Source organism: Calliopsis andreniformis, chromosome 9 (assembly GCF_051401765.1).
Source record: "Calliopsis andreniformis isolate RMS-2024a chromosome 9, iyCalAndr_principal, whole genome shotgun sequence".
Taxonomy (NCBI): domain Eukaryota; kingdom Metazoa; phylum Arthropoda; class Insecta; order Hymenoptera; family Andrenidae; genus Calliopsis; species Calliopsis andreniformis.
The window spans coordinates 17754513-17898691 of record NC_135070.1 but is presented as its reverse complement, the minus strand read 5'-3'; the positions used below and the strand labels follow the sequence as shown (position 1 = coordinate 17898691).

At 46.1% G+C, this 144179-nt stretch overlaps 2 protein-coding genes across 6 annotated transcripts; both read right to left on the bottom strand.

Moving 5' to 3' along the window:
- Nucleotides 1-51850: 51850 nt before the first annotated feature.
- Nucleotides 51851-121308, bottom strand: Dll (homeotic protein distal-less). Of its 5 annotated transcripts, none has more exons than XM_076385210.1 (5): nucleotides 120157-121308; nucleotides 111686-111927; nucleotides 54344-54515; nucleotides 52743-53055; nucleotides 51851-51982 (listed from the first exon to the last, which is right to left on the bottom strand). In XM_076385210.1, exons 1-5 carry the CDS (start codon nucleotides 120653-120655, stop codon nucleotides 51964-51966), a joined length of 1245 nt encoding a protein of 414 aa, XP_076241325.1. In that variant the 5' UTR covers nucleotides 120656-121308; the 3' UTR covers nucleotides 51851-51963. The 5 variants fall into 5 exon arrangements, with proteins under 5 accessions (XP_076241325.1, XP_076241327.1, XP_076241329.1 ...); XM_076385212.1 differs by having other exon boundaries at nucleotides 120172-121308; XM_076385214.1 differs by having other exon boundaries at nucleotides 111686-111909; nucleotides 120172-121306.
- A 20302-nt stretch (nucleotides 121309-141610) lies between these two features.
- Eth (ecdysis triggering hormone) lies at nucleotides 141611-142743 on the bottom strand. Its single transcript, XM_076385382.1, has 5 exons — nucleotides 142666-142743; nucleotides 142186-142370; nucleotides 142029-142110; nucleotides 141861-141954; nucleotides 141611-141680 (listed from the first exon to the last, which is right to left on the bottom strand). The coding sequence occupies exons 1-5, from the start codon at nucleotides 142709-142711 to the stop codon at nucleotides 141611-141613; spliced, it is 477 nt and encodes a 158-aa protein (XP_076241497.1). The 5' UTR covers nucleotides 142712-142743.
- Between the last annotated feature and the right edge of the window lie 1436 nt (nucleotides 142744-144179).

Genomic DNA, 144179 nt, shown 5'->3' with positions numbered 1-144179 from the left:
CTAGGGCGAACTCTGAAGTATTAAAATACTTGAAAGGGACTCCATCACTTCGGAGCAATCATTTTCTAATTCCTTGCTCTAGTTCTTTTCTTCTTCTGTATTGAATTCTACTCGAAAATCCAATCACCCTCGGCAATACCCCTTGCCTCTATCCGTCCGCTCGAGGGGATGCTCCTCCATTGCACGCCCGTTCGAAGATTCGTTCGGCTCGATAAATTAGCGGCAGTCCGTGACGTTGCGTAATAACCATCAGAAATTTGGAAAAAATCCACGGGCTCGGCGCGATTCCGATCGCAGAAAAAGAGGAGGATTTCTGATCGAGCGGGGCGCGCACCACACCCCGGGTTCCTGGTTCCGCGGCGTCGCCACGGGGGTTACAAGCGGGTTCACCAGGAGCGCGCCGGGGTTCCGCCATTGGTCGGGTCGGTTCAGATTCATTAGCACGCGAACAGCGATTGGCCGGCCGCGTGGCTATCGTCTTTTTGCTTTCTGCCCGCGTAATGACGTGCTGCGCGTCTCGGCTTATATGCAACCGAGCGATCGTGCATGGCAGATAGGTTTCGCCGGTCTGTCTGCATGTGCATCGTCCACCACAGTCTCGCGAGCCCCGTGCACGCTCACACGTACAGGAAGCGGCCCGCTGAACCTGGAAGATACACCTCGGGGGCAGCGCTCGTGTGTGAGTGGAGTTACCTGCATCGCAAATGGGTCTCCGCCACGCAGCTCAGCCCCGAGACTCTCGGAAGAATATGTACGCCCTTTCTCTCGCACCCTCGACGAATCGGCGATCGTCGAGGGGAAATCGCCTCATCGAGATCCCCAGATTTCGCGAAAAAATAATTACCGGGCCGAGGATAGGCAGACGGTAGAAATTCGAGCCGCGGGAAGGGGTGGGATGTGCACGCGCGTTCCTCCATTTTGAATTCGTCGAGGGTGTACCTGTCTGAACCGCAACAACAGGACGTTAAGTAGAATCGGTAGATCATTTCGTGCCGTGATACGGATTAAAAGAGACGTATCGATATTTCTTCTGCGTATGAGGTTTTTATTCATACTGACGCCACGATAATTCCTTTTCAGCGATCATAATTGTCTGAAGGAAAACTAGGAAATTTTTCGAAGGCGCCAGTAGACAAGTTGCAAGTATGCTAATCGCTCAATTAGAGGAAATAGGAGACAAGCTGAACACGTATGCAAAGTGTCGATATGTCGATACACGTGCATGATTGAATCGAAACACTGGGACACTCGGATTTCGCGGCATGTTTAGCAGGGCGGCTTGAGTGAGCTCCGTTCATCCCCTTGCTGTTTAATTACCGATCCAGACCACTGTTTCCTCTTAACGTTATAATCGGCTGTAGGGCCCCGTGACTCTTAAATCGGAGCTCGAGGGCCAACGCGCAAGTGTCGCGACAGTACACCCCTATGCATCGTGGAGAGGACGTCGGGTTACGCGTGGGGTGAATTCGAGGGCCCTAGGAATGCCGTCGAAAGCACTTGGCGTAACGTGGAGACCTTGTGACTAATGCCTTGGAAAGGATTGTTTTTTGTTATTAAGCTTGCTTCTTTGCCGTTGCTGCGTCCCATGTATCACAGATGTTGCAGTTCTGTTAAGTAATCCTTGGAATTTTAAAATTACTCTGGAATGCATCATGTAACATTATTTAGTATTCTTGCTTTCATGTTATCTGAGAATTTTTCGTTTAGACTGACGAATGCCATCGTAGAAGCGTGGTTATTTTTAAACAATATCAATTTTAACACCTCCCACGTTATTACCGCGTTAAATAAATACACAAACGGTACAAAGGTTTTGCAGGGTTACGTAAATATAGAAACACGCAACAGAGTTGCATGCAACCTTGTTTTCCGCAGTTGTTTCCACGTTTTTTATTTTGAATTTCATTCTCAAGCGTCCTCGCGCATTATTTTTTGTCTTTCGTAGCGTTCATTATCCGAACGCAAGGCTGCACTTTTTATACACATTGTTGCGCTTCCTTGTCACGATGTTGTTCGACTTCGACAATGAGACTCCCACCGGTTTACTTTTCCTGTAATGAAGAGGCTGAAGACGATGTACAATAGCGCCCTGCTTCCTGTTTGCATTAAAAAAACCTTCTTTAAGTTTAAATGCCAGGGAAATGAAGTTTTAGAAGACACACGCCCACTTCTCAAGTAAAATTCGGGTTATCGTAATCACTTAATATTTACAAATTTTTAAAAAAACTGCTCTATCAATATTTGGCTCACTTGAATTCTACAAATCAGAATAATAAGTATTCCATTTCTTCTGAAAATTCTTGAATAAAAAATAAGTTGAATATGCCACTTCTTACGAAAATGGGAAGAGACATTTTAGCTTTAAAGCTAGGAAACTTTGCACAGCGATGAATTTTACAAGATGTCCGCTTCAAACAGCAATATTTAAGCAGACTATGGCGCATTAGAAAGTCACTCGAAGGATGACGAGGAGGAACATTTCGCAGAAGACCTCTTCTATCGGCTGCCAGCACAAAATGGCCATTGAAACGTGACTTCGCGTTAGCAGATATGGATCGCGCCTTCCCCGGAGGTCGGGGGGATAGCTCTGGCGCACGGGGAAATGGTGAACTGTCGGAGGACGGGGTTGGTGTCGCCATGGCAACAACGATCCCTCAGTAGCCGAGCCCTCCTACACCCTTCATTCAACTCTGCCACCCCTGTAATCCGCTCGAGCTCCAAGACAGCCACTACGCAATTTTCGTGAGAGGATACGCGTTTCAACGGTGTCTTTTAGGAATCCTAGCAAATGGAGAATCCCTCCAAGTGAGAATCGCTCTCATAATCGATCAGCTGCATCAGACCTCACAATACCCACGATTCCACATCCATGAAATATTCACGATTCCACATTTAACCGAGCGTCCCTAATCGTCCGCCATTGCTAGTCAATTTCGTTCAACGTTCCCGCGGATAATTGGTAGAAGGAAGTCGTGCAAAGTGTCTAGGAGGACAAGTAGCCAGGGACGTCTAATTAGCAGAGAAGTTAAAAAGGACAGCCACCGTTCGGGTCCTTTGTCGGGAGTCTAACGAAGCGTCAAACCGTCGCTTTAATCGGCAAGTCGGTCAAGTCTGACCCAGATAAATATTCATGAGCTTTCTCGAGCAGCCAGCGGCTCCTCAGAGTATCATCGAGAGCAACGTCTCGTGCTGCCACTGTTCTAGAACCTCCACCGACATCCACCGTCATCCACCGACGATCCCCTTCCGTTTATTAATTATTTCGGCTTAATTTATGCGTCGCGACGACCGACCGGGCCATACATATATGCATACCCGCGAATCGGAACGTAGGCGAAAAGTCCGGCGCGGGATCAGCCCCCGGGAACATCGTGGCGTTACTATATTGTAATATCGTCGGCTCGATTAACATAATATCTCTGCTCCTTTCGTATTCAAAATGGGCCACCGCCACGGACGGATAATGGTACTCGCCGTCCGTGTTTATACTAATGCTAGGTTCCCTGGGACCAGCTCTAAGATCATAATGAGCCTTCGATCGAATTAGGAAGGCGGGTGACTCTCGACGATCTTCCGTTACACCCTTTCGCCTACCCTGCCCTCTGTCTCGTCCCTTTCGGGGGGATCCGCCGATACGCTTTTTCACGGGGGCCCAACATTATTACTAGGAGACGTTGAATCGTATGGCGAACGCGGTGGACAACCCTCGGAGACCCCTTCCTTCTTCCTGGCCTCTCTCTTGTTCTTCGGCTGATATTAAAAACGGTTCAGAGAAGCGTCCCACCGATATTAGACGAGACATCGTTACGTTCGCATCATTTTCTAATTGGTGAAAAAAGACGGGGTAGAGGGTCGATCGTTCGACGGTCCTCTGCTCTGATTACGCTTTTTTGGGACGTTTAATGGCCGCTGCTGGCGAGACGTGTGTCGTGGAAGCAAGATAAGTCTGGGTAATACGATGTTTTTGGTGAATTATACGTTCTTTGTTGTTTAATAGACACCGTGGTGTGCAAACAGTTCAAATGGACGAAGAAAAATGGAGGAAGTCTATGCAGTAGCCTTCTTTGCTTCGTCTAAAAATCAGATATATTCTATAATATCATATTTTGAAAATATTGAAGCAGATATCTAGAAGTGTATTGTTGCTAAGTAGATCAACGCGCATAAAGTAATCCCAGCGCACTCCTCGATTTAAATATCCTCCCTCATCGCTGTTATCGATTCCCCAGCGACGAGAGCGAAGGAGCCGTGGGGAAGAATGCGCTCGGGGAAAGTAATTTCTCGTTCGTGGAAAATCAACAGTTTTTCCGCGAAACGAGCTTAAAATCTCCCCCTCGTTGGCTGGAGAAGTGCCATTAGCGGCGGCAGCGAGTACTTTAGAAGCTTCCAGCCTCCCCGCCGCAGCATCGCCGAGCTTTCGAGTACAGAAACACGATGTCGTCGTTGTTCTCTTACCATCAGTGACACACACGATATTGCATCCATTCCAACGATCCCACCGAGGGTTACTCGAACAGTCTCTCCTCGATCTATGCTTCCACCCTTCCACAAATCAAAATTTCATTTCCTCTTTTCGCTCGAAAAATGTTCCAATTCGGCTCCATCCACTGCGAAACCGTCGATATTAACTATCCCTCTCTAGCGTGGACGTATCCAGCGGAAAGACGATCCATTCGGTGGAATCGCGGACGCGTCTCGCGAGGGTAAAAACGGTCGGGCGCGGTAATGCGCGTGCAACGCGTGAAATCGCGGTGCCGGGAAACCGAGCGTTTAAATCGCACGCTCGCCCCGTCAACCGACAGGGCCCGATCCAAGGCGAATTCAGGATTAATGCGTTTTTAATAGTGACATAACTGCGCCGCTCGCACGGCTCTTTTCCCCCGGTTTTTACTGCCGCCGCGTCGCCGCGCCGCCGCTCGTCGCCCGATGCACTTCGCGGAAAGCCGAAACGCGCCCGTCGCGCGGTTTTTAATCCTCCGGCCCCGCGGCGAGGAGGAAAAGAAAAGGCAGAAAATCGCGTGAATACATTACGACCGCGCTCCACTTTCTGGCCACCGAGAGCCACGTTTTGCAAGAAAGTCGCCCGTCGACGCCAAGCCCTTCCCACCGTTTCACGCGGAAGTGCTCGGAATCGGTGGATTGCGCGGTCAATTTCGAGCTGGGAGAAAGCACCGCTCGTTCCTCGCCTCTTCCTCGCCTCTTCCTCGCATTTTGCGGATTCTACGCGCGCGAGCAGAGATTCTGGAGAGGAATTTCGAAGTGTACCATCCCGGGGACGGGGAAAATGTATTATGTAGCAGGAGGTTCGGGAAATACTGGCGGATTTCTTAATGGAAAGTTAATATGTTATTATTCACGCATCGGTGACTGTGGAATAGGTTTTTTGTTGATTAGCGCTGCTGTGTTAGTGGGATAATGTTGCTCTGGAAATTAATAAAATTAGAGTTAACTGAGATTACTACTTTGAAAGCGTGACTGCAAGAAGTGTTGATAATAAATGATAGTTATTAGGCTAAGAAAATTTTCTAATTCTGATGGAGTTTATTTATTGATTTCCTAAGTGTTGTTCAAGGTTTTCTGTGACCGTTTTGTATAAATATTCAGTAGCTTATTTGGTTTACTAAAAATTGTATGTTTTACCGACTTAATGTTTTTACTGTATAGATTTCAAGGTAGCTTTAAAACTTAATCTAAGGAATTACGTATTATTAGTGGATTAGACAGAGTAAGGACATTTATATTCCTATGTATATTAGTACAATTAAAGAATTACTACGACATGATTCGTGCATTTTCCTATTTTCATGATATCGCATATGTTATGCGCATAAAAGTCAAGGACCATTGTTGTCTAAAACAGATAACGCTTGTTTGGTTAGCTGTTAACATGTATACAATATCGATGGTAAAGTGCCACACTTACAGATTTTAAATTCAGCATAAGAGTAGCTTGTTTTCGTGTCTTTACAAAAGTACCAATAATTTTAGACATACATTTCCGACTCTCTTCTACTCAATATTATACTTCATGAATACTGTAATATTTATGTGAGAAACTTTCTTCTACCTCCAATAGAGGGGTGAAACTTTCGAGGGTAGTTTCTCTTCTCCAACTCAAGTTGCGGCAGCTAAATAAATAAGCATCCCTTATTACTAACTATTCTCTAAACTTGCGAACTTCCACTTGACAGATTTTTCTTATAAGCAGAAACTATTCCTAGAAACTGAATACTTTTTCAATCCATGGAAGAACCTTTTTTCCCGTAAATCCCTGTAAACATCAGCAACGTGCCACGAAAGAGCCAACACTAAAGTCACATTTGCCAATAATACTAGTCTAGCCCTTAGAGGTTCTCTAGAACCGTTTAATCCCCTCTGCTACCTTTATTGGCCTTCGCCATCGTTCTCCACTCAACATGAATGAAAATTACCGCAGATCGGTACCGATATCTTCCGCGAACGTCGATCAAGCATAATCCTCCGGAAGATTAAAAGTCCCCACTGACCGGGTCACAAGATAATAAGGACCAAATGATTATTAGGATTAAACGTGTCTGTCGCGCCTACGAATTTTTCCTTTTATCCAGGGTGGAAGTTTCTTTTGAGGTAACGCCGCGATACAAGGCAGGTGGAGAACGTCGATACCGATCCGTTTCATAGTTTTATTCCTTCCACGGTCGGGGAAAAAATGTAATTGGCCTGACCGAAATCTATCGTCGGCATGGGGGAAGGGGCAAGCGAACGTGGAGGGATGCAGGGGATGAAACGAAGGAGAAAAAAGCGCGTGTGCGAACGGGCGACCGCTCGTAATAACAATGATTAGGAGGACGAACGGACGATGAAGGAAAAAAAAGGAAGAGAAGCGAGTCTTGGCTCCATCTCAACATGGCGGCTGGGGAATCAGGCTCTGGTCCCACCGATCTCTACCAATTTCTTCGAGAATCACAAAAAAATGGGGAAGAATCAAGGATAATATAGAAGGACAATTCGAGGAACACTTAACGACATCTAGAATACAATGAGTCAAGATTGTGAAGAGGCCCTGGACCTTAGTGTTAAATTAAAGATCATGAATCTAAACCTAAAGGGTACATGTGATTCTGAATGGCTAAAGGCCAAGCAATTTCTCAATGGAAAAGGGATACTGCAAATATCCTCACATTTGGCGATCTGGCGACCACAGTTTAAGCGAAAGAAGTGATTTATGGGAAAGTTCGTCATTTGCGGTTTAATGTCAGGGTGGTCGGAGGTAGCGCCACTATCTAGGTACCAGGCGAACCGCGCGATCCTCTCTTATCTCCGTATCTCCGTGTAGGTTAAATCGAGGGTTAACTCTTCGTCGTCTTCTTCCTCCATGTGCGATGCAGCGGGCCGAGAGAGGAGAGGCGGAGGAGGAAGAGGGTCCAGCATTGTTCGCGGACATTGTAAGTATGTCCGGAACAAAGAGCGGTAATCGACCCGTGTAACATTTATAACGTAATGGGAGGGCCTCACCGGCCCATAATAATATCAATTACGAGGCAAGTGGAGAAAGCGGGAGAGGAAACCGCGGAGGAAGAGAGAAAGAGAAGCGGAGGGTGAGGCCGAGGGCTTAGATCGGGGGGAGCACGTTGGCGACGCGGATTCGCGAATCTGTCGGCCAGAAAATTGACTGAACCCTCTCCAGCCAGCCAGCTGTCTTCGGGATCGGAAGAGGGCGTCGTGACGCTCTCGTTAACTCTCGTAATCAAGCCCGAGGCTAACCAGATTCGCGTCCGAGAGGGATGATTCCTTCAGCCTTTATGGACCTTGAAGAAGAGCCTGTTTGGAGATTGACTCGATTAAGCTTGTGTACAGGGTTTTGTTTTTTGGTTGAGGGTGGAGTCTTCTTTGGGACGGAAGTGCTGAGTTTATTAAGGATAACAGTACTCAGCGTTGTAAGTTAATGAAATGGTATAGATAGTTGGAGGATTGGGCTTCTAAGACTTTTTCTGTATAGAGTTGAATGGATTTGTGATGCTGATGTAGCCTTGCGGTGAGAGTCAAATGAGGTAACTGTATCTAGGTGGTGTCATCTTGGAATAGTTGGAGAAGCAGTTTCCATATCTACTGCGCCTGCCTAAGTGTTGAATGTAGCTCTAAGCTATCATTCAGGATCCACTAATGGAGACCTACTTTCACTCCTGTTAGAGCAACTAGTTTCAAACTTGGCCTGGCGTGAATTCGTCACATGTTGATGTTCACCTTACATCTGAAGCGTCATCTTGAATCCTCTGGAAGACCAATTCTCCTCTTTGATCACTTATCTTCAAGCTCAGGTCTTCGAAGACTTCTTCCCTAGACTAACTGAAAATCCATATATTTTCAAACCAATCTTACTTCGAATCAGAAGTACCAATTCCTGAAAACATCTTCCTAAATCTATAGAAGATTCGACTTATTCTCAGTCAGGAGACTTCTATTCTGACCTACTCCAAATCCATCAACAAGCTACAACAGACCTTCACGAAGCCATTCCAACTACTACTGACTATATCTAGAGGAAAAGAGCATAATTTGAACTCCTATTGATGGGATGCGTGACGTAGGGGATCCACGCGTCGAGGGGCGATCGCAATTGGCACAGAGGTACCGAAACAGTGTCGGGGCAAGGTCGGGAAGGTATCGAGGAGGGCCTGAGACCCTTCGTTTTTTAATATCGCTCTCTTCTGGCAAGGTTTTATTTAATGGCGAAGGCGGTAACCGCGCACAGACCAGTCGACCAATGGGAGGCCGACTGGAAATCATACGCGGGATCTCAGGCCGCACGGCGGCCTCCGAGAGTGGAGGTGAAGTTAGGTTAGGTGAGGTTATGTTCGCTCCCCGCGTCTCCTTAACATTCGACGGGCCTGTCCCGGCACGGCATCGTTCTCGCAAGAGGTGGGGCTCCGTCTCTTCGATCGGCGTTAGGCATTTCTTCTTCTTCTTCTTCTTCTTCTTCTTCTTCCACCTTCTCCTTTTTCCCTGCCTACACTTTTTCTCTGGAGTCCTCCTCCTCTTCTTCTTCTTTCGTCGCTCCGTCATCGCCTCCTTCGCCCTTCCAACGTTCACCAAGAAGGGTACTCCGTTCACTATACTTAGCATTGCCTTCGTTTTAGGACGAGAACCCCACGCGAAACATCGAGATAAGTAAACCGCTATCGCGAATGCAGACGAGAGGCGTTGAGGGTGGCTCAGCTGGCTATCAGAACTTCGTATCTTCAGCCATGAATATATTACTCTGATATTAGGTCTATAAGGAAATTCTTTTATTTCTCTTTCGATACTATTTCACAGACTATGTTGAAGAAGGTGGGGTAACCCTAGTCTTATTGCCCTGATTTGGAGCACAGAGCTGGCTGCAATTTCTTGGTTTTGCGGCAAATGTAACACAGCGTTCTCCAGGAGTTCTAAGAACTACATAAACGAGGGGAAAAAACTTCCGTGACTTTAGAATCTTGAGATATCTCCGTCAAGTATTTCAGAACATATCCTGCGATTACATAGGTATAAATGGAAGTATTACTAACAATGGAAAAAGCAGATAAGGTTTTTAATCTCTAAAAAATATATCAGCCTATCGATCAATTTAGCAGTTATTGTGTACGCGGTTACTCCGTAAGTAGCGTAAGCATGTACCTAGACAGCCGTCGTCTGAAATAGCAGAAATTCTCAATAAATTGGATAATTCGAGCATTTGATTGATTCCCAGCCATATTCGCCAAACAAGGGGAACGTTTCCGACACAAAATGTATCCATCGACATCTAGTTATGGCTGTATTACCGTTGGCCCAAGTTTTCACTTCGCAGCCTCCGCTGCTCCTGTCCTAATAATCGGGTTATCGGGCATCGATACGCCGAGGACTCTAATTACATTCTTCTGTGTTACTGGCCAACCGTGCTGCGCGCAATACCCTTCTCCACTGTCAATACCGAACAAAGCGTTTCGCAATTCCTTTCGAGTAGAGGAAATTATGGGGTACGCTCGAAGACGTGGGAAGTGAAGGAGCTCCTTGAAGTCGAAGAAACTTGTGGGATTGCCAATGCTACGGATATGCCGATCGGAGATAATTAACGATTTTCGACGATTTCAGAGAGAACGTTTATTTCAGAAAGAAAAATACACGAAATTCCCTACTAGCAACTGTAAGGAGGTCTACAACTGTTTTTAAGAGCTAACTTATCTAGTGAGTAAGAAATTAATTTTTTCTAAATAAGGAGAATTATGCTCAATAAAAATACCTAAAAGTACTATTACCTGTACGCTGTCTAAATAGAGATAATTAATAATTATAGAAGTGTTTAAATCCAGTGGAGACCTTCCAGATATATCGCAACAGCAATATAAATTATCTGAAACTGGTGTCCATTGAAAGCAGCACAATAGAACACGAAGGCGATAATCATCTCCAATATCAGACTTACTCAATATTTACTTAACTTGAATCGGGTGAAAGTTGTCGATCTCACAGAGATCTCCGCGAAAATTATCAATACAAGAAAGCTTGTTAAACGCGAGCGACAGATTTCTCCGTGGATCGCGTGATCCTGTCGTTTACTCCGCGGCCAACAATCACGTGACAATGCGTTTCTCGCGTGCCCCATCCCAGGCCCGATTAAACCGCAATCTTTACATGGACGACTGCGCTGATATCGTTAATTATTAATTAGGTACAAGCGCTTCGGCGCGTTAATCAACGTTTTATTAGCGTTACGTTGTATTCGAGGGATAGATTTAACGAGGCGCTAGGCTGTCTGTGAGAAATTCCGCGGGAAGCTTTTGTTTTTCCCTGAAGAGCGTGTCCGCGGTCGGCTAAACGGGGAAACCAGAATATCGTTTCTGCGCGAAACGAGAAGCGCACGGGCGAATGAGGAACGAGAAGATTAGCGGCCATTGATGCAGTCGCGACTTGGTTGATTCTTGCGTGTATTGATCGATGTGACCGTAATTTTCAGATCGCGTGCCTCATCAGCCCGCCACCTTCCTCTCGAATGCAAACCAATGTTATCGGGAGCCAACGTTTTCCCTCGAACTCCCTGCCTTATTTTTCACACGGAGCCATCTAAGCCGCATTTCCCCCCAGCCGCGCTATAAGAAACCGATTAGAGCTTGTTTGTAGCTACGTGTCCAATTAATTTTATTTCTCGCCGAGGCATGCTTAATGAGCCACGGGAAGGATAGAAAGAGAGGAGAGGTGAGCCTTCTTCAGCGAGTATATGGCAACCGAGAACGTGTGCCGTCCTCTGCTGTCGACTGAAGCTAAATTGCTCCCTTCACGTGTCGAATGTTTTTTTTATCTATTTCCTGTCCCTTTTTTCTCCCTCTTCTTTAGTTCGTTCTTCATATTCGTCGTTATTGGAAAAAGCTGCGCAGAACGGCGACACGGCAATCACGTTTCCGTGTTCTTTTCTGTTGCAGGTGCAGCGCCGACAGAGGGACAGGGGAAAAAGGAGAACGAGAACCTTGAACCAATCGTAAATGGCGTGGAGTGAAAGCGGTCGGACTCCGCGGTTTTCCCAGAAGAGCGCGAGCCACGAAATTATCGACCTGTAAATCGGAACGAAGGATCTCGTTTCTTGCCTAGCGAATAAGCTCGCTTGTATGGAAGGTGAAACGACACCTTACTGGAAACGAGATTAAAATCGGGATCGGTACACTTTGGGAAGGATTATTCGAGGCTTTAAACCTTTTTCAGATGTGGAAGTTCGATTTTAATATAATTGTTTAATATTAATTTGAGGCAAAGCATGTGCATTTATTTTCTTCGTTCATTGAATAATTAGTGGGACAGTGAGAATGCTAGTTAACGAGGAATTACCTTAATAACTTAGAGGCTTGCTTCAAGAATACGGACATGCCATTGATTGATGAAAGCTCGCGAATAGCCATTACCCTCTGGCATGGATTTAACAAAGAAATACCATTTATCTCGCAGGGCTACTGATTTCAGGATCACATCACTCTGGATAATTATCTGCGATTGATGCGTGGATTATGGTTTCGTAACTTCGATTGCGAACTTGTGCAGATTAATATAGTCTGACTGTTGATTGTACCAATTAATTACTAAATCATTATTTCAATTGAAGGTGAAGTGTATTTGCATAATGAGGGTACTGTTGAAGCGTGGCAATCTATTCTGATTATGAAAGAAGGGAATCAAAGCAGTTTCAGTGGACTCGAAAGATACTTTAATATAAGTATTTTTATATATATTAAAATTGATATCTTTGTAACATATTTTGACTATAATTAAAATGTAATAAAGGACTGTCTGCCCGTTTCAATTGCAATTGATGCACTTTCTTGCATATTAGAAATTCATCCACCCTGTTCCAATTAAGTTCCTTGACAACTGACCTATTTACCTTATTTTAATTCAGCAATTAAAATTCCTTAACATATTTCAATATCAACAGAATTCTATGCCAACAAGAACCAAGGACTATCAGACAAAACCGAGCGAAAATGTTAATGCTCACGACAAAGTGGTCAAACTAGGGTCACACCCCAAGCATCAAGATGAGATTCAATGGCGACACTCACCTCAACAATACCCGGTGTCTCGATTACCCACAAGTACAGTTAGTCATCCTAATAGCGCGTGCATAATGCCTGATACGATCTTCATGCAGTTAGATTCGTGTCACAGCTCTTCCTTGGCTCTCCTCGGCCCACGTTTGAAACTTGAGTGGCGCAGGATCTACAAAATTATGAAACGATATCAAGCACGAGTAGGAGAAAGACAGTTCTCATAGATCGCGAGTGGATGTAGGAGACAATCGCGAGGCGCTTGAATTCCGATTGGACGTTGCCTTCTAATTGAGTCATCGTGTCATTAGCGGTGTAATAATCGGTCGTCGTAACAAACGATCCTTCTGTCTCTGTCTTTGAGCGGCGGGAAACCACGACGTCGATCCCTCGAAGATCGTACGTAGATCGATGTCCAATTACGCTCAATTACCCACGCGGATAATCGGCCACCGTCGGTGAAAGAATGATTATTCCGCGAATGACCGGTTAGAATATCGACCTTGACTGGTTTTGCAAGATCGATTGTGCCGATAACGCCGCGGAGGGGGCAGAGGAGGGGGATGAAATTATTCCCGATGGAGCGGAAAGCGCGATGAAAAAGGCACGGGGCAGAAGAAAAAACGCCACCGAAGGGGTGAAGTAAATAATTTCCTCGCGCATTAAAGAGGAATCTTATAATGATCGTCGATCGGTCAGAAATAGAATCGTGTGACGTCGCGATGTGCATTCGTCAGGGCCCATTTCGCTGGAATCCCAGCGATGGGGAGCATTTTCGGAGCGAGTTACCGGAACATCGCGTGCTGCCGAAATATCCTGGAAATATGCTAATTACCAGTTAGTCAGTTTCTTGTGGCATTGCGCCCCTTTCTACGATCCCTGCTGCCCCCCGCGAACCTCTGCCTCACGACCCACCCCCTTGTTTCTTCTGTCTGTTTCTTTGTCCTCATTTCCACTGATATTCTTGTCGTTTGGTCGACACGATTGTTTGCTTGTAGGACTTGCAACGCTTTGACGCCATTTGAATCCAACTTTTTTCCTGCGTAATGCTTTTTCTTGGGTTTTTTAGTCGAGGTAGAGTTCTCACTTATACTTCTTTATTCTCCACTGTGAATCAAAGTTGAAACGTGACAGTGAGGCATAAGATAAAACTAAAAAATGTTTCAGTGAAAAGTAGTTCCTTGGTTTCTTATCACACTCCATTTTAATAAAGCTGAATTAGTATTGTGATTTTACACGGATTATAAAGTTAAAGGCTTAGTAGAGGTATAATGTTTTACTTTGAGTGTATTTTTATTCCTCGCTCGCAGCATTTCGTTCAGTAATGAATTCTTACCGCGTCGTCGTTCGGTCTTCGTCTCAGGCCTCATTAGACGTCTTCCGGTTCCGTAGAGGGCCGACATAAGCAGGACAAAACGCCGTAAACCATATTAAGCAGGCCCATAAAATTCTCCCTTATATGCTTGTATACAAGCCGCTTGATTTCAAATCCCAGGAAGGATCGCCGATCAGGTCCTTCCACTTTGATACGGTTCGCGTGTGTCGTATATATTTATTGAGACAATAAACCGCAATTACGGCTATCATATAACCGACTAACTAACCGCCTCATGGCCACGAACCACGATGCTTCTTTTTCTCTCCCCTTTCCTGTCTTGGAGGTGGAACTAGGAGTAAAAGGGTTCTTGGTTGTTCTCATTGGTATCTTAAGTGTAAATTATTCAGAAACGAATAAAATGATTTGTCTCTGTATACTTGCCACTTACCATTGATAACAAAGTTTCACGTAAATATCATTAAAAGTATGTAAGTGCTAGTCATGATCAAAAAGTAGATTAGACCTCTTCTTGTCAGACACTTTACAATCTCTCAAGTAACCATCGTATTTTGTAAAATACAGTACTTCCTCGCTATAAACACCTTATTTTCTCTGCCACTTCCTGAAATCATTTTGAACAAACAAGTTTCCACATTTTCATACAAGTAGCCACCACGCCCCTCCACCTTGTAGTTCATCAGCAACTTAAATCAGCGAACTCACATCGTAAAAAATACTGTATTTTCTTCTTACCTCGTTACTTCAGCTTCCTCCTCCCTTTGGAGATAAGCAACTGTTTTTGTAGGTAAAGTATCAGCGTTCCTCGTTATCGTTTAAAATCAGAACACCAACGAGATCGACGAATCAATCTCGGCTTAACGACGAGCCCACTGGAGTGACCGTGAGCTGCTGAGGCCCACAGCTTCGCCCAACGGATTTAATGATTATTACCGCGCCCCGTGATTGCACCATAAAACAACATATTGCTGTACCTGGAACTCCGTGGCGATGAAACTTCGGCTAGCACAACCTCCTGGGCGATAATAGGCCTGCCCTCGTTTCCTGTTGTTCAGTGTACCACTCGCGAAACGTGAAGGCGGAATCGAGGTGACTCGACGGTAGAAAATGGTCGAAGGTGCGAACGATAAGCTGTGGAAAATAATGGGAAAATTAGAAAAATTGCACTAACTCTGAAGTATCAAAGGTTGGACACATAATACGTTTTAAGGCTTCATCTAGGCTAAAGATTCTTAGACTTCAATCGAAGAATTTTTCCTAGGGGATGCTACAAGTTGCTCAATAAATACATACTGTATTTTCACTAAGCCAGAGTTTTCTTTTCGACTGAATCAATGATGGACTGAGCGCGATGGAGTCACACCGCAGTGGCTTCGCGGGAACTAGGAGGCCGTCCTATGCGCGATTCTAAATGAATTTTTAATTTTTCGCTTGGAGTCTGTCGGTATCGCGTGTAAATGCGAGCCCCGTGTATTCAATTAATTCAGAGCGGATGTTGTAGGCCGGCGATACAGCGCAAGGGTCGTTCCTCGTTCTCGAAACGGGAGAACAACCGTGTACACGATGGAGTTAATTAATGGGAGTAAAGACAAAAGGTATACGGGCTGGTAGTAAAGCGCGACAAAGAAGCAAGGAACGGCATGCTGTGAAAGGCGCTTCTGGAATTACGCGACTGGATTTGAAACATTCGCGAATTGAAGAAATAAGAGTTCCATAGTCAGGGAACTAAAAAAATAAAAAAATATGACTGTATTAAATAAATGGTGACGGGTGGAAATAAGAGCAAGTATTTCTTAATAAAAACTAGAATTATTAGAAGATCGTACTGAATAAAATTGTAATGAAATCAATCGAAATTTGCTAGCAGTTAGCGTTACCGAGAAAAACCTTGGAAAATCTCGCTCGTACCACGAATTTCTAGCCGTACCTCTTTTTACGAGTATTCTGGTAGCAAGATTACAGTTGTCGGTAAAAAAGGGGTGCGAATAAATACTATAACGTTGTTATGATCGATTATAACGTTATTATAATCAGTCGGAGCGTGTACCGATGTCTAATAAACGGCCAGATCGACAGGAAGCATGGGCAATTCGCGACAGGACTCGGCATCCGTTTCGAATTGATCGATGCGCCGGACGATTAATAATATTTACCGATGAGTTTTGCGCTGCGCTGTGGCTATAATAGGCGTGCACTGTCACGGCATGCCCCATAACCGTTTATTATACAACGCGCAATAATTAAGTAAATAAGCGGCGTAAACGTTCTACTTTCCTAATCTCCTGTATAGTCACTTTATCCCTACATTTTGTCGATGGTCGTCAATTAGAAGTTCGTTATTCTTATCTTAATTATAGCAAACGCGGTTCAACATTGTTGTGGACTATCGAGAGCACAGGCGAGGTGGTGTCGTGCCATTTCATTGGCATGATCCGACAGTAATTCGTGGAAAAGTCGCATGTTTGCGACGACGATCGGGATAACGAGAAATTGAAAATACTATGGTTAATAAGTCATGTACGTTTTCGTGACAATTGCGTCTGTGACGTCACGTACCGAACACAATTCCTAATTTCTGTGTTTCACATTATCCTCGCGATGACGATGGGCTTCTTTGCTCTCAATTATTCCCCAGTTGCGACTGCTCGCGATCGACGGACTGCAAAGTTTTATCGTCGAAGCTGTCCGCCGCAATTCATCGCGTTCGAAGCGTCACGAGCACTCGAACCGACTCGCTGATTAGCGTTACGCTTTGTTGTGGATAGCGCAAAAGCATTAGTCTCGCTGCTGGCTAATTCTGGCTGAAATTAGCGGCAAGGACAGGCTAATTGATCTGTGCAATTACGCCCGCTCGTGTAAGTGATAGTAAGTGATTATGGTGGTGTACCTTGAGTTTTGGTGAATTATCGAATAACAGTTTGGAGGCTGAAAAAAGAGGCCTGAGCCAAGTGGCTTCAGAAAAAAATATGGTTTTCTATTTATATTTGGTGTCATAGAACATTTTTTAATTGTACTTTGTATAGTGTTTCTTCGGAGTTTTATTGTTAGTGAGAGTGTTACGGAAGAATTATTTTGAAGTATTTGTCCTTCTCAGAACTACTGTTCCTGCAGCTGCTGAGGCTTTTGAAATAGAACTAGCTCCAAGACCCTAACATTATAGTCAAACTTGTTTTCGGGTAATGACAGTGTGTCGGAAGGTATTCTCAAGGGTTCCTACACCGTGAAGATTAAAAACCGCAGAAATTCTATAACTCACAGATGTGTTGAAATTTTCTACCTTAAATGCGATTCTAAATTGTAACGCTTTATTCACAGTAAGTGTACGAATCGCTAAAAATCAGCGAAACGAACATTAACGCTCACCTTTACCCAGACCGAACCGAAGTCTCTGATTTCACGGCAAAAGCGTCTCAGAATCGAAAGCAGACCCGAACCGAAAGTTGGAGGGAGTGAAAGAATTAATCCTTACTCGCGTTAATTGCATTAACGTTGATCCCCTCGCAAAGCAAGAATTCCGCAAAAAAAAGCGGGTTAACTCGTCGCGAGGAATAATACATTAACCTTCGTCGTTCAGCCACTGCTTGTCTTCATCTCATCGAGCTTTTTCCGGCAAACGTCATGATGGACGCGACGGCAAGAATGCAGTCGATGCGACAAGAAGAAGGCAAGCGCATTCTTCCAACAATCGCGAATTCGGTTGATAAATCATCGCGCGTCCTAGGCCTATCTTCCAGAACCAGTCTCTTGGTACTAGCAGATTTCATTTGATTTCTAATTAAACTGGATCAAAAAGCACTCCATCGTAAGAAGGTAACAGTTTCCTCTCGATATAAGACTGGTGATGCAATTAACATACCTACAGACTATTATATAGGGTACTAAAACAAGGACCTGCGATTTTAGGAGATTAAAGTACTCCTTTTGGTGAGAAATCTAGGTCCCCAAAATATTGAAAGTTGGAAAAGTTTGACTCGACCAGCATCCTTTGCTATACACTCGCCTGCTAATGTCGCGAGCCTCTATCGAAGAAAAGAAACACTATAATCGCTACGATGCACCGTTCTCCAAGAGTGGATCAAAGAAATCGAAAGTGAGAGGGAACTTTCAGAAATCAACTCGCGTCGGCGTAAATCGAGGTTTATCGACGATCCTAAAATTCGCGACGCGATTGCCAGTAAACCGAGCGATAAACATTTTATACCCGCGGCGTGCATTCCGCTCGGCTCCCCAGAAATAAATCCAACTTTCCTCCATGTATTAAGGAGTCGGCCGCACGGAACGGTCTCACGAAGACATTTGCATAGAACGACGCACGAAAGGCGATCACGTCGAAGCGTGTTGCCAGAGAGCCGAACTCCCCGGTGCCTGGAAGCGTACGATATCGCCTCGTATCGTGTAAGTACGAGCGCGTGGACGCGTGGAATCGTGGCTCGCGAGAACTTTCCTTTCCCTCGACGATCTTTTTCGCGAACGGTGAACGGGCACGATCGATGGCGAGCCGAAAAAATGCGGTCGATGCGGCAGGAAGGACGCAAGGTGGACACGGTCGAGAGAGGGTGCAGCAGGGTCGGTGCTTTCCGTGAATGCCAGCGGCTTCGTTTGATGGTTTTTACCGGGAGTCCTGGATACCTCGCGTTCCTATAGCACGATTGGCTCCTTCCACGGGCCCCCGATCGGTCATTGGTCCTTTCCACCAGGATCGCGCTAGGTGCCCGTGGGACGACGGCTTTAAACAGACGTCGTCGCCTCTGCTCTGCCACCGCCAAGAGCTGCAACTCTTTTGCCCCTTTCGACACGTGTGTATGTGCGTAACAAGGAGCGAAGGGAAACGACGGTTGACATTCTTCGGGATACGTACTGCTAACCTTTACGAGGTTCGACTACGGCGAAAATGAAATAGTACGGGTCTCGACTTTTATGGACGACGCCTTTCTCGTCGTGCCGGGAAAAACGAGACTCTCACCCTGAGTCTGATGGAGCTCGCGGGGACTCTGCTGATGGGCTGCTCGCCGAATGTAGAGAGCTTCTTGAAAGTTGATTCTTTGATAATTGTTGCTGGTCTTTGTAGGCTACGAGCTGCTGGAGTTATTTGTCATTTGCTAGGATACGTCTACACCTGAGAATTTCTTAAGGTACTCTCGAGAGTACGTTCAAGTTTTGTTCATTAAACATGAAGGAAATTGTCAAATGGAACACTGAAGTTTTGGTGTGAAACCCATGGAAGAATGTTTGGAGTGATGGTACATCAGCCAGCTAGTAGCACAGATCTACATAGATGACTAATATGGTGTGATCCTATCTTCGAGGATCATTATTCGATCCACTTTCGCAAAACATGACTTACTTAACGCTATTAAAGAGAAGAGTCTATTTAATCCTACAATTACTAATGAGATTCAAAGTCAAGAACACAATCAAGAGAGGTTTACTCATTAGATGCTATCTCAAATGAGTCAAGTCATCACCAAGTCAATCTTTCGAACATAAATAACAACTCTAGTGAATCCTTTAGAAAATTGAGCTATTTTCTAATTAATTTACAATTCATAAGCACCTCTAAATACAATACAATTCCCCTCGAATCCCCAGTGGCCCTCTAATCCACCAAATAGTGGAAGAACTTAATGTTCCGCCGGCACAGACCAAGCCTGGTGCACCGGAGGGTTTGCTTCTCTACTTCCTGAAGAGATGGCGCCACTATAGTGGTCGATACATCTCTCAGGCACTGTGCGAGCCGAAGTGGAAGGACGAGGATTCCTCAGCGGCTGATATCCAACGAAGGGATCCACAAAAAGTCTCATCCCGAAACGATAATCACCTACAGCGATTCTAAACGGTTCCCTATACGAATCCAACTATGTTTCCATGCGTCTGAGCATTTTGAAACAATCTAATCGCAATATGATGCAATTACTAGTACACCAGTGAAGATTGCCGCCAACTAGGAAGACTCTGGGTTCGCGTTCGACGCTCTTGTACGTTTTCGTATTTACTTTCGCGTGTGTTCAGCTAATGGCCAGGTATACGCTTGATAATGCCTTTCTATGAGCCGATAAAGCGAACGTAACATCCAGCAATGAAATCATAATCGCGCTCAATCGCTCGATTGCACGAGGTATTAGCAGCATGCTAGTCCTGTTTGTAGCTACACGTAGACGCATCAGGTTCTATTAATTATGTAGATGATGCTGTTGCCTCATGAGGTTGGAAACGCTCAGGCGATTTCTTGTATCGAGACGAGCGCCACTTAATATACTTTGAAAAGAAATGGCCCGAAGAGGATTGCCGGCTTCTTAATAAATCGTTGTATAACGAAACTTGGAGTCGAACGTGGAAAGCCTATCGTAGGATTCGATGGAGAGAGCTGAACACCTGGAGGAGCTTCTGATACCAGTAAATCTAGGGAAACAGGAGTGCTGGGATTGCTAAACATCAATTAACTTTTAAGTCTTATGATTACAAGATGGGCTGTTGACTATGGTTCACATAAATTCTATTGAACACGCAACAAGATTGTAAATAAGACTGAAAGCAGAGAATCTCTGCGGTACGTTGAATCGTTACAAGGAAAGTACCAAACACGTTGATGAAGTGCTTACAAAACGTTGTCCAGAAGAGAGACAGAATTGGGGAGGGGAGGGAGGAGGACTCCCCTTGCTGTTCCTTCAATTCAATTGAATTCTATTCCAGCGTGCAGTTGATATCATTGAGGTCGCCACTTAAATCCTCATTGTCGTTCGTCGCTTATTGTTTCACCCTTCGTTCGGGTACTGACGAATGTACGTACGTACGTTTCTCTTTCACATCCGTACCCGCACCTCTAACCGACCCAAAGGAGAGCCAGACCCTAGGGTCCAGACTAGACCGCTTAAGAATGAAACTGTCGTTACGGGTCAAAAAGTGCGCGCTATGGATAGAGAGAAGTGGTTCGAGATGGCGATAATAAATTTGGCTCCTTGGTGGACCTTCTGGCTGGGTTATCAGACGACTCTCGAGAGGACACAGTGAAGTCAGTATAATAACATAATAGATCTTTAGTTTTTTAGTAAAGAGCACTTAGATTAGAGCTCAAATCATGATTTAGTAATACAGTTTCAACTAAATGTAAAAAAGGTGGCGGTAACCAAGGTATCTTAACTTTGTGTTTAGTGTCAAAGTTGAAGTTAACTCAAGATCGTAGTCCTACTACACTTACAGTATACTTCAGCTGTAAGTTGTCTATCCTACAGGCTATCGTACCGTAGATAGTCTGAGATTCACCGTTAGCTTAATTCTTCTCGACTCGTGTACCAAGCCGAGTCTTCCAGTCTCTCTGATAGAGTCATCATTCGACCACTTCATCGGCGACACTCAAGCAACGCTCAGTGTGACTTGTAATCTCTCGTAGGAAGGAAGAAATGTACATAAAACGAGAACGACGACGAGAGATGCGAGCGGAGGGACCAAAAATTTGGTCACCCAAACCCCCTGTCCGGCTGAAGGGTTTCCCTCGACTTCATCACCGCTCGAGGACGCAGGTAGCGCCACTGCGACTCGACGCTACTTGCCGCGTAGCGAATTTCGAGGAGTGCACTTCAGGGTCTTTCAACAGTGGCCGGCGCGGTGGAGAACCCTCGGTGGTACCGTGAGGCTTGGTAGTTCTGGTATACGATGTTGTTGGCAACGCTCGCTACGGGGAATACCCCCGGCCACATGGAAACGTGGACGGAATAATGGACGAAGTGAAGTGCGTCGCGGTTGCTCCCGAAGTGGGCATTGTTGGCCCACATGCTCGCTCGAACAAACCAGGTTGATCGACTTGGTAGGAACACATGGGAACGCCGACCGTCCCTCTTCCTCCGTCTCCTTCTTCTCCTTCGTTCTATTTTTCTCACTTCTATCCCATGCACCTTTGTTTCGTCGTACTGTGCGCGTCTAGTCTACCGTTGCAACGCCTGGGACCCCAGCATCGAGTGTCTTCTACTTTAGAATGGCTCCAAAAGACACTTTCGGTAGAAACGTTACCCATGGATTGACCCCTGACACCTCTACGCACCACGTTTCACCCTTCTGGGATCAAGGAGTCCTTGGGGTGGAACCTTTCCTTAACACGATGGCCAAGGGATTCCCTCGGCGATCATATAAGGCGAATTATCCCATCCGATTATATCGCGATTGTCATTAGGCCTCGATCTCTATCGGCTTCTCTCTGTCCCAGCCACCTACGGTGCCCCCGTTAACAATCCCACTTGATTCCGTCATTGGCGACGTTGGAGTTCCTGAATGAGTTCGTAACGAGATGCACAGCCAGAGGGCTGGCCCACGTCGGGGTTGCCAGCACGTGTCCTCAATGGACCAATCAAAGCTCACCCTCTTCTCGTCTAGTCTCTCCGCCGACTCCCCGCGTTTCTGTCTCCCCCGAGTCGAAGCTTACGTACATTAGCCTAATACGATGCGGTCGCGGAGATTTTATGGATCCTGAGGAGGTGCGTCTGGGAAATCTAAATCTCGAACCTTTTCACTTGGAGTTTGTCTCATCTTTCTTGGATTCTGATGAATTTTTCTAGCACAGTAGTGCACAGACTCCTCTAGTTAGCTATAGATATTGAAACTATGCAATTATTGCAAAATAGTATTTCGCAGGTATTGCAAAATGGAGCTCTTATCAGTCAGCAGAAGTACCTATATCAAAATCAAAAAGAAACAAATGAAGAATTTCGTTGACTAATGAGGTGCTTTTTATTCACGCCAGTCAAGCTTACTTCTCAGTTTCTTCATTCGATGAAGAGGATCGTGAGACCTGACGACTAGAGGACATCGACTCTAAGCAATTAATCATCCCAAGTCTCTGACAGTCTCTCGAGCAACTCGATACCGCTAATGATCAGCTTGCAACACGAGTTCTTATAAATATGGTGATTGAATCCGAATCCGAGGCACGAAGAAAGGCTCGAAATGACCAGCGACAGAGAGGGCACCGGGCTGATTCGCACGCACGTGCGATTATGTACACGCGTTCAAGCGGGAAATGCGTGTTCGCATAGTTCTACGAGCTTGAATACGCCTCGAGAGGATTCAGGGCGGACGTATCGAGTCGGATGGTTTAATTGTCGATGGTGAATGGTTACTTTTCAAATACCATGGGGAAAGAACGCAATTCCGAACGAATGAACACCCCGTCGAGTGGACCGTCACGTAAACGCGCTTAATTTGCAATTTGACTTCTATGGGGACGCGTCTCGGACTTGCGGCTACTTTCTGAATCTCTGCGATGATTCATCGAGAAGACGTCGTTAACCAAATATATAGTTAAATCACAATTTGTCTAGAAAATTTATTCCTAACACAAGGAACTCTTCAAGCCCAAGCTTCTACTAGTACTACCCCTTTCCTTGAAATATATTTTATTTATAAGAGGTTTGGCAAAACATTACAGAAACTAAAGTGTAGCTGCAAGGATGAGGAACAACCTGAATCAAGTACTTCGACTCAACCACAAGCATTATCAAGATTGTACCAAAGGTTGTGCTCCAAAAACGGAATTACTTAAGGGATGACCCAACATGTTGCAAAAGGACAGGAACACTTGGAGCTTCAGCGGTTCCAGGAATGAATAATTGAACGCAATTTACCGTTGCCCTGTGAGTACAGTTAAGCACACGGCAGAGTTGGTGAATTCAGCTGAAGGAATCCGCGGCTGAAAAAAGGAATGACGCTGCTACACCTCGACCGCAGTAAACCTCGAAAATTATAATTGCACGAGTAGGCAAGAACGCAATAACGCGTTCGGCCTGTAACCGGTGTGTGGACCTCTGTACGCGCGCGCACAAAGTCTCTGGCCAGTGTGTGGGTACGTAATACGCGTTCGTATGATTCGAGAGATTACAGAGAGACGTCAAGTTGCGCAGTCGGGCTCAGCAGCACGGTGGCTCGCCGACGATTGCGACACTCCTTTTAACAACCACTCTCGACATCCAGGAGAAACTTGTGACATCAAAACTTCGCCCGACTCCGCGATTCGCCAACTCGAGAGAGGCCCTGAATACCCTGATTTCGCTGAGAAATACTGCCACGTTTTGCTTTCATACCTTGGAATTTTTCTTGTCTCTTTCAAGCCTTTTATCCTTATATTCGTTGTGAACTGAAGCGAAATCGGGGTGGTAATTTAGTTGGGTTCGAGGTTTCTTTGGAAATTACGAATGCAATGGTGGGCTCAATAGAAAAATGATGGTGAAAGTTTTGGTACAGTAGGGGGGATGAGGCTGCACTATGTTTGACATATACAAAACCTCTCAACATTAATTTATTTGGAGAGGAGGTATTGTGAACAGTTTTTCACTATGTGAAGTAGCATTGAGTCCTAATTTCTAGGTAGTATGATGCTGGTGCATGATTTTCTACGAAGCAGAAGCAAATTTTCACGGCAACTCACCCCAAAGAACGCAGACCTGTACCTACTATCACCCTCCATAAAATTTCACACCCCAAATCTACCTGAATCCTCCCATCGGTTCTCCCACAATTCCACTGATGACGAAGTAACATCGCGACAGACGTCGCCGAAAAGAACAAAAGCGTTTTCGCGATCGGGTGGGGGTGGGATGCGCTGAGCTAATTGAAAAAATCTCGACGGACGCTCCAGTAACAAAACGTGACTTTCGGCGCGCCGCAGTTCGTGGAACGGGAGCGGATTGGCTCGGGTTTCCACGGCGCGAAATAAAAGCCGCGCGGAGTAGATTCAATCAGGCCACGAGGGGGTTCGACGAGGGGTCCAGGGGGTGAGGGAACACAGGCTCGATGGGGAGAGTGCTGTTGCGAGAGGCAGTCGGTTGAAGTGCAAAAGCGAAGGGCTCCGTAAATGCGTGCGCGAGTTGCACGTCGAGCGTGCGTTAAACGAGGACGAAACGATGCTGCACACAATGCAACGCGGCTCGCGTGTGCGTTCCCTAATATCATAGGGTGCATTACGCGTTAAGTTAAGTTACACTTAAGGATCGTCGTTGAACAGGATTACGTACATACACGTTAATGCACGCGCGCGCAGTCGAGTGCGTATTGTCGCACGGGGACGAGGTTTAAACGAGTTTTGTCATGCGAATAGTAATATCAAATTATTGTGTAATGTTCGTTTAGACAGTGAGTTTCCATGCTGAAGAGAAATTTCGCGTCGCTGCGGGATTACCGAGAGCGAGATTGGTAACGGAATGTATACTTTTAATGAGATTCATCCGATAAGAAGTAAAACTTATGGGATCATTAGAAAGACACGTCTGTGATCTAAATTACATAGAGAAAGGAATAAGAAAATGGAAGGAAAAAACAAAAATAAGCATGCTCTGCAATCTGCAATTAAAATACAATGGAAGTATAGAAGGCTTAAAACAATAAAGAATTAAAGAAAAATATGAAGGATTCCTTTTTCAGTAACGCAAACATCCAGACTTGGTCGAGATGGCATTAGACTGGCCAATTGGTCGCATCTGTTGACTGGTAACCGGGTGACCTCGCCTCTTATCAAATGCGTTGACGCGATAGAAGTCGAGAGGTCCATTTGTTGGGCGTTAACGTTGCATTAAAGGGAACGAGCGTGGGCTCGAGGGGAAACACGGTGCTGATTGCGCGAGACGATTGTCTCTCGGCGAATTCGGCCTCCGGTGGGGCTCCTTTTCTTCCATCGTTCCGAGGCTGCGCGTAAATTAGACGATTATGAGCCGAAGAAAGTCCCTTTTGATCCCCTCGGTCCAGCGGACAAAGCTGCTACGGTGCACGCGGATGTAGGTAGCCGCGAGGTCGAATGAATTAGATTCGTCTTCTCGCGATGACGGATCGGGATGAATAAACGGCTCCGTGGGATTTGTGTGGCGCAGTTCTGCCACGCGCGACACGATGTGCGTAGGAACATGAGGACGACACGAAGTGGCCACGACTTTAACTTGAAATTAGCGCGGTCACTCCTGAGGGGCCATCTTTCGGCAACTCCTTTCCCAGCCTGCAGTAGTCATCGTATCCTCTTCAGTTTGAGAAGATGTCATTACCAGGTACAAAATTGAAGGATGGAGCAGTACCTCAACAATTTTCTACAATGTTATGACTCTCTGCGGGACAATCGCCCGGAGGGATAAAAGATACACGAAATTGCACGCAAGATTAATTGCAGTTGAATCAAGCTTGAGAATACGCGTTCCTGCCTCAGCTCCCCCTCTGTAAGTACAGGTAGACGTCCAGTCGTTTCACGAAATTTAATTTTGGGTTACGCTCGAGGGTAAGCAGCACGATTAATCAGTACCGTTTAAAGGGAGAGAGGGGAGAGGGTTCGTCGTTAAAGCGTCGATGTCCAGGCATCGACGAGGCGATGGAGGAGTTCGTCTGTCCGACGTTAATCGAGGAAATTCGATGAAACCGTAATTAACGGTGCGATCGTCGTTATGGCGGGCACGAAAGTTCGCCGGACCAGCGGCCTAATGAACTCGTTACATATTTACACGTTGTTCGTGCTTGGCGAGCCGGCACGGGCAGCTCAGAAAACCACATCGAATTAAGAGGTCCTTTGGCAAATTGCAGACGGAACACGAGAGAGCGATTTAAGCTTATCGATCCGCCAACGACTTTCTGATCTGTTTAACACCCACGTCCAACCCCGGCAACCTTCTAGTTAATGACGCTGGACACGGTTGTTAACTTGCTAATTTCGAACAATTTATATACACGTTCATATATTTAAATTAACCTAGCCTGTAATTTCCTGCGTTACACATTCGACACTTTCATGCACCTTGCTAACGAAGGAACCTTTTCCTATGTATTTATTGAAATCATCAGATTTTTCTTGAATTATCGATAAAGTACTCTCTTCACTATCTTTCAATTGACAATTCTAATAACTTTGCAGAATCTGACATCTTAAGGCATGATCGAACATGACATACTCCTCTGCCACTCTATGCCACGAATTATCCTCTTTCCAGTTCAGATGAAGCTGTGACACGTGGCCAGTTTTTCACAACAGAAGCACCGATCTAATTGTCGGACCTCGGATTCACTCGATTCCTCCGTTTCTCCTCCTCCCCCCTTTGTCTTCTTCTTTCACGAGGACAATGAGGCCCGCCAATTTGTCGTGGCATCGGTCGTGCCTCGCTTCTCGACCGAGACTTCGACTCTCGACTCAGTCCACACGTGCAAACGCGTCGCGTCTGTGCAGGACGCACGGTGCGTGTGCCCGCGCGAGCGCGTTTGTGTGTCGTGGGGTTAATTGAATCAAGCAGCACGCAACCAGCTCTGTATACACTGCCGGGTCATCCGAGGTCAAATCGGTAATAGGCTGACCCTTAATTCGCCATGTGGCTGACCACTGAACGCCGATACATCGTCGCTTCGTTCCCTGGGACATGCGAGCATCCTAGATTCCCGGTGACCTTGACATCCACCGCTGGACGACAGAGCGGTGGATCCACGCCAACTTTGCTGGCACGAAACTCACCCCTCGGCGCAATCACGCGGCCATTCGATATATAGTCAACTGGGGGAACGATGGAATCTGGATGAGACACTTGCGAGTTCATTTTGTTTTGATCGTGCAGGTGAGTATGCTGATTAATATTTGCTTGGTTTGTTGAAGCGTCAGATCGTTGGTCTGAAGAATTTTCAGGCTTTTTTAAGTATGTGAATTCTTTAAGATGAAAGGAATTTCATCTTTAGCTTGACTCTGTTTTCCAAGTGTGAAATATAATTTTGACTTTCTGAAAAGTTGTCGTAGGTAATAACATACAAGATTCCAGTGCATAAAAAGTGTACCCAAAATCGAAAATTTGAAGAATGTTCCAATTTACAGTATTCGAATATAAACGGCACTTCATCAATCTTCCCTCGCGTTTAAAAAGTAAAAGCAGACAAGTCCTGCGGTTGTCACTCCATTTTCTGGGAATCCTTCGGCGGCTAAAATCACTTACAAGACAATTTCGGAGTTCCATTGGTCCGCGACGGTTCATCGAGGATGCAAGCGTGTAGGAACCCCCCTTCAAGGAAACATGATTGCGTCTGTACGGTACCTTAAACGTTTACAGGAAAGCGAGGAGGTAAGTCTGTCTCAGGGAGTACTGTGATTTCGTGTGGCAATCATCTCTTTTCCAGAGCATTCGATAAAGGGCACGCCGCGATTCCGGGAATTGAATTACCGAGGCGTGGCGCGTAACATGCTTAATATCTTCATGCGGTGAATTCTGAGCGGGGAAAAATGATCGACGTGCGATACATTGTCGGTAGGAAATTACACGTTGCGCTACATTGTATTACATGGTATCGTCCCTTGATTCCTCGAATCTGCATGCGGATCCGGAGCATGGTCTCGCGTGATCCGCGCGCGTTACAGGAGGAAGCTCGCCTTCTGTTCGGTGCCCCAACCAGTCCAGGAGTGTGACCAATAATTCTTGATTAGAAAGCCGGTCGCCTCCATCGGATGCGAAGGCGTACGTGGAGAAGAACGCGAAGCAACAGAAGAAGGGAGGAACGGAACGTTAAGGAAGAGAGCCACGTCTGATTCGCCGGAGACCACTCGGAGAGAGGATCCATCAATCACGAATGTCCCGCACCTCCGAGAGTGCTGCTTCTCGCCGGTAGCAAGAACCTGCAGAACCTCGTACCTCTTACAACGACGTCGCGGTGGAAGTCAGAATCCATCCTTCGACTCGGTCGTTCCAGGGTCGCCGAGCAAAAACCACGTAATAATCTCTGGGCCGTTGTACCGCGAAGAAGACCACGGTATTGCTCTGTTTTCGGGGTACTCCACGAAGAATTGCCTTCGACTGGGTTGTAGTGCTCCTTTTGGGGGGGAGTTGTATTAGGAATTCGGAGGAAATGTTTTCTAGTACATAAAGTAGGTACACTGAAACTAACGAATTTGACTGTTTTCAAACGGTTCAAAGGGAATTGAGAAAAAGAAAAACTCTGGATCTATATCAAGTACATAAATACTACAAGGTTTCTAGGACACTGCTTAACACAAGTGTATTATGAGGAAGCTCTGTATGGGTGCTAGAATTAAAGTATCTCGCATGGAGCTAAATAAAGAGTACCGGAAACTCCAATGACTGAAGAATGCAGTGGGTGGTCAAGCACCACCTAGATCAGTTCCATCTGTGTATGTATGTTATTGAAAACGCTTATTGTCTTAACCCCCAGCTGGCGTAGTCTCAGTATTATAACTGAGCCTGATGAGACTCTAGAATAATTTCTAGTAGCCACCAAAATATAATTTCTCTTAACTGAAGATCCTATCAAGCCCTCTACCTAATTCTACAGCAATAAATACATCTCAACTCGACACTACATCTACTAGAAGTTAATAGATCCTAAAGACCCAATAGAAGGAATCTCGACCTCAGTTCTTACGATCAAAGGGTTCCTAATGCGTTATTCTTCTCAGAATGAATGAGCGTCAAGATTCTAGGCGATAACTAATTTTGATTACACCACGGAGATTACCAGAGGGTCACCAGATTCTAGGAGAACTTTGATCCGTGACGAAAGAGCCGAGGAGGTGGACAGAGAGAGCGGTGGACGCGAAGGGCAGCAGGGGAGCGAGAAGAGGAAAAGAGGAAAGGCTGAGATGGTCCAAGGGATAGGAAAGAAGAGGAGGACGGTGCCGACTATCTCGGAGGCGAGATTGTGTGTTAATGTATGGCTGGCATTCGGACGACAACCGTGACAAATTGCTTTATTAGGTTGGCAGCCCGGGAGCCTTTCCACTCGCGGCTCGCACCTCAGGGCCGCTACTCATCGTGATTGTACGCTCTATTCTCCTCCGCCTCGTGCTTCTTCTTCTCCTTTGCCAGCATCGTCCTCCCTCTCTTTCAACGCGCGGCGGAAGACAACGTAACTCGCGGCTGGATGAATGGATGAACGAGAATGCTCGCCGCGGGAGGTCGATGCTTTTTTGAAATTGAACCGAATCGCCTCGCCTCTTTTCGTGTCGATGCTCCGTGGCTGGGTCTCATCGATTTTGCCTCAGCTTCGGGAAAAGACCCGTGGAGCTATTCTTGAGTACCTGAAACTGGTTCTGCTATTTATTAGCTTTTGTTAATGGGCACTTCGTTAGCTCGCGAGGGCATAGGCCTCTAGCTGAATCTTCCGGGTCTATTAAGAGAGTACTTCCAAGCTATTTCTGTGGCTTGAATTAATATAATATTTGATCTTTGGTAATGCTAGTTACGAGCAAAAAGAATCGAGCCTAACGAACAACACGAGATAAAGCGCATGTTCTTACTGAAGTACCTATCTTACTCGAGTACCTAATACGACTAGTGTCTCCAAACTCCACTGAAGAATATTTCGTCAGTAGCCAACCACCCACTAACCAGACAATATTAACTCAGCCACAGAAGACCAGGACCACTGAATAGCTCACCACAAACGCCCGAAGAGATCCATGAATGAACCTTTACATCATCTCTACCTTAGTTTGCATTCCAAAGATGTCTTCGAACCATTCTCCAAAAATCCAGCGACACTGTTTTGACGAAGGCCCACCGCCGGAGTCCAGGAAGCTGAGAACGAGAGATCGGCCGCTGTTACGTCACCTGGCCAAGGCTGCCACCTTGCAGCGGCTCGCGTCCGCACGGCAATCGAGGCGAAGCTGCGGATTATTAATGTTTGCGTCGGGTCGTTAATGGATCGGGGTCTCCCATTCGAGCGCGGGGAACGTAGAATGCGGGTCCAGCTGTGAACGCGTTATAAGATCCTTTTTTGCGCGGTACAATGTCCTGGCGACTCCCGGATGCGGCATCATTAAGTCACCTCCCTCCTCACCTTCCCGTGTCGCCCTTCTTTCTTCGTCTGTTCCGCCACGGGCGGACTTTTGTCTGAAACATTCCCCCGCAACCATACAGAATCAGCGGGATTCGAATATCGACGCCGTGACCTTCCGTCCCTCTTCCTTTCGCTGGGTTATTAACTCTCGCCGAAGTAATTAGCCACTGTTGCTTAAACCGAGTCAACTGCCTAATGATCCTTCGTCACCTTCGTCTCCACGTCCTTCCTCGTCTTCGTCCGCTATCTTATAGGAGTCTGTCAGCCGACTCTTCGTTACTCGTATTCCACCTGTTAGCCCAGTCGAACCGCTGGGAAATCGACATACGACTTGTTTGAAGATCATTACCAGAAGCACCTTAACTCTGGAATTGAATCGAGGACTCCTTTTGGGTTCGATGGATTGCCAGGCAGTTTTATGTCCGATGGATGTCAGCAGGTTTGACATTTCGGTAGATAGAGGGCTCATCGACGGAGATGTTTACTGTCAAACATTATTCGGACTGATGGAATATATTGGAGTTCGGGGCTTCTAGTGTTTGAGACCTGACAGGAACGTTTGTGTGAGCGATTCGAGATCGGTGTTGATTCCAGGCCTATCAGACATCGTCTAAAGTCAGACGCGTGCGATTGGACCAAATGCTATAAGTGGAACATGGGAACAGTCCGGATTTCTGGTCCACGATCACGTCGCGCGCACGTCGGGCTCGTCAACGAATAGATAACGAAGGAGAATGAGCTAGTTGAGGCGGTTTGATACATCGGCGACATCGCCGCAACATTCATCTGCATAATTCATTCTTATCAGTACGATTCCCTCAAGCAGCGATTCTCAACCAACACCCTCGTCGGAACTATCGACTATCCCTCAACTTATAGTTCTCATCGCTGAAGTTTTTGGGTGAAGAGAGTCATTTGGGAGGAATATCCGAACCTCTGACAATCATTGCAGTTGGCTTCATCAGACGTCGGAAGACTTTTGCCTGCTTTCTAGTGATCATTTTTAAATATGAACCTACTTGAGGCTGTAGATAATTTCCCATCAGTCAGAAGTCTCTTTAATTGATCATCTGAAAAATTACAAGAGTGTTTAACAATCAACAGTGAGTTATTATGAAAAGAGTCATGAAAGCCTCTCTTTCATTACTCCACCTCTGTGTGCCTTAAGACTAGCTGTCGATGAACGACGTGAAGGACGAAATTTCTTTCACCTTGGAGGGCACTAAAAGGGCTCGGAGCCAATATTTGCGAACGTGAAACGCGTGTCGAACGACGAGCCACGATGCCACGTAATCGTTCACCGGAACAAGACGCGAACGTTCCAGTTTAGCCAGCCTCTTTCGGTAAAGTGCCGACATTGTTAACGTCGTTAAACTTCCCCGAGTCTCCATCGAGCGAAGCGACGCCTTTGACGCGATGTCGCGATATTAAGCGTGGTTCACAGGTCGCGGGATTCGCGTTCTCCGCACGTAAGAATAAGACGCCCACCGTATTTACCCGCTCTGAATTCCTGAGCCGCGGTTCGCCCCCTCGCGAATTGTTGCGCAGCGCAAACCCAAACTCTTAACTCTTAAGCTCGCATGACTCGGCTGCCCGCTGATCTATAGGGTGTCCTTTAAGACCATCACACTTCGATTAATCAATTTCCAGCATCTTGCTGTGACGAGTACATAGACTATATTCGATAGAAATGATTTGTCACAATTCAGAATTTTCTGAAGCGAAAGTGGATAGTAAGACACCTCCAATGACTGATTTATTTTCATATATATTCTTTTGAGTATTGAATGTAATTTGATAGAGAGTTCTGTGAGAGAAATTTATTGATTTATTGTTCTGTTCGATTTTATTGGTGTTATGAAGGAGGTAGTGATGCTGGTAGTGGAATTGTGTGGTTTTAAGCGATAAAGAAATTTATGCTCGCACGTTGAGGATATATCGAGATACTTGAAGAACACCCCGTACCTACACAGATGTTTAAGAGCTAAGCAACTACTCAGAGCGAGTGAGTTGATGCGAGCCGCGTATCACGAGAAGGAAGTTCAATTTAACCCAATAAAGGACAATCAGAGGCCGACGGCGAGCAGAGACGAGTACCTACTACTCCTCTGATGGCTAAACGGATCGACCGAGGGAATTCGCCTTCAGGTCTTTTCGGCGAGGAAGATGGGAAATTCGTTCACCAAGTCTGTTCGTCATCCACTTCTACTTCCTTCAGATCAGTGGATGCTACTTGCAGAACTCATCTCTGTGGTGAACAGATGTGATTTTCTACTAGTCCTTGAAATAATTTGGAGGAAGCTTTGAGTCCTCTGTGTGATTATTGTGGAATTAGAAATGAGAAATTACATTTTTTTACCCCAATGGATCATCAATGCATAAATTAGCCTCAGATTATTTTCGACAGTAAAACTTTTACCACTGACGAAAAAATGGAATCACACAGGGGTGAATTTCGCCAAAACGAAGAGAAGGGACGAAATTCTCCTCCATTTGAAGAATCCTCGAGGAAGAGTCTTCCAACCGGTTATCTCTCGGCTGATATTTCACAGAATCTCGAATACATAGACGAGCCAGTGCGAGAGATGCACCGATAATGGAGTGCAGAGCGTGGAAGTATCACCGCGTTCACCAAAGAGGCATCCATAGGGATGCCGAGAAGGCGAGAGAGCACTTTCGAAAATCTCGTGACTCGCCTCTTCCCTGTCACGGGTAATACCTTCTAGGTGAAAAAGAGATGGGAGGAAGGAAAGAGAGAGAGGAGCGGAGTGGCTCGTGAAAGGAAAAGCGGAATCGAGGGTGAGCCAGAGCGTGGCCATTTTGTCTGTTTAGTTCCACACGGAGACACCCGATGTATGGGCTCCGCGGTGCGTATAATCGCTAATGCTCAAACCCCCTTATCCATCCGCGTAGAGGGCTAAAGCTGAACCCCCGCTAATCTCATGGGTGCCTCTCGCTCTTTCCACAACACCGTGAGATTTCGGAGACACCAAGCGTTCCGGTTATCTCTCCTCTATGCTTTTAAGCTCGCGGTAATTAATGCACATCTTCATGTGAACCTTTACCCTCTGAAGGCGAAGGGAGATACCTGTGCAATGCTAATTGACTGGGGGTTGGAATTATTCTTATGTAATTAGGATGATGAAAAGGAGTTAATGGAGCGTGGAATTCGCTGATTGGTCAGGAGTCTGCCAACTATAAAATCTGTATCTGTAAAAAATTGAGTATTAAAGTTCAAGTTAGAAATTCGATTAGAAGAGTCTATTCCTCTGATCCTCCTTAAACAGTTTTGGGATCCTAGACATAGACTTACCAATTATGTGTGACACCTATTTCAAACTCTTAGAAAATAGAATATGCATCATCCACAGCATAAATCGGACTACTAGCTTTTGCATACCATGACAAAATGTGCAAATCTCCGAGCCTCCAAACGGCTAGCTCCACTGTTTACCTCTTTTCCAGTCCGTCAAAAGCGATGTTCCCGATCAGCGGCTTCGAATCAGTCTGTCGGGCCATTTCGCTTCTATCCCCTTTCCCTTCTCAAAGCGGATCGCTGCAGCCTTTTTGCGGTCTTTTTGTGGGCTTTTGTAAGAATCACGCTGGCCGAAAATCCACTTGGTCCATGTCACAGGCTTCACAGTCCATTGGATCGTGAGCTAGATGCTCCTTGTTGTTCTCGCGGGGCAGCGAGCCCGAAGAATGAACGTCGAATTGGCCTTTTCCATTTTCACGTGGACTAGTTGGCCTTTAATACACATTTGCCAATCGAGAGACGATTAGCTAGACAGAGGCCTCATGTAACGTGGATGGCGAGAACAGATGTCTTTCGATGAGCAGGACACTAACTTTGAGGACATCAATTTTTATAATGCTTCTTAATACAGGCTTGACACTTAAATCAGTAGAAAGTCTATGAAATTTATGAAACTTGTCTCCGAGGTCAGACCATGCATTAATAAATTAGATGTGTCTTCTCACAAACTGGGCCCAAGTAAAGTGGAGAAATACTTTAAAAGAAAAGAATGTACTAAGACGAGCCCTTCTCAACTTGAAGACAAAATAATCCAATAGCATCAGATTGTCCCCCCTCCATCCACTTTCTCTTCTCCTAATTGCACTTTTCCCAAAGGTCCCAAGGGTACCAAAACACCGCCATATGTTTCGCTTAGGTCCACAGGAACGCAGGGGAAGTACTGGCTGTCGCGGCGTGTTGCGGTATGCATCGCCAAACGAAAAGTAGCTTACCCGTCGAGGGTAAGATCGGTGTCATCCCCTTAAGTGGGGACAATGGGGCCAAATCCGATTTTCGAAATGATCGCGTTAAACGTGCCCAGGGATTTACCGAGGGCGGATGCCCTTCTCAATAGCCGATGTTTACCGGCTCCCGAATGGAAAGGGATTACCCCGTGCATATCCACTGCACGGGAAAGAGTGTGTTCCGTGGAAACCCCGCGGCGACGGAGAGGGGATGCTCCAAAGTGCGCTCTGCAGGGTGCACGGGGCGTGATCTCCGTGGCGTTCTTACGGTGTCCCGTACACGGGACTGGAACTCCGTCATGCGGAGAAGTGGAGCGCTCTGCAGCTGTCTTTTGTGAACTCTGAGTACAGGAGGTGTCTGTTTAGATGGACATGTGGAGGGACAAGACAATTTATATACGTGATTGGATGGTTTAGATAATGAAGGACTGAGTTTTATGACTTGGAGTTTTCTGGTTTAAGTAGCTGAATTTCACTTCTGGATAACTGGAATTAAACGTATGATCACTTGATTATTTGTACGTGAGGTGTCTTTGTAGATGAGGGTATTATCTACTTACCTAGGTCAAGAAGTAGAATTCTATGGTACTGGATCATTTGTGTAGTCAGCTTTGATTTATTCTAGTGTTGAGATACGTTTCAAAATTGAGAAATTTCTTCTCAGAGTATTTCAGTAGTAAGCTTGTTTGCTTTCTATATTTTTGACAAATATCTACCCTTTCTCTAACGCGCATAAAACACTATTGTCAGTCTTCTATGGGATTCCAGATCAATGCGCATCCTTAGGACTTAAGATGTTTTGAATCTCGTCTTTCTGTATTCTCTTAAATCCTCTGGCACTGAAAGCACGCCAATAAACGTCTACACGAAATTTAAAACAGCCTGAAGATTCCAAAAGCTTCAAAACATTTTTTAAATGTATAAGAGTCATAGTAACTCACTGTCAAATCTATCACTCCTGCAATAAAGATACAAAACTGAACTATCCGCTATGCAAGTACTAACAGACCGAATTCAGCACGTACACGAAAACGCATAACTTTCTCACCACGCTACAACTTGCCCGATTCCTCATTAAGCGATAAAGGGCTTTAAACAATCGCTTCCCTAATTATTTGGAACAGTCACGGTTTACAGGTGATTCCGTGCGGTAGGACGGTTCAGCGTTCGAGTGTATTGATCCACGGGGTGGATGTCAGGAAGTTCATTCAGAAATTAAGACAACCAGCGTTCGGCCTTTGCCGCGACGGCTTTAATTGCGGCTAATTGTTACGAAGGTCGGAAGCGGCCTGTAAAGACGCAAACCCACGCAACTGACGGTCACACCACGCGATAATACTGGGTGATCGAGCAGGAACGAACCAGTGTCTCGTTTCTCGCCGTAACTAAAGACGAACGACGAACGATCGACGGATCCCGACGTTCCTCGAAGGAGATACGACGTTAATTTCTATTCTTGACTATTTTACGAAACGTTGAAACCTGCCGTGGCTGTTCCACAGACAGGTGGGGGTGTATTGCCCGTAAACATGTCGAAAGTATCAATCACGAATAATTTATATCTCCGGGAAGCTCGCGTACTCATTGTAATTACTTCATTAGTCCTGGAATTCTAATCAATCATTGTCAGTCGGTTTGTCCTTTAGTCCCTGCCCGATACAGTAAGGAATCAATTATAATGGTGCCCCACGGGTAATCGCATTAGCACACAAACGCCAGGAGCGCGGTTTCTGAGGGAACAGAGGAAAAACCTTAGATGGTTGCGTAAGAGATGAAATCACGAAGACGGATTTCCCGAGAACGGACGGATTTTTCTCGCGAATCCATCGGCTGGCAAGGACGCCTCGTTACTCAACATCGATCGGTTTACACCAACGTAATTCATTAACATCTGGTCGGATTAAAGGTACAGTGCGTGTAAACGGAGTCAGACACACGTGTCACATTTATAGTGGGAGTGAAAATGACCACTTTAAGACTTCTTTTATGTATTTTTTAGCTTAAGGTGAGAAAGTAGCATAAGTCAATTGCAGCGAAAATGGAGCTTCGATTACGTAAACATTATTCAAGTCGTCTTATGCATATTCGATGTATTTTTCATAGGAATGGGATTGTCAGAAATTTCGTGACTACTTTTCATTTCTCCCGACGTAAAAGGGGTAACGAAAGAGTTTGTGAGGAAAGAATGCAAGGGCAAACATTCTAGCGTGCATTCTCCTGTGTATCCATACCTGCGACTTCTACTGTACTTTCCAATCTCTATCCCACGTTAGCGATGGATCTCGCTGGTCTGTCAAGGTTGTAGCACAGCTTTTCGTGCCAGCCACGCAATTTGCCTTTCGGCCATTGTCATTTCTGCACGATACACGCGGCATCTCGTGCGTGGAGCACCGTGTCTTCTTCGTGTCTTCTGCGAACGTTGCGGATCTTGATTTCTAGGAACACCGCTATCTTTGAAAATCCTTAGAAACGCTATAAAAGTTACCATAATTTCAGATAAATAATCCCTGCCAAAGTAAATAATGAAACGTGGTCAACTCTAATGTGTCTAAATTAAACCCTCCTGTTTAATTATCTCAAAGTGCAGGTTTAACAGACTTCTTAAGGACTTAATTTACCCGACATGTGAGTGAGTCAATTCTAACCCAACATTTACGCAAGGCTATTCACACTTAACTCACATATCAAACCACAAATGTCACTATAATTTCACTCGCTATCCTCCTCCTATAAAAAGGGAATCAAATAAAATTCAGATTCCTCTCAATAAACCGTGCCTTCGAATGCCCCGCGTTCCACGATTGCTCGTGATCGCAGAAAACACTCGTTTCATCTTGCGAAAATGTCGTTCATTACGCGTTTAATAACACCGACTGACGTTCCACTGAATGTTCAGCGTTTAGCCACACGATCTCGAAGGTGACGCCTTGGAATCTCGAAGTAACTGATAACCAGCCCCCACGAGCAAAACGCCTGGCGCACTGTCAATAAGCAAGCAAAAGAGAACAAGATTCATCGTGTTATTAAACTGGTTGGCTGGTTCAATTACGTCGGATGCACGCCGTCCTCGTTAACTTAGAAAGGAAAGGATGGGCAGGCACCCTTTCGCGAACTTGGTCATCCACCTGGCAATAAGGGAATCGAAGGGGCGGTGGGACGGGTGAGTAGACGAAAAAAATAATTGAAGTATTCAGCGACGACTTTCGTTGCTTCGAGTGGACAAGGGAATACGTAATAGCTCCTCGAATTACGAGAAGAGAACGGGAGAGGAGGGTAGATCCTGTGGAGAGGTCGGTGCAGCAGGCGCAACTCCGTTGGCCAGGTATAAGCCGATGGGATTCTGGGATTCATTAGCGTAATTAACGGGCCCTCATTAAGCGTATTATGGAATGAACCGACCGTCCGTTCTTACTAGCGAGCCTTCGCATCGGGTGGCTTTCTGCAAACGGAACCACGCGTCAATTACATTCGAGTCGCGTGCTCCTCCTTGCCTGTGTGCGGCTGCCTTCCTCCACCGTCGTCCAGGACCTGCCTTTCTGGGGGCAGAAAGAACTTCACGCGCTGTTTTGCGGTAATTAACCCTTTAGCGCTGCAAGCCAAATTGAATTCGACAACACATCCTTCATGTAATGAGTTTTTTCTATTTGAGGTGGTAGTGGAGGAATGGTCTGCGAAACTTATCTTGATAATAGTCTGTCATTATCAAGTTTTTGGTGTTGCACATGTTTAATTAATCTCAAGGGGTATTTCCATATCAACTTCTAGGTAAGTAATTATGAAGTCTCTATGGCGAACGTTTACTTCGTCACTTCGCACATTCAGACCATTCTATCCTCGAAACTGAAGTCTATATAATTTACAGTATCATAGAAAAGAAATCTCAAAATTCATATTCGCCTGTATATATACAGATAGTTTCAAAGACTGCTTTCAAATTTCTGTCTTGACCCGAGTTTCTCTTTCGCACGAAATTCATGGAATTACAATTTAATCTAGAATCAGGGGAATCAACCCCCCCAAATAAATCTCCCTCGAAGTGACACGTATCAAATACCTTTGTTATAATTATCTAATGATTCTTAAGTCCCGCTGATCTCCTTGTCCAGCAAATTCGAAAATAACAGCCCAGCGGCTGGTTGTAAAATAAAACTCGCGATGCGTGTGCTGAACAAAGGTTGAAGGGCGTCGCGCGCGAGGGGTTGACGCGTGCCACCCGAACCCTGAAATCGGAGGCGATGATAGGCTGAAACGGTGATCCGCCGCCCTGTACCTCCAAATGTTTCGTTATCGTGGCGGCACGAGGGATCCCCCATTGAACGCCCCTTAATTTTTCATCTTTGCACAGACGTGTTTCTGTTTAAACGTTAAACTCGTTTTCCAGATATCATCTGTGTGCATGGCGACGTCGTTTCGCGTTTATACCTTATCGGACGAACAGGCTTGAACGGGTGCTCGTAAATTTCGTTTTATACGCGTAAGACGCTTGAAACCTGGACGAAAGTACGACGAGATGGGGGTACCTGGAATGCGAGGCTATAAGGATGGAAGGGCGCTTGCGACTTTCCTTCGACGCGTGGTTGCCTGCACGCCTAATATATGCGACTTCGTGGAAAAATCTAAGACACCATATGCTCCTGAAGTGCTGGAAAAAAAAGAGCAGCAGGAAGGTGTACGAGGTTTATAGCGTCTTATATCGGTTGTAAGGGCCACTTGCCTGTTTGGGAGTTATCAAGTCTCGATAACGGAGGTTTATGGCGCCTTGGATAATCAGAAAATGCAAATGTAATGTACAATAAACAGTAAATTATTGAAAAATATGCAGAGAATAGAAGCTAAAGGCAAAAGTTCCTTCGAGAGTGGAGTAGAGGTGAGATGTCGAAATACCCTCGCCTTTGTGGCTTTAACGTCAACATGCATAATGCGAAGTGACAATAATAAACACTTTCACAAGTTTTATGGAAACGAAGTAATAAAATAATAATTTGCATAGAAGCATATTACTTTATCAGTGATTCACTTTTGAGTTATCACAAATTGATATTTTCCCTCTAGTCGTACGGATCTATCAGAAAATCAAAGTCTCGTCAATGCTTTATGCCCATCCAAAGGAGTTCCACGTCATCCTTGGCGTTCTCGAGGGTCGTTGGAGGGGGTGTTGCCAAGAGTATTTTATAAATTAATGTCAATGCGAAGGGTGATATCCGGTTACACCGGAAGCACCCGGTACTGCAACACGGGGCCGACTTGCTGTCGGGGGTAGCGACCAAAAGGAGAGAAAAGACACAGGGAGAGGGAGGAACGTCGAAGCAGGGTGAAAAAAAAACTTAAAGGGGGCGCGTATGAATTCCTCCCACATTGTAAAGTACCCCTGGCCCTAACACCGGTCGGCTTTTTCACCGCGCGCGCGCTCGAGCTTTTTTCTTTTCGCTTTTTTCACCACCCCTCCTTCCCTTTGCTGTCGCGACCCGATCGCGATTGTGTCCGAGACACCGGGGGCGTGAACTCGCCGATGCCGGCACTGGCCTCGAGGCGTTTTTCGCATTTACAAGCCCCGACGAACCGTTGGCACACGGACCAGCTGGCGACGCGCGAAACGCTCAAGGAGATTCGCAACTTTGCTCTTGGGTGGATGGAGGTTTTATTTTATGGTGAGGAAGAAATTTAGTTACGGTGAAAATAATTTGCACGAGGTTTCTAGTGAGTAATTCTTCGCTAGAATTATCTAGTTTTTATATTAGGATTCTGGATACCCTCCTTTTCTTTAGGTTACTTATTTTGTATACCCACTAGATGACATAATTGTGTTTTAGAGAAAAGGGAATGTTTATATTTTTGGTTAGTTAGGTACTTTTTTTTAGCTTAAATATCTCTGTTATTTTACAGAGTGGTCACTTGTGGGTACTTCGATTTGTTTTCTATTTTGCAAGGATCTTTCGAATATCCCCAATTCTTCGTGCCTCCTGAGGAATATCGATCTCAGCGTGCTTTCCTTGAAATATTAATATCTGCCGTTGCCATTTCAATTTCCCGTCTATAATTGCTCGCAAGAAAATTAAAATCAAACATAATTGTCTTCTTCGATTCCTTTTTCTTTGATTTGATGTGCAAAAAAGGAGCGGAGAGAAAGTACGGCGAGTCGCCTAACTTCTCCAATCATTTATTTAACGTATAATCGTGCCTTTCTATTCCCTTTTCTTCGTTTCCATGTACGATTTTCAATCGCCTTCGAAAGGTCTAGCTCGAGTCTCCAAGACGCTTAGGGGGTGCTTCTGCTAGGGAGTATAGAAAGTCGTAGACTGTGCAACCCCTCGATTTTACACGTTGACCTTTCTTCAATTCCGAAAGAAAATTGTAGCGTCGTCTATGAATGCAATAACGTGAGTTTCTATTAATAATACTATGTCGCAAATCCATGTAAATCTCCAGTGATCAGGATTAAAAGTTTCTCCACGATTATGTAAAGTAATTAGGTATGCGTAGCCAATTAATACGAGTGACACACGACTGGTCGGTTTGCTTTCAAGCCTCATATAGACCAGGTGTGGAATACATACGACGTATAAAAATGAGAATTAGCGTCGCGTACTTCCAGCCTTTGACTAGATGAATAAACTCAAAAGAAAAATAAACGAATAAGTGTCGATGGTTTAAAACCCATAAAAGTTGTAAATCATTATCAAACATAAGGAAATATGTATTGAAAGTTAATAGCAGGTATTTACAACGTGATATTAATATATGTAATTCCGTTTTCTAATTATTTTACTTATGTCTACCTGATCTTGAACAGTCAACGATTTACAGCTCAACTCCTTGATTCCTCGACAACTCAGAAATTTCAAGAACACTTTCCGCCGAGCAAACGACCGCGTTCTCCTCAGTCGAATGAATAATACATAGAATGTTGGTCTTTCGCACAACAGTTTCTCGTCGACAAGAAAACCAGCCGACGCTATAGTCCAAGTGTTTGTTTAAGCCCACTGAAACATTCATGAACAAACAGACGCATCCACCCAATCTATCGCGAGCAATCGGCGCGACTATTCGATTAGATCCAATTCGTTCGTTCCCTCGGATAAATTGACCGAGAGTCCTGGGTCATTATTGGGTCCCCGACTCCGTTCTCGTTTTTAGGCAGCACGGCGGCCAGATAAAATCTAAGATTACCGCGGGGGCCCGTTAACGTCAGATTAGTGTCACCAGCCCTTTTCTGAAGTGACCCCACTCCAAAGGGAGAGAGTGGGTCAGAGGGTCGGACGCGCGCCCGCTGTCCAATGGGCTTTAAATTCTCTCGGCTTTACGACTACCGTCCCAGTGGATGGGCCTCCCCGCTAAATCTGTTTATTTTTGCGCGGCTTTCGGTCGACAGGTAGGCCCACGAGGTCCTTTCACAGGGCCACCGTGAACAGAGAGGACTCGTGTCCTCTGTGAGGCCTATGGACCTTCCCTAATCTCCTTAACCCTTCTTAGCGTTCTGAGAATAAAGGAAGACGTCGACAGATCGGTTCGGCCCACTTGACTTTCCCGAATGGAAATCGGTGAACGAGTTTCCGCGTCTCTGATTGGTTCAGGGAAACTAGGGGTTTTAATGGATTTCGTTGATAGTGGAGTAGAGGATTGATTATTCAGAATTTCTATTTATTTAGCGATGTGCTTGAGATAATAAAATTAACTATTGAAAGGGTCTCTTGCTTCCTTCAGGTTTGAACTTTCTGGTGCTTCGAATCGAGGTCCAATTACTGGTTTTCGGGTCGAATGGAGGGAATAAAAAATGGAATGGTACTGCCGGGAGGGTTTGTTTTTGCGGATGGACAGCCGATTTATGAGGATGGAAAAGCGAAAAAATGTCGGGGGGTAGGGGGTACAGGAAATAAGGAGACCGTGGCTTGATACGACGGGATTAGCCCGGGCTCCTTAATGAGCGTTAATGGCACGTGATTTCTTAATCACCTTAACGATCACCATGCGCATAACTCGTCGCCGTGGACATTGGAGAGACCAATAAAAACCAATTTATCCGATATACTCTCCGTGTTATGCCGATTCGTCTGACGTTCCTCCTTTTTTTGCGACGAACCGCGATGATTCTCTCTCATGGATAATCGTTGCGGAATTTTTTTCTGTGATTTTTATGCCTGTTTTCTGATACTCGGAATTACGTCTGAGGAGATACCATAGGAGTGTGTAGCGTTCAAATGGAAAAATATAGAAAATTTTCTTGGTAAGAGCTAAGTCATTGAAATAAATAATATCTGTGTTTGTATAAACTTATGCTTGGTCTTGTAAAAGTATATAATTTTACACAAAATAGTTTGAAAATAGGATTGGAGTAATCTTATCACAGTAGCTTATTTATGTCATATTACTGACACCATATTAATTCCGTAATGAAGATCAAGATTTACAAGATTTTCTGTATTCAGCTAATTGGTGACTGGCCAGAATAATCCTTATTGCAACAAATAATTCCAATTGAAAAAAATGGCGTGCAATTACAGAAATGTTTCGACTTTCAAATTAGTAGATTATCTTGTTTTTATTAATTTTTCTATATAATTTACATGAAATGTTGATGGGTTCATTTATATACTGTTTTGAATATTCTTGTACATAGAGGTATTAGACGATATCAGAAGTCATAAATTTGTAACTAGTAATTAGAGAAAATATGAAACTCACGAAGATAACATTTACATTTATTTTCGATTAAATTTGAATAGTATTGTATACAAACTGTATATTATTATTATGTATAAACTGAAACATTCAGAAAGTTATCTCAACAATTTGCAAAATATTATTCAGAAGATGCACACAAAATATCTTACAGCCAAGTGCATCAACAGTAACAAGATAGTTTTTAGATTCTACATGTTCTTTCCAAGGTAAATGTAAATATTTTTCCATCAACTCACCTACAACTCAAGTCATTAGTAAACCTACTATTGCTACAAAACATCTTATTAATTATTTCTAATTGAGTTGTCCGGGTGGTTTTTACGCAATACTCTTAAAATTCCTATTTCTTGCAACTTATCTGTAGAACGACGAATAATTAGACACTTTGAATTCTAAACTTACAACTTGAACTCGACTGCTATGTAAAACTCAATCATTTTCATGCAATATCACCTGATTATCAGGTATTTCTTTTCCGTGTTACTTCATCTCGGGGAATCACATTACCCTTCTAAACTCGTATTGAATATTTATATCTAGCGCGTTTTACAGACAAGAAGATCAACCGTTTCAATGTAAATTTAAACCGCGTCAACTTAGAAACGAGGGAACGCGAAAGCAAGAGCTAGTCAAACCTGGAACGACTCGCCTCGTGTCTCGTCATTTAATTCACGGGGGCTCTTGTGCGTCTTTCCGCCACGTGGCTTCAACCCTTGTGAGACAAACGATACCCTGGGCGGAGTTCTGCGTTTCGTTTCCTTTCGACCTTTGTACCCCTGTGCCGTGTAAGTTCGCCAGCTGGATGTCCAGAAGGCGTCGCGACAATTCGACATTTAAGCCACTATGCACTAACGGTGCTCGCTTTTTATAGAAGGTTCAACGTCCATATCTTGGTCTTTTAATCGATCTCTATGATATAAATGTCACAAGTATCATAACAAATTAATTCTTATGCACTTAGAACTATAGATTAGTTTAATCATAGATAGAATTTTTTAACTAGAATGCTGTAACTCTTTTATGAGTGGCATGATAACGAATATGTCAAATAATTCTTCGGCGAAATACTCCATCGCTTTTCAGGTCGACCACAAGCGTCGTTTTCTCAGATCGTGTTATCTTCAAGGACAAATTCATTGGTTTCCATCCACGTAAGAGAATGACGGGATTAGCGCGCGAGCGCGAGGGTCGTCAGGAGAAAGATGGCAGGGGCAGACAGAAGGTTAGGGTTGCCCGACAATGTCGCGCAAACGAGCGAGCCACCCCATGCGCGAGACCGCCACGCCCTTCTTGCTGCGTGGAATCGCAAATTGGCACCCCAACCTGACCACCTCTTCCTTCTTCCGCCTAACTTTCCCTCACCCCAATTTTTCCTCCTCTGACCCGAGCTTTCCCCCTTATCTTCCTCCAGCGATTAGGATCATCGAACCTCGAATTGGCAAAAAATATGTAGTATACACAGGGTATTAGAGAAAAGGTTCTGGGTTTTTGTGGTAAATTGTACTCACCGAAATGGAGAGGAAGACACTAGCGAAGGCATAGTCTGTCGAAATTTCTGTTTTTGAGTTACAAGTTGTTTTATACTCATGGAGGCATGGAGGGAACCTTTTCTCAGACACCCTCTGTATAAATTGTGACAGCATTGCCCTTGTGAAATTTCGTCAGGGAGCAAAGATTGAAAGGAAGGACACATTTATCAGCTACTTGTCAGCAGCCGTCACGGAACTACGTTGTCCCGAAGACAATCTAGCGACGCAGGGCCGAAAGAGGTCTAACGATGATCCACGGTAGATAGGAGTCGTCGGTATGACGGTGGAAGGAAGGGACGGAGTAATAGAATTAGTTCGACCAGACGAGGAGGCCTCCTCACTTAGCTCGCTATAATACGAGGCAAGTTCCGTCACGAAGACCTTAATATCCGCCACTTCCTCCGCCTCCCACTCGTTCGTTTGTTTATTCGATATCGTCCGACGTCTTACGAGGCCGAGGCTAGGCTCTTCCTGACCCCTGCACGATACTAATTCCCTTTCCTGCTCGGCTATACGTACGCGCCTATAACTACAGGCTGATCCAGACTTGGCTGGACTAATTTTTCCTGCTTTTACTTTCATCTCATACACTGCAGACTTCAATTTGTGCCTGCAGTAGTTCCTCCTCATCTATTTTGGAGAATTTCTACAAATTAGGACAATAGATATGCAGTATTGCTTTCCAGTTCACTCCAGATATTTCCAAAATACAATAACTGTTTTTATTATGTCTGCATGTATTTTCCTTTTATTATAACTCAAAATTCATTCCATGCCTGAAGAATCCAATACGTGCACGTGCATGTCACGCGAGTGATCGACGTAACATTCTCTGTGAAGCGTTTCACGGACAAATTCGGTTGTTGGCTAACCGAGGCGAAATCCGATGTGGGTTAAATGCTAATTGCTTAAAGTCGAGCAACCCCCTGGTCGTGGGTACGATCAGCAGCCACGATAAAACGCGGAGCAACACGAAGTCCGCGCGTTCTTCTGCTCACCTACATATGGACGGTTTGGCCAGGCTTGGAGATAATCGCGCGCGCGATACTCGACGTTCTCGGGCACTTTAATAGTTTAATTTTCTGCTCGCCTCCTGTTTGTTCTCCGCGCGTAGATTCGGATCTCATCTTCAGCGAACGCAATTAAGAAAAGGGGGGATTGACTAATAGAATAGGGGATGTTGGGAGAAGTTGAATTAAACGAGGCTTTATACGCTGCTTAACAGGATTTGTCTCGAACACGATCTGACACGGACTTGATCGAACGAAAGCGGTCGTTAACCATCGTCGAACAACTCCGGCGTTTTTACTAAATGCAATAAAGTTCGACGCCGGATAAGCAGCTAATTAATCGTGCTTTGCTTGTACTTTAATTCTTAGAAACACCGAGGAAACGCGTGCTTCGTTTTTATCAGTGCAGAGACTCTCGTGGATTCCTGTGCCTTTGACGCGTGTACTGTTATTTGTAGAAAGTAAATCGATCGATGTTTCGATGCGAAGCTATAAACTCGATCTTCTAGGAAGATATAAAACTAGATACAAGGACGGAATCGATAGGCTGTTGAAGTCTTTAACATAATACGATAATGTGTAGCGTACACGACGCTTCAGCAGACTTGTTAGACCTGATCTTACGAGTTTATTGGTATCTACCGTGTGCACCTGGCGAATCGCTTTAAAATTTATATGAAGTTTAGGATTTGTCAATAGAGAGAAGTGGGACGATGATATGAAGAGGTGAAAGGTGGGATCAGACGCAAATATAATTTCCTTTTCTGAAAGGAGCCTTATACCTATCTAAAATAGTTTCTAAATGTGTAACTAACTTCCAAATTCTTACACTTTTAAATATTCAAATATTAAAATATTCAAATATTCAAATATTCAAATTTTCAAATTTTCATATCAGAACATATTCGAATTTAAATATTTTCGCCACTATTTTCTGGTTCTTTGTCTTTGTACTTACAGTTTCCTGATACCAATCAACACCAACTGCAAATTTTCCAATTAAATAGTCTTCAAAAACGGTAATACACACTTATGCACGACGCCCTTGAAAGTAGAAACAAATTATAGATAAGAAAGCTTCCACATATCTGTGCTCATCATTTCTATAACCCACCCCGACAATATCCAACCCCCTTCATTGAAACTACGACTTCCCCCCAACTGAAAGCCACGAAAGATCCACTTCCCCAAACGTCCACGATCACACTAAATCCTGGTCCCCATTTCAGCCACAGATTACCATGAAAAAGAACAATAAATACAATAACATGGAAACAACGTCGACCGAATCACGTGGTATCCTAGAACCAAGGAAAAGAGGCAAACATCCAGTCGACATAATCTTTCCGAAGGTATATACGACGGAATGAATACCGGCGCCTTCCAGCCGAGATCCATCGACCATTGTGTCCATTATAAGTTTTTGTCCCGCTTGCAAGGAGGTTTCCCGTGCGTCTTGTGAGACTTTATGCCGCTGCATTGTCGTGCCACGGCTACCCTCCGTCCCCCCGCGGCTCCCCTGACCATCCCTTTTTTCCCTTTTCACCGAGTATAAGTTTACGTTTGAAAACCGCGGCGAGGCGCGCACACTGCATTCATTGGAACATCGGTACACCTTTTTCTGCCGATGGTCCCGCACGGACGAGCAAGCGTAGTCGCGCGTAGCGAACGACCGAGAGCCTCGCCGAGCATGGCCGCTTTTGTCGGGGAAGAGCCCGGCCTTTGTCTCGCGAAAATCAATATCCAGATAAACGAACGATTTAATCGGCCGATGGATAATCGCCTTATTAGGTTCGCGATTATCGCGTTCGACGAGGCTGCATTATGCTGTTGCATCGATGGGCATCGGCCGATTGATTTTTGATAGAGCCGCAACGGCAGAAGTGGTTCCGCCGATGGCAGACCCTCCTCGAACCAGTCCCCGCGATCGATAGCTCGCATCTCTTGGGCTAAGTTCCCTCGATGGATAGTTTAAGGAGAAACTGCACTCGCGTCCGTCACACAGCGGACATCGATCAGGAACGACGTCATCCTGACGTACGAAACGTCGACGGATCGATGCCTGACGATTTTCGCGAACTTTCCGAGGGTACGACTTTTCCAAGACACCGGGTAGACACCCGACAAGACGTGGGATAGTCGGTGGCTTCGCTTTAAGCAAGATAGGAGTACAGTTATCCATAAAAGTAGAGCATGCGTATGCCGACTCGTAGAGCGGCAGGTGGTGTCCGCTGCGACGCTGAACAAAGAGAAAAGGGGGAAAAAAAGGAACTCGAGTGTACCATCAGGACACCGCGACTGTGCTCGCTAGCTCTTATAGTAAGTGTTCGAGTTGCTCGGGAATGGGCAGATTTGAGGAGGTATTTGATGATATGCAGTTTCTGCCACTTTCGGGGAGATTTGTGGGTTTATTGTATTAGGGGATATTCAGAGGCGGGAATATGAAAAGGAGGAAAGAGGATAAGTATGTAAATTCTATCGCTGTATAATCTAATTCAGTCTTAAGTAGGGAAATAGAAAATAGAAAGAGATAAGATAATGTGAAAAATAACTCACTGACATTTAAATTGAATTAATTAGTTATTATTCATATTTTATACAATAGTAATCATAATTAAGGTATTTTTAGTCCTCGTATGTCTATATTCGTACAAGGGTACTCGATAAAATTGATAAATTGGGGTCTGCCGTGTGTTTTCTCGTTAACCTATATGTATATAGACGATCTTTTCTGGCTTCTTTATCGCGTCTCTTTACACTCTTATCACAATATCGTATTTTACACAGATTCTTTCATTTACGGACTTACACGCTAAAAGGAGGGGAGGGGGTGGCCCCGGTGCAATATTTACACGCGTTCGAGGATCGATCGGTCTGTCCACGGTCCGTTCGGATCGATCCCCGTTGGCTTGCACCAGGACTAGTAACGCTAGTGAATTCTACGGACTCTTTCCAACGATCGTACTCCATTTTCCTCTGCATCGCTGGTCGCTTTTCGCCTCTTCGACCTGTTCCATTATCCCGCGCGAACTCGACGAAAGCGCAATGTCGAACCGCGATATTATAACGAATCGACGCGTGAAACGTTCGATTCCTGGACGAGGGAAAAATGATCTGCTCCTAGCAGTCGTTTCTCTTCCCCACGACAAGGTTCTTCCCGCGAGGCAAGCGCTTCGAGCGAAAAAATCCACGGGATAACGGTCCTCCCGCGTCGAATCGCGACGGAAACACTTTCGTCCAGCCGCGAGTCGTTTTACGCTGTTTTTCTCGCAATTTACTCGCTCTCTTACACGCAATTTAGGAACTGAGGGAGCTTCGTCTTAAATTATACACGCACACGCCTCTCTCTATTGCACCGAATCTAAACGCAACAACCCGTCTCTCTCTCTTTCTTGCTTATTTCACTCTCAGGCCGTTGTTCCGCGGCTCGTAGCTCTGCGGTCGGACCTAACGGCACTTATCAGTATATACGGAGGAATCGTTGTCGCGGCGAAGCGTTCCCCGCGCCTCGATGCACCGAGATGCCGCGTCTCGATTGTCCTCGCAGAATGACGCAGGAACCTCGATCGATGCCCGTGCGAACGACATCGATCCTCGCCGCTGAGAACAGCGCTCCTTCGAGTTTCCTCGCAACTGAGGCTCGAAGTGAGACGCAGACTATGAGAAGTTTGACTTTCGAAGTCGAAGGGGCTTTGTACTGTGGTTTCGGGTTCGAGTTCCACGAATTTAAGGGTTTTCTAGATTTTCGGTCCGTGGAAAGGGGTGGTATCGATTGTGTTGCGCGTGAGGGGGCGGGGAAACGGGAAACTTGATTTGGTTGACACTTTTTTTCATGAGAATAATAGTAATAAAAGAATTCATATGGATATCTAAATCATATCTACCTAAACTTGGAAAGTAGTCATCCACCACTGAATTCACTTTCCTGAAATTTCCATGTCTAAAAGTGTACTAATCATTCCATGATATAATGCAATTTTTCATACCAAAAGTGCCAACAAAACCTTCAATTTTAAAGTATCTAAAATCGAGGTTACTGATCTTAGCAGAAAAGCGAAATTTTGTAAAAATAAAAAAGAAAAATGCTATCTTACGCAGTTTCGTGAATCCCCTTGCGTCGGGCGAAAAAGCAGGCAGGATCAGGAAGTAAAAGGACCGTACGAGACCGCGTTCTCATGAGACGACCATTGTTGCATCGCCACGCTGGAGGATTTGGGTCAGCGGCGGGGCTCGCCGGCCCTCCCAGTTTCCCGTGCTCGCAAAACCGCAACCGTCTTTTCTGCGGTTTCGTGGTGTCTCTTTGAAAGCTGGCTGTTGTTCGCGAGACGCGCAAGATGGCAAAGGTGAGCCACCATGGCCGACGGAAAACGGTAAAAACAGCGTAAAACCCCTCCAGAACCTCTGCGTTACCAGAAGGTTCATCCAGCGGACGGCGAAGGTCATCCAGTATTCTGTAATCCCCACACGACAAGCTTTTAAGCTCCCAAGAATAAGCCTCATTGAAATTTCGCGCCACAACACTTCCTATTAAAAGAAGGGTGACGAAAGTGTTCCCGAAACCCACTTCCAATATCTGAAATCAAAGCTCCCCAGAAGACAGTCCTGACTTCAATGACCACCAGGCATCAGAACTGTCCCAGTGGAGCCAAGGATCCTTTCCACTCGCCCTTCCCCCAGATTCGCGCTCGTACTTGCATTCTCCGCTCCTTTTTGGAGGAGGCCTCGGTTGCTTCATCCGGAAAGGAGGGACCGGTGATTACGCCGCGCCACCGTGATTGCCGAGATCGTTTGACTCACGAAAATGTCATTAGGATTTCATTACTTCCAGCCGCCTCGGGAGAACGACTCGCCGAGTTTGTGCAACGCGTCCCCTCCCCCTGTGCCCCTTCCCCGCCCCTCCCTCTGGCCCCTCGTCGTTAGCCTTTCCGCTCTCCTCCGCCTCTGTTCACGCTGTCGTCGCGCATTCGATCCGCGAGATCCAGCTTCCAGCACGAAGTGGGTCAACGGCTCGGTTGGGCAACTGTCACAAGGGGGATCGACCGATCTAACGTCGATTGACATTTATGCAAGGGATCGTGGCCGGGCCGCAGAGAGGTGGCGAAAAATATCCTTTGTCCGAGCGAGGATAATTGTTCGCCGCCGTTTCGCGGTACCGACCGCTATCTTGACATTTAACGAACCTATGGTGTGTAATCGCTTATGATCATTGAAGCCCTGGCGATAATCGATCGTTGGTAGATTGGTTGATCCTTGGAGTCCGTGTTCCTTGGGTTGGATGGGATGAAGGAGAGGACTCGGAGAGTCCTTTGTTTTTGGTGCGTCGCTGGGTGGCAAGTTGTGAACCTTGACCCTCCTGGGCTTAGGAGCGAGTTCCTCTTAATTTAGGGTAGCTGAGGAGTGTTTGAGAGGTCGAACGAGGCTGCTCGCGATCACTCGATGCACGATCGTTCCTGGGCTGGTAGAGTCACTGAAACTATCGAAAGAGTTGCGAGCCTCCCCTTGGTTCCTGAGGGAGCTCGGGTCTTCGATCGTTTTGGAAGTCTTTGACGGTCCAGGATGCGCTTTCACACGGGCTAAATTACTATTTGTAGCGTTATTACCTTTGCCTAGCGAACATGTATCACGTCGCGATTTATCTTTCACTTCGACGGACGGCCCGCGTTCGGGGTTCGGACCCCGACTCAATTCGCGAGTTTGAAACGAAACAGAGAACAATATTAACATCGAATTCCATCGCGATAGGTGCTACGCGTATTCACACTTTGGGGCAGGGCCGCTGGCACGTCCGCGGTGCTACGAAGAAGCGGTTCCTCCTGAACACTGCTCGAAGGACATCTTCGTTAAACCGCCGGCCACACCCTGAAAAATACCACAAACGAACGAGCTATTAGAACCCAACCCTCCTGTCTGTGATGAGGGTCTTCGGGGGAATCAAAAGGTTGGTTGAAATTCTGTGTATTGATACAGCATAAACGTGGTTTGAAGTTAGTCTTTGGGTTGAAGTATGAGGATCTTGCGTACAGATCAATTTCAGAATAATTTCTTTATTTTCATTTTGGAACATATATTGTTCGTACAAAGTGTCAGAACTAAGGTATCTCTAAAATTTGTACAATTATCGTACGTCTTATAAATCAACCTTTTCACTCTAACAATTTTACAAACTCAATACTCCGCAAATCACACCGTAAAAGCAAACAAATATCTCACAATTAATCACGGATCTTAACATCCTCCACGCAGGACCATTCCTACTCAACTATCTTCTCTTACTATTTGTCTCTATTTCTAGTAACTATCATTAAATAAAAATTGTATACAAAAAGAGAGAGACACGTCTCAAAGTCCTTAAAAACATCCTCCTTCGCGCATTTTCTCCCCGAATTCACTTTTTATGTACTCCTTCAACGACTAACCCTTCAACGACAGTGTATTTTTACAATTGTTGACGGATTTTTGGATCTAATAATAATATAAGAAAAAATGTGATTTCCAAAGATGTACCAAATCCGTCGCTGAGGGGTTAAAAGCAAGACTCTTCACCCTCCCTCCACGTGGTATCGCAGACGACCAGTTGATGACATTTGTCAATCCACCGAGGTCCAGAAGTGGCACTTACGTGAGTAGTCCAGGATTGGGGTCCGCCTGATACCAGGAGTACTGTGGCATGTAGCCCGCGTGGTGCGGGGGTGGTGGTGGCGGGGGTGGATGGTGGCCAGGCGTGTGGGGGTGGTGGTGGGTGTGTGGCGGCGCGTGTGGATGCGGATGGTGCTTCATCTCGCTTGGCCAAGAGGGTGCAGGCGGGCTCTCGTTGTGCTGAGGCGACATCTCGCTTCCGGGGCTCGAACTGCCGGGGGTGTGACCCCCTGCGCCACCCCCCATGCCACCCAGGTAGCCCGTCGTTGGGCTGCCCGACACGGAACTTCCGCCTCCTGAAACGTAACGGAGAAGAGTCGAGATTAGTCCTCGAGATATTGACTTATCTAGGGCCTAAGTTAGGCATTGGGTACCTTTGGTAGCTTCAAAGTTAATCGTTCTTGAATCGGGGTGGTTGAAATAAGGTAGAATAAGAAAAAAAAAATCTTGAAAGAAGAGGTCTTTATCTCGTATTGTGCAATTTTATTTAGTGTCTATATTTTAATTTGCTATTCAGCTACGAGGTAGTGTTGCGGGATACTTGGTTAAGTGGTTTCAAACTCTAAATTCTGACAATCACTATTTTCACCCTTATGTCGCCCTCACTATTCGCTAGACCTCGCTGCATTCCTTCCACCCAGAACATTAAGCATGCACACACTTGTAGTTATTATTCACTCATTCCAACGCACACGTTCCCCAAGTCCTTCTTTCTAGCAGTACCCTGCCCCAAATAACTCTCCCACCCCCCGCCACAGCAAAATAGACCGTAGAGATCCTTAACTCACTACCCATTCTCTTGATTAATAAAGTGGGTCATTACTTAATACAGAGAGTATCAAAATTCATTCGCGCAACATAGAAAGGAACATGCAAATATTAACTACAATTTAGCTGAGCTTCGAGGACGTTTCGAAAAGAGTTGCAGTGACCAGGAAGCGTGAAGGAGTCGCCACGCGTCGATGATTCGTCGCAAACTGCATCGGCGCAACTAGTTGTACTATAAAGTTGATCCTGAGATGTAGATCGGCGAGGTTGTCGAACGGTTCTGTGCCAACGGCGTTACGATTCCATCTCTCTAATTGATTTACATCTTCCGACGGGATTCATGTTTTAAATAACGATTGCGCGACCGTTTTCGTTGCAGCGACACGACATGTGAAATTCTTGTCTCTAATAGATTCTCTCTTATCTACAGAATTTTCTTTTACTTTTCTTTTGATCAAGTAAGTTATTTACAGACTTCTGCTAAGTAATTATTTATAGAAGAAAGGCACTTAGGATCAATTCTAAATGAACACAGTACATACATAGAACCAAACATGCATCTCTCAATTTTTTACTAATATTACCTAAACTATGCAAAGACAACTTAATCCTAAAGTGACAGGCTAGGGTCTTCCATAACTCTAGACAAATTTTCTATCTACATAAATATACAAAAACTGGTTTAGTGAACCATTTACTAGTCTGAAAAAGTAGTATGCCATTCCAGGGCTAGCATCAAGATACTACTTCAGCTTGAAAAGCCGCTAGTTTTCCATTTTCTTAGATGACAGATAGGTTCGATGACAAATAGCTTACCTCCTTGCATAAGACTTCCTGGTTGACCCGGTTGAGGGGATGGTCCTCCGGGCAGAGCGGTTCCACCAGCCAGGAGGCTGCCGTGTTGCCCTCCGCCGCCTCCGCCGCCTTGCTGGGCCGCCTTCATCATCTTCTTGTATTTACTTCTTCTGTTCTGGAACCAGATTTTCACCTGCAACAAAAATCGAAAAGAACGGCTCGGTCAGGTGAAACTCGTTTCGCGGGTTGTCAGTAGCTATTGCTGGCTGGACCAGGGGGGAAGAAGAAGGGGAGTCGGTCGCTCCGGTTGATGTACTATTTAACGTAGTTCCAGAGACGTGGGAAGCCGGTAATTTTCACTGTCTCTGCCGCTGTCCTTCCGTCCGTCAAACATCCGATAATTACAGGCACCGATATATGAGTTTCTGGAAGTACACACGCGCGAGCGTAATGATACACGCTTGTTTCGCCTGGTCGTCGTTGCTAACAGTGTTTCGTTATTGCGGGCCCCAACTTCGGGAATGAAGTCAACAAATGCTACAAAAATTGTCACACGAATGCACGGCCCATTTGAGCGTGTAATTAAGCCGCGTTTCAGTTTCGGGAAAGTACGCTTCCGGCGAACTTGAGTACCAGGCGTTAACTCGTGCCGACTGAGCGTTAAATTATGAGGCTTTGACTAGAGTACTTCTGATACTGGAACCGACGTGTAACCTATTTGTATCGCTTTCATCGATCAAAGTGCTGAGCCTAATTTTTACAAAATATTCCACTCAGATCAGATCTGGCTACTGGGCAGTTCTAATGTTAATAAATGTCACGCACGACGTACAAAGCCTTGATTGCAAATGACTCCGGAGAGCTCATTACGTGAACTGAATTTCCATTAAATTATTATGAAAACGTATCTATGCCCATAAATTATGAATTACGTTTTAAAACGCATTTAGACAGAATACATACATACTAATTATAAAACCCGTAGGTACATGAATTTTCTCCCCAACTATTTAATTCACTTAAAAAGTTCCATTCATTAATAAAGTATCACTCTTTATACATTACTCAGGCTCGGTTGTCCGCTACCAACAAAATCATATTATTGTCGACAAGTAGATCGTGGCGATCGTCGGAGGCACAGAATCCAACGTAATATCGTCGCATCATAGCGCTACCGGGTTTGATGCCGAAGGAAGACGAAGAAAAAGAAGGAACAGCTCGTTTCGTAACTGTCGTTTCTTTTGCCTCCGTCTCTACCTACACGCTGCATAGAACGAGCAGTGCCTGCAGCGGATACTAATGCGCGAGTGCCGCCGTTAGGATTGCACACGCGGTATTTTTTTTGTGTCTTTGCGATCTATGCGTATGCCGCGTGCACGTGACGTGCTGCTCAATCTTACGTAACCTTGCCTCATAGAGGCTGCCAGCAAGTAGAAACGCTGGAAAGGAGCGTTTCTTTTCGTGTTTCGCGCGAACCGTCTAACCCTTCCGCTCTGAGGAATTGTAGGAAACGGAAGGAAAATCGTCTGTTACACTTTTTTAAGAAGAATGTTGTGAAAGTAGTTTTTTGGGTAACTAACTTCAAGGGAAAGTAGAGACTGTTACTCTGAGTGTGTAGATTTTTGCGTTTGGAGAGCTGAGAGAGTAAATTGGTCTTCTGAGAAGTTAAAAGCTGGGGTTGAAAGACTTCTTAAGGAGCACTCTGTCTCTCAAAATGTTGGGAGCTCTGTTTCTTGAGAATTTGAGTAGGTAGCAAAATTAAATAAAATGTGGAATTTTTTGACACTGTCTTTTGGTCAGCCTGGTACCTCCAACCCCCCTCAATGCTTCCCACACCAAAAACCCTCCACCTGAGACATACGCTCAAATCCTCAAAAGTCAATTCACCAACTCCTTATAAAATACCACTTTCATCTCAGAGTCCTCTCAAGACTCGCCTCATCCTCCGCGTATTCGATAAGACTCACGATTGATAGACACCCAGAGGACGCCTGTACCTCGCGTCACCCCCATTTCCGGGGTTGCGTAATCACCGTGGAGCTTCGGGTCTGTAGATTCACGCGTCGACGACTTTTTACGCCAGCGGCGTCAATCAGAAACCGTACGGTTACTTTAATTAACTAAGTCGGGTCTGTGGCTGGAGGCGGAAAGCGACGGGGATCGGGGGTGGGGTGGCTCGCAGCGAGGACCGAGACTGGCCGCGAGAGGAGCGAGGGGGCGCGTGGTCACGTCAAAACGAGTTCATTAAAACCGCAGTGCGGGTTCGTCTAACCTCGAAAGAAACGCACCACTCGCATTGTTTCACGTTCGGGGGGGAGAGACAGGGGCTGCTGTGCACGGAGGCCGCGGAACGCGCGAGCACGAGCAACGTGTGCCGTGGCAAAATGGCTGCCACCGTGCGGTATCGGCCGAAAAATATGTTGCTGCAGCAACGCGGGGCTTCCCTCCTCCATTCTCGTTGGCGAGCGTGCGGCCCGCGTGCCAGCGCAAATAAATCTCTTTCTAATTGCTCGCTGAAAAAGTCAACTGCAGTTGCATCGAGTAGATGGCGCCCGACAAAGGACCCAGCGCTAAAACCTTATCTCGACGTGGTTTATTTCGTTGGTCGGACGGGCCCTGGGCATTCGCCGGTGTCATGGCTTTGTTTATTGATATTTACAGCCAACGTGACACGGGGTACAGCGCGCGGAACGGCTGGAACAGGGATTGCTTTTGTTCGCGAGCTTCACTCGCGAATTACGTCTCCTTTTTTTCGCTGGGACGCTGGTATCTCTTTGTCATAGCACGCAGGTGCAAATTCTTCGGCCGCCGCTGCTTTCTGCAGGGGTTGCGAAATGAAGGGAGTGGAGATTAATTGAATATTTCTTGAGGACTAATGGCGGAGGAGTTGATGTTAGACTAAGATATAGAGGAGGTCACTTTGAGCTTGAAGACTCTCGTGAATCTGTAGATAACACTTTTACAATATACCCTAATCCTTAAGTTGCTGAAGACACTTCATCTACCTTTCACAGTATCACTCAAAACCGTCCTCCAACCTTTGCAACAAACTCTCACGCTCATTTCAACCCAAATTTCCTAGCATCCCAAGTTCAACGTCCACCAACCCCTCCAGGCTCCTCTTCCCAGCAGCGATTACCGCAATCAGTCTAAGAGCAAGGCCGCGAAGGGACAGTGGTTAGACGGCAGTGGGCAAGGAATTCAGGCAAAAAACGCTCGGTCCGCGGTTCGAAATGTATGCAAATGCGCGTGACGAGTCAGCACCGCCTCGCGACGGAATACGTAAGTACACGTCGGGGAGGGTGCACGGGGAGGGAAGGAAGCAGCGAAAGAAGAAGGCGAAGAGGACGTAGAAGAGGCGTCGTGTGCGAAGCAGGCATAACGCCGACGGCCACTGTGAACGGCACGGTGGCAAGCCGCTGTTATCTCTTTCCCTCCAGCGCGAAGGCGCGCGTACGCGGGTCCGAGCGAGAGCAAAAATTGTCTGCCTGCGAGCTGGTGGTCGCGCGAACCTTTTTCGCGGCACCACGGTGAAAAACAAAGAAGGGGAGGACGCCACGTCCCGTTTGTTTCGTTGACGTCGTCGGGGGCCAACGACGGCTTCCGACGTCGCCCACGGCGAGACGGAGAGGCTGGTAACGCAGCCCCCGCTGTCGATAGCGCCGATGCATACTCAATGAGCGACAGATCGTCGCTGCAGGGTGAAGGAGCGTGAGAGGGGCCGAGGTACGGGGTACAGCAGCAGCCGGGACAAGGTTTCAGAGTAAAAAGGTGTACGGGCATCGTTTCGCCTGCGTGAATCCGAGAGCGCGGCCTGTTTAATATTTATGAGAGGCATCTAGGAATAATCTACGTCTAAATGAAAACGATTCGTGGCAACGCGAGCTCAGCTGTCTTGCTAGACTCTCGCGATGGCTGGTTGTGAGAGACTCAGAAATGTGGAGAACTTTTCATGAGAATTATTGTATCAAGAACTTCATTTGTGAGAGTAGACTCAGGAGACTGAAAAAATTCCAGTCGAAAATTAGTTTCGACTTTATTTAGAGACAGAATGCGTGTCTGACCATGACGGTTTTAATCTACTTTATCGCTTGAGATATAAATACTCCACTGTAGAATGAATTCACAGTAATCAATAGATTGAAGATTAATATACTGTGTGTAGGTCATCCCATTTTGAGTAGATGTGTCTGAGCATGCACGGTCCTATCTACTGACACTTTAAGTCTAGTCTTTCGGTTTTTCCAGTAGTGTCTGTGTCTGATCATGAGCTATCCCTATTCACTTTTCAATTAAAATCTAATATCATGTTAAGAACTTACTTTACGAAGTTTCAACTTTTTTCTTCGCCTCAGAATGGTTGACCGATATTCGTCGCGACTTTTATCGAGTGATGTATGTTGGCCGTAGATGCCGTAATTGGTGCTTGCAAAAATGTAGTCCTTGACTTGATAATACCCACCGATAGCAGCACGCCGTTTCAGCGCAGTTCTGTTAACTGTAGTTACAACCTAGTTACACCAGTGCAAGACACGGCCGATAAAACTTTGGGAAGGTTTCGAAAGGTTATGGTAATGAGATCGTAGAAATGGGAGAACTTCCACGTGTTTGACTCACGCGTCTTGGAATTCCTTCAGTCTCATCATAATTGTTAATTCAAAGATGAAAGTCAAACGACAACGAAGAAGTCAACGTTATAAATAAATGAAGAAAAAATACTCATCGAAGATATAATGGTATACGGTTAAAGCAAAAAAAGCTTTACTCCATTTAATTTCACGGAAGCAATGCGAGGAAGCGCCGACCACCCTGGAGAAGAAGCCAATAAAGAATAATATAAAGTGTGTCGAGTAATGGTTTTCGACAGACTGGCCATCGCATGGAAAGTTATCTATTCCATTAAAGGCTATATCATTGTTCGAATAATCGAAACGGGGGCTAGACAATTAAACACAATTACACTAATGGTGACTGGTGCGTGAGCAATAACGCGATATGAAATCAATAGACCGACGGCTGGATGGTTAATAATTTCTCCAGCATTGATAAGCCCGCGGCTGACATTGTTCCACGTTTTTAACACATTCCGTCTGACCACTGGCCGCGATGCTTATCTACATATAATTACTTTGTTTTCGAATGAAGCGCATCGGCAAACCAGTTTACGCGCGGCTCAGCCTACGCTATCGACATTATGGGAACGTTAACCGCGCGGTAACCGTAAAACTGATTGCTAATTGCATTTCGAAAATTTTTTTTCTTGCCTCGGTTATTTTCGACGCAATCACAATGCGAATTTTATTAACATGCGGTCAATTAATGTGGTATCCTTCCTTGATTGGCGGAATGGGGCTGGAACGACAATACTGGCACCGCGAGAGAATGTCTGACCAGCTACGGAACTTGTCTACTAGTAATTGTGTCTGCTTTTTAAACTAAATTGACTGTCGTGGTTTGAATAATGTTCAGGTACTAATCAATCATAAGAAGCAAATAATATAGGGGAATTTTAATATATCCATGAAGTTGATCCTCACCTGTTGTGATGCCAGTAATATCATAAAAATAGTGAGCTCCTGTGATAGCGCTATAATGCTGTATATATATATCAGGTACAAAATATTTTACTTCCCCATCCTCTAAAAGATAGAATTAGCTTTAATACCATTGTTACTTAATACCAACTCAATCGTTTCGTTGCACTTGATTGCATACAAGTGCACACCATTGATAAATTAACCCCTCAAACAGGATAGCGTTATCCAAGCAACTCTGCTCTTCAAACCATTCCTTTCAATATCAAATTCCATTTATTCCTTCAGCCCCGCTTAGCCAATCAGTGAGCAAACATTCCCCCTACCAATCGAAAGTTAAACCGCTGAATCCTCCCCCAGATTGGGCCCACATCAGACACACGAGCCTCGGATCCTCTTCTGCAACTCGCACGTGTTCCCTCTGTTACGCAACGGTGCTCGAGTTACGACAGGGCGCACAGCCGCGAATTATTTCGCCAATCATCACGTTTCGCCCCCTCCATCCCCTGCCGCCCGCTGACGCAAAATTGGAGGTTATATCGCAGTGGCGTATCGCTCGTTGGATCGAGTTATATTCCCGTGGCGGGTCGATTCCCCGGCGCACACAGCCTGGGACCCCCGTCGGCGTGTTCTGAATGATCCAATCTGTCCGCACAATAAATAATCACGCGTATCGGCACGGCCTACCTGCGCCCTCACCGTAAGCCGAAAGCCGTAACAAACTAATCCGTCATCGGTACCGGACGATACGCGCGGCCTGCCCGTACAAATCGCTCAAGGGTTTTTCAACGGCCAGCAATCAGTGTCGGCTGCGCGGGGAATCGACGCCGAGGCGAGAGCAACTCCCACGCGGAACGATCTGAATTCCGAGCGCTAAGGGAACCAAACGAGGGTGTTTAATTGACCTTTGTTATTGATGATCGCCTTGTGGCTTTGAGGAAACGTGGATGATATTCTACGACTGTATGATATTTTGAGGGGATTTTATGAAGTCTGCTCCGTGCCGAGGAGTTGAGTCTCTAGCTGGCAGTAAAATTGGTGTGGTAAGCGATGAAATGGATAGAGGGGTAGTTTTGGAGGAATAGAGGAAGATGAATATATTCTCTTGGATTATCCTCCCGACTCATCAATTGATTAAAATCGTATTTAAAGAAGACTGTCTTGGGAAGAGACAAAAATTGGCGATGGTTCTTGTTACAACCCTTTCAGTTTTTGATAGTACCAAGAGAAAAAATGTATTTCACTTATATCAATTCAACTGCAGCAACATCCACGAGGCATCGTCAAACTAAATAAATTTCTTTCTCCCTAGGCAAGCATTCCGTCCACCAGCTGAGAGACGAAGAAATTATCCCGAGGCTCAAAACTCGATGACATTATGTTGCAACGATAAAAGCTACACGTGAACAGACGACATATGCGGCGTTTTCCGCGCGCAGTCGCCTGGTCGAGCATGTAAGCAGGTATCGTAGATACCTACGTTTCCTACCAGTAGAGGGTGGCGGGGGTGGGGATAATAACAGCCGTGTAAATGCGTCACTAGGGCCCCGTTCGTTCGCATAATGCTATAATGCCTTTTTTTTCATTTCGCTCGCCCGCTCACTCCCACAATGCAACGTCGGCCTCCCCGTCCCTCTCTGCCGCCCCGCACCGGCCCCCTCGCTGCTTCGGCGATTCCCACTTCCTGCCTGGCATCGGTGATGCGCAGTGCCACCTTAACAACAACGAAATTCCCCAGTGGTGCAACGGCCCCCGCGTGTTTCGCTATTCATCGTTGCCTTTCTGCTCCTTTTTCCCTCTTCTATCTACCGAACCTCGAGGGACGCGAAACGTTCGTGAAACTTCAGCAAATCGATATCTCTGTTACGCTGGAGTATCCTAAAACGAATATTCATTCGATGCTTTTGTTCGAAGTAATTCTTCGTTTCCTCAGATTCGCGCCAAGTGTCAGATACAAATGGATGCTCGCGCGATGGGTTATTCTCTATCGTTTTTGCCATTTAAACCGCGATCGCGAGAATTATTTTGTTCCTCCCAGCGATCACAATGGAGCACGTGTCCGCCGTTTGTTTGTCGAACGGTGGAATCTTAATCGGAAGCGCGATTATCGCGAGCGTTGTTACGAAGCCGCCGTGTCCGAGGCCTGGCGGTATCGGGGCCCAGGGAAAAATGGTTGAAATCGAAACGGCGTTTTACAACGCGATCACGTAGCGGCGAGCAACGGTGACGCTGTGACAGGCGGAATACGGGCAAAGCGGCGAAGCGGTGCACGCGCGTACCCTGTCACCGTTCCTTTGTCCCGGGACCATTTGTTATTTTGTACATATTCATAACGCCGTTACATCATCGCCTACCGATGCATTCTCTCCCGTCCTCTTCCTTCTCTCTACTTCCCGTTTCTCTTTCCACCTGCGCGGACACCGCGCTCGCGATGGCCTCTGTACATCGATACCTGTGCTCGACCTGAATTCCCAAACGAGATTTGATAAAAAGGTTTTCAAAGTTCGGGGACAACTGATGACAACAACTCTCGTTGTTGTGGGATCTCTCGCTTTCTGCGAGTGGTTTCCAATGCTGTGAATGGGTAATTGGGAACAAATTTTATGGAGTGTTCTATGAAGACAATGATGCGACATTTGGAGGGTTTTACCCTTTCCTTGTCTGTGGCCTGACTCATACTGTATGCATTGAAAATGATACATAAAGCATCGATAATTTGCTCCAGTATGCGAGGATACGGGAAGCAAATTAAAGCTCAAATGACTTTTTAGATGCGTTCTCCATTTCACATGACATTATCAGTGTCCCAAAATCTACTATCCACATCATCTGCAATACTTCTTACTACACCACTAATTCTAATGCAAGCATATGCTGTAAACTATAATCCTTAATCACGTTGATGTTCGTATCTCCTCATCTACATTTTATCGCACATTATCTGGGTACCAGAGCATCCTCACTCTAACACCTACCTGAATTTCTTACCTCAGAATATCTGTACTGCTGATTTGTATGCATTTTATACGATATTAAAATCGTAATAAGGCGAGAACGTGAATAAAATCGGAAAGAATACAAGGACGATCCCGTTAGCCATTTACGTGGCGTTTATGATAAAATGCAGATGCGTCGGCGCAAACGTTGAACCGAATCTCTCCCGCGGTACAAGCAGATCCTGCATTACGTGAGAAATGTTAGGGAACCGTTATTGTATATCGTACTGGCTGTCGTTCGCAAGACACAAAGGCCCTATTCATCCGCGTGCAATCGCATGCATAGGAACTGATCCTGACTTCCAGCATGCCTCGCATCGCTTCGCGCCATCCTCCACGGCAACGGGTACCTCCTTGCTCGCTCAACCTCGTTAGATCCCGGTAAAAGAATAATATCCGGCCTCAGGGCTGCCGTTTCACTAAACGAGATCCCGATTATACCATGCTTCCGACACTTTCTCCGAAAACTCTCATTCTGCACACCATCGATCAGACGTCTGAGTACGCTTGTCGAGGAAGTTGATAAAACGTTGAGATACTCATCGGCAACTTATCTTGCGTCTTGTTGGTCATTGGCTTCTTGGGAGTAGCACATTTTCAGTCGAACAGATTCTCGTTACGTAGCTATTGTCGGTATGCTTAATTTTTATAGAGATGAAATTATTCGAATTGGGGAAGATTAACTTCAAATTTTTTCAAATTTCAAAGATCGAACCTTCAGAGAACTAACGAAGTAGATTATCCAGTCCTGTGTCAGACAAGGATTCAATGACCCAGCAATCATTGTTCAACGAGCACTAGCCCAATCTTTAAAAATTCATCTCCACAAAGAACAATACTCTCCAAATGTAGCTTCTTTTCTCAACACCAATCAGAGTTCCACACATCACTCGCACTCTCACATCCATGACACACTTCAAATCCATTACGAATCAAGCCAGTTATTACCGCATAAAGAGAACGCAGAGGAATTTCGCCGAGTCCATCTAAGGAGGATTCAAAGCTGAAAGGACATCGGAACAGCGAAGGGGCCAGGGTCCCCATTTCGGGGCGCCTGTCGTTGGCATAATTAACAGTAACGCGGGGAGTCAGTGGGCCCACTGGATTCCCAGGCCCGTATTCGCGAGTTTCCACGAGCAGCTCTCCTGAATAAGTCCTCGTTTGTAGGTGGATACCTTCGTCACGGTGAGCGGTTCGCACCATGGTTTACCGGACAATCGTGGTGGACGCGCTCGAGGACGATGAGCGGAGACAGGCCAGGCGAGAGGGAGTGAGAGAGAGAGAGAGAGAGAGAGACAGAAAGGCAGGTAGAGAAGGAAGGAGAGAAAGGGAGCAAGAGAGGGGGAGAGAGAGAGAGAGAGAGACGGAAAGAGAAGGGACCTTCTTCTTGGTAGCGGCCGCGGAGGAAGAAAACGAGGGACCATCGGGAACAGGGGGGCAAGAGGCAAGGAGAATGTCGTGCTGTGCTCATCGAGGTGTAGATCCTCGTCCCCTGGGTCGTTCCTACGCCGTGGTCAGCGTCCCACTAAGCCACGGTCACGTTTACATTCGCGTCCTGACTACGTTTAAATTGCAGTTGGTACGCTAGAAAAATGAGCCTCCTCCACGCCATCGACTGCGCGTTTTTCTAGGAAAAAAAGAAAAACGGAATATCCTCTTCGAGCAGTTTGTACATACGCATCGTATTTACAAGGAGATCTCTATCGTCGTGCCTAAGAAGCCCTCTGGTACCCTCATCTTCGTCCCCCGATGCTACGGGCGTACCAAGAGCGAAGTGACCAACGCGAGTACTTCGATCTCTCCCGTATCGTCGTGTCTCCCTCGTACCGCTCGACATATCGCCTAAATACGCAGAAATGCGCCGTCCCGATAAGATCGTGACAGCCGTCGAGCGCGGGTTTCGCTTCAGCGATCGTTTCGCGCCTGGAATCGCACCTGGCGGGACGCAGGTTGCCCGACGCGGCGTCTCGGTGCCCCGAGCGATCCCTCTCTCCCCTCCTCGTTCCGCGAGGACGTTGTCTGTGCACCGATTAAGATATAAACGACACGTTGTAACACGATGGCCACGGATAGGTCGACCGGTCCCCGCTCCGCTTAGGCCAGCTTTATTCCACGTTCGTGGAAACAGTAAACGCCATTTCAAGCGCGCTCGGTTCGCGCTCCGATGGGCTGCGAGAGCGTTTCTGGACTTTTACGGAAATCGGGAACCTGGGAGCACCCATGCCGCCATGTACAGAGCTCTGCCTATGGTGGCGAATGGCCTAGCCCGAGCCCATATGCGTACGGGCTGCTCTCGAGCTTTCGAGCTCGAAAAAGGGGGGAAAAGAAAGCAGATTGAGATATCGGGACAGGAGCTGATAAACGAGCCTGTTCGAACTGTTTTCTTTTATCAGGAACACGACGGCTGCGTACCGATCGAGGTGCTGGTTAATGGGGAGCTGGAATGCCGAGGATGCTTTAGTTAGTTTTACGATTGCTGTTTTGCGGTTGGTTATTGATCAGTGACTGAGTTTGTTTTTGAGGAGTGGTGTTGATCTAGTCAAGTCTAATCTAGTTGATCGAGGTGTTTGGAGGGTTCGTGGTTAGGGCGTAGCCTATGGGAGTATCCTGAAGAGTTTTTCCTTTGAACTCAAAGCATTCTAATACCCTCACCTTGAATTAAAAAAGAAATAAAATATCATAAACGTAAAGATTACCATGAAAGTATTTAAAACACTCCATAAGAATTAGATTCCAAAAGTCTGTGTCCTCTGAAGTACCAACCTCAGTCGTATGGATACCGAGCAAAGCATCCCCAAAGTGTCGTAATTTCACAGAATCTGCTTATCTTGTCCTCGCGATCTAGCATAGATTAATCTACAGTCACGATCGACCGGCGATGCAACGGACGTCGGTGCATATGCAAATGCAGCAACAGCAACGTGTCTGCTGGCAAAAACTAGACTTCGTCGGTCGTGTTTACAGTAATAAATTACGAGAAGGCTGACCAGCCAAAGAGTCGCGGAAACGATATACGATGACGGAGTGGTCTCTGCCTTTAATCTGAATTATATGTGTTATATCAGACACGTTTGATCACTACTGCATTATATTCCTTATTATTATTAATGTTCCTATTAATGTCACTCCGAGACATGTACTGTAGCACAATTAGTGACATTATACGAAACAGAGAAGAAAGAGCCAAGACTCGTATGTCTCTGACGTCCTAGATGACACTTATTTTATTCATTTATTGACTTCTGAGTCTCATAAGTACACAAATGCGACGACTACAGTTAAGAAATAAACTCCAGCCCCATAAAATCAGATCCAAACCGTAGACTCTTACTTGCACCAGATAAGATCGATTCAGGAACAGCTCTCAGCTCGACCGAACAATTGCTCCATCCTGGTAGCCGTGTGACGCGTAGCGCAGTAGATAAAGTCTTATCTGCAAGAGCAAGACTCGCGTGTATCCGCGATTTGCCTCGGGAAATCCCCGTTGCGGGGATTACCATACAGAGTCCCCCCATCCGAGGATGAAAATTTCCATCTGATCTGGAGAATCGGGCCGGTACACTAACCCGATTCGCGGGTACGATCGCGAGCGGTCCCCACCCGAGGAACGCTTCGTCGGTGATCTTTGGAGTTGAGCGATAACATCGCGGCGAATTAAATACCGACGTTGAGTTTTATTTAGCCTGGGATTCCTGGCAGAAACGCGACCGAGCGACGCGCCTCGATTCTTATCGTGCTCCGTGATTATCGGCCGCGAGAGCCACAGGCCGGTCGGCTTATGAATTTTGATGATATCTGATCGATGCTCGCCGAGAAAAATCCGGCTCGTTAAACGAAAATTTATAACCGACCTATTCCAGTTTCGTGCCGGGGATTTCTACGGACGGAACGGTAAATTATGCACCGTGCGCCAGGCGCATGCACTTTCCACCGGTCCGCGGCGCGCATCCTGCACAGCTTTCAGCGGTGCCGCTTCTGAACTTTTTACTCGCTGGGGAACCGCTTCGGAAGATGTGTTGCGGTACTATGGAGAACGTCCGACCGACGCGGAAAAAGCCGATGCATCGACGCGGTGCACCGCGTTCGCGTGCACTCGCCTATGAAATTATTTGTAGCTACGCGTTTCTTCCGATCGAATTATACCCCTTCGAGCCTCTCGAGCGGTATATAGAAGAAAGGAGTGCCCTGGCATTTTTTGTCATTTCTGTTCTGAAGATCGACGGAGATATGTGCAGTATTCTTTGTAGTACATTTTTTTTTCAGTGTAGTCTCAGATGCTAGGATATTGAAATTAACTTTATTGATGCCGTGGATTCCTCTGAAAAGGTGTAGGTCAGGAGGCAAATATAAATTGAAGTACTCGACAGTAAGGCATCTATGAAATACGTTGATCAGGTGATGGTATGTAGCCAGAGATTGTGAGAGTCGCGGCGGTGTAATAGTTAAAAAATTTGAATATTTGAAAATTTAAAAATTTGAAAATTTGAATATTTGAATATTTGAAAATTTGAATATTTAAAAATTTGAATATTTGAAAATTTGAATATTTAAAAATCTGTATTTTTGAAAATTTGCAAATGTACAAGCTCTAAGATATAAGAATTCGAAAGTTTGAAAATTATAAATCGCTCACACTGAGGCAACAAAGGAAGAAGGACTTAAGTATGTACGAACTACCTTCGTAGCAAGGAGATATTTTGCATCAAATATTCCCACAAATCATGATGTCAGAGCGGAGTAGTAACGCAGACGCTGAATAAGAAAAATCGACGCGCCTTTTTCCCCGATCCATCGTCGTGAATTGCATCCACACGATCGAGTGGAGGATCCACGAGACTTCGCAGCATTATCCGAAGTACTCTCTTGGGTGTATTGCGGGCACATGCAAATTTTCGAGCGGTTTCCTCGTGTTGGATATTGAAGATGTAGGGACGATGAGTTAGAGGAGGCCGAGGGGAGGAATGGAGGGGGTAATTTTAGCCGGGTTGCCGGTAATTTTACGCTTTTACTCGGGCAGGTTAGCAAGGCGCGGCTCGTTCTCGTGGAAAATGTCGTCCTCCTCGCGACGCTCGCTACTCGCTCTCGCTAGCTCTTGCCTCGCCTTGCCTCTACCTCCTCTCGTCTTTGGTAAAGGCCTTCGAGTGGGTGAGCACACGAAAACCGCGAGACCGTACATCCAGATAGTTACGGGACATGACTTCCTCGCTCGCAGGATTTTATCGCCCCAGAAATCTGCTGCCGTGTGCATGAACACTTATGTGGCCGTGCATGCATGCACGATGTACACCAGCGTACCGTTTCGCGTCCAGAATGCTACACTGCTGCCTAAGATTCGCGACTGTTCACTTGCTCGTGATTTGAAGGGAAACGGGGGACTCCGTGATTACAGTTTCACAGAGGACTGCGAGTGTTAGGGTAATCATTTTCCAGATTTGAAATTCACAGTGAACAAATGAGTTTTCAATATTTATATGAACATGCCTACATATGTGGTGTAGGAAATACACACTTACCCACATGAAACTGCAGTTAACACTATTTTATGCGATAGAAATTAACTCTATTATACTGATATATGTATAGATATTTGAAGAGCGTACAAAGGTTAATTAAAAGTCACAGCTTCATTTTCTCAACTCTTCTACTACCGAGAACATCTTTATACGTAATAAAACTTTTAGACCTTCTGTACCTCCCAGACCTTCTTAACCTTCTAGATATTAAACAGATGATACTCGTCTAACTCACAGTTACTCTACTAGACTGCTTACCTACTTTCACAATTATCGTCAACACGGATCACCATGAACAAGAAACTTCAGTACCTACTTAAGACCCTCGATTGACCCAAGATTGAAGGAAAGATTGGCTACCAGAACATAATACTCTTAAAATTCCACGACTTTCATCAATATGGACTTCCAACTTTTCAGAATTATGAACATCGTTTCAGAAAATCATTTCATCTGACTCCTAACAAGCCCTGGGGGTAGTCATTTTTCACGTCACTCTGCCTCTCCAATTTTGCTCACCTCGCTCGGGTAACGGAGAAATCCACAAGAGCGGCGTGTAACAACAACCGTGCGTTTTACGCACGCACGAGTGCAAGTAAGCACGCGCATCACAAAGCACTCGGGGAGAACTCACGCGAGAGAGGCACGGATAAGTCGTCGGTCGAAGTCAACGTCTCGGCTGTTGGCTCCTCGGAGGCTCGACATGAAGGAGCAATCGTTCGCCAAGGAGCAACGAGCGATCGTTTGATAAGGGTATAGATGCGCCCCGGGTGTAGGCGTAATAAATTGTTTGCTGATTCTATTGAGCCTACACGATGAAAACAATGGGGCAAATGAGAGACGGAGGGAGACTGAGAGTTGCCCAGGAAAATGAAATATTGCCCTGGCTTCGCGGATGTCGCTGGCGAAGCACGACCGATTTCTAATGCGAATTTTTAAAGCGTCTGATGACCTACTGCACAATTATAGAAGGTAAAAGATTCTGATGAGAGTATAGAAAGATTTCAGAAGTTTGCTAGAAGTTTCTTGAGATAAATAGTTCCAGAAATTCTAAATCTGTCAAAAACATTAAAGTGACTCATAAGGGTAAGGGAGCGATACTCCTAGAGGCAGGACCTCTGATAGTGAAGTCTGACTATAGTAGCTTGCAGAGAATTCTGTTTTCCAATTCCTCCTTTAATTTCGCCCCAGCCGAGGGTTAAAAATTCCATTCCAATGGACTTTCGAGATGGAAATACCCCTGTCTCGCAGGGGAGGCCGCGGGGCTACCGTCCCACGCGCGCGAAACAAGGAAAAAGGCTCGAGAAAGGGAAAGGCCTTCTAAACCACCGCGGCAAAGGCGGGTGCGCTGTAAATACACATACACGGCGCATCATAGTTAGCCACGGTGATCGTACGCCGCGATACCATCTTCTGCCTCCTTCCTCTTCTCTTCTTCCTCCTTCCTCCCCCTTCGTCCTCCTACTCCTCCTCCAACCTCCTGTTCTTCTTGCGCCTCCGCGGCAAAAGGGGATTGCATAACCTCACCTTGCCGGTAAAACGTGAAACAATGCTCTCGCGTGAGACAGCGCGAGGTGGCGGAGATACGCGATCTCGCCGCGGTGCCTAACTCCTGAAGCGGACTGCGGACCGTTCTCCCTTTTGACGAGGGACGATAATGATTCACAGCGATTAGAACGCCGATGACGATTCCGCGACTCGCCGTTTCCAGCTAACCGATCCGTGACCAACGACTACTGGTGTCGCGGCTCGTTACCGCTGCGTTTGTTGGTTTCGAAGCCTCCCTGGCATCTGGCTCCTCGATTGGCTCAATTAAGGGCAGATCGAGTAGGTATTCGCTGCGAATCCACGATTCTAAGATTGAATTGATGGCTTTAGAAAGTGGGTTAGTGAGATACTACTTGAAAGGGTTCTTTAAAGTTGAGTTTTAGAGTGGTATGTTTTGGGGTGGGAGTAGGTTTTTGAAGGGTATAGGTAGTATTTCTTGAATAATTAAATATTAAAAACCTGAACACCAACTTCAAGAAATTTCACCACATCATCTCCTCCCTCTTCCGTGCCAGTGAACCTGCATTCAATGAACCATGAAAATCTCATATACGTTTTGTCTCGAGTATGGAAAGCGTGGCGCAAGGTTGAGGTAAGTAGGTCACATTTTTCCTAGCTTCGCCAAGGAGCAATTAATACACTCAGTCTTATCGATCCTTCTGTTCGACCGGGTTAAACAGCCCTGATAATCGCGGGAACATAGATCGGCGAGCTTCTCGAGGAAGAATGGCCAGCTTGAAGATTTTCTTCGCGCGGGAACCTACATGCTTATTAAGCCAGCTGCAAAAGGCACGATTTTCGCGCGAGACAATGCACGACGACCTTAAGAAGCGTCGTTTTCCCGGCGCCTATAAGGCGCACGTTCATTAATCTCGATCGGGTGAGTCACTCACCGTGGAGAACTTTCATCGAGGCGTGGGCCTCCGTTCGTTTAAACCGGAGTTGGGCGGTATTCGAATACATTTCCCTCGAGTTTGCGAATAACGTGGATATTATTCATGAAGAATGTGTTACTTTTTGGTGGTTCACAATCTCGTGGAGAATCTTTGAAGGTACAGAAGAATACTTGAACGAGTGAAATTAAAGTGGGAGGAATGAAAGGTGAGTGTAATTGAAAGTTTAGTGGCTGATACTCTTCTTCTTCTCTGAAAGATTTAGTTTTCGGTTTCATAACTTTTCTGAATCTTATTAATTTTTATCTAAAGTGAAATTAGTCATAGTAACTGTTTCGAAACAATTGACATAGTAATAACGATATAGTAGATGATTCGTATTCAAATGAGCTTTCAATCAAGCAAATCTATATTTGAATAAATGTTCTGTAATTAGAAGAAAGCAAGCATTACTCATGAACAAATAGAGACTTTTTAATTTATGGTAATGGCGAACTAATTTACCACTGACAGTAAAAATAAATATAGATTATTTGTCACCTGCTGGTTATCAACCGTACAATTATAGATGTTTTGACAAAGATTTGTTATTGTCACTTGTTTACACAAAAACATAGTCCATTTTACAATATACCTATTTAATCAACACGAACAATTTCCCGCGACTCGACCAGGAAGCAATTAGATCGACCCCGCGAAATCAGTTGAAGGCATCTGATCCCCTGCGCACCGCGGAGAACCGTTACAAGGTGGTGGCTGAGAAACGATTGTTAATAGGACAAATTACACTAATAAAAGGTAACAACGTCAGCCGTTTTCACGGTAGAATAACAATGGCCGAGTCGCAGGTCCATTTGAATATTTCCCTAATGTCCTGCCGCCGTCGGCAGGCATGCGCGCGCTTTTTCGTACGCATCAATGCCCCGTAGGTCCGCCGTGTTCCGTTCGTCGTCTGTCGTCCGGAAGGGTAAGCCCTGCCTACCTTCGAAAACTGTTCCCCGACTGCCCCTCTCTCACTCTCTGTCTGTCTATCTCCTCTGCCGAGGGGGGAAAGCGGACAGCGTGTCCGACGACGTGGCATTAAATTCGTTCTGCCACCCTGGCCATTCGTCCTGTGCGCCGGGAGCGTGTGAGCGTGCGCGTATCCGTTCTCCGGGTCGCGCACGCTGCCTGCTTAGAGAATTTATTGTCTTTTGTAATTGGATTATCGAGCTGTGACCGGCACTCGCACGTGACGCGTTTGTTTTTCGGCCAATTGCTCTCTCTTGGCTTTCACAGAACTTGTTGTTTTAAGGGGTGTTTTTCTCTTAGATCATGGCAGTAGTAGTTGATCCAAGAGGTGGACTGGAGGTTTGGATGACAGTCGACGTGAGTCATGTTGGGTATTGTGAATAGTAGAGTCCTGGAGGAGTGAAGGAGATTGAGAAGTGTACTTTATAGCAGAGATGGAATAAGTATAGAAGTGTCTCAAGTTACCGAAGAAACAAGTTAGACTCATAGCAATGGTGGACTCAGATGATACGACGCCATACTTCTCCGTCATCGGGAGTCGCTTTGGCTGTCGGTATTGGACGAAGATCGATTACCAGTAGGGCGAGAGCTGGTCGAGGGTGTTCCCCAAATGCGGGGCTGCGTTAAAAGCACGCTTAATTTCACCGTGACACGGAGGTATCGCGTTCCGGCCAATCGGAGCATGGAACGACCACGTTGGAAAAAGGAGAACGCGATGACTGGAGCTGTGCGCTGATCCAAGAGGCATCGATGGGTCGAAACCTTCACGGTTTGGAGCACATGATCGACTCCCTCACAATTATCATGGTTCCCATTCTCCTTTCACAAAATCATTCACCTATCAATATTTCAAACTTCTTAAACTGAATATGTGAACATTTGAAAATTTCAAAATTTGAAAACTTGAAAATTCAAAAATTCGAAAATTCAAAAATTCAAAAATTCGAACATTTGAGAATTTAAAAATTTGAAAATTCGAAAATGCGAAAATTTGAAATCAAACCAAAGCACTTCTCATGACTCACAAACTGAAATTCGCGTACCAGAAAGAGGACAAAGGATTCCACAGCACGGGCCTTCACGTATCCCATTTTCTCCCCCACGTGGCGCGGTGGTTAACCAGCCGGAGGAAAAAACGCACCCCGAAGATATAATTCCTGAGCGTGCAGAGCGACGTCCGTGGTTCGTTAATTCCAGCGTGCGCGGCGGCGGATGCACGAGTCGCTCGTTTCCAGGCCACTTTTCACGAGCTGCGCCCGAGCAGGGCTCTTCTAACGGCGATCAGGTGTCTTCCTCGTCGAACCTTGTACCGTAGCGGGGAAGAGCGAAATGGGCGGTGTCGGGCGTAGAACCGAGCGAGCACAGAGTCTACAGTGGAGAGAAACCATAAAGCTGCCCCCGTAACTTAGCGACCAGCAATGCGAGTAGTAAACGCAACCTGAATTTCCATGCAACCGTTGGAAATGAGCGGACATAACGACGCCAAGGAACGTAAAACAGCGACTTTTCAACCCTTCCCGCGGTTTTTGCCGACTGTAAAATCAGAGTTCATTCTACTGGCCAAAAGAGCAGTTTTCTGCCCCTTTTGCTCGGTTTCACGCTTCTTAAAGGCACAGTGGTACTTATTATAATTTAGCTCAGCGAGTGGTCTGCTTGATGCCAGATTAATTGGAGATAAGATTTTTATGGATCATGAAGATTTCTTGTTTAAATATTATACTGTAGTTTGTTGAAAGACTGGGTGCGCTTGGGAAAGTGCTTCATTATTTTCTTAGTATTGCAATATCCATGTCAACTGCAAATGAAATCGTAAAGGGGCCTACTCGAGCAATAATTTCACAAAATAATGAATGATCCCAATTGGAGCCAATTACAATTCGAGTCGATTAACTTAAACTCGAATTAACCTGGGCCCTCGATATTCAGTCTCGTTTGAAATCAATTAACTCGAGTCCATACAATTATTTCCTCCACATAAACGCGAGCTCATTTCAGGAGTATTAACACTTAATTACCAGCCCCGAGACCGCCTCGTTCACCCTCGATCCGCCATTCTCACAAAATCAACAAGACGTCTGGCTAATTTTCATGAATCAATAATTGGGTCACCCTTTTACGATGCCTTTCCCACAAGCCGCTCGATCGTTGACGACACGTATGAAACCGGTAATGCTGAAGACAGTGCTCGGCGATGGTAGTTCCCTAATAAAATCGAAGCTGGGCTGATTTCACGGTTCATCAGGGGACAACGAACCGCGTCTGCGTCGTTTAAATAACGAATCGATTGCGAAGTCGCAATGAGAACTCGCTGGATGGTGATCGTTCTGAATTCCACGGGGAACGTGGATCGTTTGAATCGTATGGGAGGACGATATCAATGGACGCGAATCGCGCCTCCGTACGCGCGCGAAACGATCGTCGATGGTCGGCACGATTTTAATCGACAGGTCGTAACGAGGCGGCCTCATTAGCTGGCTGCCCCTTACGACTTCGATAATTATCCCCGCGCAACTGCCCGCGGAATATATCTCATCGGATCGGCTGCAGGAAGAGCCGATCTTGAATTGCCCCGACGACTTCGCGGATTTCAGGATCGTCGTGCGAAAACCAGTCGCTTGCTTTTTTATTAGCCAATCTCCGATCCTTGAGTTTGGTTTCAATGTAGCGTGAACAGTCGTTTCGCGCTGAGATACGTACTATATACTACCTAAAGGGGCGTTTGCATGGGGCAATTATTGGTCGACTGAGAAGATGAGACTAAATAGATCGAGCAATGCTCGGGGAATATTTAAGTGATAATTTAATATGTATACACTGACTTACCATGGCTTTTGATTTTTCTAGGCGAGTAATAGAATTTTTGATTCTATGATCGAGTAGAGTAGATGTTAGTCTTCTACTCGCTAAAGATCACCGATCATCGATCGTGAACTTTGCATTTTGTGTCTTTCCACAACGTGATTTGTGTATCCCCTTTCGCGGTAATGTTTAATATTAATGTCGAATAGTTGCGCACGAGGTGAAGAAAAACTGCCAACGTAATCTTTATCATGATATGATTTGTATTCTAATGGAGGCATACTCGTAAGCCAATATTGTTGCTTCATACGCATTGAGAACCAAAATTCTATAGAACCTGAGATAACTTTTAATTTCTCTCTCTCTCCCCATAAATTTCAACGTGCCAAGAATTCCGCACAAGCTTAACCAGCGGTTAGCAACACCCAGTTAACATTCAGTTCCCCTTATCGCTCAGATAAACTATGTCGCCAATTATATCTTAATTGTTTTTTTGCATCGAACCGTTTTCTCCGAATTTCTTCATCTTCCTTTCCCATTTCCCCGGGAATCACGGGCCATAAATCCTCATCACGGACGGATTAAGTTCGAGCCCGTAAAAGGGAATCGTCGGGGGATCCGGTGCCATTCGCGGCGCCCCGAAAACTTTCCTCTTTTTTCGCGACGTCCGAGCGCGAAGTTCGCGCGAAGTCGCTGGAGAACGGGCCGTTGAACGGACTCGGCATGAAAGCGAGATAGCGATCCGACAACTTTAATTAACTTTGACATTGCCGCTGTAATTACGGGCGTCATTACAGCCAGCGGCATTGTAATTGAGTTAAGAAAAGCGATTTGTGCCGCGCGCGAGCAACGGGAAAAGTCCGTCGTCGCGTTCGAGCCCACTGATTCTACTTCTGACTGCTATCTGACTTCGACCGCCTTGGTTGACAATTGTCAAATTGTAATATTCATTCTCAACAAACGTGATTTGTATTTAATATGCTTGAATTTAACTTCATCGTCGTGACGTTATTGACATTTAGTGTAATCTGTATTCTTTGTAAATATATAATGCAGTAGAAGGAAAAATTACAGAAAAATTACGTTTGCCATTTTGGTTAATAATTTGTATCATAAGTGTGACTTCTTATAAGCAGAGGAGTTAATGGAGGATTTCTAACATTGTTGAATTTTGGACACAAGATCAATAGCATTTGACCGCGGTTTTCCCTCCACGATTCCTCTTCGCACGCCGCCAGTTAATCTGCCTGCGATCTCGCGGGGTCAAGAGATTATTTTATGAATATGCATAGGTGTTACTCATACATATACATGCGCGGGTAATTCATAATGGTCCACTCCCCCTCGACGTGCAACGACTCCGCATTAATATCTAGTTTACTCTGGCACATTTCGCGCGGCGTACGTCTTCGGGGCGAGACCGAGGGCAGGAACCGTTTTTAAGTGGCTTGTCGACACTTTGACAGAAACACGGTCGCCATGAAACCGATACAACGCCGTCCGCCGGTAATTTTGCTTATGAATAGTTATCGAGCAAGGCCAGAACGAAGGAAAAGGGGAGAGAAGAAAAAAAGGAGAAGAGAACGAACGAGATTCTGAGGTCGCGATAATAAAACTTGTGCGCAAATAAATCTGTCCTTTAATGATTATAATTTGTGTGCTGCCTACTGGAAAATTTCTCAAAGACTCGGGAAAATGATCGTAGGGCGAGATATTTCACGATGTTGACGGGTGACGTCTTTCTTTGCGACTTCGGTGGATGATTTCGCGTTGTTGCGAGCAAATTAGACGAAGATTGAGTGTGGAGAGGCTAAATACCGAGAGATTAGTAATTATATGCTGGAAGTGTTGACTATATAGCTTCTCCTGATCGATCGATGCGAATTACTCTAATTGAATTCTAATGGCCAGGAGGAGTGAACAGATGCGAGTAGCGCGGTTGTTTTACTAATTATTATTAAGCCAGATTAATGGTGGGACGAGTTAAAGGTATCGTATGGTACGTTTGAAAATGTAAGGGGAGAGGGCTGCAAAGTGCTTCAACTTTTAACAAAACACTATACGTACATTAGTTAAATGTTGGCTATCAACAGAAAGGGTTCACCTGATAATGATCACAGCCGCTGTCTTGATAATCCCAGAACAAAGTAGAAGATCCTACATTCAGAGTACCGAGTATCTAATCCGAGGTCTACTTTCGGAGTAGACTCATCTACCTGACGTTCCCGATCTCCACTTAACATGCCGGACTCCCCTGAGTAGAATTACCATTCTAACAGTTATGAACCCAGACAAACAGTAATCAAACACTAGAAGTCCAGTGCTTGACCTAACAGGAGGACTCCAAGAACCCACCTCTGCCTTACTACAACTAAATCCATAGATAGCCTTACCATACCTCCTCAAATCTCTATCCCTCAACAAGTGACAACCACTCTAAATCACCTACTCTCGATACCCACAGTAATTTCAACGCCAGTAAACATTCACAAGAACGTTCAGTAGTACCCTACATCCACCATCGCGGTAACCCCAAAGAATCTCAACGATTTAAGCAAAATCGACCCGCCATCTATCGATCGCACATCACAAACCGCGTACACCTCCTGAATTATACATGATCCATCGTCCAATCCCTTCCCACCCCCTGCGCGCGCCTCTTTCCCTTAAGCCTTCAGCAGCTGGGGGAAGGTACAGCAAAGGGAAGGAAAGAAAGAGACAGAGGAGGGGCACGGGAGAAGGAGCATGGGCGAGCGCTCCGGTATTGATGCATAAAACGTGCATATTTACGAAGCCTGTTTTCACGGATGTGAACACCCGGTATGCGCCGCTCGAGAGGAAGGCAACCGGGCCTCGGGACTGCATCACGAGCGCGCCATTTATTTATTTTACCCCGGCGGATGGATAAAACTTGTTTACGGTACACGGACAGCCGACTACGCGTGTAGAAAGACGCGGGGCCGCGTGCGCACGGGCAGAAAACGCGCGGATCTGCTCGAAACGAACGTCGACAGCATCCGACACGCGCGAGTGGTGCTCGCTCGTCTTTCGTTTTTCCAGGGGAAAATGAAAGTCTGTGGTCGAACAAGATTCTGGGGATGGCTGTCACTAAGAGTGGAGCAACCCCTTGGCTTTAGATTTTTCTTTTGGATTTGCAAAAATCGAAAAGGAGAAACAATATATACACTACGACTTAGGGTGATTTCTGAAGTTCAATGTTTCAGTAGAATAAAAAAGTGTCTAGTGTCTTCCCACTTTTTCAGTGCAGTCATTTTTCAATTAGATTCAAGTACATTTGGCAAAATCAGTATTCCTTTGTTCTTCGAGGCTGTCAGTAATCCGTCGAGTCCCTCGGGCTATGTGTTCCGCGTAACAACGTTGATAGGGAAACGTTGGCTGCTCGATGATTGATTGTGGTCGCTTCGGTGAGCGCAGAATTATGCACACATGCTACCGTGCCTTCGACTGCAGTCTTATGTTCTGAGTAATGGGATTCAGAGCGTAGTGCTCTTGAGATCGAAGATCTCGAGATATACCTGTCATGCAAACTTTTTAGAATTCTCTTCCGAATTTTCCGTCAAAATTGCATGAATTTATATTCATCCTTTTCTAGAGCAATTTCTATTGTTAGTTGGTATAGAAATTCCTATGTACAACTTTCCATATCTCGCAATTACCGTCGCGAGCACTTAACCGCCTTTCTGGCTCCGTTTATCGGCGACGCGCGTTTCCACTTTTTGCGAGTTATCGCTACCGATGTTAATCGATCTGTCGATAAATAGAGGAAATATGAGGAATAGTGTGTATGGAAGGTACGCGTGATGCAACGATAACACCGTTTTAAAAGCTTCAATTACGCTTGAAAGCCTACCCACATTGTAGCTAGTAGTCAGACACTAGTAAACGAGAATTATATGAGTGTCACTACTTTCGACGATGGGATTAAGGCAGGAACGATTGTTTTGGAAAAAGCGTGACTGCTAGAGCTATCTTCTAGCTTGACAGTCGGCTAACTATGCGACGCTGTAGAGGAGTGTGCGAAATGTGTCGTACGCGCGTGGGTAACACGCACTTCCTACGCGTGTTATGCACAGCTTCCCACGTATCTGGATCGACGTCAGTACGTGTCATAGAGGATAAAATTTTACGTTTAATGTCACGCGTCGCTATATGTGCGATACGCTGTTCCTGTTGCCATAGTGAGATATTTGCATCCCTGGTGAGGCTGGTGATCCGCGAAATCAATTCTGTGGGACTGCTTCAACGTAGTAGTTGTGTCACTTCAATTGTATCTTAATTCCCTTGGAATGGGCGTTCGAATGACAGTCTACTCAGTGGTACTTCTTTCACTTTAACATTTGTATTATACCTCGATTTTAATCTTTTAGTTTTGGAATGCTCCGAAGATTTCAGTTTCACCTCATGGTGGGTGATCCTATTAATGGCACAGTATTTCATACCCATCAATAAACTGTGGATATCTATGCATACATGAGAATTTTAAACCAATTAAAGTACTCGAAAGTGGGAACAAACGCTTTCCATATTTCAAGCATTCTATCGAGTACCCCTCGTGTTTTACCCAAATCTCGAAATTAACCCTCGTTCTACTTGAAGCGTTCAATTACCCCAAATCCAACCACTGTCCCATACAGCAGCCAGCTTTGCGCGTGGCAAAGGTTGCCGAGCACGCAAGCGATACTTGCAGGGCAATTGTAAAGGACGAAAATGTGCGGGCACCAGCCGGTACAGCCGTTCGCCAACTGTTGCCGAATATATTCGTTGCGAGGCTGATCTATTTTTATTACCTGCGAATTACGTTTCACTGGTCCGTGACGACAAATAGCAATCCTCGTTAATTTCGCTGTCCTTCGTTCGACCGTGCTCGTCAAACTTCTCGACAGAAATGAATTTCCACGACGATTATTAACACGTACGCGTGTTGAGTGGGGGCGAACGTTAGCAAGACTGTTACAAATGGTCCGCGTTCGACGCAGAAGCTTCATTGTTGCAGAAGGGAGAGGAAATAATTTTCAACGCGTCCTTGGAGAAGGGGGCATTTGTCCTCCCATCCGCCGACGGGCTCTTAATGGGTTTTTAGCCGGGGTCGTAAAACGCATTAAAACTCGTACCGATGACGAAGGAGGAGGTTCCTTCTTGCCAAAAATCAGGCTGTGCATCAAGGCCCTTGGCCCCCTCCCCTCAAATCCGCGGGACAGTGGTACTTAGCACTCCTCGCTTGCGTTACCCCTAACGATCGCCACTTAACAAATTACTAAATCAATCTGAGCCTCGTTCATGCGTAACTAATGGCAATTATTCATTAAGAAGATACTTATGAAAAGTATTATCTGAAAGAACAAGTGACGGTACGAAAAGTGGATTACCTTGACAAGTTTCTTAAAATGAAGAGCTGAGAATATTAATATTTTCTATTCTTATAAAACTAGTAATCTGAATATTTTCTAGGGATGCATTGAATACATTAGGTTGTGCAAAATATGCTAATGAATTTCAGTCAATCGTTTTTTTAATTAGAAAAAGAATGTGGCTATAAAAAACTGTGGCTGATACATAAGAGGTTCAGAAATAAATTGTTTGTTACGGAAATTGACAAATTATCGTCAGAATTAATTTAGTGCTTTGTAACTTAAATTTTGCCATAGATGGCGACGCTTGTGTGAGTATCCCTGTGTATTGAGAAACACTGGCAGGACCATCGTGGGCGTACCTCAGCACATCCCATATACCTATAGAACGTTATATACTGCTGTTCGCTTTTCGTGTTTAGGCGCAGTCCTGCGGCCTCGCTTCCAAAAACTACCGCGGTAAGACGATACTAATTTTCTATTAGGCCGCAAAATGTGCAAAAACCGCCGTTATTAGGTGACGAAAATCGATTCGGTCCGTGCCCCTTCGCGGAAGAACTCGAAGTTCGTCTTGCACCATAGAAAAAGGAAATACTTCATTTTCAAGCACCTTTCTTCATTCTATATACTAATACTTTCGCATTTTTCTTTGTCTAATCGTTCCATCGTGATGTCTGGAATCTTCCAAATTTAACCCTTCAAAGGTAATATCTGTACACTCTAAGGACTTTCACTTTTTCTCAAAAATAATGCGTTACCTTTATAATTACACGTTCTTATGACTGGAAACAGCACACCTGTCTTCCTCTTATTCTACCCATACGCCAGATCATGCTCGAATGTCCAGAGTGATTTTCGCGTCGCCGCAAGGAAATCCGTCGGCCTATTGAGTCGTTAATCTAAAACTGGGGCTACTTTGCGTTATTGGCAGCGCGTAATTAACCGAGCACCCGTTAACTGCTCGTTAAACTCCTACCCGCGATACGACAGATATCCATAAGACTCAGCTCCGTTACCTTCCTGGCCGTTGTCCCGAAGCACGTTTCACATTCGCACGAAACGAGTCGCCACACGGACAATTTGCACTTTATTTCCTGCTAAATAGCGCCGTTGATCCTGCGCTCCCGTTTTATAACTCTGTCGGATGTGGACCGTTTAGCCAGACTGGATACTGGCCCAATAAGATAGTTTAGTGTCCCTTGCGCCTTTTGCTTTCATAAATTCTGTGGATTATGTTCGATGAAGCTGAAATAATATTAGGCTTCAGCGTGTGGGAATAGAGAGAAATGACCAGGTTATATAGACACAATATTTTGTCCTCTGACAAAAAGCAGTCCTATTAGAGACCATTTAGACTCAGTTTTCATCCTCCACTACGGACTGAGGCTAAAGGTCAGAGGACGGTGACCGATGTGAGAATAATCGTACTGCAATTGCAGCTGTGTACGATACACATGATTATGGGTAGCCTCAAATAGCTATTTCGTTTCGATTGATGACACTTATCTATTCTGAGATATGCCCCGTTTCATGGGACATAGATACTCCATAACTCCTTTCTCTGAAAATATAATATTTTACGTTCCTCTTGCCCACTGTGTATGTGACAGTGCCATATCATATCATCGTCAGAGTAACGTGGAAGCAAAACGTAGCTGGCAATTTAGATGGCAGACCTGATCCTAGATAGCTCCAGTCCACTATCCGTCTCCAATGCTCTCGGTCTTCCTCTAATCCCCTTTCATCTATCTCGAATATTCACCCAATCCTAATACTACAGTAATATTCCACTAAGACTCAACAAATTATTTATCGTGGATGGAAGAAAATTCATGTTTCAAGAACCCTGCTCGAAGACATCCCAGATTCGCGATTAGTCAGTCGTAAAGCAACTGGCCGGAGTACCTTTTACTTTCGTCGCTTATGACCGGTACCAGCATGCCAGTAACGAGAATAAGAGCATCGCGACAAATTATCGACCGACCGTGCCTCTCTCTGACGCAATTATCGTTTCCAACGCCACGTTACTCGCGGAACGCAGCTGGAGCTCGCATTTTCGCCATGGTCCAGGACATGACGAAGCCTCTGCGAGCTACAGAGAAACAGAAGAGGATCTACGAGCTACGTAGGCGCGCCCAAAGACTTCCCAGGGAACGATGGGCTCCGAAGTGGCTTTCACCAACAGAAGAGCATCACAATAGCCGCGAAGCGTTCCCTGCGCAATTTTCTCGGAATACATCGTAAAAATCACCGCTGGAAAATGTTCTACCTGCGATGTTGGCGAGTCTTGATCGTGCGATACGAGCTCTAGGCCCATGACAGGCTCGTTGGGAGTTCCTATTACTTGCCATCGCGTGTGTGGTGCTGAACTGCGCTAAATGGAAGTCTTACTTCACTCGGCGAGCTATTTTTATTATTCCAGCGGGTGTGCTGTATGAAGTACGACTATAGTAGAGAAATGTATCGATTCGGGGAAGAAGTCTCGATGATGTTACACTAAGTGCGAAGTAGCCTCATTGTCTCCCTGATGGAAGTACGTGGATGTATAGTTCAGAGTAACCTGCGAAGAGTGGATGTATTTATACCCTGTCACTCGACTTTCTCTTTGTTTGCGAAGACAACAGCTTTGGATCCTCCTTCACTACCTCTAACACCTTACTCGATACACACTGAGGACATATTTTAATTTCACATGAAACTTCGTTAAATAATTCATGCTAAGTAAACGCTTAAAAAATATGCAGTATGCGAGTACGTAACTCCAAAGCTGTATGTCATTACAGAGGGTTAAAAAAGATTGGTGTCTGTCGGTTACGGGCATACCGGTTGATCAAAGACGCCAGGCAGTGGAGAACCAGCCAGTACAAATTATATAAAAGACAAGAATCGGCTGGGCAAAGGCCAAGCGGAGAGGACGGAAGGAGAAAGAGAATGGCAGCGAGGGAAACGTGTAAATTGCACGGCGTAAGCGCGATACTGATCTAATGTAGTTCTGGATAGCGCTGATTAGAACACGGCTCGAGCCGATTGAGCACCGCCGATCGATCCGATCCGCGGATATAAATCAGAGCGTCGTGCTCGAGTGATCTAGTACGTGGCGGAGCAGCGCGGCGGCTCGTTTCTCGTACATTACATAACGCAGATGCGTCTCGAAAAATTGATGACTTTTCTTCTTCGCTTCCGACGTCAATGCCTATTTTGTCCTAATGACATAACACCCGACATAAATTAGAATAATGTTCTGACACTGTCGTGGGAATTGTTGCTGCTGAGAAAACGGTGGAATGCTTGAGCATGTGTCATTGTTTTGGATAATGGATGTTGGAATGGTAAGTGGGATACTGTGAGGGACAGTTGTAGCTATTTAGGAATGCCTAGAAATATTGGAAGTTTTTTGGTGTTTCTCAAGATTTTTAGGAAACGTTAGAAAATCTTCAGAAATAAAAATACTCTGAATTACATATTGACAAATCCTAAAAAGTCCTTAGAAGCTCTCAGAAGTATTCAGAAATACTGCTCAAATTAAGCAGAATCTAATCTCATAAATTACAGGTCGACTATATCATTTACAAAGTCGACTATATTATCCATCATTCACTCTAAACAGTATAAGTTCATTCAAGGCGCAGTAATGCATACCATTCATAGAAACACTGTCAACAAACAACATCAACAAAAGTGTAAAACCCAAACAAGTCTAAGTAGTACGTAACTCACGAGAAACTTAATTCAGCTTATTGCTCCACTAATCCCGCGCTATAAACAACGTTCCCAAACAATCTCATCAATATTCATAGAACAATCGACACTCCATTCCTCCTCTACATTTTCTCAACCCCAATTTTTTCCCCTGGCTTCAACCCGCTCGATTCGCAACGTACGCAGAGCAATTTGCAGCGGCGTAGGTCGCGTCGGTGACGAAAAAAGCAGGCGCTGCGCGCGTGGTAGGCGAGCAGAGATGAAGAGATAAGGGTGGTCAGGAGGCGAAACGCGTGAATAACGACGCTAAGGCGATATCGATCTTTTTCAATCGGTGGACGAGATTGGCGCGCGTTCGGCTGATTGAGCGGCACTGATCTCCGAGCAATCCGCGCTGGCACGCGTATAAATCAGAACGGCCGCGAATGTCGGTATCTTTTCCAGAATGCAGCGGATTTCTTCGTAGCTGCCGCCGCGATACGCCGCGATGCTCGAGAGGTCGCGCATAAATATTCAGCCTCGACAAGCGCGGTACACATGTACGCGTCTAGAGCGCGGCAACCCGACCAGCAGAGGAATCAAGCCGCTTCTACCTCTTGGCCACTTCTGCGCTTCTATGCGGCTGAGCCACGTGTGCGGATGCACTTGTATGCACCTTGGCTTCCGCTACGGTCGATACTAGCCGTTATGCGCCTCCGACTTCGGCCTTTGAATCTCTTTCGAGCACTGTATTGATCGATTCTTGGATTGGTACTGCGGTGTAATAAGCGAGCTCTAGGTACCAGTTGGGAATAGAGTTTAGGTTTGTTTCTGCTGGTTGGAGACCAGGTGAGAAATAGGAAGATAATAAGTACTGAAAGATCGTGATAATTTTTTAAAAAATAATTACTAAAGATTTACTACGTTAACCGAAGAGTGCATCTTTCGTTTACTACCACTTCAGAGATCAAATTAATCCCACCAATTATAATAGGTTTCAGGTTTATTTCATTCTGTAGAACATAGTTAAGTCAAGGGTCACTGCAATTTTCCTACAAGTTCCCTCTTAGTTCACCCGCACCTATGCAATATCATAGCTTCCTGAATCTTTCTCAAGAGTTATAGAAATTAATATACTTTACTTGAGAATCTCTCACCATTTTCCCTAACATCTACGTACCGATTAAGCGTACCTAAAAGCGTACTCAAAATACTTCACCCTCCACCAATTAACTCACTGTTCCATCGTGCGTATAAGAGCCTTTCTCGGAAATCAAACACGCATTAATCGAAAACCGCTTTCCCATCAAAGATTTGCACAGGAGATCAGACTGCTTGGTATTCCCTATTAGCGGGCGCGTCTTTACGAGCCAACGCGCGATTCTATTACGGTATCGAAAGAGAAAAGAAAGGCTCGCTCTTTCTTCGGCTGCGTACGCCGAGGGTATATTAGGTCGCGTATGCTGGACAAAAAAGGCAGCAGAACTCGACGGTGAAAAAAAAGGGTGATAGGTGTAGGGGAAAGAGCCGGTGCCTCGGCAGCATCCAGGAGGAAATGGCGATCGATTAATCGTCGCGATAGCCAACGGTTTAATTAGCCGGTGAACGCGATTTATGTCGGCCTGCCGCGGCCAGATACGAAATTTCCGTTTTATCCGAGGCGAGCGAGCGACTGGGCAAGTTAGGCGCGGCTAGAAAGGGACTAGGACTGCTTCTTCCACGAAACGATCCAGGAAGAGGATGTAGATCATCCTTCCATTTGCAATATTTTGTTTATTGGATCTGTTGTTGCGGACACGCTCGAGGCTTGCTCAAAGAGAAATCAGTTTAACAGATAAATCAACTTCACAGTCGACTTTCCAGGCAGAAAAACACCGCGACTATCATCTGAATTACCCTCGCCGATGACAATCGTTGATACTGCCTCTATTTAAGCTTCCGTTATTAATTGCCTTAATCAGTGAGTAAAATTAACCTCGTTCTGATTAATGCGCCGGAAGCGGCTACTGTTTGCCGCGCTTTTACCCCCGATAGTTGCATTGAACAACTCAATCAGAGTCACGCATCGTGACGAGGTAGAAAAAACTGTTCACTCGCGCGCGCGCGATATATTTTCCCCTCGCCGAGACTCGTATTTTACGTTCGATCGCCGCTTGTTCGTATCGATACCTACGTTAACGTTTTTACGACGCGATAATTCGTATAATTAATGCTTTGGTTAAAACCTGCGACTGTGTTGCACGTGTCGAGAAAAAGGAAGGACGACCGTGATGGATCGAAAAAAGTCGGAATGCTGCTTACTGATTTACAGTGGCATGATTAATAAGAATTGTTAGGGATTGCGCAGCCCATGTCACGTGTCTTACTTAATGCCAGTAAACACATTTACGCTGGAATCGATCGTGAAAGTTATTCTGAAATATGAAAAATGGTAACGAGTACGCTTGACGACTCATTTCATCTTTATCCACCAGCTAGACGTTCAAACTGATAAATGCCTAATGGAACAGGATCTTCTTCCTCGAGTTTTATGCGCGACAGTAAAAGTTCTAACTATTTACACTTGTCAGGCTGCACTCTATTGCAAATACTCGATGGATCTTACTATGAGTATACCCTTTAGCGACGTACTTTTAGTTTGACGACTGGTATCCTATCTAGAATCATGATGCATGAGAAAATGAGACATCAGTGAAAGCTTTGATGCTGATTCGGTAATATTCATACATACCATGTATCTTATAAATCTATACTTATAGTATCAAGTACATATGTTCAAGAACTACAACATCCTCTACATTTCTACCCTCCACAGCCGTGCCCCGACAGAAGGGAACAACCTACCCCAAACTCCCTAAAACCAACCTAACTCTCTTCTAACTCTCCCCCACAACCTGACAACAGCTACTTCGCGCACCTCCGCAAAGTACCACAGTAGGTGTCCAAGGCTCAGCATTGAGGAAACTCGTGACTCAAATCCCAGCGATTCGAGTTGACCAAGCGACTTGCTTGATCGGCTAGTCAAAGGACATCCGGTACTTCTTGTGTTCCGTCTGAAAGGGCCGGATGCATCGAGGCGCACTTGTCATCCGCGGTATTACGCAACCGCGTAGTAACACGGTGTCAGCGTTTGGCGTCGTCATCAGCGTGTCAACGATGGAAGAACGCGATGGACGGAACGACGAACAACGACGGAGGACAGAAAGATAGACGTCGACATCTCGCTATAAGTGGGGAATCGCTTACGTAATTCCTTCTTCTTGGAGCAACTCGCGTATAACTCGCGCGGAGCCTCTGGTACGAATGCATGCATCGGCGGAGGAGGCCGCGTGACTGTTGCGTATCCATTCGCAGAAATCTGACGAGCCGTCTGACGGTTCGTGACTTTTCGTCCTCTCTTGGCTACTGGGAACCTCTTTGTGTTCTCCAGAGAACCTCGAATCCTTGAGTTACTCGCAGAGGACGAATTCTGATCGAATCACGAAGGAATCGAAGAATCCGCTGACTCATAGAACCTACAGGCTCAGAGACGCGTGTTTGCTTGGATTTCAGAAAATCAAGTCGCCCTCCTACATCGTTTTTTTACGCTGCAACTTCCATCGATGCTGATTGATTAACGTTTCGATCCTGTTGTCAGATACGATCACACTGTTTTTTTCCTAAGTCTATGTCGGCAACATGTTCGCCTTTTTTGCTGGGATTCCTTCGTGCTGGAAAAACACATCTGCGGAAATGAGAATTCAAGACGACGTCCATTAGTCTGGCCGATCGCGACGCGTGGAGCTACGTTTCGTGACAGCGCTATAATAAGTCGTTGCCGCTGAACGTCACGTCAACTGCAGTATGACTGGTGTCGTTTGGATCTTCCCTGGAACAGCCTGTACCCGTTCTTCTAGCTTTCTATCATTCGATGAATTCCCAGCGTTCCTGGATTCCAGCGCTGCCGCGGAATCCATACCGCACACAATGCTGCCGCATTGTTCCACGTACCTCGGTCTCAATTATTCTAAGCTGCGCCGCCAGAAGAAAAACTGGCCGATTTTTCCTGGGGCGGTTTCACTACTCAGCGAAAATTCAAGCGGATGTATTAGACATGGATGTTGGAACCGTTTTGGAGCGTTTAAGAGCTGGGAATTGGATCTTTAAGACCAGCATCTTATAGTGTAGGCAATTTATGAATGCAAAGTGCTACAATTAGGCTTAGTATTGTGTTATACCTTTGATTGATATTGGTGTCTGTAGGGGCATTGGTGATCAATAAACAAAGCACATGAAAAGTACTTCGACTGCAATACTTCAAAGGTTATACCAATCCTTTTAGCTTTCAGAAGGTCTCTGGATCCAAGAACCCCTGCTGTGTAGGTGTAGTTTCTAAGTTGGGAATAGGATAGAAAGACCCGAACTAGCTCCCTTCCTCTTCTTGTCGGAGTTTCTATCTGTCACAGTGCATCTAAATGGTACCGAGTATACAAAGTCTGCACGACGTCCCGCACCTGTTTCAGTTGCACAATCCTCGTGAATGACGCTTTCTGTCTCGCAGAGGGCAGTTGCTTATCGAAATCGATCGTCTTCTACTAGCAATTTATGATGGAAAGCGTGATCGGTAACCCAGCCGTGTAGATAAGAAAAGAAAGTATCTTCAGTGCAGCTTGTAACGATCCAATCGTTATCATTCGGCTAATTTATGGATGTTCAAGGATGTTCGTCGCGGTGAATCGCGCGAAGACCGTGTTCGTTATTAACGACGTCGCGTTTCCTGGGAGAACCGTGAAAGGGCAACGTGTACCAGCCAGCTACAGGTGGTTCCGCGAGAGACCGCTCGCCGTCTCCCTTCTGGTCGACTACCGATCGCTATTACTCGTTTCTCTCCCTTTTGCCTCTTTTCTCCCCTTTTGTCGCGGCCGCGTTTGCACGCCGTGCTCAATACACGCTGGGATCAAATGAAAGCGCCGCGCTGCTGCTTCTCGCGGTATAATTGCTTGGAATTGCACCCAGTGCTACTAGTGATAAAATATTTCGTCTATAGAACGCTTGACCGATGATTTATACAGTAGCCAAAGTGTTGTGGAACATGAGATAATCGAGAAAGTGCAGGGGGATGTTGATGAATTGACTTAACACCAGATGCAAAACTGAAACATCTTGCTAAGCAGCTAATCTTTTTTATTTTCGAGCTTGTGATCGAGGTATAAATTTCACCCAAGGTTCTACGGAATCCAATTTCCCATTGAATTATCCTTTACCAAGGAGAAGACGGTCCATAAATTCTGCTTTCACGAGAATACCCATACTCAAAGAAACAAAGTTGCAACTTAATTCCTCAACTTTGCATCCACCAACTGCTCAAGAAATTCTATTTCCAAAATCGCCAGATATTCCAACTCCTATTTCATCAATTTCCCAATAAGAGTCTCCAAGACCATCAATGTCAGCTCCCGTTCCCCATAGACACAAATATTTACATTTCCCACAGACAGAGCAACGAGCAGCTCCTCGCGTTACGATTTCAGGAACGCGCCAAACGTGGAAACCGTAAGACGATTGTGCATGTGCAGATGCCTGGGCCGATGTACGGTCAGGATCCGTGGATCGAGAGGGCAGGTTTGTATAGGTGAGCGTAGTGATTGCAGCTCGAGCAGGCGGCCAATGGATCGCTCGAATACCATGGTAGCATCGTAAAGCCGCATTTTTCGCGTAACTGGAAAGACTGCGACTGCGGGCGCCCTTTTCTCCAGCAACGGAGGAAGAAGAGGCGGAAAGGAGGACGAAGGACGACGAAGAGCGAGAAGGAGGAGGCGATCGAAGGTCGACGAAGGAAGACAAGCATGACTATCGTGGAGAAGGAGCCAAAAGGAAAATTCTGACACATAGGTGGCATTCTATCGTCGTTAGAAGGAAACCTTCTGTCTCGGTGGCGGCTCGCTATGGCAAGATGGACTGACACGCTCGAGGGAGCCTCTGACGCGTCGCATCCGCACCGACGGAATCTTACATAACCCGCGCCACCTCCCGTTCTCCACGTTTATTGTTGCCTTCGTTTCTGTCGTTTGCTCGAAATGCCGATGTCGTCATCCCGTGGCTGAGGAACGGCCTCGTCGAGGAGAAGGGACGCGAGCAGTTCGAGACTGCACTCGCGGCGCCTTTGAGCCAGCTCTGTCATTGAAAAAAGGTGAACAAGTGGAACTCCAATTCGGGGAAAATCTGGAGTACCGTCAATTGCGTGATGCTGGTTCCTGGGATCGATTTCGGTATATGGGGAAAAAGAGGAATCGGAGTGGAATACCGAACTGGAGATTCTCGTAAAAGGTGATAAGAAGATAAACTTGAAGATCTTAGAAAAATACAGTAATAGATACTCTGGATACTACTTTCCACAAAAATTTGGGGAAGTTAAATTCCCTTAGAATTCTGTAACAAAGTTTCGTATCTGAGCGAAATGCCTAATATCTTCCACGCGAACTTCAATCAGGTCTAAATTCGCGTTTTTCTGGATTCAAGCGACACCTGTGATAAATGAACGCCAGAGGGGGGGTAAAAAGTGGGACGAAAGGAGGCGGCTTCCACGAGGCGCGAATCTCGCGGCATGAAATCGCCGCAACGACGAGAGAAAACCTACGTGGCCTTATAATGGGCCGGGGCTGGCTGAGTTCTCAGGACTTGGCCGTGGAGAAAGAGAGAAAGAGAGAACAGGTGCGTGACGTCAGGTGGGCAGCACCTCAGGGCCGCGCGAATGAGGCCCCTTACTACTTTTCACTGAAACAGATCGCTGGTCAAACGCTGCCGCGCGATTCCACAACCTCAGATCGCGTTCGTTCTCCGTCTACTCTACTAGTACCTCGCGGAGGATTGCTTCTTTTGGCGATAATTTAGCTTATTATCGACATCTTCCGAGTTTTCTGGGAAACGATTTTCACCAGTGGAGCCGTCTACATTCGATGGACCTAAATAGCTGAGAGTGTTAGATAATGAGGTAACAAGGACCACAACTAGAAGACACTACAGTAGCAATAGTATTACTCTACTTAACGTACTAGAGTATGTGTAACTCTAACGAACCTTCAAGTGGCATCTTGGTAGACTTTACACTTTACAGCTAGAGTTATCTGAAGTATTATCTGAGGCTTCTAGGGTGGAATCATGTTTCACCTTTTCAGCAGCATTGCATCTAGCTTCATCAGAGTTCTCAAAGGCACTGATATTATTGTGTTCAGCGGTATCAAAGATTTAAGTAGTCTCTGTCATGGTCACCAATCCTCGAAGATCTTTCTCACAGTTCCGACGGTTTTCGCATTCACTTTTCGCGCCAACGCTCTCCGATCCCCTTCTAATTCTTAATTGTAGCGCAACCATCTCAGAAGTCCACTGGAAAGTCCAAGAGTCATAATGACCAAGTGCAATCGTAGAAAGCATGAAGTCTCCAGCTTTCCCGCGCTCGAAATAGCCGCTGAAAGGCGCGAGAGGTTCCGAGGAGAACGAGGGGCACACGATAGGAAGCAACGGTGGCACCGGAACACTCCAGTGGTGCCATAAACCAGTCCCAAGGGTAAGACAAACGATCCAGTGTCATTGGGCCGTTCCAGGAGACAACGACGCACGCCACATTGTGCTCATCCTCGAAACAGAGAACACGGTGGTACGAGGGGGGCACGAGGGGGGCTCGAGAGGGGCACGAGGGGGGCAGGGAGGGGAGGGGGCGAGGACAGAGAGGCGCGCTTGTAAATTATGTATGAGAGTGTACTCACGAGGGATTACATAATGGCTTGTTTACGGACGCATGTAAACAGCAATCAATGGAGCGGCCACAATCGCTCGCGGTTCGATCAGGATTCGCTCGATTCCAGGAGAATTGCACCTCGTGGACGGCGCGCGACCTTGAATCGACGCGAATCCGAGGCGCGCGTAGGCATCGCTGAAAAGCGTGCACCGTGGAACCTGGACTGATGGGTTTATTAATTATTTATGGGGCAACTGGGAGACACCACCATCGGCGACACGCGATTGATTACTGGTTGATGGTTTTTAAATGCCGTTTCTTTTGGTACGTCCCAACCGAGGAAATTAACGCATCTTTTTGCGTCGTTAATCTCGCGGGGCCTTATTTGGACGACGCAATTGATTTTGACACGCGACAGCAGTCTCCTTGCTGGGTCCCCGCTTGGTCCCGCGGCTAGGCACAGGAAGTCGATGCAATTAATGCGGGATTACGGACGAACGTAATCGTAAACCTTCGACTTTCTGGTTCGGTGACTCGCGATACGGTCGCCGGTAATCGTATTACGGAATTCCACTGTATTCGACAGCAGGAATATCGCTGGGAATATAGAAACGATAAGGTAGCAAACTGACGGGCGCAGCCGACGTAAAAAAGCGAAATCCTTAATGATTATAACTCTTCGTAGGATCGTCGCGGGGAGTTGCGTGCCGGTGGCATACTACGATTGTAAATTACATGAATTAATTCGACGATTTTTTTAAAAACCTCTAGCCAGGCTTAACGAGCGTTTAACACAACGGAGCCCCGTGCGAGCGATTATTAATGGCAGGGAATGCATTAAGTACGGTATGAGTGTCTCGGGAAATCTGTTTGCATCGCGCCGGCTATCTCCTTCCGCGATTAACTTCGTTTCATTCCTTTTTTAAACCCAACGACACCTGTTTCTCAAGATTCATTCAATCCAAGCGCATTAATTTCGAATTTCATTCTGAAGTCACATTTCTCATCTTCATTCACCTTTCAATTCTTCAAATTTCAGCATCACAATGATAGTTGAACCCCAAAACAACTTTCTCCAAGCTCATCGAAAGCCACTCGCTAGATAGCTCAGGAATCTTTGTTCTCTTCTTTGCCCTCGTCAACCCCCTCTCCCTTCCCCTCCACCAGTTGCGTAGCAAAAATGTAATTAAAGGCGTGCGCTCGCGCGCTGCCTCGCACACGTATAATGAAAGTGGATGGCAACCGGCGGCCTGGCCGCACCGCGAGTGAATGACGCCCGAAGGCCACGAAGGTGCCGCAACATGTGTGCAGTCGCGATGGTTATGCACACGCACGCAACACGGGCCCATAACCGCTGGTTAGACGTTCGATTCACGCCACAGACTTTTCTTCCCGCGGAAAAGCCCATGGAGGCCAAGGGAACGGGCTCGGTTTCCTTCCCACTGCGTTTAGGTGACAGAGGGAACGCCTTGGCTACCTGGGACACGGCCAACTTCGCAATGCTTCCTGTTTTCTTGGAAAATTGCGGAGTAAGAGGTACCTTTTATCGTGGAATGAACCTATGTGACGATTAATGATTGAAGAAGTTGAAGGGGGGCTGAGAGGCTCGAAGAATATTGGGTCGCGAGAACGGAGGGGTACATTGGAGTCTGTAGTTCTGAAATAGAAATTTTGTTGAACTACTACTTGTCAAGTCTATGATTCATAGATATTCTCCACTATTCGGGTTACGTTTATGTATCTCCCACACTTTTCATATTTTCTTCTCGCAGTCCATTTCTCCTAATCACATATATTCTGAAACCTTGTTTCTCTAAGTGCCAATAAATACTTTACTCGAAGAATCCCGTAACATCGCACAAATCTTGCTCATATTCCGCCATCAATATCCTCTGCGAAAACAAGAAACCGCAATTGAAGAAGCCAGCTGACAAATAACATACCCATCTATGCGTCAAGTGGATACTTCGCAGGTTCCAATCAAGTATAACAAGCGAGCTCATAAACGCGCTGGAATAAGTCACGAAAAGAGTCCGTACGCTATGACTATGGTAGAAAAAGCTTACAGACGACAAAGGAGCAGGCTGTGAGCGCACATCGAACGGAAGAAACATGCCAGGCCGCGGCCACTTTCCACGTGTAATTGGGTTAGATACCACTCCCACCTTTCCTTTTTCATCCGCGAGATTTCCCATTATTCTTTGGTTGGCCGTCGATCCTCCACTGCTGTGCGATCGATTCCGCCGCGGCGATCCCTCGTTTGTAACCGGAAGACCGGGAAAGGTGCCGGGAGAAAAAAATCCATCTCTTCTTCCATCTCCTTCTTCACAGGTTCTCCAAGCCGTTGACTCCGAGCGCTAATGGGCTATCTCTCTTGCTCCTCGCGTCTCCCTTTTTCTTAATCAGGTAGACGCAACCACGATCTTCGTTTCCTTTCCTCGTGGCCGTGGCCAGGAACAGACTGGTTCGCAACTTCTCTGGAAACTCTTTTTTTACCTCTACCATCCTCGGCGCCCTTTTTCCTCTCGACTCCCTTACCGGGTGGATGCATAAAGGGTAACCTTGGAGGGAAAGTTGAGTCCGTGAATCTAGATGGCCCTCCATGATGGTCGGTCTTGCTACATCTGGAAGGGTGTGTCTTACCAGTTGAACGAGTATTCAAAAAAAGACGCGTGTAAGGCGTGAACGCAATTAACGCGATAGTTCAGCTTTCGATCTGTTTGCTTTGTTTGTTGAGAGAGCCTGTAGAGGAGGGAAATTGGGGCTGCGTACGTGCGCTACGAGTTAAGTTCACTGGGACATCTAGATAGGACTAAGATTTACTGGTACTTGTAACGAGAGCTCTATGCAACAAGTACAGTATCGCTGTGCCTTGCACTTGACAATTCTCAAAGCGCCATATAAGGAAAGTGTAACTGAGCTAAGAAGTTTCTGTGACATCTGGAGCCAATTGTGTGTCATAAATGATTTATATCATCACCCTTTGTTAGCAGAGATTCCCTACATGCGAAGGAACGAAGATCAGGCTCATAATGCATAGAGAATCTTCTACTCCAAATGACCTGGTTTACCAGGTATCTGAGAGGTATTAAAAAATTTAATAGTGATTCACTCTGGAGATTCTTGAGACAATGAAAATCTATTCAAGAAATGTGCAGCAAGATCGACACATTTTTTTAATAAGAGGATGCAACTAAGCGAGCCGCAACTCTGTTGCTTTTGTTTTTGGAGGTCAGAACGAGAGGAGAGTGTTGAACAGCACTAATTGACCTCAGGGGCCCGACTGACCCGGCGTGCGTCCGAGCTGACAGCCCGGACCAGCCGACGATTAAACTTCCCGTTAATATTGCTCGCTCGTTCTCTCTTTTTGTCTCTCATTTCCTCTCTGCCTCTCCCATGCTCTGTCCCTTTCGCTCATTGTTCCCCGGCCCTCTTCGCTCGCCCTTACCCTCGCCGCGTTCCTCCTTATACGCTTATCTTATTCATCCATCCGATTCTCTCTTTTCCTTCCTCGATTTCGTCCCTCCTCGTGGGCTTCTAACCTCACGGGCTCACCTACACCTTGGACCCAGCCACCTATGAATATTTATGCCTCTCGTAATCCAATACCGCGCACTGTAACGTGCACTGCCGAAACTTGGAGCAGAGGTAGGGTTGAACCACCCCCCTTTGTCTGCACTCTCACTCTTTCCTCACGTATTTCGATAAATCACGCGGTTCGAGAACGATGGAGAAACCAGAGAGCTGTGATAGTCTTCAATGTAAAATCACTCAGTCTGTACATCAGAGGTAGCCTTTGCCCGAGTCCCTTCACAACAGAAAGGTGTTCGATTCGCTCGTTTCGCGGAATTGGGAATGCCATCTGAAAAACAGCGTGTCCCTTCCGGTCCCATTAGCCTCGATTACCCAGAAATTCCCCGAGGACTTCACGGTTCGAGAGAGCAGACGATCTCGGAGCCATCCTACGACTGGCCCAACAGGAAGTCGGGCTCAGCCGACGAGCGCGATCGAGCCGGTGAGCAGGGCAAGGGCGAGGTGATTTCGTGATGAAAAATTTTCGTGGCCGCTTCCGGATCGACTCGCCGAGCCTGTCGAGACCAACGAACGAGGCGAATGAGCGAGCACGAACACCGACGCGGGGCCCCTGTCATTATTTCCCACAGCCGCCGTATGTTTCTACGGTTCCGCTAGGCTAATCCCCGGGACTCGAGGAGAGAACGATAGAAAGATAGAACGACAGGGGAACAGGGGAGAGGGAGGACAAGCTGGAGGAAGGGAGGGAGAAGCCACCGAGAGAGGAAGGAAGGATTCCTCGAGGGGCCCCGCGTACAACCTGTCGTGTCCGCCTTGACAAAACAGCGAAATTGCCTTGGGGGATAACGGCGGCGGCAGCCACGCTCAAGAAGAGCAAATTCTTCTTTATCAAACGGCGAAAGAAGCTTGCCGGGGGTTTTGCGCCGATAGCCGTTTCTCACGCGTCAACCTTTGGTCAGGGTTCCGCGGTGGATGTGCAGTTCGATCAGGTGATGAGGTAGGAGTAGTGACAGATGTCAGTGGAGTACAATACTGGCGGAAGATAATTTTGTCACAGGGTAGCATATGCTGTGCAATGTAATTCGACAGTTAGAGAATATGCGAGTACAATTGAATCGCAAGTAGAAGTATGTGATTGTTCACTGGCTAGAGCTATTAACTCCGTTTATATCTTCTTACGGAAATTCATAAGGACTCGACGAGAATTATGCAGGTGGCTAGATATGAAAGCTAGGTCGCTCGGGTTCGTAGGTTCGTGGTCGGCATACCGTGGTGCAGCGGCATCCTGCCTTTGTGAATGTTTTTATGGCTCTCTCTCCTGCCTTATAGCGTCGTGGCTGTTATGCTGAACACTTGCTGTGCCAATGAAACAATCATAACCATAGATACAGTCAAAAAGTTCAAGACTAAGAAACCAGGAAGTTTAGAAGCCTACAGAAATGTTTAGTACCCCCGGAAAATGCTCCTGAAAGTTACAAAAATCCACTTTGGTAAGATTCAGCTTAAAAGGCACCCCAAGAAGGAAAGTTCAATATTCTCTCCAAACTTACACCCTACTAAAAAGGAAACACTCGATAATCCACTTGACTCTATTCACCGTCATAGAGCGAAGCCAAGCTTTGTAGAGGCAAAACCCTTCAGGAATTCCTGGAGAGGGTTCCTGCGATCGGTGTCACTCGCGTGTGAGTTTCCACCGGCAGCAAAAGGTCGGCATTTAATCCTGGAGTGGTATGTGTATCGACCTAGTACGGCATGAGTTAATAATAACGAAGTATCTGGGAGCCCTCGGTTCGCAGTGGTCGCTCACGTAGCCGCAGGAAGGGTTTGTAATGAAAGAAAGTTCTAATCGTCAGCACGGTGAGCGTCTATCGATCCTGTCCGCTGGTCGTGGTAGTGTCAGGAAAAGTTCGCGATTTAAATTGCCGTGGAGTCGCGCGTTGGCGAACTCCTGCTCGTTGGACGCAATCAGAATCGAGCGAGACTAGAGCCGTCGACGTCATCCGTTGACATCGTCGGACATTCCGTGCGTCTGCCTCCCCTCTGTAAAGACACGTACGATGCCCGACGAAACGGTTTTTTCGACGTTTCCCTCGCGTTCGATGAAGTTCAAGTGACGTTGATAACGTCACCATTATCCAACATCAACGGGTCATTTTTGCTTGTCTGCGACGAAGATGGATTCGCGGGCGAGTCTGCCCTAGTTGGAGCTGAGGAACAAGATTCTGATAAGATTATGGGATATGTGAGAGTTCTAACCTGGTATTACAGCAGTAGATTGTGACAAAGTTTGCAAGACTACGAAGCTGAGGAGTTACGTCTGTTCAATTCGCTGGCGCAAATACTTGCGATGTGTGATAGACGTTGCTTTGTACATTTCACCATTAAAAACAGTATTAGCACATACTGTGGCTATAAAATAAAGTTTTTTTTAAATCTCAATCTGGAGCACCACTTGTAGAATACATTTCCTGTTCCTCGCTTTATCGTTGATGTGACAGAAGTCCTGTAACCGTTTTTCCCTTGTCGCAGCCATGAAAGTACGCGTCACCGGAAAATTATTCCAAATTAAACGTTCACGGCGGCCGCGATGTTTTTGCACGCGACCATTACCAGGTTCGTGTCGTAACGATGAAATTAACGATCCGTGAAACCGATGCCGCGATCTCGATGCTCGCCGTAAACGCGGGCATTACGATTTTTGTGTTTCCACCACGACCTGGCTATGGTATCGCCGTTACCTTGCTGTCAACGGCTATTAAACGACCAGCGAACGATTTAGTGACACGGAATAGCACGGCTTCTTAATTGAATTTGCGTGCACGGCGTTATAAGTTCACCAAGGAACACGTTCCATGGTGTACGTTCCGTGGATATGGTGGGCGATGGCTTCATTCGGGGAAGGGAAAACGATCACCCCCTCAGAGAGTAATTTGCAATATTTCGACTACCGGAGTTGAACGCACAAATTAGGGCTACGTGTTCCAGGATCGTGGCCTGGTTGTTCGTACTTCTCCAGAGGTAACACGATAGCACCACCGCTGCCCGATTTACAAAGAGGATCGATCGACAAAGGGCATCTGATAGGCTCCACCGGGATCTCGCATTGAATGGATCACGGCCGGTTCGTGGTGTGGTTTACGCGCACCGAAACGATGGTGGTATGATACCAGGGTGCAAGACTGTGAACCCTTAAGCCTGACTTACACACGACACTTTGCTGCGTTGAAGGTATGTGAACCTCAAATCGTGTTAAAGGACAATTCAGCTTCATCGAGGTTCTTGAAACAAGGCAATGGAGTCTGAGGACATCTAGAATCTAGAAGAATTTCGAATTTAGGGACTGAGTATCTGAAGAAAGGAATATGTTAAGACATCACTAGAATTCTTCTGACCACCAGATTTTAAGATTAATGTTCCTCACCTCACTGCAAGTGTTCATAAGAGAGAATCGTGGATTTCACGAGCTCTGATCAATATTCCAGCACTAGCAAGGAGCTTGACCGTCGTGTGAGGCTGGCTTAAGGCGGCCAGGGCCCCGATCCTACGGTTTTGGAGGAAGAATACAAAACGCAAAGGGCTCGGAGCAAAGACGAGACGGTGGGCGGGGCGCTTCTCGGGCTCCAAGGCGATCCACTCCGACCTCTACCTTCTTACTTAGAGAAGATAGTAGACGCGCATCAACGTTATGCGTTACATCTTTCATGAAACGGCAAATTAGAGTTAGAGATTGCATAAAAACCGCGGTGGCAGGGTGGCGCAGCAGCGAGTGCTCGCGCCCGATCGTCTTTGAAGGACAACGCAATGCACGGCAGCTGCTTGAGATACCATCAGCGTACCGAGACTGCTTGATCTTGACAGCACATTAAAATCACTCTTTTTTCGGGCTTCCAGTTATAATAACCTACGTCCAAAACGAGTATTGCCTTCGAATACCGCAGCAGGTAGACAATAATTATGGGCAAGCGGTTTTTAAGTGACACTCATCGAGTTCAACGTTTCAACGTCTGCTCATCAAGTGTCTTTCGTGAAAATGATCATTATTGATAACTTTAATGAACGCCAGAAGACGGTGGGGGTTTGGTAAGGCTACTTCTAACGATTCAGAGGACCTCGAGATGGAGGGTAATTAATGCTAGCTATCCTTGAGAGATTTTTGCTGGATCCATCGTGTCAAGGTTTACACATCGTGAAAATGATCATGATTGATATCTTTAATGCGGTAAGTGGCTCTATTATTCAAGAACGCTGTTGCGAATGACCTGGGAGACCTGGCAGATAGTGATTAGAGCCAATCATTTTGAGAGAGACATCTTGGGGAGGCAGCACATGTTAAACTTCATATCCCTCATGAAGATGTTCGCTATTAACATTCCTACATTAAAACCACATGAAAGATTCAAGAAAATGAATGAAAATGATGCAGAGGGTCCAACAAATGCATGGCGATTATCCCTAGCAGTTTCTCAGTTGGCTCCGCTCGAGTTCATAGCCTCAGCTTGCTCATCAGCTATTTTTCACACTAATACTACCAACGTGTTTAGCATGGAGACTCTGTATTACAAAAGAATGCTTTCGTAAGTGATCCAGAGGAGTCAGTAGTTATGTAATAAAGAAGACCAATAATTTCTGGGTAACACCTGTCAAGTTCACGGCTCCAGCGGCAGCTCGTCAACTATCGTTAACAAAGATGATCGCTGCCGAGGCCTTCAGCAATGCTGTACTCGCCTCAGGTTCCAAGGCAGCCGCTGCAGAGTATCTCTCGCCCGTTTGGGGCAAGAAGAGGACGTGGTCGATCGAGCGATCGATGCCGATTGAGATGTCCCTCGGGTTGCACCCCAGCCGCTGAACCTTTTTACTCTTCCGCAGCTTTGTGTGCAGAAACGGATTGACGAACGATGTGTCAGCGGTGACAACTGGCGCATGCGCAACCTGAATACGAAATGAAGCGGCCGTTCGATTGTCCGTTCGGCTCCTGTACCGGGCGAACAAGCCCACGTGTCTTTGCCCGGCTGGAGATCTGTGTTCGATTCTTACAATGTAACGAATGAATAATCGATGCCGTGCCGTGGTGACGGTCGAACGCGCTGCTCAATGCATTTGTCATCTTCTTCTGGAGCCTGGCGACACGTTCCCCGAGGCCGACTCCGATTCCTGAATTGTTGAGTAAATTCCTTCGCGATGAAGAAACCGGGAACGTAATCGATTACGCGGGCATCTTGGAGCGCGAGTCACGGCGCGATGTCATTTCAATTGGATGCGCAAGTTTCGAAGTGTTGCATATCCTGTATGTTAGAATTTAGTTTGGGTTGCAAATAACAGTAGGAACTCGAATGGTTGACTTGGAAATAGAATTATTATTGAAATCCCCTTTTGATGACTACTTTTTTAATTGTCTGTAGTTACAGGCGTGATTCTATTGTGACCTTATTCTTAATGCATTTGGACTTCAGAATATTCAGTGAATCTACAGCGGATCGGCACCTTATACTACCCTTGACTCCAAGGATAGCACAAAAACTTTAGAAAGAAGCGAATGAAGACCTTATAGTCTGCCAGCAGACGCGCCATTTCCCCTTTTTTCCTAATGACGTGACGCGTTCATGGATACCGTGTTTTTTCACTCAATTAACGTCATTTAATCCAGAGCAGAGTCAAGGTCGATGTGTCTATCGAAGATCAACAAATACATTACACGAGAACAGAAAAACCTTACGTCAGTCGAACGACAGGGAAGCACCAAACTTCGCCGCATTATTCAACTGAATTTATTTCTTTGCGAGCGGGACGAAAGAAAACTGCAAGTCTGGCCTGATAAATTGAATCGATATACCTTGTCAATCAAGGTCGTGCCTCGCCTCACGGAAATTCTCACAGTGGCAACAAAACGTCACGTAACCTGGATTACATAATAGTACACCTGCTGGCGGACCGATGCGACGAGGCCAGCAGTTGCGTATATATTCGCAAAAAGATACACCCTATTAAGCCGCAATATCTTTATGCCATCGATCGACATCGGGAACGAATAAATCAAATTACTCCATATCCGACACAAAATCATGAAGAAAACGAAGCAAAGTAAGAGTCCGTTGCGCGCATAACGCGAGGTACCTTTATTGTCGTCACAGACTAAGTGAACACCTATGGAGGTCCGCACCTCCCCACGAAGCTCGGACAAGGTTGTAAAACGAGGCCCAGCCCGAAGCAATGCCGCAACTATGCGGTACATAGGGTCCTGAAGCGGCAATAGGAGGGACAAGGAGAGGCCGAGCGGGAAGTAAGGGGCGAATGAAGAAGGACGGTAGACACGAAGGGAGCCGCCATGAAACAAACGAATACCGAAAGGGCTGACCGAGAGACGTGCGCGCGGCTGTCGCGGTGCGCGAGACAGAGAAGGGAAGACGAAGAAGAAGAAGGCGACTCGGTAAGAAACCGAGAAAGCAAAAGCGCGGGGACGGTGCCACTTCAAACGATCCGCGCATACGTCCTCCCTCCACCCATCGCGGTGGTTGCCGCGGGAGTAGAGCAGCTTCTGGCCAAGAGGGAGCGAGACAGTGCAGAGGCAGAAAAGGATAGCGGAGGACGGGAAGGGGCACCCAGAACAACTACTCTGGATTCCTATAATTGTTCATTTTTGCAAATTCCCGGGTTTTTGCCCCCGGGGCCCGTGGGAGTTCGGTAACCCCGGACCCAGTCGGACCCTCTCGTCGCACAGCTCACGCTGTCACTTGCGACTCCTCTGTCGATGTTCTTGCACTGTTTTCTGATGAGCTCAAGCATTGCTGGGTGAGGAGCCCTCTGTGGGTTGATATTTGGGAGAACTCTAGAGTGGAGAAAGTTTGGGAATGCTGGTGTGGATGGGGTTATCTAGGAGTAGTAGGTGGATATATAGAAATTCTGGAAGAATTTAGAATCTATGTTAAGACTCATGAAGACTCATTCTTACAATCTTCGAAGCTATTTCAAATAATCTTTAGCTAAAATTTAGCACACTAACCATTTCCCAAAAATCACCTCAAGTTCCTAAGACAAACCCAGGATCCTGGGTGTTCTTCACATCCCTGGCTCCTCTCCTCGATCGTGCGCGACTGCCGCGAGAGGGTTCGGATTTACCGGCGAAATGTTGGATTTATTAGATCGAGATACGCGTGGGCGTGCCTGGACGTGGCCCCCTGCACCCCTTCGACCTTACCGTTAGCTACGTGCACAGGACTCTGGCGAGGTCTCTCGCGGTGCAGCCTAAACTAACCTAGACGAGAGTGGATCCAAGGAGGCACGCACACGCGTAAGATGAGCCAAGAGCGAAGGAGGACCATCGCAGACGAGGCTTGATGAAACTTCAGCAAAACTCTCCGAGTCCCGAGACGTTGTTGCGCGTCGTTCTAGGAACCGAGGGTATCGTGAATTCGATCGTCGGCGCCGAACGATGATTTATGGGCGAGAAAGAGCGAGGAAGACCGGGGCAGAGTCGAGGGGAAGGAAACGCGGGAAGGAGAAAAAGATCGGCGGCGAAGGGAAAGCGAGATGGGACCGTGGCATAGCGTTGCGCTGTGGAGGTGGGCCCCGCGCTCGTGGGAATCGTGATTCATCCCCGTTTGAACGGAGAAGTTGGGACTCTCGCGACCAGAGTGGGATCCAGCGATAGCCAAGTGTCAGAGGATTGCGTGTGGTTAACGGGCCACCATAAACGCTAACGAGATGCGTAACACGACGACGAGTCGAGCGGAAGTCTCAGGTACTGGCGAGGGAAAGTCCAAAGCGGGGTAGCACGGTAGGAAGAGAAGGTCGGTACCTAACTGCGAGCTATCTAAGAACCGATTCACTAACACCGAGCGTTCGTAGAGGAAGCCTTTCGTTTACCTCCTGGCGGCAAGCAACGCTGCTGCAACTCGCCGGGTTATTTACAGCTTCTTGGCATGGAGGTGAGCTCTCGCGGAGCCCGACCACTGCCAGCAAGAAGGAAGTAAGGATGATTTATATCCGCTGCTACCAGTCCTGCTCCCAACCCGCGATAATACCAATCATTATCATCGCTTAATAACAGGCATTACTGCCAACATTGAAATAATGTGTGTGTACCCCAACCTGGCTCAGCCATGGCTGACCCATTCTTACTATCGCAGAAGGTACACATTCTCTCTCTTTTCCTCTCCCCCCACCCTGCACCAGTGTCCCTCCTTTTTCTTCACGTTCACCTCCGCCTCGAACATCGCCACCTACTCTTCTCGTCTCCTCCTCTATGCCTGTCAGAACTATGGGTCCAACGCCAGGATCATCCTCGATTGCGATGCCTGGCCTCTTACCATAAAGTTGATCAGGTGCAAGCGCGCGCCACAAACGAAACGCATTGCGCCGCCGGTGATCTTCCTGAAAGATCTTCGAAGGAGGCGGGGAACGGGAGGAGGCTTTCGTTCCCTTCACGACCTAGGGATTCCTCGCGCGCGAGGGAGGAAGGAAGAGGGCGCGCTTCTGCCGGTCGAAACCCCTCGAGCCTGTTTTGCGCGAATTCTTCTCGACTCTGCCGTGGTTCTCCACCCAAGGGACCCCGTGTGCCCGCTCTTCGCTGAGGTATTTCTAGTTCCCAGCTCGCGAATCTTTATTCCGAGACTCAGGCGAACTTCGATTTTCTGGGTGTTAGCAGGTTTGAAGTCAGCTATGGAATAAAGTTGGAATTCAAAATCTGAGAAAAGTAAGTGTTGAGGTACTTGCTGATCATCGCCATACTGTCTCAGTAGTAGAATTAGTACTGCCATCGTTTAACTTCAGTACAGTAATTATCATCTGCCTTCGTATCTCCAGTATCTTTGCTATAAAAAAGCACTCCAGCATCCCTTGCTCCCAATCACATTCATTATCCAAGTGTCCAAGCCAAGGGGATCAATTTTCCTCGAATTGAGCGCAATTGAAGCACAATAGCGCCGTCGAAATTATTCCAATTTCAGTGAGACATGTGGCGTGTTTCGAGCTTCGTTATAGCGCGTTTCCGAGAAGCAATCGTCAGGGTTGTTCGACGGCCTGACGAATATCGTGCGGCTGCAGAAAAAGAATCCTCTTCTCGACTTGGAGAAATCGTAGAGTACCACGCCACGCGAGATACAGCGGCAGGAAGAAGGGGGAAAAAAGAAAGGAAAGCTCCAGCGCCCCTTATATTCTCGGGCGCGCGTGGTGGCGGTGTTTTCGCGTCGAGGAATCGCGGCGGACCTCAGCGTTTCTGCAAACATCGAACTCTCGTCTGCCGGTAATTATTGGTATTTGAGGCACTGTGGGAGGTCCCGCGAGGCACGCCAGCTCTTTCGATGCACGTACATGCAGCGCACGCGGCTGCGTGAAAATAATTATCGGCCTCCTCTGCTTCTTCAAGAACCAGCCAGCGCGGAAAGGAGAGAGAGGAAGGGCGGGAGGGAGCACTTAGCCTTTGATAAAGGAAAGACGAGTCGCCGACGTTCTTTTTCGTCCTTTTTCCTTTCTCCTGCTTGGAAAAGTGCTAGGACTCTGCCTATCTAGATTTTGCTCACTCTGAGATTACGGTTCATTGGAACGAGGATTTGATCTACAGCTTGATATTTCTTAATTTCTCTAATATTTCAATTATCAATGGTATGTATAAATTCCACCACTACCATTCAAGTAAGATTTTCTTGTTAATTCTAAATCCCGAGTCTAGGGAAAGTATAGTTAAAACATAGGATTACATAAAAGCGAGTTATATAGCTCGAATTTCCATCGTCACAGTCAAAGTCCTTTCATCACTGGTGCTTCTTATCGCTCAATAAAACTATTACCACCTCGATGCAAAAAATTTTGTTGCGATTAAGAGTTTTGCAGAGGTGCAGTCGAAAGGAAAATGTCAATAAAAATTGTCGGTGAAGGCATGAAAAAAGTAGGCAATTATTTATTCTTCGGCCCATTGAACACTATTAATCGTTTCGGTATTTTTCGTTGCGGAGGAACGTAACTTGCACGCTGCCGCTCGTACACGACATAATTACGCGTAGCGCGTATGACACGCGTGAAATGGCAGGCGAAACAGTGTGTATCGGCTCGAGTTTCATAGCCAGCTGAAAAACTAGTATTACTGGATTCACTTTTTGCAATGGCGAACGACTGAATGCATTTCCGCGAAGCCCGCAAAAAAATTGCCTCGCGATCGGAGCCGTCAAATATTAACGAGCACGTTGAACGAAATCGATCGATAACGCGCGTGAAATTCACAGATCAAAACGAAAGGATACTGCAGACACCTTAATAACGTGATAGTAGGTGCTAACCACTTCAGATAGGATAATAGAAAATAGATTGTAATTACACGTTTCTTGAGAACTCTAGTTACAGCTTTAAAGATTGGTACCACAAAAAAAAGAACGTCTTTAGAAGAGGAAATGCTAGTCACTGCCAAGTATGTCAAGGTTCACGAAAGAGGATCATAATTAAGGGAAAAAAGCTCATGCGACGGAACGATGTTCGTGTCGAACACTGATCAAGCAGGAACGTCAACCTATCTAGGTGAAGGAAAGTACATAGTGAGTCCAGAGACGTATGATTGTAACGACAACGCAAGCTATTAAACAACGGAAACATCAATCCTGTGGCATATTGCATCGTGCGCGACTTTCATCGAATCTGAGGGAAAGTTTTGTTGCGAATAACGTTGTCGTCGAGCATTATACAATATAATTGCGAGAATAAGAGGATTGCATCCCAGGTCATCAGGGTACTCGACTAGCTCAAAGACATCAAGAGGCTAAATTTTAAGTTCAGTGTAACATTCACTTATAATTCCGATCAGAAATTAAGAAATTCATTCCTTCAATCCCAGTTAATAATAAATCTCATCAGAAAGCCCTCAAGGACCTCAAGTCCAAGGAGCATTACTTTACATGCCTCTTCAAGACCATCCACCAGCTTATGTGTGTCGAAAGGTTAACGAGCTCGAGCAGCTCACGCGACTCAGCTCGAATAAAATTGAATTAAATAATGTATCGTGCACGATTTACGTGGATCATGCTGAATGTACGAAAATACACAAGGACGAGCGCGTGGGCGTTCACGAACCGTCGTCCATGGAATAATAAGCCGTGCCATGCGGCGGATCGCGTGCCTCGCCGCGAAACTTTTCCATTTTCTAGTCGGTGGACGTCGGTCGACAGATACCAGCCGATAGTGACTCGAACTTCTATTAGTTTTATTGCACGCGTCAATAGTACTGGGACAACCTGGATGTGTCCATGGACGTAGACAAGACTCTAAGCTACTCGGACACATCCCTATCTTGACACGCACAAACCGGCTGAAGTGTCGATGAGATAATAGCAGGATAAGCAGCTTCGATGCGGGTTAGGCGACTGGGGGAAGGACAAGGAATCGGAGACAGGATTTGGAGAGAGCTGCAGGAAGAGAAGTTGACGGGGAAAAGTGAAAAGCTAAGTGAGTTGGGAAAAAGGAACCGTGTACTAATGTACTACAGTAGACTACTATGTCGAAAATTCTTTGACAGAGTTTTGAGATGGACTTATTGTGAATGAGATATGAAAAATGGTATTAATGATATTGAAAGCTTCCTAGTTCGGACTCCATAATGTCACCCAAGGGGTAAATCGAGAGTCCCTCTATGTATTATTCAAAGATCAGAAGTGAAGCATCTAGGCAGAACCTATTACAGCGATTGCAAAGGAAAAAATCGACCACGAATATTAACGTAACATTTGTACCTGGAACAATGCAATTGACATTCGCGTCGAACTTGGCGTACCCGCTTTCACGCGGCCGTCGCCTAGCCACGAACGAACGGCGTTGGCCTAATGATTCATACAGCAACTCCGTCCACCAGAATCATCAATTATATTCGAGCCATTGTTCCGCGACTGGAGACCGGGCCCATTATCTAATACATCTAACCTACAAAACTAGTACCGACGGCGACGTACCTCGACTACGATACTCCACGTCGAATCCACGTTGAATCTGATAACAGTGGAGGGAGGAAACGTTGGATAATATCTCGAGATCGGATGAAAAATTCATATCCGCGTGAAGTCTGCGATGTCAGCTTCTAAGAACCCATACACGATGCTTGGAACAATATTTCATGTTTAGTGAGGAAGTGGCTTCTATAGCTGGAGTTGGGAAATGGTACTCAAGAGTTCCCAATGAACTGAGTACTCTAGGTTTTCTAGGTATTCTAGGTATAGGTCACTAGGTACTCTATATTATTAAAGGTCTTACTAACCATCATACCTTGACATTCCCCTCCACTCAAAATTAGAGCTCCTCACCCTTTTCTACCTTCACCTAAAACATCACCTGAGGAACCATACGTAGACGAACGCACTGTTATCAGCGCACATCATCTAGGCGCCCTCCCACCTCTATCTTCAAGAACCTAGGGTCCGATCAACACGATACACAGAATCATTAACTATCCAATTCATTGTTGCCGCGGCGAGAGAATAAGTCCATTATCTGGGCAGCATCTAACTCAATATCGGGACGAAAGGCTCGGCGAGGTAACACCAGCGGCATGTGCACGGTGACGCCAGTGATAGGCAGATAAATGGACGCAGATAAATGAGCGGAAAGCGAGGGAAAGGTGGAGATAAGGGGCGGCGGGGGGAGCGTCGCGTGGTTTGTACGCGGATCGACGTCTGCCGCAACAAACGTTTCGCAAGTGATCCAGTGTTACGTAGCCGCTAGCCAGGGAAAAGGGAAAAGGCAGTGGCATTTTTTCGCTCCTGTTTTTGCGTTGTCCAAGTGAAGCAGTAGCGAGGGGATCGGTTCTGCGATCAAGCAATGGACTGATTCTCTTCTTTCTCTATCAGTGGATCAATCCCGAGGATCAGCTCTCTTCAATGCTGCTCGTTAACTTTTCTTCTGGATCCATTCTCTCCTTTTTCACCCTTCGCCACTCGATCCTCCTTCACGCGTGAATATCTCCGCGGGCGATGTACAGACGCGCATGCTCGTTTCTATACGCACTCATGCATGGATAATGGTTATCTACCCGTTAATCTACGCTGTTTTCGATGACGACGCTCGGTTTTTCCGCGGATGTATCGTGTGCTCCGTCAACGGGACCTTGATCGCGATTCTTGCGTGGTAAGAGATACTTATTAGTTGCGAACGAGAGGCTGGGAGATGTTTTGATGAACGCGAACCGTGTCCGCAGTGTGAGATTGTACTTTATGAAACTTCTGGTATCAGGTGGTTCTAAGCTCCGAGACTCGGCGTCAGCGGTTGATAGAGAAAACCTCGAGAGGCTGAATGATTCTTAGTTCTATGCAACTCCTTCGTCATTCAAGTTCCTCGAAGTCTCAGCCATTAACGCGCGGACAAGTGTAGCCCAAGGCGTCACACAGCGATCGATTAACTTCATACACCCCAGTAGTGATAGCATTATCTTACTCCCAGGCATAGGAGTGAATTGATCCATGCAGTAGGGGGTAGTCGCTTCGATCGTTCACAGTAGCCGATACGGGATAGATAACCTTTCCTCTATGTTAATAATGTATCCTTCGTCGACGAAGGAACCCGCTCCCAAGTTTCCCTGTCGCTTCCCGCGAAGATGCCAGAACGGTTCACCCTGTCTGAAGAGGGGGGAAGACTGTCAACGACGGTGGCGTTCCCGGGGCTTCGGATTTCAAATTCACCCAGCGTGCAGCTTCCCTCCTGCGCGACTTTCGAATCTCGTTTCGACGCGTTGGCATTCCCGGGGCCAATGAGGAGAGATCGGCCACGTTGGTCGGCGAGGAAGACGAAGAAAAAGGAACCACCACGCCCAAGGTACGTGGCAGGAACGCAGACGTCCGTGTTGGTACCTATGTAGTTGCCGTCTACGTGTGTGTCTATACCCGTGAACATACACAGGCCGGGTGAGGCAGTGTGTACACTTCGCGTGCACAAGTACGCCCCGTCTTTCTTGCCCCCCTCGCGCTTCCTCCCCGTGGCAGCTCGCGCGCACACCGGCGGCACGAACGCGCGCTACCACGTCCTCAAATTGAAGCCCCGAAGAAAAAGAGATGCGTGGCCTCACTTCTCGTTCCTCTCTCCGGCTCTCACCGCGGCCTCCCGTTCCGTCTTCCCTCGTCTTCGTCGTTTTCCCTGGCGAAGTGGTCGAAAGGGGAGGCGAGGCGGGAGAGAAAGCCGCTGGTGAAGAAGACGGACGCCGCGAGGGACGACGAGAGAGAAGCTGACGCGGTCTCGCGGCGGTCGTGGTGGCGGGGACGAACGGGGCCCAGGGAAGATGGAAGAGTCAAGAAGGCTGTAGGCGCCATGTTGCTGGCGATGACAAGAAACCCGATGCGACGGTAGCTGGGCCAACAGTACAGGCAGAGGCGCTTGCTCGGACGCCTTGATTGGCCGATTACGGATTATGCACGGTGCACCCTGAAGAGCGCCGGCAGCTGGCCGCGACGCCACGGCGAGCTTTTCTGCCTACGCTGGTGCGCGTTGCAGACCTCGGAGATTTAGAAGCTTTCCGAGGTAGTGGAAATCAGTTTGTCGGAAAAAGAGGAAAGAAGTAGTGAAATGATGACACCTACTGATCAACCCCTGGGCGGGCTTTCGGTAGGGTTAACTCCTGAAAATATTCAGGAACCTGAGTTTGGACCCTTTTAGGTTTACTATTTAGAATTTCGCGGTACTCAGAAGTAGCTAGTACAAGTTACACCCCTGGTATCTCTTTCTGCTATTACCCAGAGTCTAAAATTGTAGGACTATTAAATCATAGCAACCCTTCTAACACTGACAATAGCCTCGAACCGTGTCCACGACCATAAAATGGAGAAGCAATTCAGGCAGCCAATGCGTTCCATTGAAAATCAACGATAGAACGTTATTTTGCAAACAACCTGACGCGATTGCTCATCAGCTTGCGTCGCTCGCTCGGTTCCCTCTATAGGGGAGTGAGGGGACCAACTCCCGCGGTGCTCAGACTAATGAAATTATCCGGTCCGGGACCCCCTGCAACGACATCAACAAGCCACGACAGCCAGTTATCCCGTGATTACGCGATACGCAGTTACGTATCACGGCGTGCGTACCTACCAGAAAACCTTTAGCCTTTTGACGTGTTTGGGGTCGAGGTGCCCTCGGCAAGTAAATCAGACGTCCTGAGATGTAGCTACCAATTAGAGTCATTGTTTTTACTTTGTTTGCCTAACTTACTAGTATAAATTAGCAATCCTGGTACGACTTCAACTCCGAAATTATAGGTTGGTAATTTCCTGAGACAGTAAATCATGTTGTATGATGACTGTGAATTAATTAAAGAGAACATAGTTGCACCTACATCAATATCAAGCGGTATATGTAAGAATGTTTCGACAGACCTCTTCTATCCTACAACTTGTTCTATAAACAAGAATCAAGCAGAAAACGTTCCAATATTTCCATAATCATGTCAATCAATATCGTCTGAACACTACATCTCGGCGAACTAGGAAGAATCCAGCATGTAACAGATTTCACGAGCCATCTCAGCATAATTGAATGAGACGCGTGAATGCGTAATTGGCCCCTACGATCGTGATTTCAGGGCTTCCTCGATAAATCGTCAACGCGCGAGGATCCGCGAGGTGGAGGTATCGCTCCAATTAGCCAGAGAGCGCGATTACCGTCTAATAAATCGTTAATTGGAAACCGTGGGACTATCCGTGAGAAATTCATGGGCCCTGGAGAAGACCAGCTCCAATTAGCTTTTGACCACGGTGCCCCCCACCCAAGCCCCTCCTAATAAATCGTTAATTGGAAACCAGGCTGGGATAATTAGCGGAAAGCCCTCCGATGGCGGGCGCGTAACCCGGTGAAAAGGTGAAAAACTCCGCTGGGAATATTTATGACTGGCTCGTTAGTCTTTCCCATCGATTTTATCCCTTGCTTTGCAGCACTGGACACCGCGGCAACCCTATCTCCGATGACCAGGGCGTGGCGGATCGGTGATTTAGTGAAGCCATTTGTGCCGATAATGCTGACAGATGCTGTCCAGCGGGGATCCTGTTACGCTGGACTGTCCTGTGCAACAGGATATCACCGCGAACCTGAGGGGTGGGCGCTGGACACGTGGATGCGCCGCGAAGTGGCTCGCAAATGTCGCGACACTATACGTCGCAAAAGTCGACGTAAGTCAGGTCAATATGAAAGACTTTTAGAAGTCACGAAGAAAGAATAATTGAAATTTATAGGAATTTTCCTCAATTTTGAATATGATTTAATGAGAAAAGGATCCAAAATGAATTCTTTGATTCCAAAGTGTTTGTACAAGATGGTGATTTTTTAAGACTGTTTTGCTAATCTACTTTGGAAACTTTATTAAATAATAGTGAAGACTTCATTAAATATTTAGGCTCAGTGCATGTAGGCACAATATCGCCCCAAATCAAATCAGCAGAATAAAGAATTCAATAGTTGACGTGCTACAGTAAAATTTATCCACTTTGCTCAACACTTCCCACACAATAATAAGTCTCGTTCGCCATCTCGCATAAACAGATCAAAATCGGAGTGGACCTATTTCTCTCCATTACGATCGCGAACACAAATCGCAATAAAATTTTCATCCGAACAAGCCTTAATTGCCCAGATAGGGTTCGAGATGGAGTAAATACCAAGTGGGAAAAAGTCACGGAATGCTCGCGTAGGATTCGCGTGACGAGTGGTAGCGTCCATTCGTCTAGATAGCGCACAGAAATTTCGTTGCGCGTGAGAACACGGTGCAGAGGGGTTGGGCCGCTTCCGTGAGAGAATTGATCATGGAATGAGGATAGAAGCAGAAGAAACTTACCTGCGTTTGCGTCAGTCCGAGGCTCGCCGCTAGCTCCGCTCTCTCCGGTAGCGCGAGGTACTGCGTCCTCTGGAACCGCCTGTTCAGCTGTTGCAACTGCAAGCTGCTGTATATTGTCCGCGGTTTTCTCATCTTCTTGCCCTTGCCATTCCTCAGGGAGCCGCCGCCACCGCCGCCGAGCTCGTCCACCAGGCTGCCACCCTTATCACCCAATGGCGAGAGGTCTGCGAACATGCACCACCCTAACATCAACTTTCAGAGACCTCGTCACCTGTGGCGTACGAACTAAAGAGAAATATGTGAACTGAAACCTGACCACCACTGTTCAATTTAATTTATGTTAACTTAGACTGCACTCGGACACTGTTTTCAGAGTGTTTAGAATTCGAAGCGAATTTTAATGTGTAATGCGCTTTTTGAACAGTCTTCAAATATTCCAATGGTTAGTAAGTTTAATATTCATATGGAAAAGTAGAGGATGAACTGGAGGAACAAAGTAACTTTGAATATTACATCTTCATATTTGCATATGCCTTGATACTTGCATATCAGTTAAAATTTATCTTATTTATTTAAATACTCTCATAAAGGGGATTCTCCAAACTCCAATAAAAGTAAAAAAGGCCTTAAATTGTGAAACGATTACCAGAGTTCAAAATTAGCTCCGAAAGGATTCAAGAGAGCGATAACGCTTCAACCACGGTAAAAATACCGAAATATCGAAATAAATATCGAAGTCTCGAGGTTCATAGCGGAGGCCCGCGGCATTTAAACGGGCCGCGATAAATCACCATTAATCTCGATTAACTCGCCACCGATTGCTATCGCTTGAACAATATCGAAGCGCTAACCGCGGTGTAATTAATTACGGATAAGAAATTGTTATAAATTAATCTGAAAATAATTACGCGCTGACTAAATAAACGCATCGCGTCGGCCACGGGTGAACGCTATCGGCCCGTACGATCGCGCCATTATGTTTATACCCTAATTACAATGTAGCGTAATGCGGCTCGCGGTGCGAATCCTTGAACGTAACACAGACATTTAGAAATCCAAACAGGCCTGCCTTGTCATTTCCCCGGACGTCAGGCCTCCCCCGTTATTATTTTCAAGGAAGCGCGAGAAAATCCTCGGGTGCATCGACAGACAGTAGCAAAGGGAGATTGTCTGACGGCAACAAAGGCAACAGGGACGACGACGAAACTCAGAATTACATATAAGCGACGTAACGTAACGTAACACGGGGACTAACCGCCGCGGAACTTTTCTCTGTGTGATAATAAGCGTGACTATTAATTAAAGTAATTTATGGCGAGCGGACGGACATGCATACGCGCGTACACGGTATATGATTCCCTCGTGATTTATTGCCAGCCGTGTCACCGACACGGGGGCGTGGATGCCTGACCCGGGGATCAACGAGTTTCAAGATCGATCGCGAAACGACACCCAGATTCCGATTTACCGCGGAAATGGTCGGTAGCACTGTGAACGCCTCTTGGAAACACCTGAGGCGTGTCTTGTGCGACACGACGCGAGCATAGAGGGATTCTAGTTAATATAATATATTTAAGGCAGAATGATTTTATAGTTCGTTAGGTGTGTGTGAGAAAATTTGGAACAGGGGTGTAGAGTAATTCCCATTAACTCTTTAATCTTTGGACACATAGCGTTGATTATTTTCAAAAAGTAAGTAATACAATGTTAGATCACTGAAAAAGTTTTATTGAAAATTAAAATTATGCTGGTGTCCGAACATTAATGGGAGTCACTTTAAATCTTTTTGGTTAGGGGTGCGAAGTATTGTGAAAAGGCAAGAAGTTTAAGGAAATCATTAAACTTGACTTGTTTCTAACAAAACTAGTGACAAAAATCTTACCTTAAAAAATTCCCTCATTATAAACACTATAAGTTATATTACACTGATCACAAAATATGTTTTGAACCCTGCGCGAAGCGTCATTTTGCTACTGTGAAGCGTGAAGGGTTAAAGTTTGATCTAGCAGGTAAGGTTAAACCACGTGACGTAGATCACGTGACTTCGTCTTTGCGATTAATCGATTCTATGATGTCACATAGTAGTCGCGGTAACGTGTTTCTTAAAACCGGTGGAATCTCAAACTGTTAATTATTAAATCTTTATAGTGAAAAGTGATCTTATACTTCCTACTTGAAAATATTGTTCTTTTAACTACGTATAGTTATTTATTTTAACCGTAGTAAAATAGTTTCGCACCGTACAGTTATTTAATACTTGTGTTTTGACTGCAAGATGTTTCATAACCTGCAATGGATTGGTCGGCGGTTTCCTGGGACTATTCTACCTGTCAGCTGTATTTCTTTTTTATGTAAGTAATTAGGAATAATTAGTATTTTTCGACAGAAAAAGTAAGGAATATTTCCCGATTGACTTAATTGGATCGAGATGTATGCCTTTTTGCTAAGTTTGTCTGGCGATTTTTTACAATATTCGCGTACTAATTTTTCCTAAAACATTCAAGAGCCGAGTTCTTCAAAGACACTCCGATAAAAACATGCTTCGATCACATTTCTTTCGATCGACCATGAATCCGCTTTTACAATCGTTTTTTCATTTTCACTTGGAATAATTTTCCATGTTTACCCCCTAGTTCCTTGAAATAAATACCGCTGGTTGTAGATCAGTCTTATCTCTTAATACTGTCGATATTGATGTCTAATGATCACATTTCTAGTCAGCCGCGTATCGTTTTTCCTACGCACAGTGATTTTCCTTACTTATCCACCGTCCTCGTATTAATTTAGACGTCATTTTATGGACAGGCAGACAACAAAACTGTCTTACAAACATCTAGTCCTTACTTACAACTGTCAAGCTTCCGTTTCTTCTTATCAACTCTATTAAGCAGTCCAGTTTGTAACTGTGCTTCTAGAACAACTATATCAGTTTCAACTAGACTCTCCTAGACACTTTATCAGGCGGATGTAATATATATTATTCAATACATCGTTGTTCTTTATCGCCCCGTTACAAAACATGGATGTCGCGAAAAGACTGATGAGTGGTTTGCTATCTAAACGCATTTGAATGCCCCTTGGACCAAGGACGAATTGATTATTCGTTATTGGTGCCTTCCCATTGACTATGGATAAGTAATAGCAAATAAGAAATTAAAAATAGCCTTCGCGAAGGGGTCAACGCATGACCTCGTTACCCTAAACTATAATACAATTTTGTTCACAGAAACGTCTACCCTTTATCAAAAATAATAAATATTCAATTTGGCTGCTCTGAATCTAAATTCGATCTTCATCGCGATCGAGCAATCGCCAAGGGACTGAATTAAAAAGAGGGTAGCGTCATCTTATCAGAGTATATTTTAACAATTCTTCCTAAGGCAAATTTTCGTCCAAGCTCACCAACTACTTTCAACAAACACTAAATATTTCGTGTATAGAGAAACTAGTCAATAATTAATTATTTCCAACGACGATTTGCTCAAAAACACACACATCCCCTTTATCGCGAAACTTATGAGCAAGTATACTAATCACGTAATCGAAAAGGGGGCGACGAAGGAACACCACGCGTTGAATCGCCGCTAATTACCCTCTTACCACCGACCACAGTGTGTACAATGAATTCACTGGCACGCTGGCATTGATTGCGAGCGGGCCAGGCCCCTTAGTCACAGCTTGTGATGCAACACCAAACGGCAGAGAAGTTCATAAAGCTCTAGGTCCACAGTGGCGAGCGAAAATCGCCGCGAAGAAGGCGCTGCCGCGTTTTACGATACATTTTTCTTGCCGGCGTTCGCGCTGCGAAAGGTTATAGTCGTTAACGCGACCGCAGTATGCAAAGCAGTCACTGAAAACCGTCTGAAACTACCACTTTGCCGTAATTCACACGGGTCATTTGCGAGCCTCGCTCTGCATTCTCTGCTACTTTCGTTCCGTCGCGGAGCAACACAATCTCAGCGTGCGTCCAGGTTGCCGATTACTGCTGGGGTAGCAATTTATCGACCTACATCCTTGGCCATCGTGAAAGTTGCCAGCCCTGACGATTAATACACGTTCGAGTCCAATCGAACCCCTAACCGAGGAAAACGATTATTCCGTGGATTAAAGACTTTACGCAAACTGAATCCTTATCAAACAACAATAGAGTTTCTAGTCAAATTAGCCCGAACACGACAATGGTTAGAGTCCCTTCCGTTTACCACAGGGTACGACATGGAACATCAAATTTCCACTACCATCGACTAGACCTTCCATCAGTACGTAGTCACGAATTGCTAGTAGGGACCGGAAGTTCCCCGAGCGCGAAGAAAAAACACAAGCTAGGCGAATAGTTTATCGTTGATCGTCGAAGCTGACGGCCGTTGCGCGGCGCACTTTGCGTGACGGCAGTTCGAACCCTACTTTTCTCATTGTCAGCTGGGGGACGAACGAATTCCCAGGATCCGGTTGAGTGGCAGCCCGCGCCGTATCTGCGGATGTATCTATGCTAGAGAAAACACGACTTCCGCGCAAATCCTCGTGCCTGAGTCCTGTCATCGTCGCCACCATCGTTCAGCCGCGCACAGCCTCCCCGTCGAGATCTAGGCGATCCAGGCGTGTTCCAGGTCGCCTCTCCTAATCCTTGTGAAAACAACCGTTTAATACCTAATCCATCACCCTGACCTGGGCCTACCGCATTGTCTTTGAACCGTTCCGGATTAATTTGGCCCGTCGAGCGGCCAGGTCGGTGACTAATGTAGAACTCGGTGAAGGTACAGGGTACCCACGTTAATTGGATTCTGGTTCCCGAGGTTTGCTCCTTGAAACGTCGGGGATGCTTCTTGTCGATGACAAGACAAGAGGGACTGGACGTGGCGACGTTAATGGCCAGTTCATTTGTCGCGATACAGATTGGATGGTAGATTCTTGCTACCACATGAGGGAACCTTCAGCGTTGTTTGGGGTGTTGGTTGGTGAATCTACTACACTGGGAGATCGTGTAAGGAATTTGGTTGAAACATAGATTAGTCTCTTTTGTGTTCGTTTATAAAAGGAAATTTTTTCGAAAGACAAAGTTAGAGAATTTTGTTGGGAAGAGTAATGATGGCGCGAGAGAGTTTGATGCTCGATGAGGATGGATTTCTGGACTAAGTAGACAGCGAAGTTGTTAGTCGTGGAATTTGAGTACATGTGAGCTGTCTATCGAAACTGATTATCATTAGTCACTGATGGTGGTGGCGAGTTATCTTTAGATCCTCGATCAAGCTGCTGTATTAACAGAATGCTTATTAAGGGAGACATACTTAGAAATCTCTTATAATGTGGATTGCAAGAAATGTCAATCAGGGGACGTCTATCAATCTATCAAGGGCTGTCACATTAACAAGTTCATACTAAAAATTTCTGATTCCTTCGTAATCCATCTTGGTAAACTAGAAGTAATTGAGTTTCTTGGCCTGCTTCTGTTAGCTCAATTCTGTTCAAAATTGACAAGCCTTTCTAACATTTTCTTTCAACAACTTTTTTCTAACGAGCAATACTGGATCAAAACATTCTAAAAATTCGCATACCACAAAATCCAATTCAACCACTGAAGTATTAAAAGAATCATGTACACTCGCATCAGCATAGTTTCGTAGAAGTCAAAGAACAGGTGCCGACAGGAAGGATGCACAAACAATAGCGTGCACCTTGGTAATTAGCTCGATCGTGATTCCGAAACGATTTTTATTATTTAATTAATCCAATCGCCTCCATCAACATGTTGCCGGAAAGGCCAATATCGACCACGAACAACTGAAACGATCTTCCGTTTGTCAGATTCTCGCTACCTGTCGCACGCGCGTGCTACCTGCATGTAAGAATTAATTAACAACAGTACTACGATTCGATCTCGATAAATTCCTCCGCCATCAGCTATTTTACGAGTGCTCTGGGAATGCTCATGGACAAATATCACGTGGTAGGACGGAAAATGTCTCACTGTCACACTGTCGCAAAAAACGCTATCGAGTGGAAAGTACAGTGACCGAACGATATAGAAAAATCACAAGCAATCAATAACGACATGGCAGCACGTGGCCAGCCGTCGATGAACGATCGTTCGGTATCGTAAGCACGAAGATCGCAATGCAATCGCCTTACAACACAATATCGAGCATCGCGTTTCTCTTAGACACGCGTAGACTTCTGGGAGCCCTCGAGCGAAAATTTCCACTAATCCAGTTAGTTCTTGCGCGGTGCTCTTACACGGGAACTCGTCACAGCTCGCCTAATGATTTATGAAAACCTAACTGCTCAGAAATTGTTATCCTAACGAGAGAAAATCGTTCGTGATCTCTCCCCATAGACGTCTCCCTGTCGCAAGCGCTTCGGGACACGTATGTGCACCAGGATCGCGACCCTTGGAACACGCAATCAGCCGCATTATATTCTCAATGCTCGCGCATTTGCAACTTTGCGAGCCGAGCAGTCGCTATGGAGGAAGAAAAAATTGCCGAGAGTGCAGGGCAATAGTTAGCAGATTCTTCGAAGGGTGAACGGTGTATATCCGGAGAAAGAACCCTTTCTATTTGAAACTTGTCCTTTTTCCCAGTAATTTCGACAAGTCTACCCGTCCGAGGCAATCTATAAGCGATGTCCCCGTGGTTCGAACTACGCAAGGGATAGTTCCACCCTTTGAGCGCGTGCTTTCATAATGCAAAGCTACACGGTAGATATTCCAGGAACAACGAATGGGTGGGAAGGAAGAGAAACTTCGATCATTATGAATTTAAGGACAAGGGCTCGCGGGAATGATACAGTGTATCGAGTCCTGCTTTTTCCTCTAAATTCCTCCGTAATTAGTTCTGAACGCATTCATTGTCCAGTGTTGTACATAGTCCCTTGCTAAGTGTACTCTATTCATTGATCGAGGCTAACACCTATATCACGAGAGAGATGGAGTCACGGTGTGGAGAGAAATCTCGAATCATTGGTTTTAATAAGAGTAAGGTCCTTTTTCTAACTTGGCACAGCTAAGGTCAACGAATGTAAGACGCTATCGACAGACGGAGCAGTCTGTACCGAGAGATGCTGGGAAATTTAACGCGCATCAAAAGTGTCTGGTAACGAGACACGCAATTAGCTGACTTCGCTATTTCGTCTGCTGAAGAAGACTCGCATTATGTGCTGAAAAGAGGCCAGAAGGCAGAAGAAGAAAAGCCGAACAGTTGCGTATTTTGGCTGGCCGTCTAGGAGCGCCTTCCGAGAGACACAAGAGGCGGCCCGCGACTAGTCCCATTCAGCAGCGCAGGGCTTTTTGTTTCGTTCGTTAGCCGCTTTGCGGGACTTTTTCGGGGTCCCAAGAGGATTCTCTTTCCTAGTCGTATATCTTATTCCGCTTCTCGGCGTTATTGTGCCCGTCCATCGGTAGGCCGTCGACCGACCGCTACCTGCTACTCTAGATTCCCTCTTCCGTTTTCGTTCCTTTTTTCGGGACAGCCGCGTCTGTCGCTCCTTCGGCCCGACACGACGGAATCGGCAGCGAAGAACCTCACGGATTCAACTTGGCGCCTGATCGCCACACACACGCGCGAATAATGAACACTTGATGAATGACTTCGCGAGATGATTCGATTTGAGAAGACTCGAGACTTCATAGGTGACAGATATAGTAGGGGACTGACGGTGAACTGTTTTGGTATATGATAGCCGACGGTGTGGGATGGTATACGAATAGGATGATTCATTGTGGAATATGAGGTTATGAATATGTGAGGGTGGATGGAAACTCAATGATGAATAAAAATATTTGATACTAAGAAGTTGTCTGGGGCACTTTTTTGGTTTATTAAGGTTAGAACTCTATTAATATCTTACTGTATACTTTGGACTATTTTAAGAAGAATCATCGACATAGAGACTGAACTATATGTGTAATCGCTAAAGGGACGATGAACACTCAATGTTCCTTCAGTTCTTATTATTATCCATAATAATAGTACGTATCTATTACCTGTTCGCTACAACAATGACACACTTCAAGTACACAGTGATTATTACACTGAATAGAAATACTATCTCGTTTTTCAATAAATCATGATATTCGAGATACATCACTGTTCCAGCAAATAGGCGATATGTCTTCTGAAGAGTCTACGGTGATTCAAACTTTTACGAAAGAACCAAGGGTAAAAAATCTGACGTCTCAGAGCACATTTGCCAGCCAAACAACACTAAGAAAACATCCCAACCCCAAGCTTCACCGTAAACCCTCCAGCGGTTCCTTGTTCCGTGAAATCACACAACACTGTCTCCACTCACGCGAAAACGTATAACAAGCTCCTGAATTTTTCTCTCCGTCCCATGCAAAACGCTTGACCGTTGAACACCGCGAATCTAGTTCGAACGGAAGCAGTGATCTAGCGATTTCCAGGAACAAGGACGACCAATCTAGGTTAACTATCTCTATTATAAAAGTAGGAATAAAAAAGGCTGCGAATACATACAGTTCGGGTACTCACCGTCCTTGGGCGGCGAGGGGCACTGGGGCGCGTACGATCCCAGGTGATATCCGTAGGCGTTGTGCTGGTGCATGGGCGCGAACGGATATCCGGCTAGCGCGGACCTAGGACTGGGGAAACCTGCATCCGCGTGTTGCTGGTTCCCGCTGCCTGGGCCGCTGGTTTGGTGGCCGAGCGCGCTGACTTGATGCGAGAACTGATGAGCACCAGGCACATTGTGTCCTCCAGGGTAGCCGCCGCGCAAGCTGGCGGAGTTGTACAGATTGTTGTGTTGCAACTCGATGAACGCCGATTTTCCACTTTGCGATACGGGTGTACTAGACGTGGTGCTGTCGCCGCCGTTACCGCCAGGCGGGCCAGGCGTCACCGAGCCGAGACCCGTGTGGTGAAGATGCTGCTCCATGTCGGAACCACCGCCTCCTGCACCTGCACCGCCGCCACCGCCACCACCGCCGCCGCCAGAAGGTCCACCACCTCCGGACATGCTATTCGGGGTCGGGGTACTCGACGGACAGGGGTCGCCCGCCCCGAATGGGCTCCCCAGGTCCGTGAAATTGAGCGTCGTCGTGCTGCCCGGACGCTCCACCTTAGTCGCGACGTCGATGCCGCCGCCACAGCCCACGGTTCTCGCGGACAAACTCGCCGACGACGTCGTCGCCGCCGCCGTCGCGCGAACACCGTACGGGGCCCGAATCTTGGGGCCTCTGGGTCACGTCAGCAGACGCTCAGTTAAGGGGATGGTATTGGATCGGTGGCGAGAAGAGTCGACATTGGTTCTAAGTGATGGCTGGGTAGTTCTTCTTCACTGACACAGATGGTCTTTGAGATGCGAGACGTAATGATGCTTTTGGGGGACTAGCTATGTTTGAACTAGGCTCCACTGTCACTTCGTAGGGAACTAAAGACTTCCTTCATAGGGAAACTCGAAATAGTCACTGATGAAGAGTTAATCGTCCTCACGTTCACGTATTCACTATTCCTGGTTTCAATCCCAAAGTGTTTGCTATTGTCAGATCACTAAGCACTTCACCCACGTAACTGTTGCGACGGAACGCAATCCAGTGGTCGTGTTGCTATTTCCAGGCACAGAGATTTTGCACAAGTACTATCGTACGTCACTGAGCGCCGTACGCGTCGGCTCGTCATCTACTTGGAGCGTAGCGTTGCGCGAGTCGAGGCGAACTGTCCATCGACATACTGGTTCTTTTCACTCCGCGACGAAGCGCGTTGCGCTGGCCTGTCGATCACCGATAGACTCCGGTCACGTCTAGCGCGCGTTAACGACGGATGTGCACTACTGGTCGACGCTGCGACACCAATCGACAATACGCGAACGGAACCAATGGTCGATGGATCCTGGACGAGCAGCCGGTTGGTCCAGTGCCTCCGACGGGAACCGATAATCTGTCGATGCCCAACTGGTCTGTGACAGCACACTCGCGCGAACTGCGTAGCCGTGATTTAATTGTGCACGTCGCTGGGATGATAGACACGCGTGCGCGCGCGCGCACGCTCGCTCAGCAGCCAGCAAGTGCTTTTTCCACGCGCGTCGCGGTGATTATTCGCCGTCGAGCATCTCTCCGTGGTGACCGATCTGGTGTCGTCGGGAACGGTCGCGACGATACGCCGGCCGAGCGTAGGGAGGAAGAAGAAGAAGAAGAAGAAGACGACGACGACGACGAAGAGAGAAAAGAACACACGCGCGCCTGGCCCAGTAACTGCAGTGCACACCGCGCGGCGCGGACCGGTATAATGATACATAATGAAGCCTGAGCCTCTCCCCGGAGCCCGGTGCACGGTTTCCGAAAGTCGCCGCGGTGGCGCCACTCAAGGCAACGCCCACAACAGCCGTTACTGCGCCCGCTCATTGGCGCTGCCAGCCTCGCCCCACTCCTCGCCTGTGACGTCGAGCGAGCTGATTGGCCGCGCGGAGGCCATTATGGTGTCGAAGTGGGCGGGGACCTACCTCGGCCACGTCCACCCTATTCCGACGCCCTCGGGGCACCTTCGTTCGTGGAGGTGTTCTCTCTACCTGTCCGGGGACCCTTTTCGTTCGTCGTGCGCGAACTATGCTGCCACTACTCCCGACAGACTCCGTCGGGGGTATAGCTCCAGAAGAAACTCGGAGATCACGATCGACGAGGGTTACTGGTATGTATGGAGCCCTGAGTTTTGGGGCACACCGAGGCTGCCTGTGCTCTCATCGATGGCAAATTCGATAGGACTTGAGTTGAGGAGAGGTGGACTCGACATCTGGGATGCAAGTGGATTTTGTTGAGAGAAGGATTAGTCATTTCACATGGGCTTTCTTTTATTGATTTCTTCGTAGAATTGGAGCTGCTCCAACTGGTAGGAATTTTCATAGTTGTGATGTTTCTTTTGTGCACTTTGATGCACTTTGGTATTCTTGTAATTTGGCGGTGCTTTGGTGAAATGAACATAGGTACTCTTAACAATTCTGGGTCTTGAGTGTTTTGTATTGTTGGTACAATAAGCTGCGGTTGGAAAGGTGTATAATTTCTTCTATAGAGAGTCGCCTTTTAAATGAGAAATTAAGAATGCACATCGCACAGGGACACAGTAGAACGTCACCGTGACAGTTTGGCAACAGACGACATCTTTGGCCCCGCCCATTAACCCACCGCGAAAGGAGTAAACCGCTGGAGGTGGAGCGGCTCAAATGACACGTTTTTCCGCTCTCACCTACGAGCAACATTGCTACTAATGCTACAGCTTTAGTTCACTGAAAGCTCCTTTTCTACCGAACAGATTCCACATCCACTTTGCTTAAAACTACCCATTTCTCAGAAACCCTTGGCGAATCCTTTCGTGCAAAAACGAAACAATTTCCCTGAGATCTTTTTCACACTACAATATTGACTTCTTCTATTTTTCAATATCTTCGAAGTACGCTGAAAATTACACACCGTGAAGAGACACGGAAGACTGTAGCCATGCAATGACCTAAATTTTCTTCGAAAGATGCTATCTCGCCGGCGGTCGCATTATAGGTAATAGAACTTTTTATCGAAATTGCGGTGGGTATAGAGGCTGCAGGTAGCACGGATGCGGGAAAAAATTTACCCACGGAGTAAATTTCGTAACGCAGTAGTGGCTTTTCGCTGATCGTATCTGCGAATGCAACACGGTAGACAGGTGAAGGATCAGATCCCGTTCGCGGATAATCTAAAGCGTGGTCGCCCGTTGCTCGCCCACGAGCAACCTTTGTCTTCCACTACGATTAATTTAATGTAAATAATTTCGCCTCCGTCGTCTGTAATTTCGATACTCCAACGAATGACTTCTGTATCCACCGTGACTGTAGTCCACATTCTTCATTTGCAGTCGGTAGCACCCTCAGGGGATCAAGTTTCACAACTTCCTTGTGCATTGAGGATTCTATATCTACAACATGTCCCTTAGCATGAGTAGGTATTGCTAAAAGTACCATCAACCGTGTTATATTTCAATATTTAATCAGTTCCATGTTACAACTATCTCTTCAATCCCCTCAGCATGTTATAAACCTCTGCTCACGAGGGTAGATTGAAACAAAATCGCAAGGCGACAGAGACGTCTAATTATGTTGAAAGTCTCGGCACGACTGGGAAACGACACGTCCCTCGCTCGGCAAGCTCTTATCTGATCGCTTCTAATCGTCTTCCCAGAATTAACTTTTCCAGTCCCTCCCCCGAGTAATTTTTTCATAGGCAGTTGCATTGTTTGCGCTGCTTCGATCACAGGGAACGGATGGCTCATAAATGTATCCAAGCTTGTAATCGACAAATGATAATCATTAATTAAGAACGGAACGAACTTTACTACTTGGATCCTAAGGAGAGAAACGGAGAGTGAAACTCGAGATGAAGAATTGGAAGCATGAATTGGCATGATTCTCGACAGTCTCGGTACTCGGGGACGTTTCTTCAGCCGAATGATAATTACGCCTAATCAGTCGCTGGTCACAATTACCAGCTGGACTACAGGTATCGTCCGCAATGATACGAGTTGCCGGTTAATACTCCATTCATTAACATTGCATCACGTCCCGCCAGCGTACACCTACTCGATGCTTCAATTACGCGAATATTTATTCGCTATACACTCAGCCAGGCACGTGAGATTAATTGCGCGGTATTGGACAATGGAAGGCACGGAAAAATCGCTTCCACGGAAACAGTGGCGCTGATAGGCATTCAGGACGCCTGGGGTTCCCTTTCTATTGAGATGCCAAGGACTCCCCGAAAGCTTGGCAACCAGGCGTACCCCGACGAAGGACGCGCGATTTTTATCAGTGGGTCAAAGACTCGAGGACGACCAGTCTTAGCCCGAGAATCCATATAGCGGACGGATAAAACCGGATGCAAAAATAGCCATCGAAGGCGCCGCCGGTGGAGTACTTAAAATCAAATTTTTCTACGTCTTCCGGAGGAGATCACTTCCCTCTTGGTAAATAGGGGGTACCGATGCGCCCTCAGGTACGGCACTAGGCCAAAAGAGCGTGGCACGCTCTTACAGCGCGAAATTACATTGGGGGGCTAATTGCACGGCGGCGGTAGCGCAAACACGTGTCATCAGTTGACCACCACCAACACCGTGCCGCCACCACCACCACCATCGGCATCGGTATGGCCATCGCCATGCAATGCCCATGGTGGGTAGCTGCGCGGTCGGTTGTGTACGGTGAATTACGTAATTGAGGTAAATGGCGGCTATCCAGAGTGCGGGGAACTGTGCTAAATAAAATGCCATTCAATTAGGCGACGAGAGGACCCGCGTCGACGTTCCACTCCCGCTGCCTCTGACGAGCCACCGCAGAACTTTCCTAAAGCCGATAGGTCCTCCTGTACACGCGAAACTTTCTGCTTTAAAAAGATCCATCCCTGCTATAGGGCTCCCTAAGAATCGACGGATAATTGGAGACTCGATCGACGCGATTTTCAACCTGTTTTCGACGCGCTGCGAGAGCGTAGAATCACAGGGAGCTTTCAGGAATTGTTCAATGCAGATAGGATCCTCTGACGAGAATTTAAAAGAGTTTGGATTTAGATGTTGTTTTAGAATTTGGATAGTGCAATTCGCAGACATTGTATTTCCAAGGGCTATTTAATTGTATTTAATTAGAAACTAGAAAAATTATGAATACAATTTCCTTTCTCTTTCCTCTGTCAGATACTTAGTGTTCCATTCTATTATCTAGGTGACAGGCAAGAATTTCACCAGAAAGTATCTAACACTCCTGCCGACAAATGTTCAACTCACCTTGTTTTTTTATAGTTCAATTTTACATTCTCGTCGTTGGGAGGGGAAACGCTGACAGCCGTTCCCCAGGTGGAAAGTAGAATATAAACAGGAGCAGCGCGGAAACTCGCACACAAATTGCCCTCCGAAGCGTCGGTTGCGTTCCTCGGTTCTCGTTTCTCTGCCGACCGAAACCGGCATAAAAATAATTCTAAATTACAGCGCGAAGCAGCACTTTTATCGCTCCGTGTAATTGCGCTCGCATCTCGCGAAGCTGAGGACTTTCTCTTCGCTCTCGCAGTTTCCGTGATCTGCCTGTTCGTCACTCAACCATTTCGATCGGCGAAAACCGAGTCGCCAAAAGACTGGCGAAGTCCCTTCGGCTTGAACTTATCCCTCCAAGTCCTTACGGTTGCCCAGCTCTCCTGTCGCTCGAGACATTTTCGATACGTTTCATTTACATTGGTAATGGCACGTCTTGGAGCGTGCGTGTACAATTGCGAGGAAACGAGGGACTTTAGGGGATAGGCTGGCTGATGGCAGATCTTAGAGAGCTCCTCGACGCCCGGAGCAGTGACAAGCTCCGATCATAATTTTCGTTCTTTACTACCCGGCAGTAAAAGTCGGGGCCAGTATAGGTGGGCGTTGCCCGCAAACATTGTGTTTGACCGTGTTCTGCACACGGCATTACTCCACCGTCCGAAACTGTTTCCTATATTTAGCCTGGGCCACGTCCCACCCTCTGCCTCAAGACTGGAGAAACTCGCTCGGTTTGTAAATCGAATCGATGAATCTATAAGACTTCCTTCAATCACTTTGAATCGCAACACGGGTACAGATATAACGTGTACCTGTTTATGTTCCTCTCATTTTTCTCCCGAACGTTTTTTCCCGCGGAACTACCTGGTGCATGCAGGCATACAGACGTATGCGGGTATGAAATTATAGATCAGGTGCACCAGATCGCAGGAACATCCGGCTCATTAGAATTTCAGTTTCGTTTAATTCAACGGTGTACGCGGCTCTGCAGTGGATCTCGGGGCGAGAAAAACAAAGAAGTTGTTTAGAGGAGCACGCACCGCGCGGGAAGACGGAATACCGTGGCGGTGCCGAAGCTGACGCGCGTTATCGCCTTTGGTATTCAATAAAGGTAAGGCTGTCACGCGAGTAGTGCTGTTGAATTTATTCTACTTTGCCCATAGTCTTGGGGCTGGGCCTATTTAGGATTTTAAGAAAATTGAAATATTTTTAAAGTAGAATAATCCCTCTTAAATATACCTAAGAATTTCCCATGTGAGGTTCAGTGTGAGATCGATCTGGAAAAGTAGCAACATCCGCCGGCACCTGTAACCTCTCATTGAAAGGATAACCCCGGCGGGAGATCGCGCCACACCCTTCGCGGTGTCTTTCACCCCCTCCATTAAGATCGTCACTTCTGACGTTAGCCGATGAAACGCGGCATCCTTTTGTTTCTGGCCGTCCATTCACTGTGCGGACGACCACCTTAAGAGTGACTTTTCCTTCCTTTTCACCACTATTGGAACGAGGAGGAGGGAAACTACAGGAGTAGAGGGGAAGAGGGGAAAGAACGAAAGGTACGGGGATGGAAAGATAGAGGACAGAGTAGAAAACGGCTCTGTATAATTACAGGGGCGATCTTACGGGAGACCTATGGTGGGTGAGTGACAGTGGAGTCCACCTTTCTTAATCTAATAGGTCTTCCGTAGAGGAAGTGGCGATCCGAAATTAGCCTGGAAAAATTGGTTTTCTTTGAACGAGTGTAAACCGTGCGTCCACTGCTGATTGGAACCCAAACCTGACCAATCAGACGCAACACCAACCTAGACATTGACTTTCCTTCCATCCTCGGCGCTAGGGACCTTCGTTACCACTCCAGGCTCTCTGAAATTAAAAAAGACGCGACCAGTCAGACATGGAAGGAATATCATCCGGTTCCCGAACGGTGACTCGGTGAGAAGGGTGGCTTCGTGGCCGCGTACAAAAGCTGGAAGACAATGGGAGGGCGGAAAAGAGCACTCGTGGAGTGGGCAGGGGCGGTCAAGCACGTAGAAGAAGAGAAGAGAACGCGAAAAGGGAGAGTATCGAGAGAGAACGTCAGCTGGCCACGTTCTCGCGTGACGACGCTCCGAACCGTCGGCTCGGCTCCCTACATCGCGAGGAGGGCCCTCCTCGTATCTCTGTCCCTCATTACTATTCTATGTGTCGTAGTAGAGGAGGGTATTCAACGGCGCAACACAACAACAGCAGGAATCGGGTCGTGTGCGTGCCTGAGCTGTGCGTGCACGCGCTCGCGCACGACCGAGCCTCTAGCCGCGTTCCCTTTTCCAGGAGAACACAGCGCGGGGTGCTCGCATGTGCGTGCTGCCGTGGAGCGCGGAGCTCTAGCCACGCTAGCCCGCAGCGCTCGATGTCAACTCGTTGCCATGCATCTGCCTAACCGGCCTTCGGCCGTCACGCCATCGCTGGACTCGAACCACGAGTAATTTCTCGTTCTGATTCTAGATCCTATCGGTATAAGATAGCGAGTCGCGAGAAACGAAGGGAAGAAGGAATAGTAGCATCGTGAAGATGATATTTCTTCATAGGTGGTCTTAGGTGCTTGCCTGGGCGCTGTCGGTTCGTATGTAGAAGTAGCAGGATCGCTGTAAGCGGAAGGATAGGAAGCTCGAGGATTCGTCGCGAGGAATTCGAGGGTAGAAGAATCTGTAGAGGGTTAGTCCAAGACCCTAGCCAGAATCTGCGATGCTTCCCCCTCTGTAACATAATTGGCCCCTGCGCGTTTTAGACTCCTGCCAGAAGGGATTTCTGGAAGTCGATGGGCGAGTCCAATTTCGGCGGCATTTATGCGATGAGCCTGGGGTCGGTGTTTATTGGTGGCCAAATAAAAGTCTCGTTCGATCTCTTCAAGCGTTAGAAATATGACTGTATTTATTGCTTATTGATTTAGAACGTGAGAAGTTGGAAAACTCGTATCAAACGATAGCGTGTAATACAGTCCTCACCAGTGAGCCATACGGGTGTCAGACGAAGCATATAATCCTTGATCGTCGAAGTCTCAAATCTCTGATAGCGTGTAATAATACGAGAACAGTAAAGCGAGAGAGTATTACTACTGTAAACGCTTTATGAGATGATCTGATCTAGTCGATCGGACAATAAACCGCTTAGTGGAGACATAAATCGTGTGGAGTGATAGTCTCTCGCCGAACAAAGGAGAATCAGTTAGAAGGGACAGAGTCGAAGCCGATGAGAGGGTAGCCAAAATAATTAGCGGTAAGCATGAAGAAGGTCGAGCGGAAGGTCGTGGCCAGGAAGCGGCGTGGGGAGTCCTGTGATCTTAGGGAAGTCACGGGTCAGCTATGTGTGCTTTGGCTCGTTTTTGCTGGCGAATATTACCGTGAGCAATTAGCCGAGGCTCATTAGTTACTGTCCAATCAATCAAGACAACGGACGGAAGGAAGAGACTTTCTTGTGAAACTGCTACATGGAAATGGATGCGACAAAGGGAATCGTCATCCTTGTTAGTGGAGGTTACTCTTCCAAGAAATGCCTCCGAAATTTTTATTTATTTCGTACCACAGATCCTTCATCACCGAGTTGAAAAAAGTGCCATTAACCCAGTTCATAAAAAGCCTCTTCATAAAATGCTACAGTGGCTTTTGCCGTGTAATGTTTTTCGTAAAATCGAATTGCAAATGCGTGTTGGAGGTAGATAATATAGCGAAGCGCTCTTCAGCATCCATCTTCGTCACCCTTGGCTGGTTGACCCTTTCCACGAGAGTTTAAACGAAAGCCAGGCAATCTGCTGGGTGCTTGGATCCTGCAGGTTCATTAGTCATAAGACTAAACACTGTTGCCCCGTGCTGCTAAGTAAGCTGTAAGGCCTGAACTATCAGACCCAGCCAAAAGGACAGCGACGTGGAAGTGAACCCGATTGATCGTCGTAGGATGATCGGGCAGAAGTCGTAGTCACGTGGCTGTTAGATTCCTCCCAGCAGGTGGTGGTATCTTAATGGGCCACTTAAAAGTCAATTAATTACACAGAGTAGAGGACAAGGAGGATATCGGCGACTGGCTAGTCCTCGCTGTTGTCTCTTCAGTTGTACAAATCCTCGAGCAAAAAACTACTGAAGCTGGAAACCAGTTCTTGTACTTAGAATGAGCCTGCTTCTATATTTACCTCTATTCAGGTCTCTTATGGCCTAGATTAAACCAATTCTGTACATAACTATTTCGTAGGGTTAAGATAATGTTGAGTGAAGTTTATTTTGAGTAACGGTATGCCAGTCACAGAGGTATATAAGAATCAAACTCTACTAAAGTTCCATTATTGTTGAGTCAGGCAAAGTTCAGCATTAGGGTCAAAGCATTCTGAAGTTAGCCCACTCTACCAAGCCATACATAACCCTAGACGATAGCCTCTCTCCGCTACTCCTCTCGAATGTGACCCACCTCTGAACCACGCTTTTTCTAGCCTTAATAGTCATCCACAACCACAGAATGCTGAAGCTAGGTCCAAATTGGTTCTCCTCACTTCGCCTGCACCAGATGACATTAGGACTCAATGTAAAGGGTTGACCAAAGTGGAGCCTCCCAAAGCATATAGCAGCAACTATAGGGGTAGCACGTGGTTGGACGCATCGGCTTTGGGGGACAGTGCGCAGTGGTGATGTGTGACGTGGCCTGACACGATGTCGGAGTGGGTCCTGCTGGTCGGCTGGGTACATCGTGGTCGTACATGATGTATATGGTGCGCGGGAATAGGGGCGGGGCGGAGACAGATGGGCGTGCGGAGGATCCCTTTGAGGCTGCCGCATACGGCGCCAGTGCCTCTGCCCTGAAACTTCTTCTTTTACCTCTTGCCCCTTTCGAAAACCTTTGGACGACGCTTCGAGAGCCCAGAAGAAGCTCCAGCATCTTCGAGCCTTTCCCTGGCGCCACTTCGAAAGGCTATCGAATCCTTTCGCCGCGAGAATAACGCGTCCATCCGTCACCGCGGTACGTCTAGCTGAAGCGTCGACGAAATTCGTTTTCGATAATGACAAGGCGCGTAATAAGGGGGATGAACGCCGAGGCACTCACAGGTCCCATGGAATAGCGCTCGCTCCGACCGACGTTTGTAATGCGAATGTAATTACTCAATTCATCTTGCGCCTCGGCTAATTGCACGATCTACGTGATCTCGATTAGTCGGCCCCGGCTTAATTGCCGCGCTTAATTTTATGATCCACGTATTCGCGCGATTCGCGTGTCTTATAATCAGACCCTCGACGAAAAGATTGATTATGAAAACGTGTGTTTTCTCGTGGGTTCCGTTTATTTACTAACACTTCCAACCCTAGGCATTAATGCATCCGCGAGATGAATGGGGGCGAACGACAGGTTCGAGGACTCCACAGGCTCGCATTCTTTTTCATTGGAGCACACCCTGTCTTTTATAAAATACTATTTATCGATTACATGATTACGTGTCGACCGACGAATCAAGCGGCTCGTCGATAAATAAAAAGTGGCGAGACAGCTAGCCAGGGTCGAACGTGGATGAGGAACGAGAGGAGGATGCTGCACCCGAGGCTACGAGTCGCTTTACCAAGAAGTAGAGAGCCCGGAATTTCCCGCGAGGCTCGCGTGTCCCGGATTTCAGGATCAGGCACCCGTTGGATCCTCGGGCGTCCTCGGTCTTCTTGAAAAAGGCCTCTTCGAGGGGTTGACTAGTCCGCCTAGGATACGTCGGGGATCACGCGAACCCCGAGGCGACTGAGAGGTTAGCACGGAAACATCAACCGGCAGATCTTTCTTCTAAGGTTTGCGGACTGGGGATGCCTCGAAACTGAGTTACGACCGCTGATTATTGCCGTTGATCTACGCTACCCTCCATCAATTTCTTTTATTCGTCTTAGGAATGAGTCTTTCTTGGTTGTTAGTGACAAAGTCACAAAACCTGTATGTTTTGTGGTTAAGGGAACCGGAGTTTAATGGTACAGAGTTGCACGTCTGATACCTCTAACACGTAGTCTTGCCCTAAGCACATTTCTGTTGTCCAAAGATCTTTTCTTGGAACCTTAATCTAGTTCCATCTCTTACATAAAGGTATCTCATCACCTTTCCATATTTCAAGAGCTTCACTAGTGTCTAGTTAGACAATAACAAATTGTCTCTACCCAGGAGAAAGTATCTCCTACTCCTCTTCTGTCAGTAAAAGTGGTCCCTCAGCATCCAGCAATAAATACATTTCCAATTTTCTCATTCAGGTGCACCTGGTCGAGAACTCTGATTTACAGTCCACCTTCCCAAATAGGCGACAGTATTGTCGCGTGGCAGATCGCCCCCGACAAAAAGAAAAAAGTAGCACAGGTAGCTTTGGGAGCCGACAAACGTCTAAAACACTTGTCTAGTGAAACAACACGATTGGCCGCGGTGCTGGTGCATTTCCGCTGGTTTAACGGTCGAGACCATGCTGAAGATAGAATCAGTTACCAGGAACAAGCTGAATGGGTTTAACACCCAATAAAAACGTGTAAATATTTGATGCAAAAAACGTGTCTTCCCTGAAGGGCCAAGGTGGGTGAGGCCACCGCGTGGGTCAGGCGGTGTCCTTTATAGAAATGAGGTAGGTCTTTGGCTGGCCGCAGCGGCCGACCTTTGTAGTTCGACCTAACCTCGTTTGTGAAACAAGCCGGCTACAGGTACGCTAGAGACAAAGACCCCACCTCTCGCCGTTCGGGTATTTAAGGGCCTGGATATAATTGCTTCCGAGGTTTCGAGCAGAGTGATACTTCGGGCTGGTGTCTTCTTATTATGGTTCCCTTCTGCCTCCCACTCCCACCTTGTCCAATGAATCAAAATCGACAGTCTATCATATATCGACTTGGATCTCGACCTTTGAAGGTATAACTGTAGGTTGTTGTTCTGTAAAGTAAATCTCGAATCTGCAAGGAACAATGACAGTGCAAGTGGAACCCAAGAATCTCGTTCATTGCTGTTTTTTCGGCTCTTTCAACTCGATTTGTCTCGGAACGAGGGATTTTCGAGAGATTTAGGATCAACGTGAAATTTCTCGGTCTCTTTGGCCACAAGCAACGAGAAATCACAGGTTAATCCAGTTTCCATGGGTTCTAGTTTCTCCCTTCACCCTTCAGGAATTGTCGAACCCTTTTCCTGGTCGAGCGCCAGGCGCCAACGTTTCACGCCTCCTCAAAGGCTAGCAGGAACTCTTTTTCTTCCTTACCGGTGTGTAGTTAAGGGTCCTGAGACGTCGTGCCGTTTGCTGGAGTTAATGATTTTGAAGCCCCGAGAAAATTATATCCCTTCTTAGTGCTTGAGTTGCCTTACGAAAGTTTTTAACGCAATAGTTCGGGCTGGCGATGGCTATCTGCAAGTGGAGCGGAAATACTATTACTTTTGGGAATGTGAAGTGTGAGACAAAGGATTCGATCATTGCCATTAGATATCAAAGTAGTCTAGAGTAGAAATTGGTTTCAAGATGCGAACAAGTGTTAAGACTCTTCTAAGTGAGTATGTAAATTCCTTCTTCTTCTAGTAAGTAGATTGAGGTTTCCTTTATACCGCCACTTTCATTTTATTTCCCTTTGCAAATAATCACGTCTTCATTTTAATTTCTTCTGGAAGCATATTCCTGCCAGTCCTCTGACAAAAATTTGAAACCCATTGTTCCCTAACAAGTGGCTGTCCTAAGACCAGGAGCATCTCACTATTGCTCGAAGGATGACTCCACAGAAATGCAACAAAGGCTGTGGGTACAAAGTACCAACGAGGCCCAGTTTCACAGTTTAATAAAACTATCGTCCCGAAACAAATTATTCTCGCCACCCTATTGCCCTCCGATAGTTTACTGTCTTCGCCCTACTCACCCACGTTTCTCCCATCCGTCCTTTTCCATAGTACCTATTCTAAAAGCTGCCCTCTTCGTCTGCCTCGTTCACCTGACCATTTCGGTGCAAGTCATTCCAGAATAATTTATAACCCGAAGGATCGGGCCTGTTCAGGCCCGTCTGACTTAACTAAACGCCGTGCTAATTTCATTTAACGCCTGTATCCGCCGCGCTCGCCGCGGGGGGTTGTTTATCGAGTGTCCCTTACGACTCGTGGCCTCGGTCACCCCTTTTCCACTTGTTTCCTCGCGCCCACCCTCCGCCAGGCGGCGGCGCGGTCGCGACCCTCTCCACGTCGATTCCTCGGGAAACTGGAGGCCCTTTTAATCGTTTTTGGGGCGGGTGCTTATAGCACCACTTCTCACGTGAAACGGCGGGAAGGGAGGGAAAAAGGATCGGGACGAGTGGCGTACCTTTCGCCACGGCAATGAAAACGAATTCGATGGCCTCGTTAACGTCCAGTTTTATCGATTCGGGCCGAGCGTAAATTCCGCGAAACGATGCGTTCCTCTCGGTTTTTATCGCGCCCGAGACACGGCCGCCCGATGGAAACGCGCGCTTTAACACCCTCCCGGCACGATCCTATCGAGAATTACGACGACGCTCGGTCTACATTAAGAAATTCGTTCGGCTTCCGACTTCTCGATCCGCCTGATAAATTACGAGCCAATTTCTGGCACGCTCCTTTTACATCTCTTATGGGGCATTTGCAGCTGGATTGTCGTACTTCTTGCGACTTTCAGACCCGAGTACTTTCACGTACGTGTCATTTTTATGTCAGTATGAGATTGTAGATAGCATTCATTTGTGGAATCATGAATGACATTAATGAAAATTCCTAACAGAAATAGTAGAATATTGAATAGTATAAGAGGTATGAAACGATAGATTAAAAATAGTTTTATTTGAGATTAAAATTTCAATAAAAGTTCATCTTTTTATAAGTTTCATAAGTAGACTAGGTTGAGTCATAAATAAATTCTTATGCAAGTAGGAAACGGACAAACTCATCGAAACTCACAACACTTATTTCTGACGGAAAAAATCCAAGCTCCATTTTTGTTTAAGAGCTATAATGGGAACTTTAGACATCCAGGGTCCTTTTTTTCCCCTGGCAACCGGAAATTGCAGCAACGATGACGTTTCCTATTCTCCACGCGCAGGCGAAAAAGTCTGATCCTCGAAAGAACCCGTACGTTTCCATTGGTGGATTAATTACCACTGGTCGGATAATATCGGCACGGTAGCTTCGTTTCGGTCGACACTTTAATGGCCGACACGTTGATTCAGAGTGGCGAGGGGGGAGAACAGAAGGAAGACAGAAAGGACTAGATACAGAGAGGACGGTAGCAAGGACGTCTTTTATTTCCTTCGACTCTCTCGGTACTACCTGCGACTGCTCTTTCTCTTCGTTCGTACCAAGATAAAGGATGGTAATTGTTTTTTTCCTCTTTTTCCCCATCCCTCCTCTGCGCCCCTCTCGCGTCCTCTCGTCGAGTTTCTGTTCCTCGTGGAGCGCGGGGCGTCGCGTTGCCAGCGCCGTCATTACACGGCATGACAAGGCGCCTCTGTTCCAAGCTCCTCGACTTCTCGCCACTTTTTCTGCTCCCCATTCTCGTACCACCTTTTCACACGCTTCTGAACGGCCAGAAAAGACTCGAACGGGAGGAAGCGACGTTCTCCCTCTGTGCCCGCGCGCCACGATAACCTTTCAACCCTCCTCAAAGCCGTCCTCGCATTGTTGCCCGCGATTGAAGCCCAGAGAGGCAGAAGCAGGCTCTGACGGATCTTAGAATCTCGCAATTATAATTGTACTGAATAATGCAAATTGTAGCCAATCCTTTTGCAATCGAATTCAGGTAGTTACTTCAAACGCAGAAGAGCTGAGGTACTTTAATGCCTGTTCTAATTGAAGATAGAGTAACTGTAAATAAAATCATGATTATATATGTACTTGTATTCGAGGCGGTAACTCCTAACAAATTATTCAGAAAAATTCTCCTAAATAGATTCTGTCGCTGCGGGGTTAAATAAATCCTCCTCTTTACCTTACTCCAAAAAGTAAGAACTCAGTCGACGTCAGAGGACGCAGTTACCGATTTAATTCCAAGAAAATCGCCGCTCCATCCGTCTGACGCTTTTTGCTGTAGCTCGGCGTGGATTTGACTTCTTTTTTCACACGATTCGTATCCCGAGGGAAGCCAAACCGGCGGGTCCCGGAGGTTTACGAGGTCCTACACTTGTACCACTCGCCTAATTGACCCGTGGCCGACCGTCTGTTCTACCTGCGGGGATGAGAAGGCGGCGCACGGACAGAGACACGGTCGTACACACGGCGAATATCAGAGCGAAAGCCACAGTCTCAGGGTGAAACGGAGCAGGAACCAGGAACAGGTCCAGCATTTACGGCCAGCGAATTACCCTCGTGGAAAAAGCTTGCATCCTGGGGGAGGGGGCTCGGTTCCTCTCGCCATCCTATCATCTTCTAATTTCTCGAGCCTCGTTCTGAACGCATCAAATGGGATATTTCGTCCTTTTGCTCTGATTCAGGTGGATCTCGTTTGCTTATAGTGGTTCATCCCCTCGAGAGTGCTAAAAGGAATTTCTGAGACTTGGTCTTCGCATTTACTGCTTCAGGTTGCACTGTAATGAGCCTTGTTCTCCTTTGGAATGAAGGGTTTTAGGGCACAGTAGACTCTTTATTAAGTGGATCTGAATTATTCTCAATCTCTTTCATTGAGAACTACATTCTCTTCTGGCTAATTACAATAAGAGCGTAGAATATCGAGACTTGAATTATAATTTAAGATACTACTAAATTTTCAGTATGCAATTAACAGCGAATCTACCCGAATACATAAGTCAGGGATCTAAGTAAACTTTCCAAATCCTCCTCTTCCACACCTTCATACACACCTCTCAGACTCATCGATTTCCTACTCCACCCTCAGTGACCAAAACCAACCACTCTCCCACAGAGCAAGCCCGATTCGTCCCCAATTTCCAAATGTCCCCTTGAAGCTTCTCTTGAGTGATCGATTCACTCCCACGTGCATCGTGCATGCGAACATCGTCGCGCGAGTCTCTCGCGGTTCCCCCGTTCCGAATCTACGACGCCAGGCCACTGGGTCGAAATGTTTAACGATGCCAGCGAATTACCGAGAGTGAGAAAGAATGAAGGGAGAGCAGAGGGGAGGGTCGGTGAACGGCGAACGCCAACAAGTTGGTCGTAATAGGTCGCCGATCGGGGCGGCGGTCTCGTGGAGCACGGGTCGAGGAGAGAGAGTCCGTTGCATGCCGCAAATTGGCTCAAATATTTACGCAATTGGCATGATAACCGCATTACGTGATTATGTACGGTTGTTGCGCGCGATCCCGATGCTCACCCTCTCATCCCATCATCACCACCAGCCCCTGCCCCCTCCGACCTCCCCCCGGCTAGCTGCCTCTTCCTCTCTGTCTCGCGCGCTGCTCCGCTTGTCTCCTCTCCGTTCCCCATGACCTCCCGTATAAACGGCGAATCAGGGTTATTAAACGACCGCTCGCGGGACGCGAGCATTGTTCGCGGTGCCCATGCAACTTCCGCTTCGCCGTTCTTTCTGTTCTTTACGCCGACCGCGCTTCCACTTTTCCCTCGTTTCTCCGCGTCGCGGCTCCTCTCCTGTGATCTTTCCGTTACTGACGAGAAACTGGCGCTCGTTTTATCCGGGGAGCGTGTGGATCGAGGCTCGATGGTTTCTTGGGGATTGGTGGTCGATGGTAATTGGAGGGGAGGGTAGGGTGCGTGTAAGAGAAGTTGATGTTGCTGGCGTCGGGTTTGTGGCGAGGGTATTTTCAGAGGTGTTAAGTTCTTTGGTAAGTTCCTCTAAATTGGCGATGGGAGGCTCGGTGAAGCTATAGTACGACTATTGTTGAAGTTATATTTTATGGTATAGCATAACTGCATCGCTGATAGCTGGAATTTAATTTAGGGTTTCTGCTATGCACTTTTAGCGATGTGGTAAGTGATCACATTGGCGATGGATTGTCTTTGAGGGATCGTAGGAATCTATAAGGAATTACGTGAACATCGTGTATCGTAATATGCGTTCTATTTTTAACGTGAATGGCTTGCAGTATGACGTCTCATTTCTGTCATTTGAGGTTCTAAAAAGTGTATATGCTATTCAGCAAGATGAAACCGCGATTCCCGGTTTGCAAATACGGAAAACGAAGGCGTACCACTACAAAGTCGATGGCAAAAAATGACACTTGCTGGTGACGCTATAATTATGTATCATTTGAATTGATTATAAAACGCGAAAATGAAACGTTCGAGGGTTGCGTTGTGCAAACACCGTGCGTTTAAAAGTAATGGAAAAATTGTTAACATCCTGTCCAGAAGATGGTGGAATCGTTGTGTATCGAGGTTTGATATTTCTATTAACATCGTCTATTTTGAAACGCGTAATCTAAGAGTGAGTCAAGACTCAATATTCAGGTAAAATAAAATCAATTTCTAAAGTAGAGACTTCCTACTATTATCCTTGTCATAATTCTCGAGACGCTCGCAAGAAAAATGGAATATTAAACGTAGTAATTAGAGAAAAAATCTGATTATTCGTTTCCAATGAATAATGTGTCCAAATTTCAGGCTTTCTTTAGGAATGATGAAGTCTGTAGAACATGGACACTCTAATAATTATAATCAGTCACTTTGTGATCATATACAGAGTGCTTCAGTCTCGGCTGAGTTGGTCTCCAATTCCAATTTCTTATTTCACTAATTTCTTTTTAACAAAACAACACTATTCAGTCCTTTTCCTCGCTCCCTCAGCATCACACTGCTTCCTCTCACCAACTCCCCATTACCATCGCTAAATCGCTAGCCATAGATTTTTCCTCGAACTCGATCATCAGTTCCCTCGACCGCACTCTTAAAAATGATAAAACAGAAACGAAACCGCCATCGTCGTCCCGCAGGCGAAGTTCTGGCTCGTGATCTAGCCGAGGCTTCTTCTTCGAAAATACAGTTACTCTGGCCGGCCGATCTAGCGCCGATCCGTTACGTAACACTCCGTGGAAACGCTCGCTCGCTCGTGTCTGCCTCGTCTCTCCTCTCGCGCGAGGTACGCGCTAGCGCGAGTTACGTGCGGTTTCCGTAAATTGCTACGTGCAAACCAGCCCAGGCCCCGCGTCTCGAGGGTTCAGTCGCGTCTTCGCGTCTTCCTCGCCCCTTCCCCGATCACCGACACGTCCCGTGAAAATAGTTGGACACGTTCCGCGCGTGTTCCCGCGGCGAAAGTACGAAAAATCCGCGTGAAATCCGCGCGAAGAGAAGCCTCGCCGAAGAAATCGACGTCGTGCGCGCGCGCTCCTTTGCCATTCCGCCAAGAATAGGAGAAACGATCTCGACGACTCCTGAGAGGAGCCATCGGCGCCCTCAGGTTCGGTGGCGCTGTTGCAGCAACGGGTAGTCATTACGCGAATTAAATAATACTCGAGCGCAATTATTTGGAAAGTTTACTGCGAGCCGTACGAGCGGATTTTAATTACGCGATTGCCAGGGGAAGCTTCTCCGTGGATTGCACAGACTCCGAGGTTAATTAGTCGCCGTTTAGAAAGCAGTCCATTGATGACGGATGTAGGACTCGAAGAGGAGTGCTTTGGATACCACGAGGAGACCATTGTTCCCTTCTTTGGGAATACCCTCATGGAGAACAGCTGATGCCTTGGTTTACTCTGTAATGAATTAAAATTGACGGTTATCGCCGCGTAAACGCAAGGCATTGATTTAAACACCGGGATTATTGTAATTACTACAATTTATTGTTACGGGGTGCTGCCGATTTGGGAGCCAAGCTCTTGGCTTTTCTGAGATGTCGGTGGCGACAGCTCTCGGATGGCCTGGGAAGTCTGTGGTTCGGGACTGGTACCTGGCGCCATCTTCTGGAGACGCTTATAAATTACAAATTTATTTTTAAAAATTAATAAAATTATTCTTACTTCCAGTCTCTATCGTGTGACAATATTGAGATTTACGTGCAGTTTCTTTGGTTCCACTTTTACTCTTACTACTTACTAACATGTTTAGACCTTCTGTTAATGCCCTTAGGGACTCTATAAACTGTTAAAAAACTTTTGAAAATCACTCTTGAATATGCGGATGAAATGGCTTGTAAAATCAAGGAAACTGCACAAGGTATTTCGTGAGGCATTGTGCTAGGATTGCTCAATCCATAGGTCACAGGGCGAAGTACCCACGCGCTTATCGACGGTAGATGAACGTCTGCATTCCCTGAAGGCTCCCATAAAGTGATAGCAAAGTGACTCCTCCTTTGGGCGACCAATCCACCCGCATCTCCGACCAACACGTGCTGGAAATGATCACGTGGCTGATACAGGCTCTGCCCCCTCATTATCATAACCGCTTCTTGAGTACTAATCTTTAGTCGACTCTAACGAGAAGCTACACTCGCAATCGTGACGTCCTAAGGGGGCAGAGTATTTGCGCTCGCGTGAATCCACTTGACAATCGCCTATAACATCAAATTATTTCCCTTTTCACCAAAATTTCTTGAAATAAGAGGTTACACGATTTAACTGGAAGCATAGATTGACTATAACTAGGAAGATGGTTGTTCTTGCTTGTGGGCTCACTTATGGAAAGGCTTGTTTTTAATGCAGTTCGTTCGCGTTATTATGTGACCTCTTTTGCGTCACGGTTTTTACGCATGCTAGGGACAATCAATAATCAACAATTATACGAGGTGGACTGTCATACTACAAGTGATAATAATTTCTAGACAAATTTTCTAGTATGTAACAGGGAATACAGATTGGTAATTACAGTTCTGTGATAGTGGGATCTACTGGGGGGTCAGCGATGTAGAATTCATTTCTTTCCCATCCTTATCTGTTACAACCCTCTGGATAATATGAGTATGTGATAGGACAAGAAGATTACAGTTAATGCAGTGTTATTTAATTAACTTGCTGGTAATTGAATTGTCCTTGGCATTACTAGAGGCCACTTCACAGAAAATACTGAAATAATTACCGATGCCTTCCACTTATGAATTTCTTCCAAAATTACAAGGGAAAATTCGAGTTTTTAAAGGAAATTCATTGAGGGTAGTTTATTTCGACTAGAGAAGAAAATATCAAAATCATGAAACATGTAAAATTACATTGACACAAGCGTAATTCAAAACTAATAACTATACATACAAACAGGAATCAGTTTCTAAGCCAATCCTATGAGATCAATAGTTGTCAATAGCCAATGACATCTCAATCGCTACACAATTGATTAATGTCACTACATCGCCAGCAACAAATCAATCAGATGTTCAATATTGTCTCACAGGAAGTATACCTACATCTTCAGTTTCCCATTCGAGCCCGACATAAGGGCTCACCCTATAAAATCAATATTACATTGCGCAGGTCGATTCTCAGTGACACGCAGATGTAACAAGTATGTCAGTCGTTTTATTTTTCTTAACGGTGACGATCGATGACACATGCAGAAACATCTGCCGCATCGACGAAAATTTACGAATTACAGACTGTCCCTTGGTCATTGTTCCATGGCTGCTGCTCGCAATTGAACTTCAAAGCGGTAACTAGTTACACAACATGAAGCGTATCGATCAAGAGTGTAGGGATAGGTAGGAACAAATTAATAATTACGAAGATGTAAGGGAAAAGTTGAAGTAGAGGTAAAACGTTCCCAGGGATATTCCATAAGCAATTTTATTCTATACAGGGTGAGTCTGAATTACGGGTGAATGAAGTAGAAGATGGCAGAGAATAATGAAATTAATAATTCTTATGTAATGAACAATGGTCCAACACTTTATTTTAATTTTACGCTTTCAGACACAGAACATTCTTTTCATTATTCTCTATCACCTTCTATTCGATTGATCTGTAATTCTAAACTACCCTGTACAGACACACAAAAGACAAAGGTATCGTTGCAAGTTCCCAAAGGGCTCCCCCGTTTATTTCTGTTTTTCGAAATCCATCGTTGCACTCTAGTCTGTAAGAAAATTGCCGAGACATATGCGACAGTACACCTGCACGAGAAATATGTGCATTTTGGTTCTCAAAATTGGGGTGGAAATCCCCCTTATTGTAGAGCATGTGTTGAATTCGGCAATGGAAAGAGGGTGAACGATATTTTGAACGAGTACTTCATATTTACACGTTTATTGTTCTCAATATTTTATCCCAACACCCTACACCGACAATAAGCTTTAAGTATACTCTGCCAAAGTAGCTGTGCCACCCTCGTTATGTTAATTGTCCTCTGAACTTGCGACCTCGCTGCCAGTCCTCTTCTTCCGCTTCCATACTTCATTGTCGATACTTGGTAGGACAAGTAACATGAGATTAGTTTATGTGGAGTGTCTTAATTAGTTACTCGAAGTTCAGATATTTATTAAAACCTTGACTGCTGTGCTGTGTTTTTTGGAAATCTTTTGGAAATCATTCGTAGCTGCGTAGACTATTGACAGTCAAAGTATTAACATTCTTTTGGTAACTTACTCATCTGAGTTATCTCTGGAATACCCAGCCAAAGTTCGCCAAAGCTGTTGGGGACCCTCTATGGCAAGTGGGAACTGCTGCCAGGAATGTGATTCTGTAAAGAATAATAAAATCCATCGTTCTGAATAATGTCAAAGCGTTGGTACATTAAAAAATTATATTCTTTACCTTCCACTGCAGGATAGCTCATGCGTCTTTTTATGGGTCCTTGAAAGGGTTCGTCGTTAGCATAAGATGACCAGGATTCAGACTTCAAAAAATAGGAAAAATTATGTTTGACAGTGACGTTATAATGAATCTTGTCTTTTATTTTAATTTCAAGTACCTGCCCGTCATTGTTACGACCCCCAACGTTAGACATGCTGCTGTGAGATTTCATGAGATTCCCATAGCCGTCGCTTCGACCAACGCGTGGTATGTTCTTCGCAATTTTTAGGAAAAACGCTGGTACTTCGTCCCCTTTCGATCCGTTCTGAGAAACTAGGAACGCGAAAACCCCAATAAGGAGGGCTGGAAAACAAAATCGAATCAATCGTGGTTGGAAAATGTACTTTCAGTTTTAAAAACTTCTCTAAAAAAAATCAATTCCTTAAAAAATTCTCCACATAAGCAACTAAAAAATACCCACAAACCATAAAGAACTTGAATTCATTTAGTTTTTAAATCAATTCAAATCTACCCCTTCAATAGACACACTTCTCACAATCGTAGCACTCTCTTGCATACATTCCCTCAAATCCTAAAGTAATCCAAAAATCCCAAGACTTTAACTCATCTCAAAAAATAAAAATTGAAACAGACTCACCACTAACAAGACAGCGACTGGATCCAGAAGATCGCGACAGGTTCATGGTGGTTCTCTCGTTGTTAGATCTGCAAACGAATCAGCACCGTTCACTCCGCCAAATGCATTCGATTCTAACGCTCTTAGATTCCCCAGAAGAAAATGTTCGATGCCACTGATCCCGGTGTTTCGATTTTATTTCGCGCTCAAGTCGGCACCTTGATACCTGGCCATTCTGATCGCGAGACGGTACGCCGAAGAGGAAGATTTGAAGTCTGCTTGGGGGTATGCACCCGACACGCGTTCCACGACTGTATGGGGAAAACTGAGCGATTTTTCCTAGGACTTCTTCCATTACCGCGAAAAGTGGACAGAATACTCGAGGACCGTGGGCGAAGGAATAGTGGAGTTTGCACGGCGAAGCCCCATCTCACACTTAAACGAGGATATTTGTCCTAGTATTCGCGATCACTACGACTACCCGTGAAATCCTCGCATTTGTTAGAAAAAAAATGTTTCTCAGGGTGAATCGAACGTTGAATTTAGAACCACGAGACACAAGTTCTTCGAAATATGCGTTTGGATAGTTTACCTGTATAAACGAGAAGCCAGAAAATGTAAATGGAGAAACTGAGAGGTCTCTTAAAAAATGTGGCTTCGCACTTACTGACACTTTGCTTGGAGATACACTGCATGGAGATCGATGAGCACCTCGATATTTATGCTGAAATCGAAGAATAATTATGCATTTCGATCATGTAGGTGTTGTGAATTGAAATGGGTACTTGTTGCTCCCCTATGTTGACGAATACATTTTTCGTTGAGGGATTCGTGCGGAGAAAGTATTGTCTGTGGTATTTGGGAGATATTCTTCAAAATAATTTTTATTAACTTAATTTGGGTCTAAGTAATAGTAGCTTGTATTATTTCAAAATTTTTACAATAATTACAAACTTATAGCAAAAAAATACTGCAAAGAGACTTTTTAAAATTATCTACTTCCACTTTCACATCCATTATAATTTATTTTAAACTATCTCTCACCATTCATCTACTAAATTCTATTTTATTGCTTTATAGTACTCTTCCTCTTCTTTTTTATTCTTTTTTACGTGATGCTGATAATTGATTCAGTCCCTGTTCTTAATAAATTCCACTCAGGGTGGCCTGGATACCAAGCTTCTGGAAGTCAGTGACAATTGCTTATCATTAGCACAAGTTTTCATTTAGCGACATAGTATAAAAGTCTGTTAATAATACGCTCGATGTGATTTATCGAGGGCAGTGATTGACGCGCCAATTATTTTACCGTTTATCTTCACGAAACGCATTTTCGTCTACGCACGGGAGGCAGCATAACCCTTATCCCGGCAGGTGAATGAAACGTGCTGTCCATATCAAATCGTTTGATCTGCATTTCAGATATCGGATAGAGTTTCGTTGAACTTCGTGCTACGTAAATTATGTCAAATCGAGCGGCCTTTCGGAAAGAGCTCGCGTAACAATTCTTTCGATCCACTTCTAAGTATATTTTA

Coding starts and splice junctions, on each gene's coding strand:
- Dll (XM_076385210.1), bottom strand. CDS start 120,655: ATGTCCGGAGGTGGTGGACCTTCTGGCGGCGGCGGTGGTGGCGGTGGC. Junction 111,928..120,156: donor GGACGGTGAGTACCCGAACT/GTATGTATTCGC, acceptor AGTTGATGTTAG/GGTGGTGCATGTTCGCAGAC. Junction 53,056..54,343: donor AGGAAGTCTTATGCAAGGAG/GTAAGCTATTTG, acceptor GTTACGTTTCAG/GAGGCGGAAGTTCCGTGTCG.
- Eth (XM_076385382.1), bottom strand. CDS start 142,711: ATGAACCTGTCGCGATCTTCTGGATCCAGTCGCTGTCTTGTTAGTG. Junction 141,955..142,028: donor GAGCTATCCTGCAGTGGAAG/GTAAAGAATATA, acceptor TATTCTTTACAG/AATCACATTCCTGGCAGCAG. Junction 141,681..141,860: donor TCCAGAGATAACTCAGATGA/GTAAGTTACCAA, acceptor TGTCCTACCAAG/TATCGACAATGAAGTATGGA.